Source organism: Aphelocoma coerulescens, chromosome 2 (assembly GCF_041296385.1).
Source record: "Aphelocoma coerulescens isolate FSJ_1873_10779 chromosome 2, UR_Acoe_1.0, whole genome shotgun sequence".
Taxonomy (NCBI): domain Eukaryota; kingdom Metazoa; phylum Chordata; class Aves; order Passeriformes; family Corvidae; genus Aphelocoma; species Aphelocoma coerulescens.
In genome coordinates, this window is record NC_091015.1 from 70,147,024 (window position 1) to 70,259,324 (window position 112,301).

Sequence of the window (112,301 nt, forward strand, 5' to 3'; positions counted from 1 at the left end):
GAACCTCACCAACAATACAGCTCATGCTGTCCATGAGGCACAAATATCAGTATTTCCACCCTCCAGAGTGGGAAGCAGAGAAAGAATCCTTTGACTAATCTCTGAAGAGCTGGGCCATATCTGGGTTTTGATGAGCTTGGCGAATCTGCCTCTCTTTAAATGGCCAGGGGGTGGGTACCAGCCCCAGGGAAGCCAGGTGTGATGGACCGAGCAGGCAGTGACACCTCATACTCATAGGAAGAGAAGCCCAAGGCAGAGCAAGGTCTTCTTTCAACAAAGACTTCAACGCATACTTGTGTCTCCTTCTCCCTGAGGAATTTTGGAATGGTTTTTAAGTGCTTATGTAAACTCAGACTTCTGTGGTAGGCATGCTTGTATACTTTTCAACTTTTCTCTTTAGCCCATCAGGTGTCAGATGTTGGTACATACAGAAGCACCACCTCATGAGCTGATAGAAGCCCAGAGCTGTGTTCAGCCCAGCTTTGACAGAGCTGACACTCTCCTGTCGCCCCTTCTCTTCCGGGGCAGAGCAGTGAGGGGGTTCAGGGAGCCGGACACATCATACAGATCAGATCCATCGATCACATGCAGCTGGTGGCCAGCCATCCCCTCCTCCCAGTCCATGGCCAGCCCTCCCCTCACAGGGCTACCAAAGCCTCCAGCCCAACAAAAATGTCTCTTGTATCTACTGCACTGAAGGCCACAGATCCCAAGGCTACCCTTAACAACCCACACGTTTCAGAAATAGTTCCAGGCAGAGCAAAAGAAACTGTTGTCCAAGCAATGTGCTCAGATGCCAAGTACTTTGTGGCATGATTACTAAGGTAGGTTGTTTCACCACTTAAAATTCATCCAGAGGGCTTTTTAATAGTCAGAATCATCCGTGCAAAGGTATTTTTGAATGCACCTATTTTTGCACATACCTAAGCTCCAAGTTCAGAGTGTTGTGGCTTTTTGGTTTTGCTTTTTCAAATAGGTTGATGAAAACCATTTTCCTAAACTGACAGCAACAACCATAACACATGTACAGAAACAAGATAGCAGTCTCATACAGGAAATATTTCTGCTTTCATTTTTATTTTATGAGTACATATACAACAGATGCATAATCTTCCATTTTCCAGGCTTAAAGGTAACAGGTTGGGATCTTTTTTTTTTTCCAAAATAGCTTAAAAAGGAAAATAAAAATCAGAATGAAGGAGCTGCAACATAGCCAAACCATACATTTGAAAACTCTGCTAAAATTACTGCTGAAATGTGTCTCTGTGTGTGTGTGGGTGTCTCTATTGTCCCGCATGGTTAAAGCCTCACCCAAGGTATTTAGTATATGAATAAAAAAATGCTTTGGCATAATCAGAGATTCCTCCATGCACAGTTTATTGACATTTCTGAAATAAGGAGAGAATAAAATCTGAGGATTATATCATACATGATTTCCTCTTCTTGGGAGCAATGTCTTTAAATGCAGTGGGGAAATGAAGAGGAGTCTGTTGACAAGAGACTTTGCTTCCATACTAAGATGGTTATATTAGCAGGATGCAGCAGGATGCAAGCAGCTTCATATAGAAGAGATGGAGAGATATATGTATATAATGTAAAAATGCTATTTTATATGAGAAAAGAAGATTTTTCAAGATAACATAGAATGAACCACTCTAAGACTAGCTTCCAGCAAAACATTTTGCTTTATTAGTTCTGTTTTCTAGCTACAAGTCAAGCTGACATCTGTCGAGCTTTTTAACTTTTCATATGGCAGTCTATAAGAAACGTTTCATGCAACGTCTACAACGCTAAATACAGGGTAAATAATTGGGATTAAACAGGTGAGGAATAACAGACTATTATAAGGACCAGTAACAGCGTATTATGTACATAGAGCCATATTATATTCTCATGTCTTCACAGTAATGTGCAAATGTGACAAATATGGCTTTCATTTTTTTTTTTCCTAAAGAAAGTAAGACATAATTATACAGAAAAATGTTTTAAAACACTTAGTTGGATTTCACCTTTTTGTGAAACCTGTTCAGTCTTCATTGCATCGGGGTTAAGGAGCCACCCCAGTTTGGGGGTGTAGTTTGGGTGTGTTTCCAGGAGGGGGCACAGATTCCTAAGGCACAATATTAATGTTAAACATTTTTAATTTAAAGTCATGCTATTTTAGTTTAGTTTAGTTTAGTTTTTATTTTTATGTTGGTTTTTTTTTTTTTTTTTTGGTTATGTGAAGTAATAGGTCGTTGCTAGTTATATAATAAGCAGTTGATTGTAAAAAATACAATGTTGAAGCCTACACTACATGCCTACCTGTAGCTCCAGGAACGTTAGCTAATCTGAAAACACACTATACAGCGCCACATGTGAAACCAAGGTGGGTTTTTGGTAACATCCTTTTCCATACACGTAGCAGAGAGTTATAAGGCTTCTGCGGAATAATAACATTATAACTGAACAAATATTTTACACTCTTCCATAATGGTATTTACAGTTACTATAACTCATATTCTGGCATTTGGTAAATAACATGTATCTTGTATGCATCCTTCTTGCCTATCTAAAGTGCTTGCTTAACTGTGTGAGGAAAGAAAATGCATACCTGCTTTAGGTGCAACAAACCCTCAAAAGAAGTAGCTGAAATATTTGCTGTGGATTTGAAATGCATTCTCAGAAATTGAAATTATTGCTAAATTCAGTGCCCTTACTAGGCAATCATCTATATTATTTGTCATATATAAATATATGCATATATACTAGTATGTATGTACATGCATACACATTCATCTATCATGTAAAAGATAGATTTCAATTTTTTGTCCATCAACCTTTTTTATTTTGTGCTATTCAACTCACTTGTGCTATGACAGAAGCCGGATCAAAATCAAAATCTTAACCATGCTACTACTACCGACCCTATGATTCATTAGCACATAATAAAGACAATATGCAAAAGAAAGCTGAGATGATGATGAATCAGGAGGCTTTTGAAATGCACTGAGAATAAGGCAATAGGCTGTACATTACAGCAGAAGAAAAGCTGAGGAAATTCTGGAATTCATAAACGTGTCTTACTGGAGTTGGGATTGCTCTCCCTACTCTGCTGCAGAGTCCTATGCTTTTTTCCAATATCACTCTCCAGAATTCAAGCTCTAGAGTTTCTGCACCTACCAACACTTTCAATGGTAGCGAATTCAAAGCTTATTAAAAATGCCCTGATGCCACAACCTGGTAAAATAAGGCACTTCCAGGGCTGTATTTCAGCGGTGCCGTGCCAAAAGGATCAGCATTGGGAAGAAGCGCTCAGATTTTGCTGAGTTTCCTAGTTTTGTCCCACGAAATGCGCCGTCTTGGAGTGTATCCCTCTTCTCTCTTTTGAGATGATTTTCTTTAAAAAAAGCTGTTTCATCAGTTGATGTTGAGGAGCTACTTCTTTGTAAGCAAGAGGTAAATCTTCAGTTCCTGACATTCATTAAGGTGGAAGATCAGAGTGGTACCAGGCAACGTCTTCAGTTCATTCGGCATCTCCCAACTTGAAGTGACGCGCCAGCCAAGTCAAAAGTGTGTATTTCATACCAGGCCCACACTGAAAGCTACGAGTGGACATTGGTACTGGAAAGGTCATTCCTTATAATTTCATTTACTGCAAAGAAAGAGGACAAGAAAAGGAATCGATTAGCATCCCACTGCTGCAGGCAGTTCTCCTCAGTCCATAACCCCCCCCGAGCTCGCACTCGTTCCTTGACAGCTTCAGTACAGCTCTGAACAGTAAGTGTGACATCACCAGGTAGCTTGTGCAGGCTGATCACAGTGCAAAACCAGCAGCATTAACCAAGGTTATTAACATGCTAAATACTATGTAAAACCGGGCCTCAGAAGAACAGCAGCATCCTGGATCCTTGACTGCATCAAACATACTTAATATTTCAAACTGGTTACAGGTAAAACATTCCATTTGCTCTAGAAAACTGCCTCAGAAATGTAAAGCCAGGAGGACCACAGGAGATCCTAGAATAATCTACTCCATAAAAAGAGCTGCTTGGAATGTATGTTAGCCATGGTAGGTACTGGTGGCAGAAAGCCACGAGTCACTGAACCTGGGTATGTGCAGCTGCAATGCCTAGATAGAATACAACTTCACATGCTGATTTTTTCCACTGTGGGTTGATATCAGGGAAAAAAAAAAAAAAGAAGAGAGGAAACTGCTGCATGCTTGCCCATTCCCTGGAGCTGGTAACATGTTTAAATAAATACCCTCCTTTTGTGGTGATCACACGTGGACATGCACTCTTTACTTCTATCCACACAAACAGATGAGAGGGACAAACAAGTTAAAAAACTCTCTTGGCAAGAGTCAGAGGAGAGAATAAACAAGGTCTGCTATCTCAGCATCAGCCAGTCAGACTGCATCTCCACTGATAGTGTTGTTTTCTTTATTCACAAGTCTTCTTTCTTTTCCCCCTCCCCTGAAGATCATCAAGCAACACAGTTTCCCACACTCCAATTATGTCCATGTGATTTTTGGCAGATGGACAGGAAATGACTGAACCTGGCAAAGGTCATCAACAGTGGACTACACAACATCCCTTTTATTTCCACTCTACCTCCCTACAGCAATGCCACCACCTGATTTACACGGAGATAGACAAAATGCCATCAGCAGGGCTATCACTGCTTCTGAGTTTCCCTAACATTGCCAGGAGTGGGAAACACGTGCCCACGTCATGGAAGCACCACGGAAAAGCCTGCATTTTCCTTTCCTTGTGGGCTGCTTTTCACAGTAATCCAGATAACTTCATGTGTTTACTGGAAAAGACCAAGCCTGTCTAAAACCAGCTTCCTGAAGCAATTAGTTGGGTACGTTTGGTGTTGGTTTTTATGGCCTGTTTTTTTTTTTTTCCCTGCAGACCTATTGCCCACTTAGTAATTGCAGCACATGAATCAGTCAGGATTTGTGTCACAGGTCCTGGCCACCAAAACCAATTCTACCAATGGATACACACACCATACTTCAGAAAGGAAATATCAGTTGCATTTGTAACAATCTATTTACAGCAGCAAACTAAGAAGTATGGAAACGAGCTGTGAAAAGGCAAAGCAGTTCTTCCTCTTGAGAGTGCTGTGGAGTTCATCTTTAGTATTACCAAACAGCAAAAACAAATTCAAGCAGCAAGCCCTGCACTGAGGCAAAGACTGCTCTGCATGCATCCAAACCCAGCCACAAGTGCCGCCCCATTTCCATGTGGCCAGACTCCAGACAGCTTTAGGACTGAGTCTCTGCCTTGAATGCAAACAGCACACTTCTGTGGAATGATTCTTCCATGATGCTTTTGTAAAGATAGCTTCTGTGATAAACTTCTCAAGGCACTCTTGGGTCTGCATCAAAACCACACAGCGATACCTTTGTGTTTTATGTGACAATGAAAACAAATCCTCCTACTGGCCAGGCAGTGTCATAGTTTTGCTAACTTTCCCTCAAAGCTTCTGTTACATCAAATAAAATTAAGATACTAGTCAGGGCTATCCTCACTCCTTGTACAGTTACTTAGTGCTTAGAAACATTAAATAATGAATCTTCACAGTGCTTCTGTAAAATGTGAATATAAACATCACTGGTACTTCATGGGGACAGAGAGGTGGAAATGCGAAGGGCCTCCCCATCTCAGTCAGGATTAGCACCAAGGCATCTCAAATCTGTGACTAATGCTGTAGCATGTGCTGAGTTATTCTTGCTTGATTCTTTCAGTAAAACTTTCAAAAACAACAGCCTCAGCCTGCCAGCCCACACTTTCCCCTATTAAAGCATGTAGCAAAGGTATTTTGGAAGCAACTTGATGACATGAGCCGAAGGTCCATCTCCAAAACCAGCTAAGGCCCTCAAGAGGCTGCCCCTTCCAGTCACTCCAGGTACCCTTAGCTGATCCTCTGTCACTTGAGTACTGTAGGATACGTCTTACTCCACATATGACATGAGTTTTCCTTTCAGCTGGGAACCCACCTGCCTTGCCTCAGCCTATGAGACCACGGTGCTCCTTCGGTCACACTCTCCCCATCTCTCAGCAGCCAAATCAGTCTGTCCCCAGCCGAAATCACTCGTACTTTGTTATTGACTCACAGCAGTTTATTGTTTGTTTTTATTTTATACTACTTTCTTAAGAGAGGTGGACTTCTGCTACCTTGATGAGCAAGCCTGGTGTCCTCATGTTACAACATGTGGCAGCTGTTCAACAACAGTCACTAGACAACATCACCATGGACTAGGGAGACAGCTGAACCTCAACCCAAGTGCACCCATTGCCACTGGATGAAACAATCAAACGGGGCCAAAACCACCAAGAGGACACTCAACATCTCTCTCCTCCACAGTGATCTGTGGAACAGTGTGGGTCAAACACAGCTCTCTATTTCACTTGTTTGTTTTCCCTTTACCCATTGCAGTGTCAAAAATGCAAAAAATTCCCAATAATGCAGTGGAAAAAACCTGCAGAGAGGTACAAGGGTGCACGCAAAAGGCCCAGGTGGGGGAATACGTGGCAGCACAGCGGATCTTGCAGCAGACCGCTAGCAGAGATGAAAGGGGAAGTGTGATGTGAGTGGGCTTTCCCTCACTGCCCGCTGAGGCACCTGAGGCTGGCAAGGAAAACCCTCTGGTGGGTGGGAATGGGGGGAAACCAGGAGGCAAGCGGATGTGAAGTGTGCTGGGTGATGCTTGCTCGGTTTGGCTAGAAGGATGCTTCCCACTACCCCCAACTGCATGGTCCAGCACTCCCATGAAGACTCTCCACATTTTTTATTTCTGATTTCTGGAAAATTTGCTTCCTTTTAATACTCCAAAACATGTTAACATTTTTGTTGCATGTTAGGAAATGTTTTATTTTGCATCGAATGGAATATCTTGGAATGTTTTGTTTGACCCCGAACTGATTTTTCTTTTGTTTGGCAAGAAAACATCAATATTCTTGTTGTAGGCTGATCCAAGATTGTCCTTCCCAACAGCAAATCAAACCCTCTGTTACTGAAGAATGGTTCTGCTGAAGCATCCTGTGTGCCCATCCACACCAGTGTCACAGCTACCACTACTGTCAGATCTTTGGGAAAGAGCGTAAGAACCAGCACACCTCCAGTGATGCTTTCTCTAGTACACTTTTGCTTGGCTGCAGGACTTAATGAGCCAGAGGTCTGCATCCTTGCTTCTAGTGAACTTTGATGAACTTTCTTCCATTAAGTTTTATAATAACCTTCTGAACCTGTTTTGGCCTTCACAGTTTCCTGTAGCAATGGGTTCCACAGTGTACAGATGTGAGGGTGGAAAAAGCATTCATTTTTTCTGTTTTAAATTTGTTTATTGTAAATTTAATTCACGTTTCAAGTAAATGAGCTGACGGTTCCCTGTTCACTATCTCCTTTGCCATCTACCCCTTGGGTATCCTCAGAGCTCCACTTGATCCTGTAGGACCACTGCAGAACTTCCCAGAGAGGCAAAATCTGCTCATGCAGATAAAGTAATTGGCATTTTTCTCTTAGCTCCCACCTTTGTAACAAAATATTTATTATATAGTTAAGGAGAATCAGCTGGTTGCAGACTTGAATGCTCAAGTTTTGACTTACAAACTCAGTACTGTTACAAGAAGATTGTGTGTGCTTCACAGAACAGCAGTATTCAGTGCAAGCAGTATTTTGGCCCAGGTTTGAGTTTCATTCCTAAAGCAAACGCTGGTCTTTGATTCCCCAGCTGCTTGGATACACATCCATTCATGTCTGCAGTACCATTCCAGCAGTAGCTGGGTTTTGAATAAGCACAACATTCTTCAAAGAAAGGTTGCAATGGCTTTACACTCATTTTTAAAACAACATAACGTGAGTACTAACAAAGACCTGTTCTATAACCACGACAGATGAGATCCAAATAATTACCCAGCTCGTTGCAGGCCCTACATACAGCTTAGCAGCAGCTCTGGAATAGCATGCAAGATGTTTAATCTTCAAGGCCTAGAGTAGCACACTTCCCTTAAAGCACCAGGTTGATCCCTATCAGACCAAACAGCTGAGTACTACGATTTACAGCACCTTTGTCATCAGATTTTTTTTTTCACTGTTTTTCTGCTGGCTTTGGGGTAGGAGGCCACTGTCGCTTTCACAGCTAACACCTACAGTTCCCCACAATGCCTTCTCTCAACTGGTATTTTCCATTGTCATGTTCAGCTTTTCCACTGACAGAAAAGGCAAAAAATAATAATGCTGAGAAATGCAGGTAACACGTGACCTCTCTACCTGTCAAGGCTTCTGAAAGAGGAACCTTTCCTTTACTAAACAGCAGATGCCACAGTAGCAGGATGTGGTGAGCTGTTACCCCACATTTTAGTTTAACAAGGAGTTTTTTCCTCTTGTATTTAATTTTGCTTTGAAATGCCCTTGCAATGGAAATTTCTGCTTTACTAATTAGCAAAATCAGTGTCTTACCGATGCACCAGTTTGGGTTCCTGCATGGAACAGGACAACCAGATATATCTGTACAAATGTGGGTTCCATATATAGATGTGAACTTCATAGGAAATGTAATATTTTTAACATTTAGTGGCTGTACATGGATTCCATCAACCGGAAAAACTTTAACTTTCTGCAGATTTCTTCTTTCCTTGCATCCGACTACTGATAGGGGTAACAATGTGGCCTTTTGTTTTAACAAAATACCTGTTTTTCCGAGACAAAGTTCTGCCTTCCAGCTCAAACACTGATCCCACTCAGAGCAAAGAAATTACAAGGTCAGTGGTGCAGGGAGTAGGGAGAGGGCACATGCATGGGGTGTCAGTCTGGAAGACTTCATACTCCTAAAGGTGAATGTCCCCCAAGTCTGAAAAAATGGGTAGTGAGCTGAGAGCCATGTTCAAACTCACAATTATGAAGAGCTGAGTCTACAGTTTTGTTGGTGAATGGTATCAGTTTGAAAACATGACACATTTCTTTTCACTTTGCAAGCAGTAACATTAAATTTCTGTTTTCTGGCTGGATTAAGTTGCTGTCTTGTCACACATGTGGATGTCAAAGACCATTGTTCCCATGACTTCAATCCATGTCAGCAGGAGCCCAGAAAGGCTTGCACAAAGGAGACTGAGTAGTGAAACTCCAGATTGTATTTACTGTTGCGCCCCTTTACGATGCACTCTTCTCTCCCACAAGTGAGCTTCATGGCTCTCCACTCCACTCCTTTTTAATAGACCAAGGTATGATAAGAGTTTAGGCGAAAGGGCACTCAGAGGTTCTGCACTGAGCTGACACCTTGTGATTCACATGTCCCTGTTCCCCTGTAAATAGCAATGGCATCAACTCAGCTCCTTCAGGATGGTTTTTGGTTTCCTTATCAATAGAAAGTGCCACATGGCATGTCCCAAGACATCCAGGCATTCAGGCTCACATGAAGCTTCTATCCACAGCTGACTAACCAACCTTTGCTCATTACTTCATGTCCACCTGTGTCCGCTGGGGACCACTGCCTCTAACATGGAGCAGAACCGAAGACAAGAGGCTGAGATGCCGTAACGTTCTCTTGATGAAAATGAACGAAAGCAGCCTGCTCTGACTGGTTCTCACGGTGTGGAAAATACAAGTAATACCAGCTGCACCTTTCAAGCTACGTGTGTGGAAAGCCTGCGGTAAAATCATGCTCCGATTCTGCCATGTCTGGACAATAATGCTTCATCTTTCAGATGGGCCTAACTGCCCAAGCAGGGCAGTGCCATGACTGGAGACCTCATTTGGACTATGTTTGACACTGGTCAGACTGCACAGCTGTGTCACAGCCTCCAGAAGGCCTGTGGAAGGTTTGAGCAACCTCCAGAAACCAGTAGCAATCCTGAAAGCAAAACTGCCTTGGTTTGGCTCATTGTTTTTGCCTTCTGGCAGAACTCACTAGCTCAGGTCAAGCCTTACATGGGTACAATTACACCGACATCCAGGTCAGGGATCTCTCCACACAGCTCATTACACAGCGTGGATGTACCCACAAGTGCTCTGAATTTCTGCAGTCACTACTCAGCACACAAAGAGAGCCTGGGACACATAGCTCTGGAGTGACTACATGAGTTTTAACGCTGACACCACGCTACCTGTAGTAATGCTTTGTAGTATGACGTTCACTTTGCTGCCTATAATTATTGCCCTCAGATTTTTTCCACCAGCGGAGAGGCCATACCTTGCTCCATAAGGCTACTGTGCTCTCGTATGCCCTTGTTTTAGATGAAACGCCACATATTAGCATCACTGAAGAGAAATTCAAAGTTGCAGATGAATGCAGAGGAAGCAGAAATACAGGAGGAAAGTTTCTTTTTCTTATCTCCATGTATGGATTTTGTTTTAAGAGAAAAATGGCTAAATATGGATGCATATACAGCGACTAAAAAAATTAAGCTCCTCATATAAACTCCATCCCATGACTAAAACTCTACAGTTTTTATCAGGGTACCTACTTCCTCACTATTAATAAGCATCACTACTTTCTGACATATGAAAGCTGCAACAAACAACATAGAATTGGTACTCACATCACTGAAAAAAATGTGTTTTTCTTACAGAAACTCTTTTTTCAAAACTAGTAAGTATTGTCCTGTGAGTAAGACAAAACACCAGAAAACAGTGATATAAATTCCGGAGGTGCCAGACTGTAATGCAAAACTGTAGATCACATTAAAGCTTACTGAATTAAAAACCAAACCAAACAAGTCTTGTGAAGCAGTGGAAAATATAACTTCACACGTTCCATGAAGAAGTCAGATCTTGTATTACCTCAGGTGTCCTGGATGTGTTTAAACTTTAAACTTATTTTTATCTATTTAATCATAATAAGCCAGTACCACAGGGCATGCTATTTTTGGAGACAGCAAATAGGACAGTGGAGCAAGTGAGTGACAACAAGTAGCAGGTTTTAATAAAACATGATCCTCCCATAAGAACGTCAGCTTGGCACGATGGATGGCATTGTTGTGCATGACAGCCATTAAGTTTTCCTACCTGCTCTACCCTCTGCCTTATTTAGTTTAACAACTCCAAGTCTCCCAGGGCAGCTGCACTGCGGAGGGCTAATGGGAAAGGTTCCTTGTAGTGTGATGACAGCACTGTGCGGCAGCAATTTAACTGGGGCTCTTGAATAGGTGCCCAGGCTAAATGAGTCCCATCCTATTGCACCAAAAATTCTGGGTTTCGATTTTTTTCATCCCTCCCATATGCAGCCCTGGAAATGCCCTGCGTCTCTTGCTCTGCAAACACTTAGGGATGAATTCCCCGGCTGCTGGAAATTAGCGCAGGAATCTGCAGAACTGCAGTGATTTCCAACACATTGGAGTCTAAACTTCAGCTTGTTTTTACTCTCAGTCTGAGGATGGCTGTATTCAATCTGATTTGTCCTTTTTACTGAAGATTCAGAGACTCAACAGGAATTTCAGGTAGCCCTCACTGAGGCCAGCCTTGCCTGGGGAGATGGGGATTTGGGCTGCACAGAGGCTTCAGGATCTGCCCCAGTATGATGCAAGCCTCATCTGACACACTCATACACACACGCGTGAGGGTAAGGCTGGGCAATGAACAAATAAACCACATTGTAACCAAAATGATCTGTTTACGTTCCTAAGAGCATCTGTAAGGGAATCAAAACAGACATATTTTACGTTTTACACAAAATTTCCACACGACAGACAAACTACACAAATGCTACCTAAGGCAGCCAAAATCCGAGATCAGCACTGCTGAAAGCTTTGTAGGTACCAGTCTGGAAGGAGTAAGGAAGACCAGGCACCCCTTTGCCATAGACAACAGGAATTTGCCCCTGTCATGAGCAAGACAGTAAAGCAAATTGATCCTGGTGAAGAGTTCTTCTTTTCAGTCTAGTGCCCAACAGTGAACAGAGCTGTCAGACCCTGGCATTCCGAACTCATGATTCATGCCCTGAAGCGTGACGAGATTGGATTCAAAATCAAAACAAATTTTAAGCAAATCTGCATTTGCCTATTTTTCTAGCCTCCAGATGTCTCTGACAGTGTTAAATCCTGAATGTAACCAAAATGAAACTTCCTTTTTCTTGTCTTTTTACTCTCATATTCCTGATCCCATCCCTCAAGGTTTGCTGTACCTCACAACTAGCTGTAACTCACAACTGTCAACTGAAGCACGGATAACACTTGAGACACAAGGCTCTCTAAGTATCCTAGGGTTAGAAGAACAAGGTTAAAGCCCACCTGATGGTCCCAAGGGCTGGCAGCTTCCAAGGTTTTACCAGCAGTGAATGGGGAAGGGGGAGTGGGACTGGACCATGTCACAAAACTCTGAGCCTGATGCTGAAGGCTGCTACTTGGAGACTTCATGCCCTGCCAAAGGAGCATCCCATGTGCAGGCATTCAGCTGAGCACCGGTGATTTCTCTGGGCAGCTGACACCAGCCTTTAGGATCTCACATGGCCATCTGTATCAGGCCAGACCTTTCTACGTAACACAAGAAAGGGCTTTTCTCCAAGTGCTGGAAAAGTGACAGATTAGCTTTAGAAAAAAAGTAATTCTAGGGGTACAGGAGAAAAAAAGGGAGCAGGAAAAGGTCTATAATCTCTATGTCTTACTGATTTCAGAGTTTTAAAAAAGCCAAATAAAACTGAATTTTCTCTATTGATTATACAATTATTAATCTTTTTAGAAGCTTTTCCAACATTGCACATAATGAGCAATTCATCAAAGCATATTAGGTGCCACAGAAGTTGCATTCAATATAAAGGGGTCATTAAGTTTCTTGTAATTGCACATTACTGAAGCTTTCGTTAGTTCTAAATCAAATCAATGGGATGTGCATGTATGCTCTTTAATTGACTTTATGTAGTAATAGTGTGGCCCCTAGTGATCCTCTGGAATCCTCCAAAATGAGCCACCTTGCACTGCTGTTCATAAAAAACCAGCTTGTGTGCAGCTGGGCATATCAAATAAAACAAAGAAACAATAAATGGAGGAAAGAAAGAAGCATCTTAGGTCAAACAGCAGTATTTGCTGAGTGCCCTTTCCTTGCCATAGCTAGAGAATGGCCAAGAGACTTGACTCTTCTTCCACTCAACCAGCCTCAAAGTCTGATGGACTTGAGCAGGAGTAACACGGTAGGAGTCTCTACAATGTAAGTGTCCTGGAGATAGATTAAACATGGTCTTTATGATCTTCTTCTGAGCAAGAAGGGTTTGGTTGTCTTTTTTTTTTTTTTTTTTTTTTAATGGACCCAACTTGCCCTATTATCATCACCATGATCAACACCTCTTTCCTTTATAGCCCTTTCCATCAGCAAAGTGCATGCCAAACAGAAAAGATCAGTGCCATTATTCACATCACCCAGCGAAGAGGGCACCTAGGCAGGGACAACAGGAGGATGCCACTGTGCAGACCGTACACAACGTGTCTATGGCACACTGCTGGGACACATCTGCACCTTGCCTGTGTGAAGGCTGAGCCTTGTTTGGTAACCTCTGATACACAGGGGTTTTGCTCAGTCAGATAAAACGATGGCCATGAAGTGACTCAGTGAGCGGCCACATGCTGCTGAATGGAGAGAAAGGCTGGGTGGGGCTAATAAAATTCTTATGTGCTTGATAAGGGAAAAGAAATCCACCTATGAGCCTGCTGGGGACTAGGCTGGGAAAGGTCATGCTAGCTGGGGGAAATCCTTAGGTGATGGAACACAGCTGCTAATCTTCAGCAGTGGGCACAGAAGCAGGGCTGGCTCTGGGAATCTGAACTGGTGGCTGCAAACAGCCTGCAAGAAAATGGATGTGATAAAAAGCCATCATACAAAAAATTTGCTTTTGGCATGATGACCTGGTCACCACCATAGTGTGAGCTGTAAGTAATGCCACAGGATTTTGTTTCAACCACAGCAGCCTCTGTTGCTGGACAACACTGCAGTTCAAAGAGAAGTGCATGTCCTCTTCATCATGGCTCCTTAGACAAGAGCACTGGCAGTGCTTAATGACACTCTTGCACTGGCTTTGTACCACCTTAACTAGGGAAAGACCTTTTCATAACAAAACTCCCATTCGGTTTGGCTGGTAAGGTTTGATCCAAAGGCTGATTTAAGTGGACTCACACTAGAGACATACCAATGCAGCTTGGGCACGGTGTGGAAATCCCCAGGTGGGTGTTAGTAGATGGTGTCCCCATTGTGGAGATGTGGCTGTGAAAATCACTGCACCCAGACTGTTCCTGGATTCCAGTACTCCTTGGATGCTAAAACCACCTACAGCAAGCATCTCAGATTATAGCAGCTGGAAGAATACTGTTATTTGTACATGGTCCCAGTGTTACAGAGCTGCGAACATGACAAAATGTCTTTTCCTCTTTTCTCCTCTCCCACATGCTGTGCCTAGCTGCAGAATGGCTCAAGCTCTGGCTGGACTGACAGAGCAATGTCAACAGTAAAAACACCACATAGGTTGCAAGAATTCGGTAAGAATCACAGCTGGGCTCCCAGGGAAGACAAAACCTTCCCCCTTGCATCTCAGTGCTTGACACAAGAACCCTGATGATGCTCAGTGCTCTTCACTAGAGAGGAAATTGATTCTGCCCCAAGAATGAAGCACTATAAACCTGCGGCCAGCACTAGAGAACTAGGAAAAAGGCACTTGAGAGCAGGTGTACAACACTCATCTCTCAAACACACTTAAGGACCCGAAATTTTATGCAAAATGTTTGCATTACACTTTCCAAACAATCACTTGCAATGTGCAACAGGCTTCTTTTCTGTCTCTTTTTGAGTACCTGGACTTCAAAACCCTTGCTTCTCAATAGCTCAAAAATGACAGGGTGCTTCCATGGCCCAGGCTGTGATCTTGCAGCACATCCAAACTCCAGCAGGAGTTGGCCTGCGCTTTTGAGAGGTGCTCCAGGCAACAAAATGAGTGGAAGAACTTTAACAGTAATTCAAGAGGAGCTTTAAAAAATTTATTAATGCTACAATGAAGAAAACTGGCTGCTTTCATGAGATTCAGTCAGGTCAAACCAGCTAATTCAGAGCAGGAGGCAAACGCATGGAGGCTAGCACAGCAGCTTTGGAAAATCCACATAACTACGCATTGCTTGAAGGGGCAGGCAGGTCCCTGCTCCCTGGGGAGCTCAGCCAGGACATGCACACCACAGGACCTCGCTGTGGGCATTGCATGTGTGCAACATCTGGCTCTCTTTTCAGAAGCATCCTTGTGACTAGAGCAACCCAGCAAGAGTCAGCTCTTGCTGAAGACCCTGTGAACCAAATGCTTTTCAGGCTGGAGCTTTGGGGATATCAAGGACATTCCACTGATGAGATAAAAGTGCAACAAAGGTTTTGATGAAAGGCTGTGCAAATTGATTGTTGTTTGCTCCAGCCCTTCTGGTGCACCACACCTTTTGTAAAACATAGTTCCATGAAACAAATTATTATCTCTAGTAGCTTCCTTCTACACACATTTCTGAAATACTTTCATTCTGAACTGTTTTGAGAGGAAACATTAAAAAGAATGGAAACCTGGCAATTAATCAGATGGAAACCTTTGTTTCCATTTTACAGAATAGGAAAAAGAGAAGAGAGAATTATAAAAAGAATACCCAACACTAACTGCTAAGTAGGGAAATGAAAGATAAGCAGAGGCCAGGGACTGGGAGCACTGGTGTGCTGCATGTGTTTACCTGCACTTGGACGTGGTTCTAAAGGGTGGATCAGATCTGTGTTTGCCGTTCTTGTTCAAACCCATATAAACACCTAGTTAGAAACTGGGTTTTGACAGATGAAAATTCTATTTTCTTAAAAACTCACAAAATAAAAACCTTGAAAATTGTCTTTCAAAGCATGGATGAAAGGTTCTCCTGGTCAAGACACAGAGCAAATATTTACAGGTGCTGGGGAGACACTATTTCCTCCCTTTAGGCTTCAACCTAGTGTCTGCCACATAATTTTATCCATTCAATGAATTTTTTTTCCAGACATCTGCCAAGAGGAAATAACTTCACTGTATTGGGAGTCTGGGAATCCTAGAAAACAATCTTAAATCCATAAAATAATTGAAGTGCAGTTTTACTGAGCTGTTCAGTTCGATTCTGATTTTTACTACAATGTCAACAAGAGTTTAATTTGTTTTAAAGTTTAGGTTCTTAAATCTGAGTGATATACGGTAGTTTACAGCTTGCTGGCAACAGCTACTGTGGAAAAAAAAATGGAAAGTGCATATAAAGGCGGTTCTAACTTTGACATTGTGAAAGCAGGGAGCAGTGCCAAAAGCAGCAAACAGCATGGCTTTCCCAATCCTGGCTGGCTTTAGGGACTGCTTGCTATTGACATCAGTCGCTATGGGATACATTTCCCTGCTCTAACAAATCTCATCTGGAGCCTGTAATTAAAAAAGAAATGTCTCAAAGTGTAATTTCTTTCCCTAAAACATTTACAGATGTTAACTAGATTGCTAATAGTGTGAGATGTCTGTGGGTGGACATCATCCTCCTTATCTGCTGTGTCAAAGAGAACAATTTCTTTATTAAAACCAGTTCTAAAGGTAGTAATTTTTCTGCATACATCTTTGGGGATGGTGGTGTCTTCTTTTCTAAACTGCTTGCTGAATGAAGGGTTTGGAGGTGTTTTTCTTTATAGTTTTTCTTCTTTTCTTTCAGAAGTCATCTCCAAAGTCAGCCTGATTTAAAAGGCACTTGGAGTGACTAAAAATATTTTCGCTGAGCAGATTAAGAAGTATCCCATCTAAGCTGCAAAATTATAATAAAAATAATAGTGGTAATAATACTAATACTAATACTACTAATAATAATAGTAGTGATGTAAGTTTCCTGCTCCAGTGACTTTCCACCAGTGTCTTTGGCTGGCGCCCCTTGGTAAGTGCTGCTAAAAGCATTTACAGGAGCTGCTGGATGGCCGGGGAAGCTGATCTGCTTCAGGCACGCACCGGACATGCGAGGGGGAGAATGTGAAAAAGGGATGAGAAACACGTGTCCCTGGGGAGGCAAGAAGGGGTTTTCTTGGCTGTTGGAGAGGGTGCCGGTCCCAGCTCTGCCGTGGAATGCTGCTCCCAGCCAAGCATTCCCCATCCCACACGGCCATGTAGAGCATCCCCCCGGTACCCTGCAGGAGGTGATGCCTGAAACTCTCCTTCCTAACACACGCAGCCCAGACACAGTTGTCTGCTTGGGCCTTTCCCTCCGCCAACATCCCCCCCTCTCTCTTTTCATTTTCTTTTTTCAACCAGCTTTGATTGGAGCCAGAGCCTGGGGTAAATCAGAGGAATTTCTAGATTTTTCTGAGTGCTGTGAGCTCTTGCTGTTTTCCGATACCTACTTCCTGCCATATCTAAAATAACAGCAGCTGCAGGGGCCTGATAGAGAAGAGCTCCAGGGGAGAAATTCTCACAAACGGGGTGGGAAAGAAAAAAAAAGGAAGAAAAAAAAGACACTTATTAGGGAGATGATAACACAGAGAGCCAGCATCAGATTAATTGTTGGAGTTGATAGCACCATAGGCTGTGGATGTTGTTGTCAGAAGAAAACAAATCCTGTAAATGGCCATGGGAATGATAAGTCTCCATGTTTGCTGGGATAACAGAGGTAGCTTTACAGCACTTGTCCTATTGTACGGAGTATCGTGCCTCGATTAGCTAATGTCTCTGAGGGTCAGGTAAGCGAGGATGAATGCTCTGCCCTAGAAGTTTTCATGCGTTCTCTTTGGTGTGGCTATCTATGGAGAGCTGCAACAGAAATCTTTGTACACATACAGAAGGCCCAGTCTTTAGAGAAAAACATGACAGAACATGGAAAATTGTTGAAATTACATTGTTTTCCATGGAGAACATATGGTGCAGGTTATCATTGTCTCATTACAGACCACATGAATGAGTACAGCCACTCAAGAGACTTCCAAAATGGTCCCATAAAGGGACCTTACATATTTGTATGAGAACTATGGCAGGAGAAGAATGTCTCTGTCCTACTGGCATAAAGGGGGACAGAAACAGACATGATGCACTCATACGAAATATACTTAGGCACCATTCAGTGTGCAAGAACACACTGAGATCTCCTTGAGATCCCTTGCCACCAACACAAACACTGCTTTAAATATCAGCACATCCAAACAACCAAAGGGAGTGTTCTTGAAACACTGCCAGTCAGTGAAATACAGGCAGTATTTCAGGTTATTGTATGTGCCATTAACCTTAACATATTAATGTAATTCTACAGTTACTCTGGGAACCGTAACTTGTGTCTGTATCAAGTTTTGGGTCCTGAAATTTTCACCCAGTATTAGAGATTTTCATGCACTACTTTTCAACACAGGGCTTTTTAAAAGAGCATTAAGTGATAGGTTATCATGATTGCGAATTGGAGCCTAATTCGAAGAGCACAGGAGACAATAGAAGAATTCCTACTCACTTCAATGAGCTTTGCATCAAGTTCTTATTAAACACAGACAGATATATGCAGAGGTGGTCTACAAATGTGCAATGTACTGGTCTGATGGCTTGGCAGGAAAAAATACCAGTCACTGTACTGTAAACATTCTATTTTGTTCATTATTCCAAAAAGATCATTTGAAATGTTTTAATGTTGATTAAAAAAAGAGGCAAGTAGATCTATTCTCTTATTTTGCCTGAATTTTGAAGCATGCAAGACTTCCCTGATGTCAGCAGACTTACTTCTGATTTCCACCACTCAAAAAGGACAAGCACATTTCTGTGTTAACTTCAGTGTGTTGGTTTTAGTGCATACGCATGTGGGTACAGTTTGATCCTAAAGCCCTACCCACTTTCTAGGGAACTGTGGAAAACAATGTACAGGGGTTTAGTAGCAGCATGCAGTTTTTCTTTTCTAGATTTTAAACCATTTCTCTCGGACTAAAAATCCTTGCTTCGTTGAATACATAGCACAGCTGCCAACTGTTAATTGTTAAAACAAGATCATGTTAAGGTACTTGGTTCTTCCCATCCACAAAAAAGGCTCCTTAAGATATGAACCATATTTGGTTCATTCAGGTAATTAAACAAAATGGCCAAGCTTAGGCAGACTAGACAATATTCTGGCATAAAATCATAAAACTGAAACTAGCTAAATCATTTTTTTTTAAAAGAAGTCACCCTTGACAATACAAAGAAAGTGAATTTGTATTCCTGCAAAAGTAGAAGTAGTTAGAAAATATGAGGCATTGCCTAATACTGTTTTAAGCACTGTTATGGCTGTGCTGTATTATGTATGCTTATAGAGCAGTACATTTATAGTAAACTGGGTAAAGAATTTGGGAGTAGGATTAACGAGCTTTCCTTTTACACTAGACTAGATCAGATCACAGTAGGAGATCGATCTGCAACAATTCCCAACTTTTGTTCAAGAAAAGTGAGCATAGGGAAGGTCAGAGACAGACTAAAGAGCAGCATGGCAATTATTTACTGACATGAGACTGGAAAGAATATCACATGGAGCACAACTTGGACTTTAGACACATAGGAAAGAATGGTTCATTTTATGCCACTAATCAGAGCCAAGGATTAAGATATTTTGGAAAAGCCCTATTATTTCTCATTCTGCAAACCCGGATTTCATTACTGGTAAATCATGAAGATTATGAAGTCCGTTCATACAAATTAATTTCCTTTCCTGATTTCCATTGGTACATGAGATACAGATACATAACAGAAATAAAAGCTTGCAAAGGAAAAGAAAAAGATACACAGAAATGTCTGTTAGTACTTAAAAGCAAGGTAATCTCAAGTAAGGATGTAGCTAGAAGAATTGGTTTTGGGTCTGAACAGGTAGAAATCAGTGCAGCTGCACTACAACTAGATTGTTCTATGCTGACTTACTCCAGTTGCCTCTATCAAGAATACCCAAAGGTAAGTTCTCCCATTCATAACATTTTCATTTTGCAGCAGCAATGTAAAATCTAGATGTCTTTTCCATATTATGAGAAATATTCCCACCTAGACATCTTACCAAAGAATTCTTACAATCATTTTAATGTCACAAGATGTGGGGTTTTCCCCCTTCAGTGGTGCTTCCCCCCAATGAAAGTTTTTCATATGAAATGTAAATCTGTCTTCAGACAACTTTCTGAACACAGACATTTTTCCAAAAATAGGCACAGGGGGATGGTGGCCACATCCCTCAGGGGACCATGCACGACACAAAGCATGATACAGCTTCACCTGACGTCACAAGCATCTGCCAGCTCCTCCCTGAAGCAGGGTCTTAACTGACAGCAGAGAAATTGTGTTGGCCGCTGCAGAAATCTAGATTTTATCATCAGAGAAACCATAAAAATAGCCTTGAAACATCAGGTATACGTCTGGCTGACCTCTGGCTGGCTGACCAAACGTCTTTAGGGTCACAACTCACACCACGAGACGTGGACAGCCTTGTATCTTATCCCCTTCCTCATTAAAATAAATGACAGTAGGTTTACTGCAAATTTCAAAAGCAGATTTTTTTTCTGAATATTCATCTAACATCCAAAGAAAAGGTCCATCCATTTGTAGATTTCTTGGCAGGAAATCTGGCATCTCTACCGAAGTCTGCTCACTTTTCATACTCTCCTCTGTGCTGAGTCCTTGAATCCAAAATATTCCTTATAATAATAAAGTCTACCCTACAGTTCGCTGATGGTACTGTTATGCAAGGACTGGCCCTGGTTCCAGCAAACTAGTTCATGGCAGCAGAAGGTGCTCTGTGGTGATGGTGATGTTCCTCATGACAAAATTCAGTGGAAGGGAATACAGAGGAGTTTTCTCTTTTACTTTAGCAGATGATTTTTTTTTTCCAGAAGTATCCAAGTGATTTTGGTCTGGAAACACTTATTTGGATGAGACACCATTCAGTCCAGGTGCTTTTCCTAAGATAATATTAAATATAGCTTTGGAAACTTCAGCAGATGTTCTGATTTTTTCTAGTTAAAAATTTCTTTTGCTACTACTCTGCCTTTATGTAAATAGCTGACTCTAATTGATTCTTTAATACAGTGATTCTTAATCTGTTGTGAATCTTCTGTTAATTTACTTTAGAGTCTGTTATTATTTCCCCTGATTTAACACATCCTGTTTTAGAACATCCATCGAAGCTGATGGAAAAAATTTTCATGGCACTTGGATCACATCCTAAATGTAACTTGAATGCCATCTTTTGAAAGTTGCAAAGTAAGGGGATTTCCTGTTTTATTCTTCAACTGTATAACCTTGAAAGTGAGCTTTTGCAAATCCTCAACTGCCTTGTCAAGGTCTGATCACTTCTACTCCTTGATCACTTCTACTCCTTGTAGCGCTATTTTTTTTGGGTAGTTTCCAACTGGGGAAAAGTCAATGGATAATATATTCTTATTTTTCTCATTTTTACTGACTGTCCTGTTGCCCTCTACGTCTTAAAACTGATATGAAAATTTCTCACTAAGTTCAGGTGATGGGACTATATTTACTCACAGACTACTTTCCACCCCCTTCATTTTCACCATATTTCTGAGGGTTTTTGGTCTCCCAATGGGAGCTTTCTCCACCCAGTGACAGCTCTGAAGCCCTTTCCCTGCCCCTTAGAAAACCTCTCCATAGAACATGGAAATAAGCCATAGGGTTATTTGAGGGTCCTGCCCCAGGGAAGCTGCCCACCAAACCTTTCCACCTGCAGGCAATGCAGCCATCTCACTGCAGATCAATACAGACAGACAGGCTCCTCTACCCTCTCTCCTTGGATCTATGTAAGTTTAAGGAGCACAGTGCTCATTTCTGCACCTCCTCTCATTTTTCTCTAAACTATTAGAAAATTATTATTTACTAAACTATTAGTAAATTATTTTGGGGCAAAGTCAGGTATTCTTTAGACACACTCTTCCATGGTAGTCAAATCCTGGACTCTTACTACTCATTTGTACCATTTCACTTTTAGACAAACTCTTCTCTCTCACACCCACACTCATCCTTTCCCCTCTTCTTCCAGAATTCATCTATGCTTTTTTTTTTTTTTTTATGGGGATGTTATATTTAACCCTCCTCTCATTTCTCTTTTTCTCAGGCCTTCTTTCACTCTAATTAAGCCATCAGGTAGTTTCACAGCCATACTCGAAGTCTGAAACTTTAAAATGCTTGCTAACCTTGCTACACCTTCATGAGAAAGGTTCTTTTTTTTTACTGTTTCCCAAATAGAGTAAATGTATATACACACATGCACTCGCCTGTACTTGCCACAAAGGGTGAGAAGTACAGGCAAGTGCATGTGTGTATGCACATAAGTTCGTAAGCTTCCTCCCATCCCTTCCAATGTGCCGAATCCTTTGCAGCCCATGCAGAGCCCTAGCTTTGACTAGGGGTCCTGGAGTCTTGCAACACAGATCTGCCTCTGCCAGCAAGCACACACCAACTCAGCTGAGGGCTGCAGCTATCTCTGGAATTGTGAGTTAGCTACTAAAATAGCACAAGAAGCTGCTTTCACATTAGCATGTCCTTCTGGCAAACCTTTCCTTGACTTCAGCACAGCTGGTTCCTCTTAAAGACTTTAGTTTACCATTGAAATGGCATGAAGTATCTGGGATATCAGCCTGCAAAAAAGGTAAGTCTGAAGCGTCTAACCCCAAAGGCCATGGTCACCTTTATCTCTCCAACTCTGACTATGTGCTGAACAGGGAAGAAATCAGCAGTTTATCTGGTAACAATGGAGGTTTGCAGGTTCCTACCAAGTGGTGACAGCTCATCCAACTGTGAGTCTGTTGTTTAAATAGATGGTAGTGTGTGCTTTTCTGGCCTGTAAAGGCCCAGAACAGGTTTCCAGAAATAGTGGGAGAATTCCTGGAAATTTCTCTGAAGCAGCCACTGCCCCTGGGTTTGTCTGCTGATGCAAAAAGCATAGTCTTCTCTCTGTGGCTGATGGCACTTTCTGCCCTAGAATCAGTTTTGCTTCTTTTTCTTTTGTAATGAGGTCTTTCCTTATCCTAATATACTCTCTGTGAGGAAGAAATAAACAAGAAAAAAATGTCTGAAAACTCTTTCAGAGTTATCTAGGAGCTCAGGTCTGGAACAGAACAGCCACCTCCATTTCTGATGGCCCTTCCAGAGAGACCTTCCGCAGTGTCTGGCTGAGGTACAACTTGCCAGAACTTGGACCCATTATAACACTCTGCCAAACCAGAATATGCGTGGCATCAATTCTTGCAACTTCAGGGAGCTCTAGTCTTTGGCTGCTGGGGCCCATGGTGTGTCCTGCAATGGTTAACAGCTAATGAGGCAGGGAAATTTCTCAGGACAAAGAAAACAAACAGTGTAATTGAAAAAAATCAGGACCAGTTTCTCTTTTTATTTGGCAGTTTCAGACAAAGTCATTTTAGATTGAGAAGCACATTTGAACCTTCCAGTACTACTGACCCAAAGACATTACTATAAGAAGATGCCTGGAGAAGCTGCTAATGCCTCATGCAGATGCTCTGAGGTGAAAAGCCTCAAGCCAATAGCTGAGTACAAGTGCAGCCTGGAGCTTAGTGGAACACAATCATCACAGAGGAAAAAAACATAAGTCAACTAATAGCAAAGAGATTACCAGTCACTTCAGTCTTCCAGAAGAATAACTGGATAGCAAAAGCTTGGATACCAGCACTAGTGACAATCACAGCTCAGAGGTGTGCAGCAGCATGGAGCTGCAATGGTTCAGGAACTGACTGTGCACAACAGAACCTCCACAGGATGGGCTTCTCCACCTGACCTCATGTTTCTAAAATGCTTTACTCAACAGGCACCTGCAGGATTTTCAGAAAAGTCAGTCACAAGTAGAAGAGACTTAGATCACTCTCGCCCACCACAACTACAAAGATGCAAAAGAATTAGAATAGAAAGTCTCATAGATCATTTCAGACACCCTTTATCTGTGTATGGATTTGCATATGCAGGACAGAAAAAAAGTTAAAATAAATATTCTTCAGTTTTGTATTTTTAGAGGCTTCTCCTCTGACCCCAAATAGCATTTTTTCTACTTAAGTAATCTGCAGAAGATTTTGCTTATGAGGTGGCACTGAAACACCTATTTTCCCTGAAGCACTAGAAAAGGAACTGACTTCTGCTCCCAGGGTATCAAAATGGATTCATAATATCTACAGCAATACCTATTCTGCAATCCCAGAGGTATCACAAGAGCTATGAAATGGAACAAATCTTCAGCCCTAGCTCCCACAGAAATCTAACATCAGGAGCAATTGGGATAGAGCAGACATGAAGAGTCAAATCTTGTCTTCTGCACTCTCTGCAGCACTATGGCTGCAGAAGGGTCAAAATTAAGTAGAGAAATCATGTTTTAGGTATGCAAAGGAAAGGCAAGTGAGGAACATTCTTGTGTTTACATGATGCTTGGATAACAAGATGTAACTACATAAGGATCAAAGAATTAATCCACTAATTATGGATTTGGATAGCCTGTAGCATTGCTTTTTCAAGACTGTTCCAGCACTCACACTGCAATTTACGTGTTCAGGAACAATACGGTTTGGGAGTTTTGACACGCTTGCAGCACCGTCTAACTCAGCTTTCTGCTATTTGTCTTGCAGTAGGTTTCATGGTGTGCAAAATGTAGACCTACTGACAAAGTGAAGCCTGTAAAGGGGGTAGAGGGCTGGTCCAGCTCCCTGGTTTGCTGACAAACCCAGCCAGGCTGGCCAATGAGGAACAGGACTGCAGTTTTCCTACTGTACTTCTTACTCACCAATTGTTCCCAGGTATTTTCAGTGCCCAGGCTTTGCAGACTTCCTCAGTGACAGAGGAGGAGGGGAACATTTTGAGGGTCTGCTTTTTTTCATAAGCTTCCTCCCAGACTGGTGATAAGCCTGTTGTGGAAGCCTGTGTCCCCTTTGGCTGCAATCAGCATCAGCTCCTCAGAGAGGAGGAAAGAGCCGGAGCCAGGTTATCAAGCAGCCTGCTCTCCACAGCGATGGTCAAGCCACTATCAGGCCCCTGACCCAGCCCCCCGTTGTCCGGCAGAAGCAGATGAAACAATGAATGGTGCCGTGCAGAAATCTGCTCGGAAAAACTCCCTCTCTGCCTGTCAGGGACCTGGCTTCCATGAATGCAGCTATTATGTGTGCTTTAACTACCAGCCCTTGGTCCTGTTCCCAATGAACCCAAAGGGAACGGTGTTATTGACTTAAGTGGGAGCAGAGGCAGGCCCTCCACAGCTTGGGGATTCAGCAGCTTGCCAGTGCCTCTCCAAGTGTGCCATACATGAAGTCAGGGAGGCTGCTCCCTCTGACACGGATGTGTTTGCTGGGCTGAGCCACCAGCCCAGCTCTGTGGAGGTGCTGTGGGGGCCCGTGCCATATTCTCCTCCCTCGAGAAGAGGGGGCTGCTACCACAAGTTCCCCACAAGTGTTTTGACAGAAGGGGTTCAGGACACAGGAGCACAGAGGCCAAGGCATGAGGCCACACCTGAGCAGCTAACATTGCTCAGCTCAGCAGAAATGATTCAAACAAACAACATATTCCTAAAATAATTTGCATCGGAACAAAGCTTTCTCACGAAGCTTGTCCTTCTGCAAGCCATGTATTTTTCTTGGCACTGCTTCAGGCTTAAAAGCAGATGTAAATATTACCAAGGCTCAGATACAGCAACTTCTCCTCTCCCAACTGCCATGGAAAGCTTACAGAAAATAACCAACAAAATCTTTACCATTTGAAATGGCAACACCAACAACCATTGATATAGAAATGGAAGAATCAATCAGGCATGGGAGTGAGAAGCGACTTCTTCCAAGATGTTCTCAGCTGGAAAGAGGGGGAGCAATGCAGCTTCAGATAAACACTTAATGATTTCAAGTGTTAACGTGAAGGTGTGTGTGCAGATGCACATCAAACAAAGGCTGTTTTTTCAACACTAAAAATACAGCTTTCTGCAGATTTCCTGTTGCTTGGTCAGCCTCCTGCTCCCTCCACCAGTGTCTGGGATCACTGACACTTTTTTGAAAGCCTTATACTCAAGGACCTCCCTGGAAATGTAAGTGCTGATGTTGAAAGAAAGCAAAGTTCCCTACTATATTTCAGTGTACCACAGCTAAGAGGTAGGCAGGTCTGCTCTGTGGGCAACTGCACACCTGGGGCTGCAGAAAACCAGGAAAGACACCTAGTCTGGTCATCTGTGCTTCTGGGGGCTTTCTTCTGGTGGGCCTCCTGGGAGACCCAATTCATCAAACCCGCAAGAAAGAGCAAACCCATTCCTGTGGGTGTGTGGTTTCATGTAACAGGATCCCCCTCCAACCCAGACGTGCGAGTCCACTGAAGGTCTGACTCGAACGCATTACTTCAGCCCTCCCTTACTCATCGCCTACAACCCAAGCCCCAAATGTTAACGACTCAGCATGTTTTATCACAGTAGCATGTACACTTTCAATCATCGTTAGAGACGAGGAGGGTCTAGGCTCAGGCACCACGCCAGGTTAAGTAAAACTTTCCATGAGGAAAGCTATTTGTTTTCTCCCAGAGCTGCGAGGCTTCGCCAAGAGGGAGGAAGGGAAAAGCTCACCCTAGCCAAAAGTGTAGACAGTGTTACTGGACTTTGCAGACTACCTGCATGTTGTTCTAATGACATTTGGACTACTGGAAATCACTGAGTGAACTCAGGAGTTTTCAAAGGCATAATTGTGGCAGAAGCAGACTAAACTTAACGCCTCAAGAGCCAATCGCTTTAATCATGAAGCTGAGATGTATGAAAAAGGATACATTTCAGCGAAAGAATAATTCTGTCTGCTATGGTTCCTGTTCAAATAAACTATATCACCAAACCACGTGCATTTCCAGAATATAGAGGAGTAAAAAAAGAACATATGGTTTAGACGCAAAAAACTTTCATATATACTGTATAGGAGATATATGGACTTGTCAGACATCTAACGGTTCAACACTGTAAGCAATTCATGGGAATGACATTAGCAATAGCTCATATTACATCCAGGAGTTACAGCTTTTACTGCAAAAGTTATTTTTAAAAGAGCCATGTTTAAAATGAAATGGCTGGCGAGACTGCAGCTTTCAGTAACACTTTACCTGTGGTTTTGCCACTTTTACATACTTATTGGGGGCTTAATACTCCCAATTTACCTTTTCAGAATAAAATACAAGTCGCAATGAGTGCATTCATTGGCATGGTGCTATAAAACTCACAGCTGTGCAAAGACAATCACAAGAACAAAAGCCTCCTTGTTTTAAAAAAGATGATTATGTGGTTCTGATACTTTCTGCTAGCCATATATCCAAACATCAGATACCTTTGTTTATGGCCTGTGTATTTTCATCTTACTATGCAAAGATTTATAGATCTGATCAAGTCAAGATCAGGATAGAGACCTTTATGAAAGCATTCATGTGCAGAGGAGGAGGCTGAATTAATATACAAAACTTCAGACAGGAGATCTCTCTTTCAGATACTGTTATTTCAGTTCTGGCTCCTACACAGGACTCAGGGCGTTCTGGAAAACATTTTTTTCAACAGCATGTGGAACCCTGGACTCAAGGCCAGCAATGGGAGTGCGCTCCTGGTTTCAACTAAGCTGGCACTGCATCTCAAAATCTGAGATTAGAAACCAGACCTTCAGTACTCAAGCACTGAGTAATCAAGTACCTTGATCAAAGAATCCTCCAGGATGCTGCTTTGCTTTCAATTAAAAACTGCTTTTGTAAAGTTTTGTGCCTTAATGTAACAAATGGGATTACAGAATGTACAATACACCTTGAAATCTGCTGAGAATATAAGTAATACATTTTTTCCTGTTGGTACCAATGTTTTGCTTTTTCAAAATAGCTTAATTTTGATCTGTAATGAAAACTACATTATTTGATGTTTCTAACAGCAAGAAATAATTTCACAAATGAGTGTCATTCTGCTGCAGATAAAATATCTAATAGCTCGTGGGAGTGCCAGTTACAACCTGAAAAATGTTTCTTGGCATTAGCATGCTTAACTCAACTCTTTCCATCCTGGTGAAATGGAAGATTTGGAGCCCAGTTCTGTGTTCTACACAGGCTACACTAGGTCCAGGAAAGGGAAATGGGGATGAGGAAGGTGATTTCAAGTCACCTTCAGCATCTCCTGTTGTGAGCCTGGCCAGTTCCCAGCTATCTGAACATCTGGAAAGCTGTGGGAACTTCCACTCTCCTGCCTCTGGCTTAGGGTTTCTTCTACCACTAAGAAAAGCCCTTACAATTCTGAAAAATTGTCTGAGCTGCCCTAGTCAACAGAAAAGAAGGAGGATTAGTTCAAGAGCAGACTAGCATAGCTTTTGACCCAAGTACTAGTTAGACAACTGCAGAGAGGAGCACACTCAAAATATAAATATAAAGATGTCAAAGATATAAATTAGGTAAATTTTCACATCTGGTTCAAGGGACCAGGAAGAATTCTCATCAGCTTGTAGCTTCCCCAAACTATCCATCTCTTTGGGCAATACTAATTCCACTTCACGTCTCAAAGGGCTGTATAGCAGACACATCAATACCTAAATAACATGTATTCTCTTAAAAGAAATTACAGCATGGACTTGTTCTAAAGAGGCCCCTCAAGCCTGTCTGCCTGCCTAATGATTTTCCATGAGCTCCACCACCCTAGCACCCCACACTACTCCCCGGTTAGATCTGAAAGGCAAACGTCACTTAACCTTCACTGTCTAGGGCACGGGTGGCACACGCACATGGAGACACTTTCAGTCCCGGCATCTCCCACCAGAGTGCCTCAATGTCCTGCTGGTTTCTGCCAGAGCTCCTGGTGCAGAGAACAGGAGATACTCCCTCTCCAGATGCAAAGGACTGTGGACTCTTGCAGAGGACCAGGCATAAATGTCACAATTTCAACCACTTTTAATCAAATTTTCCTGTGAAACCAGCAAAGGCAGTCAGCCATAATCTTTGCTAAGAGGCTGAACTCAAAATTATTTGAAACGGGTGCTGGTATCCAAGCCAGATACCTTTCAGTATCAAGAGCATAGCCATAATATATCAGGTATCACTTTACAGCCTGCGTTTTAAATATGTTCTATATGTGGAATCATATATTCACATACTGAAATGGACAGCACATTTAATGAGTAGCCCAGGTGGCTACTGTAGATTTTGATTTAAAATATGATTGCCAAGACTAGAACTTACTTGCCAAAATGGAATTCTCTTTGTGTGCTCCCTTTATATCACTTCAGCTACCCACCTTTACCAAAGCAGAAAAATGTCATATAAAGGATCTATATTTATATAAATTAATTGACTGTTTTTTTCCATCTATACTTTGCAGTGTAAATGGTCTATATTTGAACATACTACAGAACAAAATGAATGAATATTACTTTGAACCCGTAAGCTGAAAACAAAAGATTTCTGTTTATACCTGGTCCAAAACTTCTCTGTGTATATGAGATACATAAATCAAACCTCCCTAAAGTGGTAAACAAGCAACCAAAATTTTATCAGATATAATCTGGGAAAATCAATTGGATATTTTATTTGTCTGGTAGTCCCCTAAGTATGTCAGATGTCAATACCTCACACTTCTTAAATAATTTTAGGTAAAACTGGAGGTATTAGATAGCTACAAGATGTTGTGAAGATATACTTATTAAAATGAGAGATGCTTTGAGAATTTAATTTTTAATGTCATTAAAATATTTCATAATCAGGGAATAGAAAAAGAGTTGTTATACTTGGAGTAGCAGGAAAGGAATGCAGTTAAGTACACCTGACTAGTCTCTGGCTTTCACATTGTTCACAAGTGCTACAGATATTCCACCTACTCCCCCAGCAAGAAAAATGCTTAGAGGTGGATATACTAGTAATTAAAAATGGTGATAGCTTAAAAAAAGCTCCTATTCTAAAAAAAAGTCAGGCCCATGGACAAACGAGTTGCTCCTGTTTGGTATGAGCCACTCGCCAAAACCCACGATCCCTTGTTCCACCTTTATGGCCAGAGGTGTGAATGGAGCAGCACCAGGCACAAAGGTGCTGCACACATGCTTTGCCTTTTCCATGCTGATCTCGGTGAGCAGCACATCCTGGGACACCAGGAGCAAACACTGGTGGTTTCCAGGCAGTCACCAGAGTGCCCAAACTGCCCTTTGAGACTGTGTGACGCAGCCCAGACACCACCATTCTGTAACTGACAGGTGAGCACGAGAAGGGGACTTTTAACCGAAACAGGATGAGTGATTAGATAGTTGCTGGGGAGGATAAGATCACATCAGATGGGGCTTCAACTCACGCATACTCTGGCCTATTGGTGGGCTTCTGCCACCCAGAGCGACCCTGCAGCACCCCTCAACCCACAGCACAAGGCTTCCTGCCCCTCTTCTCGAGGGCTGGACCTAGCTACTGGACATGGTTCCATGAGCTGACCCAACAGAAAACGATGCGGATTTTGCTGTTTTGGGCACGCTAATTTTCCATTAGCCTGCTCTGCTGCTCCATAATCAATTGATACGCCTCGAAGGAAGCAGCAAGCACATGTGACAGAGCAAGATGGATTGAGGCCACCCTTTTCATAGAAGCCTGCAGTTCCATCAGATTAAATGTAATGTGAAACCAGTATCTGCAGTGGTGGTAAAAAGGCTGCCTTCATGAAATGCATATAGCATAGACCTAAAACAGGCTTCCAGCTTCATGCTCCTGTGCTGCATGTCTGAGGCGTGCCAGAGCTCTGCATGGTTTGAACAAAGCATCTTGGCCAGCACAAATCCAACAAGAAACACTTCCCGCCTTTAGCTCCTCTGCCGCATGCTTTCTTTCTCAATTATCCAAATACCAAGACAAATATGAAGAGGGTAGTAGTCCACTCCAGATATACAGAGAGTGGATGACCTTTTCTCTAGGCAGTGAGATAAGGTTTAGATAGGAAAAGGCAGCTCATGTGGGTTGAGCTCCATCAGTGTGACCCCTGAGACAAACCTAAATATCAGTTTAGCCATTTCTGATTGACCCCCTTAGAGGGAACTGGTGGTGTTTAATTCTTTGAACTACAAAGGCTTGGGTTTCTTCCTATTATATGCTGTTGCAGGGACTGTTACATCTATGAACTCTTTCTTGGTCTACAGTTCTTGTTGTCAGCCACAGAACAATTTTAAATGCCTGCTGGATGCCAAAGGGAACTATATCCAGATTTGGCTAGCTGAAGAGATCTTCAAAGTCAGCCTCAAGTATCGGTGCAGGTATACATGGTGGCTTCTACAATTAGTTCTGATCATCACAGGACTGGTGTGTATGTGTGCCCAGAGAAGAATGATGGAACAGAGATGACGTTTAAGGCTAAACCATTTACACTTTTTCAGAGAGAATGAGCATTGCTGAAAAACTAAAACCTCTCTCTGAGACCACATGGTAACAAAGTTCCTCTGTTCCTCCATGAGAAACCTAAAGAAGACATGGCTGAGGAACTTCATTCACCCTTCATCCCTGAGATACAGTCCCATCTCTCCACTAGGGACCAGCCAAAGGCAACTTTCATGGTTCTGTCAGAGAAGAGGTTGCTGGATTTTTGAGAGGTAAAGCAGGTAAAGTCCGCCCCTTTCTTGTGCTTTTCTACAAAAGGCAGCTATACACTAGGTTTAGATTTATCTAAATTCTTTTCCTTACATAAATTGTTTTCTCTCAAACCCAAAATTCTGGCATGGCTTTTTGTTTTGGTTTGTGTACGTTTCTCAATTTAGCTTGTTGAAATCGTGCTTCTTACAGCGTAGGTAAGTGATAAAAATGCACACTGTATGAAGAAAACCTTGTCACAAAAGATGTGTTGTGCAAAACTGATGACCTTAATTAACTCCTAATTAGGAAAAGTTCCCGAGACCTCTCTATCATGTAACCAGTAACAACTGCTGTTAAGAAAAGTAATTTTCCTAGAGTTTAAAAGCAAAGAGCTGCTACTCAGGCTCCAGAAGATTAATTTGCAATCCTAATTCAGTGAGTAACATGCTGTTTAAAATAGAATGACAAAATGTCCTTTTTTTAAAAAAAAACCAGTGCAATGAATTGTCCTTAAATCCTCCCTGAAGGACAATAAAATTCAGATGTTCCTTGGCACCAGTTAGTTTCAATGCAGCCATTTAAGTGACATTTCTTCTTCAACTAGCACGGTATGCTATATAGTTACGTGGCTATTGGAAGGGAATTCACATCCTGTATTAAGGTGAGGGTCCAGAATACTACTGGGACACTTAGCAGCAAATGCTAAATCGCAGTTCAATAAGGTCACATAACCGAATTCCATATTATCCCTTTTATTTGGGAACTAGCGTCTTACAAGTTTATCACGGCATTTCAACTATTCAGTGGTGCGTGTAGAATATATACACATACAGAATCTCACAAAACCAGAAAAAGAAAAAAAAAAAGAAAAAGCAGCAGCAAGGCTGCAATAAAACCGGGAAAAAACAGTAGTCTTAATGTCAGATGCAAACAGACTGAAAAGTGACACTGAAAGATACGCCTCCATTTTTAATTTGAACCTTCTCAACTGAAGTAGAGCAGTTTAACATTTAGTTTCAGTGAACAGATTTGCACATCAGATGTTTCACTGCATTATGAATGGGACAATGTTAAATATGTTTTCACTGCAGCTCCACAGGTCACTGGCATGGGCGTAAGCCAAGAACATACAGTTAAGGTTATTACAACATAACTACTGGTCATGCAGCTAGAGCTCTATGCTAACAAACAACATTTAATGCTTAGATTATGTGGTTTCATTATTGTAAATGAAATGAAATGGTCCTTCCCTATATAAAGACAATCCAAGCAAAGTCCGCACCTTTCCACCAGGCTATTAATTGAACTTTTTTTCCACCAGGACTCGAAAGAAGGGGGGGGATTAAGGGAACTCCCTGATAGAGCAACATGGTGAATGCAAACCTATGCTGTGGAAGACTTACCATCATCCAGGTACATCTGGTCCAATTCCTCAGGTTCTCGCTTGATCGTTACAGGAATAGGGGCCAAATTATGATTACTTTCCTCATGCAACTCTGGCAATGACAGTGGTTGGGTTGTTGGAGACTCATTTCTGTGAACCTTCGGCAGTTGCTGCTGCTGTTGACCCATTATGGATGAGTGAGTTGGACTGCAGGACTGCAAATAGGTTGGCTCTTGGGTAACAGATGGAACTGGAGAAGAGGGACTGTTGGGATAGAGTGTTTGTTGATAACCAAGGGGACAGCTACTGCTCAGATGTTGACTCACCTGCGGCTGCAGCATGACGTGAGATGATTGCTCGGGGGGGCTTGGGTGCACAACTATAGACCTTGGCACTTCCTGTATGGTGGGGACACCTCCAGTGGGCTGCTGAAGTCCGAGGTGACTGTGGCCCGGGTTGGGGATGCACTTGTAAGGAGAGGAGGAAAGGTCATGCAGCTTGGGGCTTGCGTTGGGAGAAGGTGACATCACAGCGTTTCTCTGCTGACAGGAGGCAAAGCCAGCCACGAGGCACGAACCAGGATCAGGGGGCATCATGATCTGCTGACTGTAGTACGGTTTAGAGAGAGGGCTTAAGCCTTGGTTCATTGGTCCACAGGTTTGAGCAGGCTCATAGTCATCTGTGGGTTCTGTTTTTATAATTGGAACTGTTAAAAGAAAAAAGGTTTTAAATAAACATGAGTTGCGTATTGGTATGATCAAGTTGGCTTGTGGCTAGGATACCCTTTGCAAAACAAACAACGTCGTGAATAAGACTCTGTGTGTCTTTTGCCTAGTTCTCCCACCCTATAAAAAAAAATGAATGAGTCATCAGCACAAGAAAGTCACAGCTGGTTCTAATATTGAAAAGGACTATTTTCTTTGGACTCTCCTCTAGCACTAATGTGCTATAAAAATCTATTTGCAAATAGCTGTGCTTCAGTGGAAGCTTTGGACCCAAGGGCTCCATGGATTTGTAGTAATCAAGGCAAGAATTTTAACTTGGATAGACTACTACATTTCTACAGCTACTGATGGCCCATTTGATAAATGCCTGTACACACAGTAAACTGGAGCATAAGGTAGAGATGGGACTTTCAAAGTTCCATGAAAATAAAGTTGCAAAGATGCATGACAAAGTGCTACGTACAAGAAGTTTTCAATTATGAGGATATTTTTGAAAGAGTATGATCTGATTTATTTAGTCTTTTACATAATTGCATTTAATTTCTGCTAATGCCAGCTCCTAAAAAATGTTAGTCAGCCTCTGGCTACCAGGAAAAACTGACTCCAGTTCTAGACCTCTGCTTGCTCTACCCACTGTCTCAAATGATGTCCTATATGAGCTGTCATGTCTCTAAAAACTACCAGAATGTGAACAAAAACGATTGTCAGTGAGCATCAACTCAGTCATGACAAATGCAGAGCTGCTTTCTCAAATCAGAGAAGAAAGATCCTTTCTCAGATCGAAGTGTCTTTTCAACATTTGCTTTCTCTCTCAAATCAAAGAGAGGTGTCTTTGAAGCTTCTCCTACAACAGATGGAGTGCACAGGTAAAATTCACACACTTTCTCTATCAGGAGAATTACAAATAGTAGGGCCAAGCTAGACTGTAAATGTATTATTTTCTAGACAGATGCAACTCTAATGCATACAACAATTGAGTATGGATGCATAGTGGCATTTATCTTCTTTCTAAAAAATTTCTGGTGACACCAGAGAATATTTTTCAGAATATTCCAATAACCAACCCATTGTGGCACGAAGTCAATAATGTAACATCTTTCCACAACTCAGCTCAGATACATGTGTGTTGCATGAGTGTCTCTGACTGTATTTTTATTTGCACGTGTTTTACAAAACCCTTGCATATTGTCCAGCCATTTATTATGTTTGTGTATGAGTCTTTTTGAGCCCCTTTAAATGCACGTGTCCATCTGCACATATAAAACCTCATTTAACACTCACAGACTTTGGTGGTGGTGAATGCACTTCACTACCCTTGTTTTACAGTCCCCAGGTCCCTTTTTAACTTTGTTCCTTTTATGTTCTTTAACATGTAGATGCTTGCAACACTTGTTTCAAGATTTCTAGCACCCTAATAAAACCAGGTCTATATATGTAACAGATGCACAGGTGCTGCTCAAGACAAATATGCTAGGTGTGATGGACTGTCATTGGATTTCTCATAATCTTATTTTCACCAGCTTGTGTGCTGCACACAGGCTAGCAGGGCTACTAATGCACTTGGTTGCAGAGAAGCAGATTCCAGGTTCAGTGACAGCTTTACAAAACCACTATCACACCCTTTAGGAAAATGCAAGACCAAAGAAACGCACCTAGATAAACACAGCAACTCAGATATTGTAAGAAAATACCTTTAACAAGTTCCTGAGCTAGCAAATATTCTCACATGTTTGATATTAGGTTCACTGTGCTAGCACTAACCACAGCACAGCTGGAAATACGATGGTTGTTGAACACTGAATTTTCCCAATATATCACTGTTATAGAAACACCTGTGCTAAATAATTCCAAGCTCAACCACTGGCAATACAACTCCAATAAACCCTGGAGTTGTCTGACTTGTTATAACCTAGGGAAGGGTTATAGCCCTGGTGGCAGGGAGGCTGGAGGCTTTACAGAAGGCAGGTTCCTGATCTCAGGCTGGCTTTTCATTGTAGCTCTTCTACAGCACATCTTTGCTACCTGGTTTGCCAAGCACATTTTGTCACTTCAGTCCTGGTTTTTTCTTTACAAAACCAATGCCATGGGGGTCCATTTGGAGCTCTGATTAGTGGCCATGAATATTGTGAATCTCTTTTTGCATGTTGCTACACTGAAATACACACACTGCAGCCAATGGAGGATCACCAGTAAGTCCTGCTCTGCACCAGGTGAAGGACTGATGGGTAGGAGGGACTCTATTCCACACCTGTTAGTCCAACAACTCACTTGAGATGGTGACAGCAACCAAAGACACTCCTGGTGCCTACAAATTCAGAGGGGAAAACAGAGACTGGTTAGGACTAGTCAGGGTAAGCCATAGTAGCTTGTTTGCTAATGGCAGGTTGGTAGACAGAGACGGAAACAAGAAGGAGTAAGAGAGTAAGTGGCACCTCCATTTTTTTTGACATCTGTTGACATTGTTTTGCTCTGACCTAATACTTCTGGGCATCAGTTATTTCATGTAATGGGAAACAAATTGTCTTTAAATGGACAGATATTACCTGCACCTATGCTTAGAGTCACCTGAACTTGTTCAACTGAACTGTCTTCCTTACCTTTTATAACGTGTTTTTTCAACACATTATAACGTGTTTTTTCAAGACAATAAAAAAAGTCACCACTTGCTCAGTGTCATATATTTTGTTTGTATGCTAATCTCATCACTAGAATAAGTATCCCACTGGAAGACAAAGTATTCCTGCTGAAATGGTGAAGGGATTTTTATCGGACTTTTCTGTGTTTTGCCAGTTGCGTAGCCATTAACCCTGTGCAGAGTGAGTGCATGAATCCTGCAAACTGGGATGGCAGCCCCTCAACCCCCTTTAAAAAACTGCGAACATCTTCATGAGGTACCAGTTTGGAGGAGGAAGCTCTGTAGGATTTTTTTTTCGATGAAGAAACCATTACTAATGATCCAGGTTATGTAGAATCAGACCTGTAAAGCTGAGCACGTCAGAAGAAATGTAAGACATTAACATTCCCCTTTCTGGCCAGATCGCAACTTTAGTATTTGACATGAATAACTGTGTGTGGAGGACACAACACCACAAATTGCTACATGACATCAGTTAATGGTTTATTTGTGCTGCTCTGTCCTGCTACCTGCTTTCCCCCAGCCTATGTAACTTCAACAAACGGAGTAAAAAAGGCCAAAAATCTTTGCCAATGTTTGTATTTGCAAACTCAAACTAGCTGTGGGTCTGATATGGTCGTTCTGAAAATACTCTGATTGTGTCAAAAGCTAGTGTAAATCACCTTATATTCTTTCTTTGAAAGGACAACTGTTTTCTTCCACTTTTCAAAGGACTTTAGAGAGCCCAAAGTAAGAGCTATGGGTGTTTCAAGGCACACCTCACCAAACCAATGCAGGAACAGCCTGTAACTGTACTCACTGGCTACCCACTTACCATCACCGTGTCTACGGCATTACTCAAACAATGTAATGAGGCTACAAGGAACTAACACACCCTCACCCACTGCCTCACTGACTTCTGGGGGACTGAGATGCTCAGCTGGGGTGAGCAACTACACTTGACTTAGAACAGGATACAAACCTTAGTGCCTACCTTCATCATTTTCTCCTAGATACGAAAATAGAATACCCTGACTTGGAAGGGACCCTCAAGGATCAAGTCCAAATCCTGGCCCTGCACAGGAGAACCCTAGGCAATCCACAGGAGAACCCTCTGCACAAAACAACAGAGCAGACAGGGCTGTTCACTGGCCAGCTGGGTACTTGTATTACCACTTACCTACTGACTCATGCTTGATGGACTGCAAGTCTTTAAAAACCCAAGACTGAAAAAGGGGTTTTAAGCCCTGTTATACATGGAGGCATGGTAAGCTAGCTGCCGTAACACACATCCATTTCCATTGTCACTGACTTCCACAAGTGAGTATTTCACACAGGGAGATGCAATGTGATATAGACAGTACCGTTAATTTTCCCAGGATTAATATTTAACAGAGAACAGTATTAGCCTAACTAACTTCTAGCTCAAATATTTCAAATCTTGAATGACTTGGTATAACCCTGCCAGCTAAAAGAGACACACCTAGTCAGTCACACAGCAGGCCTGGGCTGGCAATTAATTGCAAAGCCTACAGCTGTTCAGAACCTGCAAGCAGTTTCAGTGAAAACAGTCATTTCTTAAATCCAGCAGAGCCATATCAGATAGCAACAATCGTTCTGTCTCAAAACTGTTCTGTGGTGCTGAGGTAGCACCCAGTCTTGCAGACTCTCAGCTGGCTAGAATGAAAAACTGTAACTGAGTTTGCCATACACTGAGATTCACCTATAATAAACTGCAGCAATGAAGCCAGAATTTGTGAAATTGTAAACACAAAAGATGATACTCTTTCTATGTATGCTCAGACTCAGAAGCAACATAATTCATTTAAGAGTGCTGAAGGATCTGGCCCTTGCCCTAAAAAGGTAAAAAAGAATGCAAGTTTGGTTTGTACAGTGAATGTTTAAATGCCTGTTACTTCACAATGCATTAGGTCAGCTGACAGACTGTTTTAAATAGTCCTCGATTTTGAATATTATAATATGACAGAGGTCACTGTTCTAAATTAGTCTGATAAGCAAATTAATTTCTAATTGGTTTTCAATGGTTTGGTGATGCCTTCTTAGACTCTGAACTCATGTCATTATGTCATCTAATTTAATATGAAGTTCTGAGAACCACGCATTGGCAGCAGCCCTAGCTATAAATCAAAGCTTCCTACTCAGAGAGATCAGGGTTATGACATCATACCAAGGCACTGGTGGAAGACAATGGTCCTTCTGTGTGTGTCTGAATCTGGGAGAAATATTTCAGCCAGTTCTGCAAGCCCACATTTAAATGAAAGGCCTTTCTAGCAGGTAAAAAGTTAATATATCAAACCTAGAAGAAAAATAATAAATCATGCACATTCAGTAAAGGGAGTCAGAAAGTACTCAGAAATAAATTATATGTATTTTTTGACAATTCTAACAAGTGTGTTTGCTTTTGCACTTTAGCAATCCAGATGGGTTTTTTAACTTTTTTTTTTGGGGGGGGGTGGGGTGGGGATGTTTTTAAAATATGTGAACTGAAAAATAAAATCTTATAAATTAAACAGATATTTATCCTGATTAACATTTAACTATCAAATTCCCATTTCCATGTAGTATTATCAGTGTAGACATTTAGGGCACTACAATGTATTTATTTTACCCTTAAGTTTGATTGAACCTATCCAACAAAATAGCTTCCTTTCATGGTGCAGACTATGATGTAGTTCCTTGGCACCTGCACACAGATTTTAGTTAAGAGTATGAAAATCAAAACACTACTTTTTTCATCATGTGCACACACACATTTCTTCAACTTCTGGACTAAATGTCTGGCAATTGGTAAGAATTTGGGATGAGACTTTCAAAGAGAGCTGAGGAGTTAGGTATCTGAATCTCCATTACTGAGGTGAGCTCTGAAAGGCTGTTTGTGCCTTTGAAATCCTTCCTTGTCAGTCAGTTTTGATACTGGCAACACACCTTCAGAAGACACTGCATAGGTCACCCCAGTTCCTGTCACTGCTTTGCTGCTGGTTGACCAGAGACTAGTTAGGGATGTGGACACATGTCCATGTACAGTTCAGCCACTCTGGATTCGTGCAAAGACAAAATACTGGCTGCTGCTGCAGCACTGGCTGGATCCAGCATACTTGAGGCCTCACCCCTTGTTCTGACTGTGGTGCAGTCAGTGTTGGGGAGAGGCAAGGGGCTGGCTGCCCTCACAAAACATAATCCCTGCTTCAGTAACACCCGAGCAGCAGTGGCTGAGCAAAACTTTCTGAAATGCCCTGCCAACATATGCGCAGCAGTGGCAATCTCAGTGACAAGGGATGAGCACTCAGTCCCAGGAATCTTGTGAGACAGTCAGCTACAGGGACCCACGCAGATGCTGTCTCTGAACTCGGTGTTTTTCCCTAGGCACCTATTAAAGCAAAACATTTTTAAAGGTCAAGCTGCTATCAAGCCTTTGCTTCTAGTTACTAAATCCAGAGAATGGTGACTCAGACACAAAGGGAGCCTCTTGCTATCAAGACACTGTAGGCAGCACATATGTATGCAATTTTTATCTGCACAAGTATCTGAACTCACCCTCTCTTGCTAGTACACTGCTACTGGTGCTGCTCATCAGGAGGGATAACTCTAAAACATGCCTGCCTGCCCTTTTTGGGTTTTGTGTATAGATTTTTACAGGTTCAGATGAATATATACAGTTTTATACAAGAATAGCTCCAGGGAGAGTTGGAAGCCTTGCACATACACCTCACCATATAATCTCGGACAGTGCCATTATCTGATTTGGAAGTGCTTTCCAGCTAACTCATTTGCTAAATGCTTTTCAACAGCTGTTAAACTATTAGGTTATTCTACACATATTTATGAGACAGAAGATTATATATGGTAGCTTGTTGCATGCACTGCTAAATCAGGCAGGGAGAAGTAAAAGGTAGGTAGAGGGCATTTTGGGTTGTGCTAGTACAGAAGATTATGCATGAGCTTTCATTCAAAACAAAGAGATGAAAATTCTTAAAAGGCGCAACTTTCCATCATAACACTTTGTTAAATCCTACAATGTTGAATAGGAAATTCAAGTCCTGTGATATGCTCATTTGGGCTGCTCTAGTGCTGCTTCCAGTGAGGTGCAGCACCTGGCTCCACTACTGCCTTCAGCTGCAGGTTTAACTGTGCACAACACCCAGGCTGCACTGGCCAAGACTTTCTATGTCATCTCTGTGAGACATGTTAAAATCCACTGGGCTGAGGTATTTTTTGATGATGCTACACAACATTACACCACCAGTGCTGACTTTACCAGTGCTTGCATGTGAAATCACTGGGAAGCAAGGGAAGGAGTCCTTAAAATGTTCATGCAGAGGAGTTCAATGACCAAAACTACAGGCTGGGTTTTTTTTATCTGAAGGGGAATATTTGAAAAGGGAGGTACTGACAAAAGATTATTTTGTGCACTGGAAGTTAACTATTATGGGTGATCATTGCTGATGGTCAGACACAGCCAGGGGCTTCTACATAGTGTTTGTCCACCCCTGCCTGTCTCAGAGACATCACACAGGTGATGCTTTTTCCTGTCCTTCAAGGTGAAGATGGAGCACCACATTCTGCCTCTATATATAGATAAGACAGACTGTCTGCAGGTCAGATGTGGCTGCCTAGGCTCTGTCTGACTGCTGAAAATGGATGTCACCTGGATGAAGTGTGGGCAATGGATGAAGCATGGGCAGCTCCAGTGGGTACTCAGCACCTGGGAGTCTAATGCTGTTGAGTGCAACACGCCTCCTCTGCTCCGCCACATGGCTCCTGGATGGGAGTGGAGGGGCTGATGCACCCGACAATGATGAACTTTGTGACTGCCTTAAATGAGAACAGGACTCTGACAAAACCTCACCTGCTTTTAGTTACTCTGCTAAATGTCAAAAGTAACAATCAGCCACTGAGTAGCCAAAATTAAATGACCTGCATCAGTGTACAGTGTGAAATGAGTAACCGTGATTCCTATTTTCACCTAAAATAAAGTCCCCTGGGGCCAACCTTTCACCCCATCCCTTCTGTTGCCCTGTCCTGCCATGTGCTGGCTTTGCAGCAGTCCAGCTGCTCCTGAGGGATGGAAACACCTCTAGCAGGTCCGAGGCTCCAGGCCTGACTAAGCCACGCTCAGTCCCCTTGTCGAGGTGCTGCTGTGGTCATACCGCACCAGCCACCGGTTACGGTCCCTTCACAACACAGGCCCTGCATTTGGCCCTACTCCCCCAGCAGAGCCCAAATCACCATCGTTTTGCATAAAGGACTAGGCTAATAATTTTGCCAACCTCAAGCAGGAAAATTCAACAAATACTGAGAGGTGAGAGGTGTCAGGAGACCATCAGCACAAGCCACATGCTGTGTCACATTACAGTGGCAATGCTTTGCATCCTCATTTTGTAGTTTTCTGCTAAGGGGGCTGATGTCATCTTTTAACTTAGAGAGTGAAGTGTGGGTGGAAGAGCTGAGGTGAAACAGAGACATGGCTGCTCAATGCAGCCATGAGAAAAGTGTTGTTGCACCCATCTGTATGGTGAGCAGGGGATAATTTTAGAGCAGAGGCAGGAAGTCAGGAGGATGCTGACAACAATGTGCAATGGGCAGTGCTCACCCTTTTTAGATGTACACCAAGGGGTGGTCCTGCAAGGAGCGGGGAGTTGGACTTAATCATCCTTATGGGTCCCTTCCAACATGAGATATTTTATGATTCTATTCTACAATGTTAAGAGCTTAACTTTTGTGCCACTGGACTGTAAACCACAATATTAATGCACATCTAGTCACCACAGGCAGGCTCTCAGCACAACTCCGCAGATTCAAAGGACTTCCATCCCCACCAAGTCACTGTGGCCAGGTTTTCAGAGGAGCTCAACACCTCAGAGACTTGTGCAGATGACTGCAGGGAGGAAAAGGAATTGCAGAAAAGCTGGGTCTGTGAGTGAAGGCTGTGCAGTTGGAAATCTGGTCCTGTGGGTAGTGAAACGCATCTCAAAGTAAAAGTTACCCAGAATATCAACACCATTTTAATAAATACTAGAAGCAATGAAATGATCTTTTAATAATGCTTTGACAGTTAAGAAGCCTGACAGAAACAGAAACTGGAAATATTTTATCATCAACTCTTTGCAAAAGCGTATTTTTCATTCCAGTAAAAGAAGCACATCAACTTTCCTTTTTCCTTTTTATTAAATATTTTTTAGACAATCTAGACTGTCTTTGGTTAGTCAAATATCACTACTTGTCTAAATAAAATTCAAAGAAAGACTTTCCTGTGTTCAGCATTCTTGATATCAATACTTGTTGGATAACAGAAAACACAGAGAACACTCACTCCTATCTGTAAAAATAAGTTCTTGAACACATTTCCTCTATTTTTTGTACCTACTTAAAAGAAATCAAAACAGTCAGACATCTAATCCTTATCATTCATTGTTTAAAGTCTTCTGAGCAGGAAAACTTCTTCAGCTTTCTTAGCAGATGAAAACACAGGATTTGGAACCACAGCATACATGCCTGTGCGCTTCTTCAGACTCTCCAGGTTAGTTTAACCCTGAAATGCTACTGCTTACACCTGGTGATTTCAGAAGACTGTTCCGCCTGTTTCAAATGCATATATGAGCCAATGATATAATAAATTCATAGAAGCAAAATGATACACAGTCATGAACAGAAATTGAAACAAAGCATTCTTCTAGAGGGTAAGGTTCGTAAGTGCAGTGTTTGCCAAGGGTTTTCCAAAATGTTCTGCTGCACATAATGGAGCTGCAGAGCCCCCCTGCACAGAGCTGCAGCAGCAGAGGTGCTTTAAAAGCTGAACATCCAAGGCTCGGCTCATTGTGCTCTGCTCACACTCCTGACTGCAGTGTCTGGTCCAGAGCCTTCCTCCTCAAATTTTGATGGGATGTGGCAGTGCAAAATGTATCAGTACTTACCATATGAACTGCAGGAATTCACCTGTGCCAGAATGGTATGGAAACTACTTATATTTTTGCACCAGGCATGTCTGTGGAGGAGTCTCAAGAGCCTACAGCCTGCAGGCTCCAGGACAAAACTGATATGCAATTGCCCAGTGATGCGTTTGAAGTAATACTAAAAAAAATGACATTACAGTCATTTCTGTACAATATAGGCTAATACAGGATTCAGGAGCTGCTCAAATTTAGCAGAACAGTAAATCAAAGTTTCAATTAAAAGTGGATTATGAGTACTTAGGTTTACAGTCTATCCCAAGCCAAAGACTTAAGTAAGCCTGTTTTCAAGACCTTGGCTCCTTTTGTGAAGCATCGACTTTCTGTTTTGCTTTGTTATTTAAACTTTTCATTTACAGAGCAGTAAGATTTTCATTTTTACAGCAGTTTTTTTATTTCTGAAGCAGGAACTCATCTTCATCAAGTAAGTCCCTGCTCTGTGAAACACTTGAGCTAACTGAGGGAAGGTACAGTCCTGCCACATCTCCGCAGCATGGGAGAAGCCCTGTGGCGGCGAAATAACACTGCTGAAGATGGCAGCTTGTGCTGGCTGCATGTCACAGAGCTGTACTCCATGGAGACGCTATAGGACCATTCATGGGAGGTGGGATGAGTGAGGTCACGTGTCCCTGGATCCACTGGCTGTTTTCCCCTAGGGAATGAGGAGAAATAGGAGCTACAGGAAAGAACACCTACTGCCTTGTGGTGGGGGTGGGAGCTGCACAGTGAGCCCATGGCTCTCCCACTGCTCTGTGTGTGCCCACACCCACCCCAGGAGCACAGCCAGGGGCTCACACAATATTTAAGCTTTACTCCATATACAGTATTTTGCTCTGGCACAGTCCAGTTGAGCTGTAAAATATATGTCTGATGTGCATCATGAAGCTTTTAAAAGCTCCCTCCCACAGAAATACCTGCAAAACTACAGTAGGCACTGAAATGTAGCATTTGTAGTCCTAAAGCACAGAAGGAGAAGCAGCTTACAGGATACCATCTCATTTGTGTAAAACCACATCTTACACTTAATGATCACTCTGACATTTGCGTGTCAAAACCCTACACCTTCTCTGTTTGTGGGATTGGTTTAAACAACAGACAAAGTATTACCTGGGCCAAAATCATGCTTATCTCATCCACATTTTTTTACACTGATCACCCAGTGGTTCTTGACTCAGGTATTTTTTTCTTCATGAGCTAAACTTCGGTTTTCTACAATGACTTTAAACAGTAAAAGAATGTTGTGACTGAAATCAAATAAAGCCTAAAATGACTTCTAGAAATACAGCAACATAAATGACTGATTCAGTCACTGTACATGGTTCCTAAATACATAGCTGAGGTGATTGTATCTATCTTTGAAAGGCATGATGGAAAAAAGTACCAGCCACATAAGGGCAAAACCTTACAGCTGTAACACAGGCATTGCAACACAAGCATAATAAAAACATACTATACTATTAATTCTGATGATTGCAGAAGCACATTCACTTTTACCACTGTTATGCGAGAGGCTGCAGTATGCTTTTCAATTACCTATATGCACACATATACATATGTATTAAGAGAATGTGAGTGGAGAACCAAACAGGAATGGAAGGAATATTTACTAGGAATACCTGCTTTCCTTTACCCTACCCTGGTGTAACATTTTTTCTTTCAGGTTTCCTTACACTGAAATGAAAAGATTTCACTTGAGTTTAAATTGATACAACAGACTAAACAAGATTCCTAAAGTTTTCAACAATTACTGTAATTAAAGATGTCTTTGCAGAATAAAGCCTAGGCTGGTTCCCTGTTGTCACTAGGTATATACTCCCATCTCTTCACATCAAATGTTTTAAACACAGAATGGTGATAGCATAAACCAACTCTGCAGGAGTGCACACTGTTCCCAGGGTTTAGAATACAATGGTAAAAAAGGGCCTATGTAAAGGCTGGAGGGGAGATGCTGCTTAATAAACAGCAGTTAACAAGAGGCCTGAATCTGAAATATTTATGAGGGCAACTTGGGTGACAAGGCAATACCCACTTGCCTCTACAACTGATTTTTGTTGCTGAAAAGTGTTGTGAAAGAGAATAACAACTCTTTTTCTTTCCAATTTAAGAGATGAACAGTCTTTAAATATACACAGACATCCCCACTGGGGATGAAGTTTGCATAAGTAGGCTGATTCAGTGAAGCATAGCTACACGGAACATATGCAATAAGCACTCCGTTGCCATGTCAGGTTTCCTGTACTCCTAGTTTAAATTTAAGTCCCGATAAAAGTGCACGCATGCTAACTGGGTGAAATTCCAAATGTGTACTTTATGGGATTTCACCTACAAAAATTTAGCATGTCTCTTCATGTCATGTTACATGACTTGAATATTGATTTGTGGGTATTTCCTATAGAAGGATTATTTTTGCTTGGAAAGTCTACAATAAAGCATAACCTAATAATTTTTTCTAATTCCTCTTCCTTCCAAAACAACAACAAAGCAACCACCCTTCTTTTCCTACTTTCCCCCAAAGAGTGTTCTCAGTATAAGAGCCATTTCAAATAATAGTAAAAAACCCCTCTAAATTTACTAGCTAGAATTCAGCTATCATGAGTGACTTTATTGTCACTTCACAGGTACCAAGATAAGCTCAAAAAAAAAATACTGGCACACGTTTCTGAACATTTCTCATCCATAAAGCATTTTACATGGCGCACTCTGACCTCTACCCACATTGTCCATCTCAATTTTCACTCTGTGCAAGGCAGCAAGGTGTGAGATGACTGCAAGGAGAATCCACACACCACCGCCAGCTCAGAGCCCAGCATGCTTAAAATGTTGTGGTATGAATTCAGAAATGTTATTCAAATGAATTTACCCTCTGGGGTTAGAAAGTCAGACCAAGGGCTGACAGCAGCTTAGCACAGAGCTCAGTGCCTTCACAAACATGTGAATTCATGCTGTGGCTCTTCAGCTCCCAAAAGCAAAAGTCCTTGTTTCAACAGGTCTCTGCCACCAATGCAAATGGAAATAATCTGCAGAGGCAGTCTCTTGTGTGGGCAGCAGAGACAAAGGCAGCTCTCCTGGATTTATTCTCACTCTCATAGCACCAGGTATACATCCAAAATATTCAAATTACTAAAGAATTATCAGAACCATGTATCATCACTATCTCTCACTTTTACTAGCAGAGATAAGTAATTTGTTTTGTTACCATTAGCAGGAAGATAGGTGAAAAGCTGGTACTGGCTTCTCTTTCTTTTCCCGTTGCAGACATAGAAGTTGACCTGAACAGGGCTGGTAATTCTCTGATTGCGGAAAGGTGGTATCTCAACCACCAATGAATTCTGCAAAAGCAACAAATCAGGAAGTCAAGGCATGATTAAGGCAGTTGAGCTGTACAATAGTATTGAAAAGCTAATCCCAAGAAGGAGGTGCCCAGGCTTACAAGGAGAAACACTCTACAAATGGAAACTGGTGGGCTTTGTAGGGCAAGGATGGCTTCCCACCAGCCCCAGTGTCCATGCCAAGGATTCTAAATGTAGGGAAATTATTTTAGCATGGCTCAGATCTTTACAAAATCACTACCCTTCACTTCTTCCCTTTGGACAGCAAATATGATACTGCATATAGACAAGGCTCTATCCATCTTGCCTCTGTCAAGAATCTGGGACCACAATCAAATTGTGGTCTCTAACCCAGCAGGAGAAAGCACAATGGCTTGGTTGGCAGGTCATCCCTGATATATCTGAACCTAACAAAATTTCCTCTGAAAAGCATTAGGGACAGCATTACTCAAATATTTCCATTTTCCACAGTGCAATATTTTTTTCGTATAACAACTCAGGAAATTTTAAGCATGCTAGCTTCTGTGGATGGGAGATCCACTGTTGCAAGAACATCTAGTGCAACATGAAAAAGGGCTGGAGAATGTGTAGATGATCCTCCACTGTCAGAAACCAAATGCTCCAGCACAGGGCTAAGGAATGACAGCTTCTAGGGCATCAGCTTACACATATGCACAGTGAATCTGCTATGACCATCAAAACCTCCCTTGGCACTTTTTGAAAGAGTAACAGGGAATGCTCTTCTTAGCATTTGGCCTGAATTCAGCCGAGATCTTTAAATTGTTTGCCTGCAGGTTTGCAAGGATTGCATATTCCTGCAGATGTGGAATAGTGGACGTACTTCCCACTTAGAGTCATGGCTGAGGGAGGCACACTTCTCCAACGTGGGGCTGATCTCCTGTGAGGGGACTCATGTTTCTTCTGCTGAAGATAGACGAAAGCCAAGGAAAATGATCAGAAATTGCTTTGGGAGCAGTGGAAAGAACTGACCCAGCAAGACAAAAGATGAGCAGATGGAACTGGCCCATCCTGGACAATGAAAAAATATTTTCCAAATAGTCTCTCCTACTTTTGGGAGAGCTTCCAGCAAAGGCTTTTTACCCCATGCTCGCGTTAAAGAAAGATTTCCAGGAGGGGAGGCCTAAGTACTTGTTCTGTTTCAGTGCCAAAGCCTTGGAAATCCCTCTTTAGTAACAGTGATGGAGAAGGCAATATATGTTTTTCATCTTGATGTTAAAATATTTAAGACAGACTTACTGGCTTGCACATTTCTTTGTCGGTTTTGGCTTCCATTTCCCACACATGGTGACCATCTAAAAGACAAAAGAAAAAGATATCTAGTTCTGTCCTTTCTTCCTCTCCCAAGCCAAGAAAGGAACAACTTTTGCAAAAACAATCTCTTCGAAGGGGCACTGCATATATGAAAAGGAGTTCTCACAACGCACTGCCCAAAATGTTGCCCAACTAAGAGACCATCTGGGTAACCTGTGACAGGAGTCCCTTCAGATTGTCTGAAGGGAAGAACCACAATCCAGAATGCATGATACCATGATGGGGGAGAGCCACTGTGAGTTTGCTCTGCCATTAGCCTGGACAAAATATGAAACTGTTTTACATCTCAGCTCGCTGAACTTTCAGAAACAATACTATGATGCCTTTTGACCACTATCTATGCTGCAAGTCATATTCAATATTAATATTAAACAATACAAAACAAAAGGTAGTATTAAGGAAGCTACTCAGCCATGCAGGATTTGATTTTAATATACTCCTAGTCTGGCTTGTCATAATTCTGCTGCTTGGGTCAAAAGGCAAGGCCATAGGCTTTACAGACAGCTTTAGACTCCATTTTGAAGTTGGTTTAGTTCAGCTACAGTGGTCCCACTTCTGGAGCTGCTTTTAGTGGTATGTTGGGTCCTCCAAATTTACGGAATTTCTGTTTTCAAGCAAACATAAATTTAAGCCACATTTATAACTTTTTCTGGCAACGAATCTTTTGGAAGAAACTGGCTGTTTCTGGTCATTTTTCCTGCACATTACTGATACAGAAATCACTGGACAAGTTATTTCCGTGCATCTTCAAACCTCAATAGGAAAGAAACAAGAAAAATAATACAGAATGTAAGGTTTCCATTCTGAAGGCCTAAAAAAACACAAATGAAAGGCCATAAGCAGAGTGCTGGATAAGCTGGACAGCAGAGACACATGCAGCTTCACACGTCCCACCACTGTAAGATGCTACTGAAATAAGGGGAAACTGAGACTTCATGTCATCTCTTTTGTACATTTACTGCAGCACTGGGACATGCAAATATTGGCTATTTTGAACTTCATCGCGTGGATGTGGGCCTGTCTTAGAAAAACAGCTCTCTGAAAGGTAAAAGAGTGAATGCACTTTTTCTTTTCTCTTCCATGGCCAGGATGGAGGTGACGCATTTAGAACTGCCTGATTAATTACAAATGTCTGTAAATAGTATTTTTGTGTACAGCTGTCCTACTGTGAAAGGAACGCTGCTGTAGGACTATCCCTGGTGATTGTTTTAGTGTCCAAAACCCCTTTCTTTTTAATGTATGGAAAGAAGCACAACATGAAGGCTACAGCACAAATACCACAGTGGATTTGGCAGGTCGTTCCACAGGAAAACAATTAGCAGATCTACTCTCAGTGTCTTCCCACATTTTAACTTGTCACTCTGGAAAAGGAATCCCTTTAATTGGTACTGCCACGTTCAGCTGCAGGGAGAGAAGGAGCAGCCAGACTGTGCTTGAGCCTCCTTAATGATGCCTTTGGAGAGTGCCAGAATTGAAGTAGGCTTCTTGGGAGGACTGGCGATCACTTCACAATTTATCCAACAGATGCTTCCCCTGGGCTGTCAGTAGAAAAAACCTGACCAAAATTCGGCAAGCCAGGACACATCCCCTGTCTGGGAGCAGCCTCCTTCTCCAGCCCCTGTAGCCCTCCCTCCCTGCCCCTAATTAATTCAATCAGTTATAAAAGCAACACAACACTGACACAATCACACATTTTTTGAAGTGTAGGAACTTCTGCTTTGGAAGGGGTTTGCTGTTGTTTTTTTTTAAACCTCCAGACGTCCAGACTAGTAGTTAACATGTGTTAAATTTGCCTTTGTAAACGGATTACCAGAAGTTCAGGTTTTTTGCTATGTGTAATTTGTGCTTTGCAAGATGAATGATCTGATTCAGGTTTCCTGCTGATACCTCAGTAAAATTCAATATTACTCCATCTCCAGCTAATCTTTCAATTATTTCATGCAGCATTGCCTTTAAGCATTTTTGAAATTTTTATGATGGCAAAAGGAGTTTCTTCAGAAATATTTTAGATGCTGTAATCTAACTATTAGGAAAATAAAAATCCAGAGCCGTGGCTCATCTTCGGAAGCTAGTAAGAACAATACAGGTTTTGCTCCAAGAAATTCCCTTGGGAATGTCCAGACCATCAGCAACTGAGGGGAAAGGGAAGAGAGGGAAGAAGTAGGGAATAGACAACTCATTAATAGCTAGTGACATTTCATTTAACAAAAACACAGGGAGGAAAAGTTGTTATGAAGCAAGAGACCAAAAAAAAAAGAGAGAAAGAAAGACAATTCCTCATATTACGTCTGGTGAACCAAGAGGGAAATCTCAACGCCCACGGACTGGGACCGGCTCCAGGAGGGAAACCTTAGACCACTACGTCAACCTTTTACAGTAAACATGTTTTGCAGGTTTAAACAGTTCAGCTGAAATTAAAAAAAAAAAAAAAAAAAAAGGAATAATGGCTTTGGAATCATTTGTGGGAGCCCTAAGCCTCAAGATAGTCCACCTATGCTGGAGAAAATGGTTTTGCCCCAGTGCCCATCTGCCGGGGAGCCTGGTGAGCAGGCAGGATGCCGCCTCCTGTCAGCGTGTGCTGGAGGAGTGAGGGCTGCTCGCCCACAAAAGTTTCCATTGTACGCCTGCCACATCTGCAGCAACGCGCCTGGTCTGGGCCTGAGGCAACTCCCTCCTGGCCGCCAGCCAACCCAAGTACACCAGAGCAATTTATACCTTTCCAAAATGCAAATAATTCAAATTACAGACATAACACAAAGCTGAAGCAGACACATTTCAGGCATTCCCGTTAAAGTTTGCTCTCTGGAATTACCGTACCCAAATGGGCAGTTGTTATACAGGGAGGGGGAGAGATGGAGTCAGGAGAGGAAGGAGAGGAGGAGGCACGAAGGAAAACGGAGAAAACGGCTTTTCCAAAGGTCTTATTTCATTCCCTTTCATTTCACTATTTACTTTTACCAAGTAATAAGAAGTGTCTTCTCCAAACCAAATGCCTGGCTTTGTTTTGGCGTTTTTAAGATTTATAGTGCAATATTTTGAAGAGAAAGACAGTTCTTTATATAGCTAAAAAGTTGGGTCAAGGTATTATACTGGTTTCTTATGTTTTGTGAGGGTTTTTTTACCAAATGGAAATAAACCCAAAACATCCATGCACAGAAGGGTAGGGCAGAAGCCCTGCAGAGTCCCCGGTGGAGTGCTGAGCTCCCTCACTGCCAGTAGCAACAGCCACTAACCCAAGAGAGCCAAAGCTTCACGGTGGAACCGTGCACGGGCTGGATGAATGACCCACAAATCCCACCTCCTCCAAAGAGGCAGCGCAGGAGCATGGTAGTGCTGGGAGAAGGAGAAGCTGCTCCCACCCGTTCTGCACAGGCTGGACACTGTGCTGACAGGTGGCCATCAGCACTACTGCCAGCTGAAGACACCAGGTTTGTCAGGAAGCCTGACATTTACAGACCGATCCCTGTTATTTATAGCCATCCCTGCTCTGTGTGTGCTTCACCACCATCCACTCCTGCCTTGTTTTCTTCATCGCTGTGACACTTGGAGCACCTGGGATTGCTAATGACGAAAATGCTGTGAACCTACGCATTATGGGGGGTGGATTTTTCAGCTCTGCTAAGCATAAACACCCTGTTTTAACATGGGGTAGCTGAATGGTGAATGGGCCTTTGTAGCCTGCTCTTATCGGCCACTCACTCCAGCGTTGAAGGAAACTGTGCACAAGTCCAGAAGTAAAAATACTCTAATTCATCAGGGAATTCCCTGCAGTATGAGTCACCAAGCGGCTTCCCCACCACACCCAGCTACAAGATTTCCACATAAAAAGGCACTGTAAAGGTCTGTGTTAACACAGAAGCAGGGCTAAAAAGTAGTTGTGTAAATCTAGCAGCATCAGTTATACACACACAGAGCCTTGCAGACCATGACATACAGATTGTCCTCATGGGAGAGCAACACAAAGAGCTGTAAAGACTTTCCAAAGACATTTTTGTAGCATCTTCCCCTCATCACTGCCCATCCAGAGAGATCCCTTGGGGTTTCTGGGGCTGGATTTACCTTTGTATCCCAGGGAACTGCAAGCACAGTGTCCGGGGTTTGCAAGCTCAAAACAATCAAACCACCAGCATAACTTTCCAAACTGATGGATTGCAGAAAGGAGGAAGAATATACAAACACAAAAAAAACTAAGCTTGGAAACTCAGGAGGGTATAACATCTGGAAATCACTTAAATCTTGTCTCTATAAAATGGGCATGTTGGGAGCGTTTAGATATATTTTAAGTGATTCCACTTTACTACAAGAGGTTAAAACAGTCTATATTCTTTAGTAGACCTGTGTTCACTTGAGATATGATAAGAATAAACATTATCTAGGATTTCACTGCCTATACACAGGGTACATTTTATATTCTTCCAGTCTGCGCTTCAACAGAGTTTGACTGCACTGGCTGCACTGTAAATCTGTATTTACATTCATATACTCCAAGTAAAATGGTGAAACAAGCCCTACCCTCCCAAAGGAACCCACTACTTAATTAATGAATTGTGAGATTACCCTGAACAATAATTCCTGTGTTACAGCCCAGATTACTGTAACATGTCCACAACAGGCAGGGCACAGATGTAATGCAGTGTCACTTTGAGGTGCTCTGCAAAGGCTGTCTACCCTCCTGTTCGGCCTTAACAATGCATATTTAAATCCCCAAGGAATGAAGAATTTGGAAGCTTTCAACTTGCACTGCTACCCTTCTTCCCTGGCGAGTATTCTCATGACACTGAGATGACTGATCTGTGAAGATATTCAGAAGGAATGGACAGATTTCTGTGCAAAGAAGAGGATGAAGAACCTATGGCAAAGTCTCATCATTCGGACTTAAGAGTTACCCAGTTCTCTGCAGAGATGCCATCGGCTTCTAGGGGAAGTGCAAGCTGGACTGGCAATGAAAGAGGCGAGGAGGAAGCTCTGTTGCCTAGAGGACAGCAGCCCCCACGCCAGTCCTGGGCATGACCCACCGGCACCATCTCACCAGCTGGTGCTCATGGGTTGGCATGGATATACTAATGCCAGATTTTGCAGGAGCAGAAGCCTTTTGGATCTGGGGATGCCACAAGCAGTCAGGGCACTTTTCTCAGCTGGTCTTACAGGCGTCCTGCTGTGAACAACATTTCCCCAGCTGGACACCAGCAAGTGAAGAGGATTCCACTAAGTGGGTGGAATTCTATGCCTTGCTGACACACTGGTGTACATCTTAAAGACATTTACAACAGTCAGGCACTAAGGAGGAACCAATACCAGCCAAGCAGTCTGACATGGGATGTACAGGGAAGATGGGGCAAGAGAGCAATAAAACATTCAGAAATACAGTGTGTGCTAGCAGAGAGTATCTGAATTCTAAGTGGCCAGGACCTTTCTCTTGATCTCCTCAGTAGCACTTAGATCTCCTCAGTAGCACTTAGCTCTCCTGAGATCTCAGCCTCTTAGGGATCTGTGAGCAGTGAGATGCCTCCTAGTCCCAGAGCAACCTTCAGAGCAGCTCTACCTCCTGCTGCCACTCCTGCTGGCGCCATGGCCTGCCTACTGCCCAGCATGTTGTCCCTGATTGCCTCTCCAGCCACCCTCATCTCCACTCTTTGCTCTTACACTGCTTTTGTTATGAGACCACACAGCTGGTCTGGTTTTCACTTACTTTATTTTCCTCTTCCATGCCAGGAAGTCCCCCAGCTGCACTTCTGCCCTCCTCAGAGCCTACTGGCCTGCTACAGAGACTTCCCCACAGCTTTACTCCCCATCCCTGGCATGCCTTCTGGCATTCCTCTGTCCATGCGCAGCAGGGCTCAGGCATAACTGACCTATTTTTATTTCCACATCAAAGGTGCTGTATTTGTTGGTGTCTCCTCATAAGCATTTTTGCAGCATATGTATTTTGTCCACTCCTTCAGCTATACATTTTTGCAGTATTGAGCTGAGTACCATGTAGACTTAGGTGTGTCTGCCATCAATGTGATACTCTTGAGCTACTTTTTCTCTCTTCTTTACCTTGAATTAAAAATAAGAATGCCATGCAGTGACCAGGTGTAAAAATCCAGCACAAAAGGGATCTTACGGTACTTTGGAATCTGTGCCAGGCACGTACTTCCTCTCTGGCTGCTCAGCTGGGCAAGCCAAAAGCTGAGGGACTCACTTTGCCTGAACGGTCAGGATTTTTAGCTGCCTTTCACCACAGCATGTCTAACAGATGTAATTATTCTGAGTTCCAGTGTTTGCAAATGAACTGTAATTTTAGCCCAGGTAATTAAAAGGAGGCACAGTGCTGACAACTGACAGATCGGGGTTCATTTTGAGCCAAAACCATTGGAAAGACCTGCCAGATACTATTTTCAGCAGAATGGAAGCTGGTTGTGCAATTTGTGCTCTCTGGCACCTCCCCCCATTCAAATTATCGTTGGTCTGAGGGTTTTATTTATTAATTTAAAGTAATTCCAGGTCTAAGACACACAACTTCCAAGTAAAACTGCAGCTTGACAACCCTGAAAAATCTCTCTAGGGCAGGCAGGTCAAACAAAGCACACCCAGCACAGCCACCAGCAGTCATGACAGCACTTCACTGTGGTTTTGATTACATTCACGTCATCTCCTTGTCTTCACAATTTTACTTTCCTCTGGAAAACTCTAGTAGGCTGAACCTGTGACTCTGCAGCTGAAACTGAGTAAAATATTTCTGGTCCATCTTCTTCAGTCTAATCTGTCTCATATTTTCTCAGACTATTGGAGTAACGAACCTCACAGCCAGTTTAAATCAAGTTCCAAATTTTTCTTCCATGAACAATTCTTTTCCTCTACTTCTGTGCTGGATGCCAATACCACCACCTGTATTACAGCTACTTCTAGTTATTCCTCATCTTAAGATGTAAATTTGATCTAAATGCTTTCAAATCTTCTTTATTTTTTGAGACACAAACTCTTCAACTGTATGACCACAACTTCCCAACTCCCAGAAACATCTCATTATAGCAACTCTTTGTGACTTTTTGGCAGATACTTTTGAACAGCATTTTTATTTTTTTCCATCTCATTGTCCCCCTCATGTCCCTTTTCTTGTTTCTCTTGTCCAAGAAGGTCCAAGAATCTTAGAGGTCCCTCCTCCAATCTTTTGATTTTCTGCCTTGACATCACCATCCCAGCAACAAGGCATATGTTGGAAACAATTTATCTCTCTATTCCTCTCTTAAATGACATTGTATTTTCTTCCACTTTGAAGGTGTAATCTTACTTCCTCAACAGACCTAAAAGGAAGATACTCCTCTTCCCCCAGCTCTCCCCACTTTTCCTGTGATACCCATCTGAGACATGAACCAATTCTTAATGATGTCAGGAAAGCAACAGGAGACAAGTTGTCCTTTCCCAAAAGAGGTAGGCATTCCCTCCAAAAACGAAGTACTTCAAAGGTATCCCCTTTTATTGCTTTACATAGCAAGGTCTGGCTAGTGGTTGGGCTGCAGGGGTGGAGAAGATTCCAGAAGTTACCCCCATGTCTGACAGAACCAGTTCCTGATGGCTCCAAGATGGACCCTGAGTCAGCCAAACCTGAGCCCATCAGCAAAGCTGGTGGAACCTCTCTGCCAACATACTTAAGAAGGGGAAAAAAACTGCAGCAGCTGTGAGAGAGGAGTGAGAATAAGTGAGAGGAACACACCCCTGCAGACCCCCAAAACAGTGAAGAAGGGGGAGGAGGCCAGAACAGAGATTCCCCATCAGCCTGTCATGATGACCATGGTGAGGCAGCTGTGCCCCTGCAGCCCACAGAGACAACCACACCAGAACAGAGATCCACATGCAACCAGTCAGAGCCCACACTCCTGACAGGAGCTGCAGCCTCTGAAGGGGAGCCCAGGCAGAAACAGGTTTTCTAACAGGAATGACGGCTGCAGGGGACCCATGCTGAAGCAAGCTGTTCCTGAAAGATGGAACCTCATGGAGAAGACTCACTCTGAAGCAGTACATGAAGGACTGTCTGCCATGGGAGGACCCCACGCTGGAGCAAGGGAACAGCATGGGAAGGAAGGAATGGTAAAGAGGAGTTGTTATGGACTGACCAAAGCCTCCATTCCCTGACCCTCTGTGCCACTCAGGGGGAGGAAATAGAATTTGAGAATGAAGGAGTGAAGTTGAGCTTGGGAAGGGAGGCAGGGGTAAAGGTGGTTTTCAGTTTTACCTTTGTTTTTTACTATCCTACTCTATCTTTAATTAGCAATAAATTATTTTCCCCAAGTGGAGCCCATTTTGCCTGTGACAGTAACTGATACACAATCTCCCTGTCTTTATCTTGACCCATAAGCTTTTTCATCTTATTTTCTCCCCCTTGTCCTGTTGAGGAGGGGGAGTGAGAGAGCCACTTGGTGGGCACCTGGCAGCCAGCCAATGTCAACCCAACTGTACTTCTTTCCCCCACTGTCTTTAGGCACTGATCGCTTCATTAGACTCTCAGCTTTCTTGTAGGGGCTGTGAATTCCTGTGTGTTTGGACAGACAGTCCTACTGGAACAGTAACAGTAAAAACTATTTGAAATCTTGTGCTAGTTGTAAAAGTTCAGAGACAAAGCTTTGATTGCACAGATACAGCTGCTTGAAGACACTTAGTCTGGAAGACATGAAAGAATAAACTTGAAGCATTCAACTGCACTTTCTGTAATAATAAAAAATTTACAGGATTACTCAGACAAGTGACTTTTGAGACCATATGGTTATTCCTTATTTCTTTGTTGTCCACAGTAAGTATCTGTGATTGATTGATCTCATTCTTCACGGTGAGAGCAACACCCTGGATGAGACTGGCTGCTGCTGACACCATCTCATGTGTATGGCTGCTGTCCCGTTCTGTCTTCACCATTCCCTAGACTAAACAGCCAGGAAAAACTGAAACGTGCTGACATTTCCTACAAGCTGCATCACTACTCCTTGGTGTGCGTGAAAGGGTTCCACCATCAAATGACTCCAGCATCTGATGACACAATTTGCCCAAGGGTATCTATTTCTGGGCAGTGGCCAGAAACCCCTTTAGCTATCAATACATCTCTAGGATCTAGGTTCAAGTGACCTTTACATGAACTCCATGCTCCCAAGTTGTATGCCTTTGAAGTTTCCAGTTTATCTAGTTTCCCGAATTTTTAACCTCACTGTGCGTGAGTCAGAGTGCAATTGCTCACTGCCAACTGGAACGTGCGTCCTGAACTTGGATAAACAGACAGATAAAGACAAAATTAAGTAGTATCTGTCTATCTGATTAGAGGGGGAAGGGGAGTTTTGCCACTTGCTTATTTATTATGTGAGCTACAGTATGATTACCAGCGTGAAACATGACCCCTTTTTGGCCAGTTGCCCCCCAAACTGCTACTGGCAATGGAAAGAGCAATGGAAAGATCTCTGAGAATGCAAGATCTTTTACCAAGTGGACCTCTGCCAAGACTCAGGTCACCCATCTCACCATCACATCCCATCACGTCAAAACAGACTCCAAACCTTAAGCTCCACAGTGTATCTGAGTCAAACCAAAAAGCCCACATGCTTCCTCAATGCATCAGTTCCATTCACATGTCACTCAAATGCTTCATCAACATATCACTTTCTGGAACTTCTTGTAAGTTCTCCTGAAGCTAAAAGACTGTGTTTGAGTTACCTGCCATATGACAAGATAAATTCTGCTCACACAACACGTGGGAAACAGAACTGAATTTATAAGACTGACAATTGTAGCTTAAGGCATCAACTGATTAATTCTGATCTTTGCCAGAGACAGGGAAATTTGAGAGGAACAAAAAAGCTGTGAAATGCTGGAGTGGACACTTAAATTCATCCAGTTTCCTTCTTTTTCGTATCGCATTTACCTTGTGCAAAAATTCAGCTGACCGAGCTTGACCACACGTCTAAGAGGAGGCAAACTGTTAAGTTTTCCCATCTGAAATACTTACAGAAAGCTATGATTTCCTTTGGCATATATACAAAAAAAAATTAAATTGGTGATTTCACCCAGTTATCTTTCATCTGCTCTAGTTATAACTATTACACATCAACACCTTCATGTTCTAAGAGCAAAACCTGTTCAGCAGAGAGGAGGAACAATTTTGACAGAAAAATCCATTTACCAAAATAAAAACAAGAGCAGAATGAAGAATTTGAAGCAGTAACTAAATCTGAAAAGCTTCCTAATTGTTTGAAAATATTCAGAAAGAAAAATCCCAGGAGGAAATGTTGCTTACACACTGTTTATTTCTCTGTCTTTCAGGAACTTTGAGTGCCAAAGGCTTTGGGCACAATAGCTGAGGATATTATGCAATTAGGTTACTGAAGTGTGTAGGTGCCAGGATTACTGTTGAAGTCTGAGTAATTAACAACTCGCTCAAAACCATTGAAGTCTGTAAGTCTGGAGTTACTCAGAGATACAGCATTACAAATTGCGAATTCTACAGATGTCCATCAAAGAGAGTGATGCATCTTCAGGGAGGGGCATTTATTACAGGGAAGCTTAGACACAGCCTTTGACCAGGACAAAATGGACCTCAACATTAACAGTCCAGAGTCAAAGTACCAAAGTCATGTTATTTGAGAAACCAATCCCATAGTGAAGTTGGGTGTTACATTTCTGCCTTTTCGCTCTTGAAAATCCTTGCCTTAAGCTCTCGTAACTATGCACAAAAGCAAAGAAATGGGTTTGGAGCTCTGACTTAAGTAGTGGCAACGCAACCCAGTGATAATTAATAACAGTACACCAAATGACCATTTCTGCCAATAGATCACAAATTGATTAGAAAGATTTCATCAGTTTAACCTGATCTCTTAGGTATGTCCAGACTTGGCCAAATCCGTGAAGTCTGGAAATACTTGAGCTAGTTCCAGTGTTAAAAGCTACAGGAGCAAGGAGCAATTTTTGAGCAAGGAGGGATTTTCAGGGTAGATTAACTCTCTCAGATTTCTATACAAGACTTTTTCTAATACCCAAAATACTCTTTCTATCCCAAAACATCCTACAGCATGCCAGGAACTATAAGCCATAACTTACCTGTACCACAGCATACCCATAATTTTCCTGTGCTTTGTTCCTTGGGATCCTGGGTTTGTGTTTCATCACTGAGCTTTCACTCATTTACAGGATACATTTTGTGAACCAAGGGAAGAAAACCAGGATTTTTTCACAGCAGTGATCAGTTTTATAGATCACTAATCATAATCTGATATACTAAGAGCCAGCAGTCTGGTCATTTTGGCTAGTTAGGCTTTTGTGCTGCTTGTGTTCAGTAACTCACATTACCTTTAAAAAACTAGCTTTGAAAACAGAGTGTTTGTAGAAAACGTTACAAAAAAAAGGTAGCTGATAGATATGCAATCCCTAAAACACACTTTCCAAGCATCTCTGCATTTTCTGAACTTCCCTCAAGACTTTTGCTCCCCATACATTTATAATCTACAAATGACATAAAAAGTTTTAAAATTTTGAGTAACTAAAGCAGTCTTTTGTTATAATTCCAGATCATAATCCATGCAGATGCAGGTGCTAACAGGAAGCATTTTCTCATTCCTAGCCAAACACTTCCTGCCATAGCTAACAAACACCAACTTCACCTACTTTTGTAACTAAAATGCACACCTCGCTGCCACAGCAAACCCCAGCCAATGGGCATCAAGGGCCCTTGCCAGTAAAGAGTTGCAGACTTTTCAATATTTTACAAAGTACTAATTCTTCCAGTGAAAAACAGACAGGTGTTGGCTGTCCTCAACATGGCACCCAACACGCATGACACACACAAGACACTTTTGAACCTCAGGAAGAGAAATGCATGACTACAAAGAGAGATAGAAAGTGAAAGGAGATAAGAAAAAAAGTTATTAGTGTAATTTTTAAGAAACAAAATCATTGTGGGACTCCCTAGTCTAAGGAAATTCTGAATTCAAAAGAGTGAACTTCTCAAAGTACATTTAACATTCACATTTTCACTACAGCTAGGTTTCTTTGATGGTCATTTTACACCATTGATCATCACTGGAAAATATGGTGTGAGGTACAAGCAACAGAATATTGCCCAAAACCTGGTAAAATAAGGCATCACATCAACACGTAAGAATTTTTTTACAGTACTGTAGACTCTTGAGCAAATTTGATCCACTTCTGAACACTCATTATTTATCCAAAGGGGTGCCTTCTGCCTGACCTCACCATGAGGCGTTCTCCTTCCAGAGAAGGTCCTCACAGCGGTTCTCCCGTGGTCCTTTCAGTGTGCTGTGCCTTCACCCCCTGGATACCTCATTCTCCCTGTGTGAGACACAGAGTCACAGGGCTGCAAAGTTTGTTTTGCTCTGTTTCATATGCTTCTTGGCTGAACAGCAGCTAGTAAGGGGTTAAGCTGAAAGCAGGAAGCCACTGCTGCCCCAGCAGAAAGATTGATTTGATCATTCTTCAGGGATTCCCTCTTGTATGAGTCACTGCTCAGACTGACTCCCCCACCAAAGGAGGCCAGGATAATGCCATTCCTCCAGAGACTACAACAGCTGAGGGCTAGCCCTGAAGACTGAAAGCCTGGGACTCATGCTTGGAAAAACATTCAGCAGACCACAATGCACTCAGCAGATTTAGAGAAAGCTGGGGGAAAAAAAAGGCAAACAAAAAGTGTTCTCAAACTCCTTGCATTATCCAATTAAGTATGCAGACTAGGAGGAATTAGACAAGCTCCGGGAGACTGCCTCCCAGCTTGGGGACTCTGCCTGAGTAAGGACTGAAGACATGAGTTGACACAGTACAATATTTAAATTTTATACAAAAGATATATTCTCTTTATGAGCACAATGATCTATTACTTTGATCTATTACTCTGTAATAGCTGTGTTTGGCTGCTACCTACTAGGAACGTGATTAGCATTCCAAATTCAAAAACAAAAGTGGTAACAGCAGCAAAACTAATGAATGTCTCCAGCTAATCACAGAAGTTCATAACCAGCTCTCTAAGAGAAAGAGAAACTATGCTGGTGTCCCTTCTCTTGACCTACTTTCACTAACGTTCAAGAGCTGAAAGGGAAAGAAACACCCTGTGCTGATTTACAAAAGTGAAGGCTGCTAATGCTTGTTCATTTGACATTAAATACAGTGACTGTTCAAAAATCCAGCCAAAGCAGTCTGCCACTAAGGCAATGATACAGCGCTCTTGTTTGCCTCTGATGCGTCGAGCTGTGTGAGGCAGCACAGCACACAAACCATGGAAGCTTTAAAAATTTCTCAGCCAAGATCAGCCAGCAGCTTCGCTTTTTGTGTGTCATTTCTACTGACACAATTATTGCAGCTCCTGGAGGTGCTACACTCTGACTCTGAGGGCTCAGCCCCTGCAGGTTATACTGCCCTGCAACAAACCTATGGTGAGACTACTAAAAACAGGCAGGACCTTAAATTCTGTAATTGAAAGCTATACAGTGAATATCCTGCTTTTCATGTACCTAATGTAGTATAGGAATATAGGAGCTGTGGTACCTGCTGTGGGCAAACAGCATCACCATCACAATTCCACATCCTTTGGAATGCAATACTTAAAATTTTCCAACTCAAAAAAGGAAGACGAAAGGAAATAAGTATTAAGGAAGGCATCCTTTAATGTGGTTTCTTTCTTGTAATGAGACAGATCGAGGACTCCTGACATGTCACACTAACCCAGTTCTGTGCAGCAAAGGAAGTTTAAATATAAATAAAGTAGACATTAACTTTCTCCCCCCCCCCAGGGGGAACACAGAAAGCAGAATTCAGTTTTTTTAAATTGCAATACCACCTTTTTTCCTTTCTTTTTTAACTGTCTTAAGAAACAAAAAGGATGTTTCTGCTGATGTCACAGCCACGTCCCCACTGTGTGTGCTGCAGTGGTTGGGGTTCACAGGAATGTGCCAACTGGCTCTCCCCAAGAAGCCAGGGCACTGCCTATGCCCACGTGCTTCTGGCAATTTAAACCTTATCAATCCAGGACTCTGTTGGGGAATTTCAGGGGAGTCTTCTGCTATTGTCCTGAGCTTGCTGAGCCCAAAGACTTGGGTGTCTTTGCCTCCAGAGCCTCCCCTGCTCTCCCTGCCCCACGGCCCGAGTTCCTGTGGTGCCGGTAGGGGCTGTGGGCAGGAGAGCAGCGTGGGAACTCTGTGGACATATGCAGTTAAACAGGCACAGCGTCAAAGCGGGTGCAGGCGGCCTGAGGAGTGCCCAAGACTGTTTTAAGTTCGGGGTGGGGGTGGGGGGTTCAGTCGGCAGCTGAGGAATTCATAGCTTGTGCCAGCGCCAGGGAAACCCTTTCCAAAACAAGACTCAAAACTATCCTTAACAGTCTCGTTTCAGAGTCTGACTTTGACTCCCAGCTCCACTCCCACTGCCTATTCCCGCAGAGGGCATTCACACACATCACTGTCACCCTGTGATCCACCGCTCCTCCAGGCACATCCTGCCCCAGCTCCAGCTCCCACTCCATGCCATTTTCCCTGTTTCAGCCTAGCCTGTGACTGTTCTCCAGCAGAACCAGTTGCATCACCAAAGCACCACAGGAGCAGTGCTGGGTTAGGGGGAAGTTGTGTTCAGTCCTTCCCTCAGTTCTTGAGGTAAACCTGTCCTTCAAATGAATGTGTGTGCTCCAAGTCCTGCTCAGCCAGTGCCTTGTAAAAGCCACAGGAAACACAGGTGCACACACACCACAAATGACAGAAATGTTTAAGAAGATGCACTGTGTTGCAGGCTTTAGGGGGACACAGCACCGGAGATTTCGAACCACTCTCACAGGTCCTGCCTGCTACACGCATGACTAGCAAGTAAATAAACAATAAACAAATGCCAAAGGATGACTTTTAATGTCTCTATTGTCTACCTGTAACTACAGTTGCCACAGTGTGAAACCTCAGCATTAGGCACGGCTCAGATCCTTTCCACAGCTTTGCCCAGTGACATGGAAAACATATTACTTGCAGAAGAAAATGTCATTACCATATTTGTGCTTTCATCATTTGACACAGATGGGGTGGGGGGGAAGGCAGATTGGAGTCTAGATTGAAAAGACATACCTGGCGCTTTCTCTACAAAGATGACTTTGGAGTCTTGCAGAAAGTTATGACCAGTCAGTACCATTTTTTTCCCTCCAGTAACAGGAAAGCTGTCGGTACTTTGCTTCTCCACCAGAGGCAGTTCTTGGGCAGATCTCTGAGCTGAAGAGTTATAAAGAACATTAAAAATAAAAAAAAGGCAACTACAAACACACAAAAAAGTAAAAACTACATTAGTAAGTAACTTAATGCTTACCCTCATAAGATAAGCTGAGTTTGATACAGAAACAAAGAAAGGTCACAAGGTTTACAGGAAACATGGTTCATTTTCAAGTACTTTGATTGTAAACAATAGTGTTAAACAGCAGTACAGATTCAAAATACTCACAAAGGCCAAGTGTTTTAAAACTCAGCTTGATATGTACTATATCAGAAAGTGTATTTTTATGGAAACTCATTTATCTTAAATCATTTTCTCTCACTCTAGCATATATGCTGTGTGTTCACAAGGCACACATGACAAGGTGATCATGCATGTCCAAAATTTGTTTCAGTCAGTATACACCCTACTGTCAATTCTGCCAACTGTCTCGCAGCAGCAGCAGCCATGGCTCTTGTGATCCAGCAGCAGCTCACACTTCAGAGAGTGTATTTCCAAAAGAACCTGAGTGCCAAAGCACTCATGAACCCATGTAAACTGAACCTGGTATTCTTGGGGCACAAATTTTATCCCCCTTCAACTGGGACATGAAGAGAGTGCTGCTTCAAGGGACGATGTGGCATTTTATCCAGATTATATGGTTCCTTCTGGTGTCACATGCACTAAGAAATATATGAAGTTTTTGGCACCAGCTTATTCCACATTCTGCACTGGAAATAACACCAGCACTTATTTTAATTTCTCCTGTTTTCTGCTTCTTTCAGTGGGCATGTGCCATGCTTTTGCTCATTACACACTCAAATCCAATCAGCTTCACATTTAGTGGTTCCCTGAGCTTGGCACCTTTGCACAGACCAGTTCAGGATAGATTCAAATTGTGCCTTATCCTGCTATGTAGCAACTGAAAGCTCTCATAAACTTCAACTGCAGGATGAAACCATGACTCCTCACATTTTTTGCTTTGCCCTCTAGCATGAATGGAGCTAGGGATGGTCAGGTTTTCCTCCCCATCCCCTCTGCCAGAGCTCACCCCCCATATACCTGCCAGATGTTAAATTTCCTCCCTTCTCTGGCATCATCAGAAAGATCCACTTTGTGGATGGAATTCAACAAAACCTTAAAAAATTTTTTCCATCCATCCAGCAAATCAAATTAGCATTGGGAGTTAGACTGAAATTCAGCTTCCACCACTTATGCTGAAGTGCTAAAGCTACACAAAGCAGATAGGTTTTGTTTTGTATGGGGGAGGCTGATGAGGCTTACAGAGCAAACATGATATAAGTATCTTTGAAGAGTGCCCCAGTGTATCTGATAAAATACAGTCTGTTCATTTAAAGAGCCCCCAGTGCAGAAACCTGGTTTCTGGAGGTTTTCTGAAGCTGCAGGCAGCTTGTGCCAGCATGTCAGCTCTAGTATATTGCTAGCTCCTTATCAAAGGGGCTGGGGTTCTGTTTGCTGGTTTTTGCTTTATGATGGGGAGACAGAGTGAATAGGACACGAGAGGTGTTTTCCAAAACTTCTACAGCAGTTACCTTTATGATAAGGAGTCACCAAAACAAAAGGCTCTGTCACTCCCAGGTCTACTATTAGTTTAACTGCTCTTTACCTGTAAGTATGTATTTTTCTACAGCACTCAATACACAAAGCTACACATTTTTTCCTCAGACAGAGGTATTCTGTTCGCAATATAAACCACGTACTTTTGGAAAGCAGATTAAAGTTCACTAACTAGGGAGGTACAGCAAAACCAATGTAGAGCATGTTGGTGTGGACAAAGACTGCATATGAGGTGGAAGTGTTAAAAACTGTTCAAAAGCTGTGTGGACATGGCAGTGCTGAGTTAACCATGGACTCAATGATCTTAGATGTCTTTTTCAACATTACTGATCAAAAGATTTTCTGATAATACCCAGCAAGAGGAGGATGTTTGTTGCTACTTACAGCACTCAATGGGGTTGGAAGCTACTTGCAAGGAGAGGGTCCTGCCATTGGCTTGTGGGATATGTACCCTGAAGACCAGACGCACACGTGTGTTCTTCCGACCGATGTCTGTCTCTCCCTTGCGCAGCTCAATGTCAGAGTTTCGGAGCTTTAATATCCCAGCACAGTCAATGCTATCCAAAAGGAAACAAAGGGCAATTCAATTCACTTCAAGAAGACTTCAGGAAGACAAAATTGTGCAGTATCTTCCCTCTCTCCTGCATGCTCTTCTTAAAAACCTGCATCAGGCACAACCCAATGACCAGGCTGAACGCAGCAGATTTTGTTTACTCTAGTACTTGCACTCACAAACAGCTGAGTTGGGGCTATCTGTACCAGCAGGTAGTGGCTGCTGTTAAGCACACAAATTTAAGATGTTATCTCAGTTTCCAGAGGAAGAAAGTCTAAAAGATCCGTCCTCCCCAACACATTCTGTAAGGATTGTACTTAAAGATTAACCAAAGCCCAAAGAAACAGTGAGACTAGAGAAGTCAATGGGATGTGACAGCAGTGCAGAAACTGTTACTAACCTAGAACGCCAGGCTACTAACAATTTGACTTGTTACAGCTAATTTGGAGAAAAATCTGACATGATTTTCAATCTAGGGCAATGTCCTGAAAATGCTTATTAATGAGCACAGCTCTCCCCAAGGTCAGTTCTACTGTCAATTTGTTTGTATTTCAATGAGTTGGAAATACTCCCAAGCTGAGGGCTGAGCTGAAGCTCTGCATGAAAAAAACTAAACTCAGAGTCCTCCCTCCACATTAGGGAAAAATGTGCTTTTCATCAGATACAACTACTACCATTTCTGACCTCACTCTCATTTTTTAACTTTGGTTTTCTCCTGGATGATTTACAAGTCAGGATTTTTGTCAAAGAATATTTCAACAAAGAAGTTCCCAGAACAAAAGACATATAAACATACGCACTTGAAAACCCACTGCAAAAATACCTCTGCCTTGGCCATGACTACAAAGCCTGCATGGCAATTTCTTCTGGGTACTGGTCTCTGGTATTTTATTACATTGAATATGCATAGTTGATTTTATTTTGTATTCAAAGAGTTTAATTCCCCCTCCAGACCTTTGAAGCTCTGTTCTGAAGCAAACTGCAAACAAGCACTATGGCAGCATGGTTTTGATCTGCATTTATTCTAAAGTATGCATTTCAGAATTAAAAAATGCCCTTGCTGATATGATCAAAGAAACTAATGAAAGTAATAAAGCTTCTCAACAATGCATATTAGCAGGTGAAGCTGTAAGAATTACAGAGTATTTGTACCCATGTCAAAATTCTATGCAAAGATCAGTAAGATATGGAAGAAATGGTGCATTTCTCAATATTGTCTCTCCTATAGCAACACTTGTAAATTAAACAGAGTAATTAATGACATACAATTCACACCCAAAGTTCAGAGGAGAAAAAGTACTTAAATTAAGCTTGTAAAGTCATGGACATTAAATCTGAAGTCAATAGGAACAGCTAAATGTGCAAAAGTTTAAATGCGCAGATGAGCTCTGGTGTTTCACTGAATCAAGGCCTGAACACACAAAGTGTGAGGAAAGTCCTTGGCTCCAAATTTCAATTCATTGTTAGTGCTACATGAAGTTTTAGACTACTGACATGTAAGGTTTATATATGCCAAAGCATTATTTGGGATTCTTGAGTGAGCTGTGTTACAGTCTCACATTCACACCACAAAAATATTCAGCTTGGTTCCCAAACTGTGTAACTTACCTTTATTTTAGGAGAAAGATGAATGAAATGGTAATAATGTCCTTAGATGACCAAAAAATTGATTTAAACTGGATAAATAAAGGGCCAGATAAATATGTGTGGGTATAAATTGGTGAAATTTCCTTAATCCTAATGTAGCCCCATCAACTTATGATGGCAGTAAACAGGGCCAATATTTTTGCAGGCTTGTCATGACTTTTAACACAATGCACTGAGAGAGGTCCTCAGGTCTTGAGTGATCACTCTAAGCCCAGCTGGCAATGCAGCTAAGCATATTCTGACTCTTTTATTTACATGACCACTCCAGGGCATGTTGTACATGACACTGCAAACCAAGTTCTAATAACCACTATGTGCAGAAGGACTTCAGGTGTCTGATACCATTTTCCACTTCGTTAAGGCATGGAAAACTGTATGAATAAAAAGGGAGTGAAATCGTGATTTTCCCATGGCATGTGGTTTGGTGGAGGTCAGGATTTCTTGCTTGCTTTCTATCTTCCTATATAGACACACAAAGGTGCATGCATCTGTATATAAATATGAATACATTTATATTTACACACACACACACACACCAAGAGCTTGCACGCAAGCACACAAATTCCTCCCAAGGCAGACACCTCACATAAGAGTTAGGATGATTTGAATGAGGAGGGAGACAACTCAGATAAGGGCTAGGTTGATTTGAGGGAGGGGGACAGAGAGGACAGGATTAAATAATGTGGAAGGTCTCATGTACGTCACTTACACAGAAGGCTATTTTAGCCTTTATATATCATCCCGTAATGATGTTTACGGATATCTAATGGGCCTACAGGGCACTTTCTTATCACTCAGATAACTCAGAGATCCTAAGACATCCATGCTTGCTTTTCTGCATTAGCACTAAACAGCCCAGTTTTAACAACTCAATCTGTAAACTGCATCACCTTTGAATAAAGGTTCTCAGAGGTAACTCTTCTTGTTTAGAAGCAGATCTTCTAGAACTAAGTGCCATGAAAAATGCTGAGTTTTATTATGTGAGAAATGAGTGGTTTTATTTGTCACAGAAAAACCACGAGGGTACTTGGAAATGCTCTCTAAGAGTTTCCTTTGACATCAAAAGATAAATTTTAATCAGCTCTGTTCCTTGTGCTAGTGCGTATAGGAGCAACAGGTGTCATATTTAGAAACTAAATGCAGGAGCTGAGGTAGGAGATATTTACAGCTCAGTAACCGAGATACTTATTTTAAATGGCAAATAAGCACATTGGCTGAAACTCTAGAATGAAAGCAAATCAGTTGTCACAAATATTTGTGAAGTTCATTTTGCTGTTAAGCTGATTAGGGGCAATTTGTCTCAGCAAAGTCGTGAAAACCTACTATTACAGAGAGAAATTTAGGGGAAAAAAAAAGATAGGGTAAGAAAAATTGTATACAAAAAACCCCCAAACAAACACCAGAGAAATTAAGTGAGGTGACCCAGAGGAATTTGCTAGGAGTCAGGTCTGGTGCTTGGTCTTACATTGCTCTCATGTTGTTCTCTGGAAGAAGTGGAATTTCCAGGACTTTGGTGTTGGAAAGTATTGTTTCATGGCTGGTGGTGGACACGGTCTTGCCGGTGATCCGGTGAACCTGGTAGAAGGCATGGGGTCGCAGCAGGCGGTCGTCTGCAGTCCCAATGAACAGCTGCAGCGTGAGCGGCTCGCTTTCTAAGTAACCATGGAGCTGGCAAGAGAACAGAAAACGCCCACTGAGCACCAAGCACATAAACTGCTAGGAATCAATTAAATTTTTATAAGCGGGAGAGCCTAATTCAAGGAGAGAACTTGTGACAGGTGCTATGTGTTAAGTTCCCCCCCTCCATTTTTCCTGTAATGTAATATTGGTACAATAAAAAGGTGCACTCACAAAATGTCTCATTATCCTAAAGGACCTGAGGCACTTTAGATGGGCTGAGCTTTTGAGCACTCTTGCTACATCCACAGAAAACTTTGCATAAATTCTGCTGCAGTGTTCAGCAAAAAAACCACAATGAACTCTATGTTCTCTCAAAGTACTGAGGGAGGCAAACTGACAGAGTCTGCAAGTGGAAAGGACACAGCTCATCCATCCCGATGCTTCCTGGGATACCCCTCATGCAGCAGCACTCTGCTGCTTGTGACCCATCCCCTCATTAGCTGATTTTTATGCTAGTAAATACCTCCTGGGACAGTATGGAGACAGATCACATATACATGATTAGTAGCTCACCATGTGTGTCACATTCTTGTTATAATCGCACAAAAATCTCATTGAAGCTCTTGGGCCTGGCTTGAACCTCATCCATATTACAGTGACTGCTCTGATGACAACAATAGTTATTTCTGCCACAGGCTGGGGAGGAACCAGAGCCTGACCTCATCCGCACCATAACCTGTAGAAGCTACTCAGGGTTCTCACTGCTGTGGAGTCCCCAGACAAAGTCCCACTTGTGGCTGCCACCTGACATTAGGAAATGAGTCTCACAAAAACAGTTATCTTGCAGGGGTTAGTGGTGAAGCCTTGTCTCAAGGGAAGGGAGGATGGAGCAACTACAGGAGAGAGGAATGTTGGGAAGGTGCACTGTCCCAGGAGATGACCCACCCTAGAGCAAGCCTGCTCACTTTGTTGTAGGTTTAGGTTCCTCTGTGAATGGTTCAGGTCGTTTTGGGCATGAGTTATTCACCATCACTGAGTATGACAGATCAAAATTTATCATAATTTGGTGAGGAGCAACACTAGTTTTATGGTACATGCAAGTTCAAAGTTAAATAAAGCGGAAAGCAAGTGGTGAAACTCATATATCAAATGCTGCTTATATTTGTTTTTTTTCTGTTTTCACTCTCCTGAAATCTTACAAAGCAATTTCATGTTACCTCTTTAGGGTATTTTACCATCTGATAGCAGGAATGCTATTAAAAACAAAGATCTTCAATCATTTTTACTCCTTAAGCCCTGCTAAATTCTGGTGGGTGCTAACAGGCCCAGAGCCCTCCCTCTACTATCAAACATGCTGAATGGCAACAGCAATTCATAGTGGCAAAGTTTCAGGTACCACAGTGACCAGTGCATGAGTAAGGAAGGACGATGAGCCTAGATACATCTGCCATCACTAATCGGGCATACCGAAAATTTTTCACCCCACACTTTGGTCAGAAAAGCCAAGAGGAGAACAGAAGCATTTCAGTTTGCTTGATTTGGTGCAGCAATTTTTATATCCTTACCTAAGACATGTGGATGCTGGAAGGTTACAGGGATAGGAGGATGACAAGGCTCATTTCGTACTACACTATTTTATCAGCTCTGCATTCCTGAGACACCATACGAAGGCAGCTCAGAGCCAGGGGGTTGTGACATGATATGATATGATATGATATGATATGATATGATATGAGGGTTCCATACCAGCATTGTCAAACTTAAAACACATTAGTGGCAGTTTGAAAATCTGCACTATCAGCAAAACAACGGAGAGAGAAAAGCAGAGCCATGCCTGTATACTGCCTTTAGCAGGGTGCCATGGGCTACAAACCTCCCTCCAGCTCCATATGGAACACACACTCCTATGGCCCCTAACACACACATCAGCACTGTGCTGCAAAAAGAGGGATTTCTGGCTTTCTCCACCAGAGACAGACATGCAGCTTGAGCTGCAGGTCAGTGATTGCAGGTGTGCCCCTGCTACAACCAGTGGCTACGGGGAAGCCACTGTCCTCCTCATCAGCACCGTGTCCCCCCACATGACAGCCCTGGCTGCTCATTAATTCCAATGGTGTGTGTGAGCAGGGCTGGCAGAGTGACCTGGATTTGTCCCAGGCTGATCTTCCCCACCTCACTATTTCCAGAGCCTCAGCAGCAAAGCTTAGGTAACGGAGGAGACACAAGGTATCCCGGGGTATTTTTGGTCAAGACCAGCATGCGGGTTTGCAGGGGGAAAAGTAAGACAGTGTGACATGCCAGGCAAATAAATTTCTATGCATTGCCAGCGGTCACTTCTCCAAGTCGTCATGGAGGATGCTTTTTATGGAGAGTGTAAAATTAAAACAAACACATATTGAATTACAAGGCCGCTTAAAATGTAAAAATAGACTAGCGAGAAACTCAAACCTCAATTCAGCAAAAGCAAAATCGCACACCAAGGTACCCATATGTTTTACTGAATACGGGCAAAGAGGACCAAAAATGTTGGTCTTGCATTGGGTTCAGCTATTTCAGGCTTTATTTTAAAATCTGAACTTGGCTGCTGCCATACTTTGTAACCTACTGCTGCGTCTCAGCTTGTGCTTTTCCCACAGGTTTCCTACCAGGAGGCAATCAAACACCCATAGCTCTCAGCTTTGCACACCTGCCTTCCCCTGAAAAGTGTTCACATGCTGGAAAATAAATAATAAGATCTCAGATGCATGTTTTGCATTGTTTTTTAAGGTTTGTAATCTTCAAGGTAAGTTTATTTATTTTTTTTAAAGGCCCTGTCCTAGAGCCATGCCATACTTTGCTTTGGATCCATTACCCAAGTTACTTACTCCCTTAGTGACAGAAACATCCAGAAAGACTCATGTAATCACTATATGCTTGATTTTGCTGCTCTCAAAATAAGAAAACCTCACACTCACATCACTGTAAGTTTGATGTCATATTATGTCTTACAAGGCATCTGATCTTCAATTTGTATTTCCCTTTGAGCTTTACCCATTGCATCACATTATTTACTTTTATATTATGTCACATAATCACGTATGCCAACAGAAGCAATAAGAGAAAGCGATGCAAGGATTAACATTTAAAGGGGCACATACTGTGAATGACTTAATTTAGGTTATGCACCCAGTGCACGATTTCTATAACAGACAGTGTTGAGCCTTGGGAGTTTTCAGCATGCTGCAGATGTCTGGAGAATGGGCAAGATCCTGCTTACTGTCAGCTGGGTAAGAATATTCCATAGTTCTCTCAAAACATGGGAGAATGATACTACTGTCACATGTTCAACAGTGAGGAGCAGTGTCAGTAAAGGCAGAGTTGTGGTACTTTAGGCTGTTAGATTTGCCAGCAGTCAAAGGGAATATTTAACAAGATCAATGTACAATGGGATGGGAAAAAAGGGTGACTGAGCATTTTTCTTGGTGAGGAAAGATCTCACATGTTCATATCCATGCATATTTTCCATGTATGCTCTGGGGTACTGTACTAGGTGGAAGAGCGATTCAGTTTCCTGGCCTGCAACATGGGATGCATGCGTCAGACACACTATTTTTATCTTTTTCTCTGTGTAACAGAGACCAAAGCTCTTAATAACTCAGCGGCTGAGTACGGGTGACAAAGGTGCTACGGCATACATAATAAAGGATGTGTCTTTCCTACCAAGCATGCTTTGCTTGGCAATACATAGATCCAAGTGGAAAGAGGTGTACTTTCCCCTGCTGTGGGAACTGTAAAAGGAATTAGCTGCAAAAGAGGACCCGGAGCACAATGTTTCTGAATGAGTTTCCCTTCCCAAATAAAGACAGTGATACAGCAGTCACCTGGTTCAGTACAAAGGAAAGATGCAGGAAAAACTTAAGTATGCAGATAAGAACTGTGTGGCCAAGAATGATTGGTTTTGAAATGAAAATAGGTCATATTCTCTTGTTCTGACCAACACTGACTACTCTGCTCTTTTCCTCTTTGAGCAACACTGCTAAAGAATACTTGAACTCATCTCAAATGATATTTTCATTTTTATTGTCTGAAGCTGCTAAGATCAAAATCAGACTTAATTGCAGGCCTATTATACACTCCTCTAATTCTATCAAAAGTGATGCAGTCACTGGTAATTAACACCAGAACAGGACCGATCACAGCTAAGCTCTTTGTCACCTTACACTGTCTTATGCAAGAGCGAGTGAAAAGGCTGTACCGGCTGCGCCACCGCATCAAGCCTTCCCTGGGATTCCTACACCTCTCCATCATCACTTTCCCAGCACCATCTCCCACCAACATGTCTTGATTCTCACCAGTAGGCTGCTGCTCATCTCAGTGCAGTGTGCCAAAGCAAACCCCAGCCTTTCCCTGAGGAGATGCACTTGTGTGCTGCGGCTGGATGCGGCTTTCATGTGTCTGGGTGCCACGGCACTGAAAAGCAGGAATCTTTCTCCAGTGGCCAGCAAAGTGTGAGGGAAGCAGGGCTGTCACCCTCACAGCCATGAGCCGACTGCAAGGTACTATCTGATTCAGTCCTAGAGCTATGACGACCTCAGGTTTATCACAGACATGAGCATACTGAGGCTGCTTGGATTCCAAAGGTGTGCCTGGGACACATCTATTAAATCTGCCAACTGGAATTGAACAGACTTGGAAAATGATGAGCACAGGGATATGAAGTGTTTCAAACATAAGCACTAGAAAAAAAAAGCAAAACCGTCTCAAACCTTGCTACAGTTAATAAATTTTGAGGAAATTTTGCAAACGTCACATCCACTAACTCAAATGCTATTTCAGCTTCAGTGGTTATTCTACAGTCTGTGAGGAAAACTTCTATTATCTAAGCCATGGCATTTATTTTAAGAATTGCAGTTGAAATATTCTGCATGTTCCCTTTCCAAGTGCTTTATGCTTTTGGCATGCCCAAACATCTGTTGAAATGCTCAGAAAGCTACCTGTCACAACAAGGAGCCCTCTGTCTGGAGAGGCTCCTGGAGGCCACCGAAAGAATGGTCCTGTTCTCACGGGACACACCAGCCGGATACACCCTCTGCACCACCCATGACATCAGTCAGGAAGAAAGGGAGCTATACTATGTAATAGCTTTCAAGTGTATTTACTGGGAGTTTGAGGAAAGGACTGCAAGAACCCTACAGTGGTACATTCCTCCAGACCCGGACTCTTTTGCAAATATATTAAGTGAACACTGGGGTATAATTTAGGGTTTAGCCTGTCCCAATCCATTAAAGGCTGAGCTCCCACTAATAACAAAGCAGGGCATGACCAGGGACTTAGTATTCACTCTCAAAAGTAGTCAGCAGCTTCTGCTTGAGACTCTTGAGGCCCGTAAGGGCTGCCTCCTTAATGATAATGATGTGCCAAAAAAATGCCACAGGGAACATCCATATCAGTAATACTTCTTGTGTGCATGCCTGTTTTTGTATGTTTGGTATATAAAGACAACAAGTGAATACACCCATTTATGCCTCTAAAAATATTCAGAACAATAACTACGTTTTCTTATCTGACCATGTAACTGATGGCCATGCTGCATGCAGCAGGTACCACAGTGCTTATGCTCAGCAATGCCTTACACATCCATCTGTCCCATTTGTATTCCCAGAGCTGTTCAAGGAATACCCGAGTCAGTCTGGTGAGAATCACTGGGGAGACTAACAACCCAGTCTGGTGTAAGGGGTCTTCTTTCCCCTTTATTCCCATCAATGCTTTGGAAAGTAATTGAAATGCTTTCAAAAAAGGTCAAACAGAATAAAATCTGTAACATAGTGACATTTTTAAGTCAAGACAAGTGCTGCTTGTCTCTTTAAGCTAGAGCTTTGGAGCTACAGACCGAATAGCTTTAATTGCTCACTTTCTCAAGCAGCAGATCTTTTTTTTTTTTTTTTTTTTTTTTTTCAGGAACTGCACATGATGAATGATAAAATGAAACAAATTGTCATGTTTTAAAAGTGTACCTAATAGACAGCCTCAATAAAATATCATCAGTGAGTGCTCAGCGTCCTGATTTTTTAAAACCAAATCAAAGATCAAGCTGTTTAAACTACAAAGAAAGTGCACAAACATTTTGGGTATTGATTTCAGTTGTTAGCACCGAGCATGCATAAAAATAGTGTTATCAATCTGATTTTCAAGAAAAATAATTTACTTTCATCTCCCACGTAGAAGCACTGGAAGACGTAAGCCACTGCATCATGGGTTTGAACGGCAGGAGGGAAAAGCTGATCTTGTGGGCAGTGACTGTCATGTGAAGCGCAGGCACAGGGGGTGAGGTCAGGAGACCAGGGCATCTATTCTGGTGTGCGCTGCAGAGATCCTGCCCGACCTTCGCCTGGGCAGCCACCAAGCCGCCCTGCCCCATGGCCCCGGCTGAAAATGCCCACGGACCTGCTGCTGAAAGCTCAGGGAGCCAGCAACCTACGCCTCTGGGAAAAAGTCAGGAAAAGACTGCCCCCTTCATCACAAAATTCCCTATACCTATTCTGACCTGGTTTGGCCCTGAACTCTTTTGCTTGGGGAGGTCTGAGAAAAAAAACACACCTCAGATGCCCTGAGGCAGTGGAACTGTAGCAGCTCTCCTTCCAGTCTCCTCTCCCAAACCCCAGATGCCATGGGAACTGGTTTATGGAACTCCATTCAACTCCTCTGCTCCAGAAGGAAGCTGGGCAGTCCTCCTGCAGCTTAGGGGCGTACTGCATGCTGAAGGGCAGCAGCAGAGCACGAGCAGGCATCTGTACCCTGAGCTACAAAGCAGGAGCCAGGCAGGGGCTGGCAGCCCCCACTCTGGGGATTCAGGTCCCCACAGCACAAGGAGCAAGCAGCCTTGGCAGTGCCAATGAGGCAGACAGGCAGCATCAACAGAGCACCAACAAACCACTGAGGCATGTCCCTTGCTCTGGGTGTTGAAGAATCCCCGTCTCTTTCCAGCTGTTTCTCTCCACCTTCAAGCTCACACTCTGCAGGTGTACACGTTTCAGTCACTGCCATACCACCCGTGTGTCCCTTGCTCTTTCCAGATCTCTAGACGCAGGCTTCCGTGTACCTAGGATTGAGCAAGGCACGTCATCCTGACCAGGATGACCAGGAAAATCCTCCCTTTGCCAGCAACCAGGCAGCAACAGGGGGTGCCAGTTTTTGGATGAGGTGCACAGCTCAGCTCCAGACTCTTCATCAGTGAGTATTCAGGTGCTAAACTTGGTCTGCTTGGGACACTCCTGATGAGAGCACAAGCCAAAAGAAGAGGAGCATCTTACTCAAAACACCAGAGCAGACAGACTTCAGAATGTAAATGTAAACCACAGCAAAACAGAATTCTCAACCTCTCAAAAACAAAACACTTCCTTAGGAGCTGAGGTGACCCTCTGGCTGTGACAAATTTTGCTGTACTTCATCTGATGCAGTTAAGCAAAAAAAGTGAATAAATTATGCTCTGTGCAATGAAACATGTTACTACCCCATAGGCCTTCACTTACTTAAAATAAAATTGTAACAGGAATTCCTACAGATTTTTGTGCTACTTTCAGGATGTATTTTTTCTTTCTGAAAGCGATTTTCCTTGGATTCACTCAAACTGTTTTAAGATCCAAATGTAGTCAGAGCTGGTCCACAAATAAAAATAAAGATGGCTTGCTCCTGCAAAGGGCCAACCCTGGGCCAAGGACTAGAGCTGGATGGGAGAACAGTGAATGGAAACAGCAGGAGTGTGTTTTATGTGGCACTTTCTAGTGCTGCCACTTGGACCTTAACTCAACAGAGCAGCAAAAGAGCAGCTGTTCACATCATGATGAATAAAGATCTATATAAAACTTCCAGCTGCAAATACACCAAGGAATTATTAATCTTAATGTAATAGAGACGCTGTACACTCAGTCACTGGCTCACAAGTAATTTCAGTCTCTATCCAGGGAAAAACAGCCTTCGTGGCTGCTAGCTCTCAGCACAGCCATGAAATCTGCTTGTCTAACCAGCCGCAAGACACTGCTCCTGGCTTCTAGGAAGGATTTTCCTCCTCAAAAATACACATACCTAAAAACCAACCCATGTCACACTCCTCCTAAAACTATTAGACTCATAAGAGGGATGCCCATCAGAAAAGGAGTTACTAATGGAATGAATTTGTAAGTCCTGGGCACCTTATTCACTGGGACACAGAGAAATCATTACTGCTCTCAAAACATCTTCTACCACAAGACCAAAGAAATGTTCTTCCTGTAATCCTTGCTGCCTCATTGTGCTCCAAGGATTATAAATCCACATCTGGGGGTAAGTCCAGCACAACAGTGCCCTCCCTGAAACTATCCAACCCCTCACTCTACTGAGTTTCTACTCAAAACATTTGCCTTCAGCATCCATCATACCCATGGCCATGCACAAGTTAAAAATAAAGTATCACAAGAGCTCTGTAGAAGGAATTTATTACATGTTCTTAGGCAGATACCCTGGACAAGCTCATACTTGTGAGCCTGCCTTTCGCCATGCTGCTGACGCACTGCTCGCACCCAGCATGCTCCCGTTTGTGGTGAGCACAGGCTGGCCCAGGATCCTCGGGCGTGTGTCAGGTGCCGTCAGCATGATGCCCTTCACCAGTGCCCATCCCAGCCATGCTACACTGCCACTGCCAGCATCCCTCAGTGACGCCACCAATCTGAGACACACCCTCAATGCCACATTTCAACTCGGTGGCTCACGAATGCTTCAGCAACTGTGTGACTTCGAATTCTCACCCTTGCGAATTTGAGGACAATGGGGCACCCATCTACCCACAGGAGTTATCTGATTAGGGGCCAATGCTTTTGAGGTGCATATCAAGATGAACACTGGCTCATATGGGACAGGGACAACATAGTTTCAGGCACAAAATTTTTGGATACCAGTGAGACAGTATTAGACAAGAAATGGCTGCCCTTCTCCTCAATCTTAACTTCTATCCAAATGACATTTATTTAAACTGCTACTGAAGACAGAAAGCTGGGGCTATGTTTAAAGGCTTTATCTCTGTAAATATTTGGAGAGCTATAAATACTGAGCTACATTCATAATACGAATATTGCACTTACTGTTCTGTTGCCATGAAAATTACTACAGATATACTTCCAATTATTAATTTCTCTGATTTGCCAAGTACTCGTTTGAAAAGACCAAAAGAAATCTTATGTGAGACATTTTGTTATTTAATTAGCCACTGGAGTCAAAAGCCACAGCACAGAGCAGGAACTGAAAACCCACTGCTGGAGGCAGACAAAGCATGTAGTGCACTAGCATGGTATACAGCTGTATGCCCCAAGTGAGACTTATTATAATCAGACAGTCCATGAATCAAGCCCTGACTGCTTTCTGCGTTTGGGAAAAGGAGGGAGCGGGAAGGGAGGCTGGCTGAAGGTCTGAAATAAACCTTGCTTCTTCTGAAAGTCACATGAATACCGATGGCTTCCAAATTTCACAGAACTGCTGTCCATTTTTGGCTGGGTTTTTTTTTTAATGTAGGAATGAATTAAAAGAAGGAAAGCATTTCAAGGCATTTTCTAAAAGTGCAGAGCAAGGATGCATTAGCAGATGAAGGAGCAGTGAGCTGGGTATGGAGCGATCAAGTTCCCATCTCCAACCCTGCCAGAGAGTTTTGGCTTTATCACAGATCATGACTTGATTAAAGCAGAAAAAAAAATCATAACAACTTTTTACCTATTTCCAGACTTCTTTGTTTAATCAATCTGTGCTTCAGCCTCCTCACAAAACAAAAGCCAATAACCACAGTGCCAGAAGGCCAGGTAACCCTTTCTTCACTGTGAAAATACAGCACTAACAGCCCCCTGGTTCCAATCCTTGCACAATTTACAGCCATGTTTCTTGAGGAATAAAGCAGATTAATGCAACCCCACTGCTCTTTGGAGTCAGAGAAGTGTCATCTGCATGTGTATGTTCCTTTAGACAGGCTCTGCTTCTGTTGTTTCAACCCTAAAGAAGTGTCGTTGTCACATGCACAAGATTCATAAAAATGCTCCTCATGACTCCTGTCTCAGAGCAGAAAGGGGCAGTGGCTCTGCCAGGTCACTTTACACTTCTGGTCCTACGCTACTTCCCCAAACCACCTTTGATCCACCTGGTGCAAAAGCTCCGATTATGCTGCAGTTTTATCTGAGAGTGTGTCTTCCATGGAAAGCATTCAAATGCAGCAATAAAAATAGGTCAGGTCTACCTTACAGCTAGGATTCAAGGTTTTGACCTCCAGAACAGTCTGATTAAACTATGAGAAATCTAGAGAGATTGGATTCCACACTGTGAGCTGCTTGAGGGTGATGCCATTGGTTTATGTCACTTCTTTTTTTTAACAAAAAACCCTCCAAAAACCAAAAGGATGGAACAGACAAGACTCAGACCAATGAACATAACATGAGGTGCACTGCCACAAGGGCTACAATGAACTGAAAGGCCTGAGATCTCCAACTGCAAGTAAATAAAATAAGCATGAAAGACTCCTAAATAAACTTTCTCAACATACAGGGACTATTTTCAATCATTCTAAATATTGTCACACTGAATAACATTATTTAGCAACAGCTGTTGCACTAGATTTCTGACTTGAATACTGACAAGCTAACACCACAACCCTGCTTAAAGCCAGTAAGACAGCCAAGTAAAATGTTGCAAATATTAATAGTAGAACTTGCCAATAAACGCCTCATTGAGTAGCTTACCTGCTGCTGCAAATGGATGACACCCCCCTGCAGTCAGTGGAGTGGGATGTGAGTGCATGACTGGGAATTGAGGAGGATGCTGACTGAGGGTAGCAATTTCTCCTTTGGAGGGAGGTATGATAAGAAGGTGATGGTGATCAGAACCTGTGTTTTTACACCCAAGACTGTGTCTCTATCAACCTGCTGACTTCAAACACGAGGCTCTAGTATGGGTCAAATTCCAAGCCAGAGATAGAAATGACAAGGTCTTAAAAGGCACTGCTCCTCGCAGCCATACTTAAGCCTCACCTGGGTATCCAACCTAAGAAGTACATCTCAGTCTTGGCAAACTGGTAAGACCTTAAAGCCTGCTGAGCACAGTTAGAAACAATTGTACACAAAACACCCAGTCAAAAGAAAAAGGGAAAAGCCAGGTGATTCATGCCACCTAACTTCTAACACGTACAGGCTGGACAACAACAGGGTCTAGTCACCTTGGCTGCCATCACAGCCACCAAAATGAGACAGGCACTCTGAAGGTGTGACTTACCCAAGCAGCTTCAGATGTTCACATCAGAATAAAATTAATAGCTCACTAAAGTCTACACCGATGAGCCTTCCCCTGATTACAGAGAGAAACCAAGGCAATTAGCTCAGCAGCAGACATGTAATAAGCCCTAAAATGTGGACTTGCCCCTGCCACCTGTCCAGGCCACAGTTCAAAGCATGAGTGTCCCACAAGCCCAGGGCAGTGCTGTGAGGCACATGCTGCACTTTACCTGAAGAGACATGGAGCAGAGCTCTTGGGAGAAGGCTCCTGCAGAGGCAGAGCCCACTACAGACACAACGCTCTGCACTTCACCATCCGGTGTTTCATTTGGAGCAGCTGCCCATAGCTTTCCACAGCAGGGGTACAAGACCATTGCCTCGGACAACGGTACTTTGCAGCCCTTTTCCCTCCCAGAGGGAAAGATCAAAGTCGGCTCCACTACAACTTACATTCAGTGCTTTGGCTTCTCCACCCTGACCTTGGGGGCCTGCTTTACCCTGGTCCTGGAGTCAGCCTCACCACAGGTTGGGCACAAGGTGGTCACGGCCAGAACACACTTGACCAGCTTCCTCCGCAGTCCCCCTCCCTGTGCCCGTGATAGGACTACTCACCCCTCCCTCCCTTTCTCAGAAGGGGGTCACAAAGGAGCAGCTCATTTTCCTGCAAAGACTGCAGCAAGCCCCCTAGTCCCAGCAGTGCTCCTGACCTCTGCTCTGGAGCACACAGAAAATTCTGGAGCACCATCACATACAGTTTCAGTGGCCTTGCTGTTGACATTGTTTCAAAACTGGATGGCATGCTAAAATCATAATAAAAATAGAATCCTGAGCACTGTTCCTGCTAATGACCACTTTTTACATTCAATTCAAACATGTATTACACACCTTTTTCCACTACAAAACGAGGAAAGATAATTTGATAATAATTTGAGAACCCAAGGGCCAAATTTCATAATATTTTTCTTTATTTTTACTCAAACTGGAGGAAGAAGAATGCTTTTACTCATCAGACCATATTCCTACAAACATCTACTACTATAGATACGCTTCCAGGCTAATGCTGCCTTGTGATTAGAGCAACTACCCCTGTCAAATCTATTTGAGCTAAGAGCTTCAGGGATTTCATTTAGTACAGCACAACTGCAGAGCCATAGCCCAGCTCCAGTATTTTCAATGCACTGCCTTGCTCTTTGCAAAGCCTCTCCAACCTGCTTCCATCTCAACTGGGGCTCTTGGAGCCAGCAGTGGGGTCATGACAGTTCACATATTTTAAGGTTTTCCTCACAACCTTGAGGGATTGGAAAATGAGGCTTTGATGTATTCAGGACATGTGCTTGAGATTACTTGTATACCTAGATGCTAGCACATGTGCCTGCAAGTTGTGGTCTAAATTTGTTTGTCCCTGGAAGCTCAAGTTTGCAGCTGTGGGTGGAGTTTGTGTACAGTTCTACAACTGCATGCCAATCTGTGGTCAATAACACTCTATAGCCTGTATTCAGCAACAATATTTGAGTCTATATTAAAGATTACTATATTGTTGCAGAATATGAGCTACAGCACATAAGGCCCACATAATGAAAACAACATCACTTCAAAAGAGGTGGTTGAAAATTAATTTGAAACCCATTTAGAAAATTATTTCAGTATTATTAGGGATTGATTTAAAAATGCCATCTAGAATTCTTTCTTTTTGCATCTGTATATTCTGCGCAATTTTATGAGTTCCTGCACCTATGGGAGAGATTTACATATTTTATGTAGCTATTTTTTTTTCTGATATGACAGGCACTATCTAAATATTCTTGTACATATAAACAAGACTGATACGTGCTGCATTGTGTTACAACTAGACTAAATACTCTTCACTGAAGAGGAGGTGTTACAAGATCTTAATACAGAGTTCTGCAAGAGGAGGCAGGATTTTTTGGGGGTTTTGCCTTTTTATCAAAAAGTGGTATCTTCTGTGGACTTCTCCAAGATGAAAAACCAAACTGACCCATACCAGTTACACTTCTTCAGCACATCACAACTTTCAGACATGCTATTCCTGTTCAAGTCAGTAAGAGTTTTACAGCTAAATCTAACCCTGCATGCTTTGCCAGTTTTCTCTGGTGATTTTGTCCTAGAAATGCAGGCACTTGGTACATATATACCAGTGAGACTGTATTAAAAGCCACAGCAGGTAGAAAATAATACAGCCCAGGGAAGTTTTGTTTTTGACTCTCCTCAATCAAAGCTATGCACAAAGCACAATGAGGCACAGTAAATAAAGACATTTCACACAGACAAGCACGAAAATCTTCCAAAACAAAGAAAATTAAATTATCTTTCAACTAAAGAACACACTGCAATGAAAGACTAAATGAGCAGTTCTAATTAAAACCATGCTGTGAATCTCCTACTTTCCACCACAAAAAAAAAAATCAGCTAGTATTTGTGCATGTACAGCCACCCTCCTAAACCAGTCAAGCAGCTTTCCAGCCAAACAATGCAAGACACAGAATCTCAGAGCTGCGAAACATATTGAAATTATTTCCATAGCAATCATAACAACAATATGTCAGGCCAGGATATGCAGGGAATGGGGTGGCAGCAGGAGCTCAGCCCCTCACCAGCCCCAGTGCTGCCTGCTGTCCCCAGCACAGTGCTGGAAGCACCCACACAGTATCCACCCCTTGCCCCACATCCATCCCCTTGCCCCATGGCTCCATCCAGTGCCCTGTGTGTTGGTGCTCGCCTTGGCAATGATGAGTTTCATCCAAAACAGGCACTCGCATCCCTTCTCTGCCCATGCTCAGGAGCAAAGCATTACATGCCAGTGTGCACATGCAGGAGAGCCAAGGCGCTGCTAGTCCTGGCTGCTGGTGAGCACAAGCAGTCCCGTGCAAGCCCTGCTCAAGCTTCTTAATCCTGACATGTTGCAACCATCTCAGGCTCAGGCATCTCTGCTTGCAGTGCTAAACCAAGCAGCTGCCTCAAGTGAAAACACTAAGAGGGGGATGAAAGCTCGGGACTAACCCTCTATGTGTGAGCTGCACCTGGGCTTCATGCACAGCGCATCTCTGAACAGCTCTCCAGAAACGAAACATGATCTCTCTCCCACCCTGCTCCCTTCTAGATATTTATCTGTTTGTGCAGTCACGATGTACTGCGGGCTTCCCGAAGGTAACCCACTGTCCTTTCACAGGCAGAGAGCCGAGGGGACAGGAACGTGTGGCTTATTAAGCACAGCAAGCATGGGCATCCCTGTCCTGCATGGAACATGCATGACATGCTGATACTGCTGTTTTCATGCCAGCACAGTGACAGCAAGCAGCTAAATGTAACAGACTTCACTGAACAGTCTAAATTATAGACTTGGATGACATGAAGAAAGGAACAGTTTGCCCAAAGACAGAGAAAAGTAATGGGAAGATTTTGGACAGAGATAGAAAGCTTGGATCCAGTATCATCATGCCTGACTTGCTATCAAGACATTCAGTAAAAGCTTCAGAGGCTTCGTGGCCTTTAGATGTGGACAGGCACAATGGTGGCAGAACAAATACAAGATGCAGTCATCCTAAGGGATCACAAAATCAAAGGGACTGAAGACAGATTAAAATGAGGATCCAGTTAGTAGCATTCACCTGAAAGCCATCAGAAGGAAGTAGCAATATACAGCGAACCTGCAACTGATGCCCAAAAAGCATCAGATTTTTAAGAGAGAAAACCTAGTAGGTCTCCTGAAAAGCAGCAGAGGCCTGCAAGAACAGAATGAAACTTGCTCCCCTTTATCATGCTATTTTTGGGCAGCTGGCAGCCCCACACACTCACGCCTGACACCCAATCTCTTTTAACACCCGTGGCAAGGCAGCAAAATTGTCTTACACCAGATTTTGGAGCCAAGTAACCTGAGTGACAATACATTGCACAATTAATTGCCAGTTGTCAATGTATACTTGCTTGCTAGAAAACTTAAGCACATATTCAACATTTAATCCCACTTTATGAAAGTTTAAGGATGTATTTAAGTGCTCGGTTTCACTGTAACAGATCACTTTGCTCCATCTCTTCTACATTTCTTCCCCCTCTCATTACACAGAACTGGACCAGCAGTATTTCTACATGGGTAAGACTGCAAGTGGCGAGGGATCAGTTTTTTTTCTCGTGAGGACTATAGGTTTTTGCCAGGATTCACATGTAACACCATGTTATCAGTGTCCCAAAGAGCAAAACTCATTGAGGGACACTCCAGCGCCTGTAACTCCCCAAAATGTACCCACACTGTGCCTGCAAGTGCTGTTTACTGCACTTGAAACCTAGGCAGCAGACTTTTAAATCCCAGTGTGCATAATGTCTGCATGCAAACCAAAAGCAGGAGTTCCTCTGCTTTATTGGGTATTTAAACATTAAAAACAGGTGTTTAAAAACTGCATTACAAATCTGTCTGCAACCTATATTATTTTTACCATGTGTAAGTAAATTGATCATTAGCATGTTTCAACTGTTTCAGTGAAAATATGCAACTCCTGTTAAATTATTTCTTAAACATGTGGAGGGAAGAAAAAGTTTATTTGATTTCACTGCACCGACAGCATGCAACAAATTTTACTTCTGCGTATGTGTACAGCAGATGATCTCCCTTTCATGGCATGTATCAAAGAAGATCTTGAGCTATTCTTCACAAGGAAAGAAATTATAAACCCCTGCTCATAATGGAAGATGAAATGTACTTTGAGAGAGCAACTGAGTAATTTGACACCATATTTTCCACTGATTCAGCCTGTTAGTTGAAATAATGACTAATTAAAACGGAAAATCTATATTACAACCATATATACTGATATTCCATATCACAAGGTGTGTTCCATATCACTTGTGTGTTACACAAGGTGTGTTTACAAGATGTAAATCTTTACATATAAAAATTATAAAGTATAAAATCAGAAATTCCAATGGAGCTACGCTGGTGTGAAAGGGACCTGAAATATGAACTAGCCCCCAGTATATCTTCATGCAGAATGCAGACAATATGATTTTCATGATACATGTTTTATGTAATTTTTATGTAATTTGGAGTACCAAAAAAAAAAAAATCATTTGCCCTGAGATATTACTTTTAGGAATAGAGGACAGATGTCTAGTTCCCAAAGCAGACTTATAAAAAATTAATCGCCTGCCTCATGGAGGTTAGCAGTATTTGGCAGGTAGGTTAGCTCAGCTCATAATGAAGCATCTGGCTTCTGGTAAACCTGCACTTTAATTTTAACTGTGTTTCATTTCAGATTTCGGGTGCATGTTAACGTGCAATAATCTGGCAAGTCTGGAGCAGATTTGCTGATTGGTAACTTTGGCGTAGGTCTTCTCAACTGCAACCAAAACTAAGTCAAGTGACAACTGTGGTTCATGCCCAGACCACAGCCTCACATACCACCTGAACCTCCCTGAAAAGCTATTTTAAATCCAGTTGTCAACACCTCACCCATCCAGTCTTATTTTCTCAAAAATGGCTTAACTAACTAAGAGTCAGCAAACCCCTAAGCATGTGCTTGAATTAAGCAGGCTAAGCTGTCTAAATTCAGGAGTGTTCCAACAGTGCTTTGAATGTAATTTGGTTAGAGTCTGGGGATTTGTTGGTTTTTTTAATTGAGGTCTGGTAATTTCAGACAAGCAAAAGATCTACCCATGTAGTCTTTTTCCTTAGAAAAGTGGGTAGCCATTTCTACCACTACTGGTAGCCTCTTCTGGTTAACCAGAAGCATCTGCAACTTTGTCTCTGCCTTTTGATTCTGTGACAGAGAAAGCATCTGCATCTTTTAGCAGATGCAGTATCAAGCACAGGACAAAAAGATAGAAAGGGCAAAAAAACCTATCACACTAACAATCAAGGATGAGTCCTGATTCCTCCCTGAAAAGTAGTAGTACACATTTTAGAGGTACACTTCTAAAACTATGATGATGAACCACCCTTTTAGAAAACATGCAGAAAAAAACCTCTGTCCACAATGAAAGCAGTTCACCAAGTTAAAAGGATACAGCACAAGGCCTGAGGAAAAGTAAATGAAGAATCAGAGAGGACTACTACATTTACGTTCTGCCTTTCTTGACCTTGCTGAGACTTCTATCACACTGGTTGTAGACACTCAGGGTGCATGTGCTGCTTGTCACCAAAACCAGCCTGACAAGGGAAGCAGAAAGTGAGCAGTGCTGGAGACAGAGATGACTGCCCTGCTTCCTCCGTAATCTAGAAGGACTTTGCCTTATCAACTGCCACCAGAGAACAGCTAGAAGATACCCCACACAGTGACAGCAAGCCACTGACTCCCTTGTTGCAAAGAAGAAGGCAGAAAGGAAACCAGAAGAGGCCAATGAAAAGGAAAATCAGGAGCTGAGATCATCATCCCCTTTCCCAAGGGAATGGAGACAGCACCAGCAGAGGAGGGGGAATGCTTTCCATCCTCTCCTCCCTGAAGGCCACAACCAACTTCTGCTTTGCCTGCAGCCACTGAGTCCAAACTGAAGGCAAACCTAGGGCTAAAGCCTTCGGGCTGGAAAGCCAGATTGAATATCTCAGCATCCTAACAGCTGGAATATGTACTGCAGCGTCCATCATGCTGAGTGTGTATCATTTTTAACAGAGAGGAGAGTACATCCCCCAAGCACTGGCTGATGGAAACTTCGTTTTTCATCTGGAAAGGGCCGTTGCACCAAACAGCAGAGGCCTGTCCCCAGGATGGCTCATAAATCAGAGCTGAAGTTGCATTTTCAGGGTCATGAAATCTTCTCTGGCTGACAGCAGCACACTTTCCAGGATGGCTCCCTTCTGGACTTACCCCTCCTCAGGGAGGCCACAAGCTAATGATACAGCTGTGCTTGTGGAGCTACTCTGTGGGACCAGCTTCATGCAAAACCCAAAAATGAGAAACTCCCTCCTTTCCAAAATACACTTTCCTAACCAAAAACAAAAAAAAAAGTGATGAAAAGCTTTCAATGGGCGTTCTTCCATTTGCTGGATTTATAGAAGCAATAGCAGCTTTAAAACATCTGCCAAATCATTCTACATTTCAGTTTTGATTATCTGTCTGCTAGTATGAGGTTTAGCTTTAACTATACAGATGCAAGAAGTGAGAAGGCCATTCAGCTCAGATTTATCCTTAAGAAGTACCGGCTGTCTAAAACAAGGCTATAAAGTGTAGGCTCCCTGTCTGGTTAGTTGTGTGATTGCATGGCTTTGTGCTATTAATTGCAACCTGGCTAACAGGTGCTTGCCAATGTCTTTATATGCCTGCCATAAGGAAGGATTATATTTCCATCTGAACAAAAGGGTGATGCTGCCTTCTAAAAAGAAGCTAAGAGCAGCACAGAGAGGAAGTCCACTGTGGCATGATGAGTTGAATCACTGCTTACTAACAAGAATATGCCCTCTGCTCTGCTCTGCTTGACCCAGAGAGGGAAGGGGAAAGCAGCTAACACTGTTTTTCCCACATCCTCTCCTCTTGGTCAGGTGTCAGATGGCCATGAGCTGGACCCACCAGGGACTGTTTTTTCTTTCTAATCCCCTTGACTCACTCAGCAATGGTGGCAGCTCTGTTTTTAAAACAAACTTGCAGCAGTGGGGGACCCCTACCAAGAAAAGCACTTATGAACACACTGCAGGTCCCATACAATGGGACTTGCCATGAGTTCACTTTTGCTGTGCAGCACCAGAACATTGATGCAAAGGACTTGGCCTGCTCTGTCTGGAAGAGTCTTCCTCTTGGCTTCCTTGTACCTTCATCTTCTTCCTGTCATCAATGGTGAACGAAACCTCTTTTCAGTCTTTTCCTTTCGCACTTCAGCTCTCTCTTCTTCCCATCTAGTCTTCTGGTTATCACAGGACTGTCTGACCTCGTGCTGTTGGCTGTGTGTGAAGAGAGGTGCTGATCAGAGTGTGATGCCCCCTGAAGTTACAGTGCTTTGTCAGTGAGGCTTTCTATTCCCTAAGGGGTTTGCAAAAGGTATTCTTTGCTTATGGGTCTGAAGATGAAAGGGCTCTGGCAGGTACCTGTGGTGGCCAGTACCTTCACTGGGACTTTGTGCTTGTTATCCGAAAGCCACAAAACCAACTGATCCATGGGAAGCAAACAATAACACGCTCCATGTGTTACCAAGGCGCACAAATAACTCAGGGGCATGTTGGTGCCTAATTATGGTGATGTGGAGATGTACAAAAAATACCGAGGCAGTAGTTGCCATAGAGGAGAGTCTGACACTTGTTAGTCATAAGGGGATTTAAAAATCCCAACAAATGCCTCAAGGTCTTTGAAAATCAGACCCGAAATGCCTACTTGGGATCTTGTCAAGAAAGGACACAGACGACTCTTGTGAGCAAATCACCTGGCACAGACCACATTTTGCCTATGTAAATCAGCAGACAAATCATTGTGTTTTGCCTGTAAAATGAGGGAGTTCAGACTATTCAGCTGTTCACAGGCTCAGATCAAATTTCATATGGAAGCACAGGAGCCATACACAACCTCTACCACCTCACTGCAAAGAAATACAATGAAAGGCAAGGCAGCATTCACTGTGTATTGCATATTAACTTAATTTTGCAAGAGGAAAACAAATACTGGATAGTACTGTTTTCTTAGATAAAAATGGAAAACCCTTACAACTTCTTTTCTTTCCTTTTTCTAACCAATTTATCTACTTCATGTTAGGAGAGATCTTGAAGAGAATTCCTGGCATACTTTGTGTCAAAAAACTTAAATATAATCATGGCTTTTGAAAGTGCTTACTAGTGCTACTCCGTGCATTTGAATATTTTCTTTCACCATTGAGTACAATCTTCTATGGGAGTACATCATGTCCTTTAATTAAACATTCTTGAGTATTTGGATTTTATCTCACAGATACACCACACCCTGCTTGTAAAAATTCCATCTCAGGCAGTCAAAGTGCTTGACTTATTTCAAAGATGAGTTATTAATTAGAATATCTACAGACCATATATTTATAATCTGGTGCCATCCCTCCCTGGGGAGCCCAAACTTTTATCTGCTGGATTACTTACCTGCAGCTGAAACAGAGCCATTGCTGGTTGAAATGTAAACCTCATCTTGTGCAACTCCTCACCATTACTCTCAAAATGAAGAATGGGAGATAGGTCCAAACGGAGGACATTTTTAAGATGTTCTGGATGTAAACCCCTTGATTTAAATTCACCTCATTTAAAATGTGTCTGTAGCTATGTAATGCTGTGGGTTTCCTAAATACCCCATTCACTTCATCTTGCTTTGTTCGAAAAATCCTCACCCCAGCCATGAACTCTTGAGAAGGAATAGGTGCCATCAGGATGCTAGCAGACAGGGTTTTGCTTCTCAGAGTGGTCCCAGGTTTAACCCTCACCTGACACAACATGAAGCTTCACAATGCCTGATGCCAGCCAGGGCACCATCCCTGTTCTGACTCAGAGGTGGGAGTACTCCAGTCTGAAATCACCAAAGGCAACAGCAACTCGCAAAATACTTCCCTAAGCCAAGGGGTGAAAGCCAGTGCCAGCCGTGAGCTCACCAGCACCGCTCCCCAGCACCACTCGCTTGCCAATCCTCTGCGGCATTTTTAGCTCGCTAGGCGCGCCGGCTCATCCCACTCTCCAAACGTTTAGCAATTGGGAACAGTGATAGCTTGGAGCTGCCATGGCAGCCAAACACCCAAACAGGCAAAAGCAAAATGTGAGAGAATTATTGTGTTACCAGGCTCATGAGCCTTCACAGGCAACTTGAAGTGCTCCAAACCATATCGTTCCTAAATGCAGTTGGGAAGGTGCTGCCATTCCACAGAAGGAAATCCACAGGAAATCCTACTGGCATGAAACAGGCCTGGGAGATGGCCCACAGGAGCTTCCAGTGAGCAAGTCCCATACATGATGCAGAGATGATAAGGAGCAAGTGGTGGACACGATTGCTGCCACAGGCAGCCTCCAGCACCCACCAGGTTTGCCCTTTCCATGGGTCAGTATGAACTCCTCAGGCAGCCTGCCATGCTCAGGTTTGGGAGAGAAAAGCAATCTCATACAGCGCTGGCACTGCGCACAGTGCCAGGTCCTCAGCTTTACATGTGGCCCTCTCCAGCTCCACAGTAAAGTCACCAGCCTGGAGGAGCCAAGGAAAAAATTGGTCTCCAACTTCATGTTGGAGCTTCATGAGCTTCATGTCATACCCAAGAGAGACTCCAGGCCTCCTATGCCACCGCTCTCCTCATTCAGCATGCTTGCCTCAGAAACCTTTGATCCTCAGACATTTCACCTCCTAAAAGAAGAGATGGATCAGCAGCAAGGAAGCTAATGTTGCCTGGAAAAAATAGATAAACCTGCTCTGGCTGCAGAGAAAGCAACCTCCTGGCAATTTTGCTTGGGAACCATGCCATGAACAGCAGATGCTTTTTGGATTTACTTCTCTGCCTTAGCATGCCCAACAGATTTGTGGAGGTATTAATGTGAGAACATCTCCTAGCTTGGGAAGCAAGATGCAAACGAGAGGGGGTTTGAAACAAAGAGAGTGAAACAGAAAAACAGAGAGACAAGAGGGACCTCATCCATATTCTCTTCTCATTGAAGATAAAGGGGAAGAGCTTTCACAACAGCAGAGTTAAAGCAAGTTTCCCTAAAGTACTGACATAAGAAAGACCTGACTATCAACATGGGAAAAAATGTAACACAAAAAGGTAGTACAAGAGGTCAAAGCAATTTTATGAGAGTTTTCCCTGAGTCAACAGAATAGAAAATATCAGAAATGTGAAGAGCTAAAAGCTTGATACAAAATCTTTGACCTGAAGACACTCAGATTCTGTTTGAGTTCACATCTGAGTTTGAACTTCAAAACTTGGGCTCCTTTCTGTATAACCCAGTGGGATGAATCAAACCTGACCCGAACAGCTGCAACATCTGGAAATACATTGATTCAGAGACGCATTTTTCAGGTTTTGTCTGTCACCAATTTATCAGAAATTACTCCCTAGATTTCCTCCTCCTCTGTTTATGTATACATACTTTTGTTTTTCAGGTACTTATTTATTTGTAGATACTTATTATTTCTCTTACAAAAATTATTTATAAATACTTTCTTTCTTTTTGGAAGTACTTTTAATCCACCCATCTATTCACCTCTGGTCTAAGTCAGAACTTTTATGCATTTCTTCAAACACATAACTGGCCATGATGGCAATGTCAGCACAGAGACGCTTTTCTGCACCTCTTTATGTTTCTGTTCTTTTTGGAGAAAAGGATGTTTGGGTTGTAATAAAAGGACTGAAAAATACATTAATCCTTATTAAGCCGGTAAAGCCAATTGACAGGGCTGGGACTGTCTGCTTCCTCTCCTCTCCCTTCATGCCCTTCTGTAATTTCCTCTCCACTCTTCTGACACTTGTTTGTGTTTGGAAGCAGCATGCTCACTCCTGACAGACCGGGACAGGGGATGAGAGGGGAAATGTCTGGACACATTTAGTCCAATTAAATGTTGGCATCACATTCAGTCTTTCCAAAATGCACGTAAGAAACTTTAAGTGCCAAGCTGGCCATTGCAAATTGATGCCTCCCCATTTGCATTTTCTTGCATCAAGCCACAAACAGAGCAGCTTTAATTGTCAGCAAGCATGTCTGCCACAAGCCCCTCTTTAATATCATTCACAAATGCTCTGCTAAAACCTTTCAACTTGCAGCAGACAGCTTTCATAATCCCATGTCACTGACGAGTTCTGGCAGAGCTAAAGTGTGTTTGCTGCAGACAACTCCCCTCACTTTCCTTTTCCAGCTGCGGCAGCAGCACACATTTACACAGCAGCATTCTCTGCCTGGTGTCATCCCAACCTCCCACCATTCCTTCCAGAGATGTGTTTGCTAACAGGGGTTTACAGCAAATAAACAAACATGCACAGCCCTGCATGTGTGGTCCGTACATCATCTTGAGCCATCTGGGCTTTCAACGAGCTGCTGCTCCTGCAGCATGGCTTGTGGCACGAGCCCAAGCAGTGCAAGCATGGCAGCAGTGCCCTGGCATCCACGGGTCCTGTGGCATCTGGGCAGCGATAAAACCTGGGCTCTGATGCACAGAGGGTCACAACCGTGACGGGTGGCACTGGGAGTTTAACTGCCGGGTGAGAAAGCAGCAGCTGCAGAGGGACAGGCACTGTCTCCCACTCTCTCCCACTACTTTTTCTTTTTTTGTTTTAAACAACCAAATCTTGTTCTTCCTACTCCTGAGCAAAGTCCTTTAAAAATGAATGAGACTACTCATATAAACGAATTAATGGTCAGTTTAGAGTGTCTTTAAATTAAAAGCTTTATACAGAGTAACTAAAGAGCCTGGTAGAATTCATGAAACTAGATTCAGACCTCAGATGCTTTCCAGAGTAGCTGGAAGGGTTTTAGGAACTGAACAGAAGAAACTCTAAAAGCGTTTGCTCAGAACTCACTGCAACATCCAAACCAGCGACATACTTCTACGTTGCTGCTACAGCTCTGCACTCCAACATGCACTCACAGTTCTGATTAGATCCAACTGCAAGTTAAGGACTAAATGTACTGAGGCATGTCCCCAGCTGATTTAAGTATAAACCGCAAGTCTGGAGTCTGACTGCACAAATAGGTCCATGGTCACCACTTGCCAGCTGAACACTCGCTGAGTCCTGCACGGACAGAGCACTAATCCACTCGCCCTGTATTGCTCTTGCATTGTTTTCACCAAAGGCTTGGTCCACCCAGGTTAAAATATGCTCTAAGGTGTGCTCACATGCAGGAATCTCTGAGGACAGGAAAAATCTCCCATTACTTTTTGGTTCTAGAGAAGAAACAGCGCTCGCCACAGAGCACTGAAATAAACAACCTGTGCTGCTCATTACATGGTTTAGTACCTGCACAATGGGGTGGCCCCCCGCAGATGCCTTCACAGCCCCTCGACTGCCTTCTGTCTCATAATGAGCTCGGTGGTGGGATTTCGGCTGCACTTCGATACGTAGTTCGTAAGGTCCTGAGTGAGATGGCAGCTGCCAATCAAGAGCAGGCAGGGATGGGCTGCAATGGAAAGGAAAACAGATTAAAAATTAACATCAAGTACATGATCATAAACCACAAGCAGCCGTCACTATTACTTTAGACACCGTGTCTCAGAGTTGATCCTTCACCATCTTACAGTTAAAATTTCACCAATAAGGATAATGCCATGACATAAGTAATTTAGAAGCTAATGGCTATTTTAGGAAGATTTATGGGTCGAGCCTATCTGTTGGACCAGATGCTATGTGATTTGTATCCAAAATCGATAATTTTTAAGACACAGATTACAAATATCTTAATATATTAACTGTTGAAGCAAAAGAAAAAAGGTAGGCAGAAAGACACGGGGAGTTTTAGGAAGAAGATTTCTGCAGTGAAAATGAATGCCAAACTAGTTTAGCATTTAATGAATCTAAGGGGTTTCAACAAATCTGTTCTGTTTACAGGGGGTAGAAAGAAGAAAAAAAGCCATTTCCCTGCTTCACTCCCAACACAAAGCATGTCTAAGAGTCTTGTGAAGCAAAGCTGATCTCTTCTGGGTTAACACACTGCAAAGGAGCAAGCTCTGAAGTCAGAACTTGCTCATGAATCCTATTGATGGTGATGAGCAAGCCTGCAGAAAACGCAGCTCACTCTTCTGGCTCAGTACTGACTCTGCAATTAACTAAAATACTAAGGACTCATTACCATCATGCAGCCCGACAGCATGCAATGGTGGGGAAGAGGCATTCTTAGAAACCCTCTTCCAGTACAGAAGCACACTTGAAAATAGGTGGGAGACCTCTAAGAAATGCCAACTTGATGCTTTGAAAGAAAAGAAACAAGGACTGTAGAAACAGCAGCCCTGAGACAGACTTACTAATCTTAAAATTGAAGCAATAAGCTTCACAATAAAAACACTAATTTAATGTCCACTCTATAGTCTTTTCTTTGGTGAATTGTCTTCACTGAGTGTCCTTCAAAAGTCTTTACAAGTAGTTAAACAGCACAACCGCAACACACTCCCCTGCCCTTTTACGTAAAACTTTGTTACTTCTCCCATCAGCCTGGAGATGACCAGCAAGCAGAAAATCGTGTCCCTCAAACCTTTGTAGGTGCCATGGGCCAGGGCTCCCTGGTGCTGTGAGAAGACTTGGGCCACCACCACCTGCAGGTGAGGACGCTGAGGGCTCAACAGCTCTCCCCAGCCTGCAAGGAGTCCGGGCACTGAGGGTTTACTGGATCCTTGCCTCACTGCTACAGCCCCGGCAGGAAGGACAGTCTGAGCAGCAGGGATCACGGCTGAAATGAGCTGCCCGAGAGGGAAAGGATGTGCAAGAGCTTCCACACTGGATGCATATACTGCAAATATTCAGCTGGAGGCTGGATATTCCATCTTACCATCCCAGTGATCCACACTCGCTGCACTTGTCGCTTCTCAGGCATTACAGCTCTCATATTCCGCAAGGCAGCCCTGCTGGCTCCACTGCAGAACGGGGTTTCTACCACTAGCACAGGCAGGTTTTTTGCTTTGCCTTTTGGGTTTTTGTGAGTGCTTACCCAGCCCTGTATCATGAGCATATTGAACTCACATCTGCTACTGCCTGTGTGCATATGCACTGCTGAGACTTCAGGTGGTGCTAAGTTTTCCTACATTATCTTCATTGTTTACAAGTCTGAGCCATATATTTGCATGCCTATGGACACACACCATACACATTACAGGGGTCAGCTGGAGCCACTAAGTCCCATCCTGGGTGAGGACCAGGATCACTTTTGCTCCCTGGGCACCTCCTATTACCCCAGGACGGCTCACTGGCAATTTGCCAAACTTCCAGCTATTCTGTTCTCCAGACCTCAGGACATGGAGACTCGTAACAGAGAGGAAGTATCCATCCCAGCTCACTCTAAGTGGGAGCTCATCTAAAAGAAACTCGTTGTCTCTGTGCAGGTAACGAGCTTCCATGAACAACTGGAGTCAGGAGAAGCCAGGGGGGCACTCTCTCTCCACTGCCAGGGACAAACCCTGAATTTGCCTTCTGCCACTCCACACATGGAAGCCCCTGCCTCAGCTATAGGCAGGATGTTGCACCTTCTGAGCTCCTGTGCAAGCCTCTCCCCCAAAATGCCCAGGGCCCAGCCGGGAGGTGAGGGGAAGCTCTTCTACTACTACACACTCATACAAGGAACGAAGAGACAGCAGAAAATTACAGACAAATGGCCATTGTATGTAGCCACTGCTCTTTGCCTAGCACTTTAGGTACACATATTTTAGTCTGAAAAAAAAATTCTGGATGAAGCATATTTGACTAATGATAAATGACAAAGAGCAGAGCAAAACAGCTGTGCCTCTCCTGGTGATGATCAGCACACATTTTTAAACAGATGTTTCTGGTTTTAAGTAAATTCTCACTTGATGGATTTTTTTTTTTCTGAGGACACAACATCCATCAGGTTCGAAATTTTTAACACTTAATTAGAAAGGACAACTCTGACTGACAGCATGAAGCCCTCAAGTGAAGAGGGTTGAGGTTTTTTTAAGATACATTGAAGTGATAGCTTTGTAATTAATGATATCTCTTTAAAAAAATAGAACCAAAGAAAAAACACACAAACTCCTTTCAAATCAGCACCTGAAAATGTTAATACAATTAAGTTGTAAAATTCATGTTCTCAAATAAAGCCCGCAAATATAAATACAGTGTGCTGTTAGCCTGAAATCTACAATCAAAATTCCAAAGCACCACCTGCCCAATTATAAATTGACAATTAATGGGAGTTTTCCTGATAAAGGAAGCAAAGTGATGCATTTAGCAGTGTCATGGACTGGGGCTGTCAGAGCTATTTCCTATGTTAGGTTATCTTCATCATGCACTTAATTTCCTGTGGCTAAACGTGGTTAAAGGAAAAAGCCACTGAGCAAATGGTGTAGTGGTAAAATCAAATCTGGTTGCTGCAAATATCAATTTGAAAAGGCCCAAACTACCTCATCAAGCCAGTGTCACGTGGAGGGGAGAAGAGCCCCACCACAGCAGTCAAGAAGAGGAATAAAATGTCTTCATGAAGTCTTCCTATCAAATACACATCAGTGTTTTTCCCTCAGATCGCATTTTCCACCAGCTGAAAACCTGTCCCGTTCCTTTCCGCGCCATAATAAATCTCACTGCAGTCCTCCTAAATGCTGTAATGAGGTATGGTTGCTTCAAGGCAGGTTCACAAAACCTGGTGCTAGGCTGTAGAAAACTGGCTCAATATAACTCCATCCTACATAAATCAGATTAAAAACCAGATGAATAGTGATTTATTTTGCATACACCAGATACACAATATGATTAAATCAAAAACAGATTATCCAGTCTAGCTGACTTCTGTCTTTAGCAGAAAGATTTATCAAGTTACAAAAAAACAGAAAAGAAAAAAAAAAGAAAGATACTAAGCAGCCCACTGGAATATAGACAGGGAGGAAACAAAGCCAAAAACTTCTGCTAAACTTTGTAAAGGTCTTTAAACTCCATTTTCACATGACTGCTATCCATTTGGGAATTAAATTACCATTACGCTTTCTAAGCTACTAGATGCCCACGGCCACTTGAAAAAGAGATTCATAAACACTTTTTGTCCCAAACTGAAGAAGGTATAAGAACAACTGCCAGTCTCACCCTGGGACTAACCCTGCTCTTGGTCAAGTACCACAGCACAGAGTCATCTACCCCAGACAGCTGCCTAGGAGAAGATGCTCAGTGTCTTTCAGCACCTGAAGTAAAGTGAGTGACCTAGAAGGAGGACAGTGGAGACTGGGTGCCCTGTGCTAAACTTATGTTTTTATGACAAGGAGTTTTCCTACAGAAACAAAATCACAAACTAGAAAAACCATAGGGCTGCTGAAACTTCTACCAGGCTGCTAGCTTGAACCTGCTCCAACTCTGCACCAAATGCAAATATGGTTACAATTTACTATTTATTACTTGTCTCACATTGAAGTGGATGCCTGTGAAAGATCCCTGTGTGTGATTTTGAAAGAGTAAGAAAACAACGGTGATGGCTATGTGTCCACCAGGCTTGACTGTGGTCAGAAAAATACACCTGCTTTATATTTCACCTATGACTTAACGTGGGCAGATTTTACTCTCTCTTTTTTTGAATTTCCTGTCTGACAATTGAGCAATCTGGCTGCGAGCTGTTAAAATAGATGCTGTGTCCCACCTCAGACTTGGCTGTATTTTGCTGGCATGTGGAGCAAGTAGCTCCTCCGTGAAGTGCATGAGGCGCACTGGAATTCCTCATGCTGAAGTCTGAAAACATGAGTCGTCGTCATTCTCCCACATAATACTTTCACACTACTGTCCTAAAAATTCACACTCAGAGATTGCTTTGCATGGGAAGTTTCACATTCGATGGCTTAGAGAAAGGACAAGAAACTATTGCTGCAGGAATGGAGATAACAAGTGGCTGGCATTGCATTTCTGCTTGTTCTGAATTTAGAATCCTGGGGTGTTAAAATGAGCTGTTGGAGGAAGGCCATTAATAAGATGCTCACAGGGTTGTTTGAATGAACTGAAAAACAGTCAGGAGATAGATTGGGGAGGATTAAATCAAACAAACAAACAAAAATGTATCAGTTTACTGAGACAGCCTTCCAAGTGGTATTCAGCCTTATGGTACAGCAACCGAATGTAATCAAAAGTCACTGCTACGTGATGGCAAACGAAACATGTTGAAAGCATCCAAATATTCCTATCCAGCAGGAATATAGCAGAAAAGAGAAAAAGGTTAGCAGCATTTCGGGCTCTTCCCCATCCACTTCCCAGCGCTGGCCCCTCAATTAACACTAACGAGTCCCAGGAGATGGTCACTGCCACACAACCACAAGTCCCCACTTCACTGAGTCTTGCCCAGACAGCCCTGCCTTTGCTTTGTCTGAGGAACTTCCTCTCGCCTGCCATAAACACGCAAGCTTGCCATGGATGCACAGGTCAGCAAATCCGGTTCTACTGCACTGCTGACTATCTCTTCTCATCTTAAGATTGCTGGTGCCTTTTTCCTCCTTCAGAAAACCCCAATTTCTTGAGAAACTCAACTTTTCCCTAGTAGGGTTGCCCTCTATCTCATGATCTGGAACAAAACACCTCTTAAAAAAAAAAAAAGGCAAAATCAAAGGCATCTGAAAGGTCCACAAATCAAAAGAAAGAAGAAAAATGCCTGCAACATTTTGAAATCATAGCTTGTATGGAAATCATATGGTTTGGGGCCTCAATTTTTGCATGCTTGAGTTTAATACTACCAGAGTCCCAAAAGTAGAATCCAAAAATCCACAAAAAAACCCCAAAAAAGCTCATTGATGCAAACAAAAGTCAAATGTGCTTTTGCAATTTGCAGACAGGTATCCAACCATACATTCCCTAGGTAAAAACTTCAGTCTCCATATGTAAAACTACATGACCGCGTGTCTGTGAGGTCAAAAACATACATGCATATTGTTGAGGTTTAAAAAGAGACTGCAGCTAAAGAAAATGTGGCTTTTGATGGTTAAAAAAATAAACTGTGGAAGAGAACACCACAGGGAGCTTTTAAAATTTACCTGTCTACTCCTGGAAACTCCTTTTGGTGTGGTAGACCTCATATATGCCATACGCCCAATCAACAAACCCAACCATTTCTCTTCCTCCTGAAAAACACTGCTTTTAGCGCAAACTCAAGTGTTAAAGGCCAACACACTCCTTGGATCAAATAGATAACACTTGATATAACTACAATGCATTACTTTTCAAAGAGTAAGAAACTGCCTCCAGGAAATTTCAGGTTGTGTTTACTCAAATACAGCAGGTGAAGAGGAAGTCATATAAAATGTGCAAGATACTCAGCAGCATGGCACTTTGGTGAGTGCCTATACTTTTTGCTGTGATATAGGGTGATTTAGGACCTGCTTTTGAGCAGGTACAGAATACAAAAAATGGGATTTTAGTTTGGAAATAGTCCCTAACAGTGCCCCCATAGCTGAGAGAAGTCCAGTCCTGTACTTCCATTTTGACATTTTTGTCCACAATACATTCTGCATTACACAGCACTTAGGAGCGATGGAGAAATGGCACAGAAGGAACACCACTGACACAGCAAGGGCTTGAGAAGCACAGACCATCACCTGCTTGTACAGTAACTGCCCAGTGGAGTGGTTCTCTTAAAATTATTTGCTGGGTTGACTTTAAGAGAGAGACTACAGACAGAAACTTGTTGCATTTGAGTGAGACAGCACAATGCATAAATACCAAAATAAAAAAAGATATTTGAGATAAAAGCTGAAAGAGAGCTTCATAAAGACCACCTCTTGACTCTCTGCATCATGATTTACCTCCAGGACTTTTTGAGGCAGACTGGTTATTTAGATAATTCATTTCGATCTAGAAAAGGTATGATTCCCATTGTTACCTCAGGGTTTGTTCCAATGCTTCTCCTGAAACCTGTGCTTGCTCTCTAAGTATTTTCTATATCAAAGATTTGGTGCAAGGCCCTGGGCTACAACCAAAGGACTGCAGACAAATCCCCACCAGTCCTGGGTTAACCTGTGCAGCTCAAGCCTCAGCTGCGATGTCAGGCTCTACCCTCCCACCCCGTCCTGTGATCCTCTGCACCCGCGTGCCGAGTCCCATGCAAGAACAGTCACATGTTTGTAGTCTGGAGGAAGAAGTGTGAGCCCAGATCTGCAGCAAAGAGCCCACAGCCTGGGGACCGGGCTGAGCATCCGAGCTCACGAAACACATAAAGACTCTATTTCTGTTAAGGCAGGCATTATTAGACTCTCATTACATACTCTTATTACTCCCCTGCTCCAGGATTTGAAAAGCCTAAAGCAGACTGAACTTTAATTACGACAAATTTTAAAAACATCATCAATTTTAGAAACAATAGCAAAAAGCAGTTCCCCTTTTAGACTGATGCCCACTATAAAACCTTGGGAAAGGAGACAGCACTCAGCCGATGGTCTGCCTGAGCCTGCTCCCTTCTGCTCCCAGAGAGATGGGAATGCAAGAGAGGGAGGGAAAGGCATCAGTGATTTTCCAAGGCATGCTGGCTTTTGATGAGAACTGTACCGCATATTCAGGAAGAGAGAGAGGAGGTAATCAAATCTGGTTATCTCAAAATCATTATGACCGGGTGGATTTTGGAGCCGGAGTTGTTTGTTGGAATCCACCCCTCCAGCCCTCGCGTTTGAAATAGAACAGATGTGCAACATAACAGGAAAAAAATCCAGCTCTATTGTGACAAATTCTTAACCAATTTTTTTGGAAAGATTTAAAATAACAGTTTCTGTTGCGTAGGCTGTGATCCTGTTGACGTCTGTGCTCAGTAGCCCAGCACTTTCATATACATAAAACGAGAGGTATTTTTGGTGGAAGGAAGCACTGTCAGTGTATCTGATTGGTAAAATAACTTAAAAATCACATTTCAACAGTAACTTCCAACTGCCCTAGAGCACGAGTTAACGAGATCACATGGAAACATATTGCAAACCAGGAAACATATTTTATACAAGACCAAAACAGTGGAAAAAAATGTTAAATACACAACATAGTGGGGCTTAGTTCTGTGCACTTCACCTTTCTTGTTTGTGTTAGCGCACAGGCACGCCGGGTGCCTCCTGACGGACCGCGGCACAGCGCCTACAGCCGCTTGCTGCAACGGAAAGATAAAAGCCTGTTTGGTCAAACTGTCCTACTCCTGCCCTTGAAGTCGTCGGCAAAAAACTGCCCCAGACACAACAGCCAAGGGCCGGCCTCTCTGTTGAACGTGGGCTACTTGGCACTACAGTGGGTGAACATAAAAGGCTTTTTCTAAGTAAATGGGAAGGCTCTGAAGGATTTACCTGGTGTTAGAAGTCTCCACCCCAGCTCTGAAAGGCAGTGAGTGCCTAACTCTGGGTGGCCAGACCCAAAGGGGTTGTTGTGTTTCCCAGTGCCAAATTGAGCCAGGGTCTTGAAAGGAGCTTGGCAATGCAGAGGAGAAGGAGAACGATGAGGAAGGGGAGTGTGCTGTAACACAAAGAGCCATGCACCATTCCACCACAGTTTCGGGAGACAGCACATGGCAGAGAGGTGCTGGCTGAAGAAAGGTGAGACTGACAAGGTTGAGAACCAGGGAATGCATTGCTAATTGAAACATTTCAGCTACATTCTCACTGTTTCCATTTTGAGAAAGGCAGCTTCACTGTCAAGAGCAAGAAGCCAGGCGTGCCTGGGGAAGAGGAGAAAAAGGGGAGACCATCAAAACCAGGGACTGGGAACAGCCTACTAACCCTTGGAAAGCTGAACTATTTTCCTGAACCACAAGCTTCTACATATTACAGCTTCCAGAAGACTCCAAAATAAAGTGTATAACTGAGACAGAAAGAGAATGCAATGAATGTAACTCAGATTTTGGCTATTCTATGCTGCTTCCTACCCAGAGCCCTTTTGTGATAAATAAATTTGATGAACAGATTGAACCACTATCCACTGAAAAATTAGGTTTTTTTCTTTAAACAGAAGTAGTGGGAAAGATGGAAAAAAACAGAAAACCACTGTCCTGAAGAGACAGAAAAAGATCGATAGACAGCCTCCGGATGAGCTGAAATAATTTCAGACAAGCTGAAATAATTCACAAAAGAACCATATTCTTACTTAACTTGTATTCACTGTGCATAAAGCATAAATGTAAAAGGCCAGTCACCATAATGAGACCATATCCTTGTCCTACCATATAAAAGTACTGAGACTTAATAAACTTTAAGTAAAGCCACAGGTTTCATGGCACCCAATTGTCCTGCTGCCTGAGCTTCTGAACGCCCCATTTCCAGACTGCCCAGTCTGGGGCTCATCCCCTGGGAAGTGGATAACTGGTTACAACCTATGCATAGCCAGCTCCTAGAACAGCCTCTTTTACCCTTCAAGGCTTTACTTGTGGTCACACCACACCAACAACAGAGGCAGTGCCACAAGACACAGTTAAGTGGAGTGAGTGGATGGGCATATTTGGGAGGAAGGAGAGACAGAAAAGGGAAGGAGGAAACAAAAGCATGCAGTAAATATACTATTGGGATTGCCCTGAGTTGGGGTTCCTTACCTCATGTAGGATGTTGGAGACAGAGGCTTTGGTTTGGCCCACTGGTAGGGATGCTGTGGCACAGACAGGTACTGCTCGCAGAAGTTTCCCTTCCTGATGTGCTGAAAGCTGGAGAAGTCTTCTGGTGACAAATCGGCAGTTGGCGATATGGTCCCATGATCCTCGCCAGCCGGTTCAGTTTTGAGAGTCATGGATGGGGTGTGATCAATGGCGGTCTTCCTCGACTTGATGGGAATCCCATCGTTCATATCGATGGTGCTGTCAGTGGTGAGGGCATTGATGGCAGCGACGATGGCGGAGCTGGTGTACTGGTTTGTGTTTCCCAGCCAAGTGTCATCCGTGACACTCACCCGCGGTGAGTTTTGCGGAGAAGGAGTGGGGGAGTGGTGTGGGGAATAGGAGGTCTGCCGGCCATTAAGGCTGTACTTCCTCTTGTTGCAGGGAGACGGAGGCCTGGAGTTGCGAGCCCCCAGCCAGTTCTCCTCTGTGATGCTCGTTCTGGGAGATGTTGATGGAGAGTGCCTTGGGGAACTGAGCAAAGTACAGGCCACCATGCTGCGTTGGTAGCCCTCCTCTGTGTCGGTGGTCTTCGGAGAGACACACGGGGATTGCCATGGAGAGGTCTGAGGTGAAGTGTATGGATACGAGTAGTTAGACTCATAGGAAGACGCTTCGGAGTTGCAGCTTCTGGAAGACAAGCTACTCGCTGGACTGAGGCACGACGGGTCTCTGTATGCCTCGATGTTTGGCAAGTTCAAAGTGGCAGTGGAAGGTGACCGCTTGGTGTTAGGGATGGCCTCCTCCACCTCATCGTGGAAAAACTGGTTGTTGTTATGATGCAATCCCATGTAAGATGTGATCTCAATTCTGGGGCTCTCCAGTGCTGGAGCTCCATTAGGTCTCATGTTTGGTGGCAGGTAGTACTCGGAGGCCGTGCTGTCAATGTGTCCTCCATAGCCAGAGGGATGGTTTGTCGATGGGACAACTGAAATGACGGGATTTGATGTCTGCAGGCCATGACATGGAGTTGACAATGAGGAATGTGCCACATTTAGAGGCAAGCCAGCACTTACATTTGAAGATGCATAATTATAGTGTTCTGGAAGAAACAAACAAACAACAAAGAATGACATGAGGTGCTGCACAAATAATACTCACTTAGTAACATACCCAGCTGAAATGGAGGGACATGGCACAACACACAAAAGCACAGCTCTCCTTAACAACCCAGCCCACAGGTGTGCCATGCAGGGGGAGAGGCTGCAGACTAGCATCCTTGAAAATGCCACTAACTGAACAGCACAAAACATGATATCTTGGGATGGAGGATGTACACAGACTTGGTCTTGAGTACATGCTTCTTAGGTGAACCTTCAGAGCAAAAAATTGAGTCTTCAAACAACTGTTTCAGGATTCCAGGAGACTGCAGCACTCAGAGATGCAACTAAAGAGATGTGTTTTTACATAAGTGAGCCTAATTCCCTCCCTGAAAAGTTGGAATACACAAAAAACACTGGACAAAAAAAAAAAAAAAGTGGAGGCAGACTAACGCAAAGAACAAGATCAACTGCATTCTGTTAAAAAAATTATACACAACTGAAATTTCCATTACAGCAAGTTTCCAACTGGTTCCAGTTAACTAGGATTTTGGAAAAAGATGGATCTATTGACCTGCTCTGGTTTCTGGGACCACTTATCCTCCAGCCCAACTGGCAGAGGCCAGGTGAAGGATAAACATGGATGTCTCACTACTCAGCAACAGCTGAAATTCCACTGAAATTGCTGGTTATTGCGCATACCACATCAAGCGCTGCCAGCAGCGCGCTCTGGGCCAGCTCTCCAACCATTTAACAGTGCCGGGTATACACAAGCAAGAGCAGAGTTGCACAGCCACTGTGGAAAACCTGGAAGGTGACAGATCACTTCAGAGCCTTGTGCCAATGGGTTCCCTGACTGAGCGCAGGGAACAACGTGCCCTTCACATGCCTCCATCCCTGCTGCACTACAGGAGCCAACATCTCAAAGCTGGTCCACACGGGATCATCTCTGCCTCGCCTCACTGTCTGCCTGCTGAAGGGACTCCTTCAGCTCTGCTCCCCCGTTCCAGGGATGCATATGTGACTCTTTTTGCCAGCCAGAGATATCAGTGGGCTGCCCATCTCCCCCATGGGCAGCCCTCAACCAAGGACAACATGCCCCTGGTGCTCTGAGCTGTGGTGGGATGAGGAATCACCATCTCTATTCTTTCCAAAATAGGGAGGCTCTGTGTCACCAGGACACATGAGCCAGACACGCAAGCCCTTATGCCAGTATCTCTTACTTTACCAGGAAAAGAGAGCAAAACCTTTGTACCAGGGACAATGACCACTGAACTCTGAGTCTGGGTACAGGTTCTTCTCAGCAGTCTGGAAATGCACCCAGCTCCAGCCCCAAGATGTGCTTGCAGTGCATCAGCCTTCCCCAAGGTTTATTATGGCAACAGCATCACTTTTCTGCAGGACAGAGGGAAACACTACATCCCCTGTGGCCACAGCCAGTCCACATGAGAAACCTGTCCCTTTCCATCCCAGGAGGTAAGATCCCTTGGCAGTCACCTTGCACACCTTCCCTCGGAAGATATGGAAAAGCTGTATTAATTACTGCAGCTGCTACTCCCGAGGCAACCAGGGAGCTCTGCAAATGCAAACGAGCCTCTGAGCTGGTAACCAGCACAGCCAGCTATTCTCTTTCTCTTGTTTATCAGCTCAGCCCTCTCTGGTGTCATCCACCTGTGATCCCATGCTCACCTTTCTCATTGGCAACGACTCCAAGGCAAACGGTACTTAGGAAAAATTAATGTGCTGTGGCAGCTTCACAGCAGCTCTAGTTGATGTATGTCACAGCAGGTAATGGTCAGGAATGATGAGCAACAACACCTTTTGAACTCGCTCTCTAGTCTGCCCTCAGACACTGGCCATTTGCTGAGGAAGGGTCATTAAATTACACTGCCATGTGCCACAAATAACACTGGATTATTCAAAACATTGCTGCAGCTTCACGCTCTATTCAAACAACCAGGCAGACAGGAAATACAGCAAAAGAGGTGCTACTTGACAAAATCCAACTGCATTGGTCACATGGACCAATGTGTAGATCTGCCTGGGGGATCAGAATCCCCTCCTTCCAAAATCAGTTCCCTTTTGTTGCTGCCCTGCCACTTGGCCGTACCACCCGGTGTCACCACAACCACCACCACTCCCCTCCTGCCCTTCGTACAACAGTGGTAAGACCTTATCTGTTTCAGAAATTAGCTCAGAGAAAGGGTCTACAGTAGCGCCTTCAGGGCAGCTTCAGCCCCTTCACTGCTTCCTCCAGCTCCAGAAGAAGGTGATGTCCATGGCACCACTGCTACTGGGACACTGGCTATGCTCTTCTACCACATACCCTTCCAGAGCCTCCTGGTCTGGCATATAGCTGGAAGGCACTGGTGACATGGCACAGCTGGGAATCACTTTCCAGCCAGTCCCCACCATGCAGCCAGACAACCCAGGCAGGGGACCAGGGGCTCAGCCGGCTGCCGCAGCTCTGAACCCACCAAGCAGGCTTTGCCTCTGCTGACTGCAAAATCAGTGCTTTTAGATCTTGTATTAAAAATAAATAGGTAAACAAACAAAATAACAGGGGTAAGTACTGTGAGCCCAGCAGTTCACTTAAATTCTAATGCATGACTAGGGTGAAATTCAAACACTGCAGTCTGCTGGATATCTGCAGCCCAGGCTGAATAGGCAATATAAAGCTCAGACGAGCCTTTGGAATCCAGTTAAAAACAAATTATTAGAAGACGGGCTCAAGTGCTATGAGCAACAAGTTCCCTAATTCACATAGCAAGGAATAGCCACTTCTAGAACTATTATGCATTTTTTTAAAGCCAACTTTTAAAAGGCCAAGAAAAATCACATCATACAACTCATACAATAGTACTCAAAATAGAAAGATGCAAGATTCAAAGCCCTCCAAACATATTTAGGTATCCTAAAACTACAGGCAGCATGTAGAAAATATGTCCACCAAATATAAAAGCCTCAAAGCCAGAACTAGGAACAGGATAGAGCCCTTGGTTTGTGAGCTAAAAACCACCAGCTACAATTTTTCAAAAGCTCATTCTCCAAAACTTCCATATTTACAAAATTTATCAAACAGACATCCATAGCCAGCATTTATAACATGTTGATGTTTTCCTCACCAGGGTGAATGAGACAGGCAGAAATAAAACGCTGCATCACATAATGCAGCTGTGTAGGATATTTTGACAGTCCTGACAGGGATGAAAGGCAGGTAATGCTTTGCCATGGCATCACTGTTATGACTGTGATTCACAGAGGCATCCAGGACCAGTGTACTGACTACCAAGACACTTTTAACAGTGTATTCTAATATCCTGATCCAAACCCCAGTATCAGATAGATCAGCAGGTTTGTAACAGTTCTGTTCCAACAAATGCACACTTAAGTATAACTAGGACAAGAAATTGGACCCTTTTGAGTTGTGAGCACACCTCCAGATGTTACATTTCCCTTTGTAGCAGTTAAAAAACTCCTTTTTTCCTCTAGTTCATTTCACAGCAAGCAAGTTTTATTCCTTTCATTAATGGGCTGATCCTGCAAGGCACTGGGCACCGCCGTTTTATATTTAAATACTTTAAATAGGAATGCTGAACACCTGCAGTCTGTAGGGTCTTCAGAGAAGATGAGGGCTGTCTTGCATTGCTCAAGATGAAGCCACATCTATGTCTGTGTTTAAATTCATGCTCTCAAAATTGCATAATAGAGTTAGGTACTCTTCTCCGACTAGGACTTTGACACTTAATTTGCTTAGGCCCCTCCACTTTAGACACTTAGGTGTCTAATCACTAGAACACTCATCTGGAAAGCTTGGTGTGAAACTCTTGAAACTGCCTTTTTCTGAAAATTAGAAGCTCATAACAACTATTTGGACACTGACATTGTGCCAGAGAGGTGGGCAACTGGGGAGAGCTAGGAAGGTGCAAACACCTTCACTCATATCCTGGCAGGTTGCATTAGGCAGGCAAGGATTTGGAAACCTGCTAGAATTTACAGGCAAAAAGATAAGGCACATAGCAAACAGCCCTACTCTGAGGCAGCGTTAAGTCATCCACTTGTACACGACCTCTTTACGATGACCCGCTATCACCGACACCGCAGCGAGTTAACCACGCACCAGGAAGCGGCAACCTCCTCTCTCTGCCAGTTCCAGGCAGGCTTGTTCGCCTCATTTCCACCTTAAGTATTGCTAAAAGCCATAAAACAGACAGCCGGACCGAGTCACCAGAGTTGGGAACAGTTGTGACCCGTGACAAATTCACGCCCGTTATTTTTATTTGCGCATGACCTTCAAGCTAAACCCTGAGCCTATGTCTGGCTCACGGGGGGATTGAGAAAGGGGGCTGAAGTTTTCAGCGGGGCAGCCTCTGTCGCGGGCAAGACACAAAGACAGCGGGGAAAGCCGTGCGAGCGGCCAACGAGGGGGTCCGCACATCTCAAACAACTCCAGACTTCTAAAAACTCTGCACCGGCGGCCTCCCGGGTCGTCTCCCCTTGCGCCTGGTTCAGCTGCTGCCAGGACCGCGCCAGAGGAGCGCCGGCCGCCTGGGCAGGACTCTATCCCGGTCGCCGCGGCCCCGCTCGCAGCTTCCCGGCGCGGCTGAGGCGACAGGCGCCGCCCGAGGCCGGGCCGACCTGTCCGGACGGGACTGCCGGCTCTCCCGCCCCGCTCCCCGCGAGGGGAGGTAGCCTTTCCCCCTCCCGACCGAGGCAGCGCAAGGAGGGCCCCCCGCAGCATCCCGCCGCCAGCACCCCCGGAGGTGCCCCGGCCGCCCCGCCGCGACCCACCTCCACCCTCATCGCTGTGCTTGAACTCGAAGAGGAAATCGAAGTCAAACTCCTGCTCGGCCTCCACTCCCGTCATGGCTCCCGCCGCGACCCCCGCAACGCTCCGGCACCCTGGCAGCGGCGGTGGCGCAGCCCCGGCCCGCCCCGTCGGGCTCGCCTCGTCGCGCCCGGACACCTGCTGCCGGCGGGCCGGGCTGCGCGGAGCCCCGGCACGGCGTGGGACGTCGGCCACTGCTGCGCTCGGTAACGTGACCTCGGCCCCGACGGGCGGCCTGTCTCGCTGCCGCTGCCGCCGCCGCTGCCGCCGCCTCCGATCCGCCCTCCCGCCCGCTGTTGATGTTTCCGGGTCGATGCAAACAACCGCGGTGCCCGGCCTCCCCCGTACCTCCCCGCCGGGGCTCTGCCCCTGCAGCGCAGCTCGTGCACCGCGGGCAGCCCTCGCCCCAGCAGGGGAACCCGGCACCGGGGGAGACCCCAGACCGCCGAGGGCTCGCCGTGGGCGGGATGGGGAGCCCGGGGGTGGGCGGGGAGCAGGACTTCACCTGCTCCCGACCGGCGGTAACGGCGGGGGGCCGGAGCGGCTCTTTCCGCACTCCGGCGGGAGGGAAGTGGGGAGAGAGGGCTGCTCAGCCCACTCAGGGGCGACACCGGCGTGTCCCCTCTTCGCTGAGGGCTGGTAAGGTTTCTTCCGTGGGTGCCCACCACGCCGCGTCTGTGAGCCAGGAGGCTCCGCTTTCATTTATTTATTATTTATTTCACTTAGTCGCAGCACCCACTAGTGCCAGATGCTATAAAAAGCGCAGTAAAGCGGGGCTCGGAACGCAGCCGGCCGCCTCCGTGTGCCGGGGAGGGAAAGGTCCTCTCCGGCCCGCCGCCACACACCGGGAGGGCGCCTGCAAAGGGCTCCGGTGGCGGTGTGGGCACGGTTCTGCCCGGCCTGTCCCTCTTTCCGGTCGTCCAGGATAAAATTAGGTAAAAAGTAAATTAAGCCTTTCTTTATGTTTCGAGGTGCTTTCCAGTCATGTTACACCGGCCGGTCTAAAGGTCCCCGCCAGGCAAAGGAGCGCCCGCCCCAGCAGCTCGGCTCGGCTCCTGAGTTGCCGAAGCTTCAGGCCAGATTTCAAAAGGAACAGTTTTTTTAAGCAGTTATGGAAATAGTATTCTGTTATAAACTCAGGGAATACCATTTTCCAGGCTTGCGATTGAAATCTCCATCAGAAAGTGCCAGGAAAACACAATTTTTTTCCATCTGAGCCCATTATACTTTTCTCCCTCCTCGCCGGGACGAGCCTCGCTGCAGGCTGGGCTCTCGCAGGAGCCGAGCTGGGCTTTGCCCCGGAGGGCCCTTGAGTGCCGAAGTGCCGGGCTGGAGTCACCCGAGTGTGCTAAAGGCCTTGGCTACAGGGGAACCCCTCCCCCTGCGCCTGCCCCGACCGTGCTCGCCCCGGGGTGCCGGAGCAGGCCGCAGGCGGCCCGCCCCGGCTGGGGAGAGGCGCCGCGCCGCAGGGACGAGCGTCCCGCTTCACTCGTGCACGTCCCCCAGCCCTTGCCCCAGCGGCGGGTACGGATGTGCTCCCGCCCCCTTGCCCAGGGCCTACAGGCGGGACAGCCGCCTCGCCCCAGCCACCACCAGTGTCACCACCCTGCCGCCGCTCTGCCCATCTCTGCCCCGGCGGGGAGGCGAGAAGAAGCTCCCAAGTACCTGCTGCCCTCGATCCTTCGCCTCTCCCACATGTGGTACCTGCAAGGTGGGTAAATTGTCCCACACTATTTACGGACAGCTTGATTTGCCAGTGACATCAGTATTAGTGCTGTCAATGAAATATTTCGATTGGCACCCTTCCCTTGGAGAAATAGGAAAGATGTGTCATGGAAAGGTTAGAAACGAAGTGATGTCCCATGTGGGGCCAGAGTAACAGTGACCCTCCCGTTAATAGTCCAGTTTGAAACAGTGTCATTAAACGGAGGAAAAGGGAACGAGCGATGGGGAGGGCGGTATGCCCCGGCAAGGCCATTTCCGTGTCACCAGCCGCCCTTGCACGACCCACGGACCGATCCACCAGCTCAGCCGCTGCCCACTCAGCCTCTCCTTGGAGTTAACTCCAAGTTGTTCCAACTCCATAAAGCAGGTTCAACGAGGGATGCATCAGACAGTCTGCTCCAGCTGCAGCCCCCCAGGCTGAAGGGGAATTTAACTTGTCCATGGCATTAAACCTGGTAGAACCACTGGCATTTTCAAAGGTAAAGGACTCCACACCTCGCTACCACACAAAGAAAAAAGCAAGGTCCTCCCACTGGGACTCTTTGCGAATTTCTTCCCAGACTAAGCAAGAAATAAAGTATTTTCTTTGACTGTCATAGTTTGGCAATCAAGTGGCACCTTAATTTGCAGGCAGCAATCCTGACACGCAGGGCTCCCCTACGTGTTTCCTGGATTGGGTCACGCTTTCTGGCTGGACTTATTTTCTTAATCCCTTACAAAATACACTACCATGGAAGAGAACTATCGACGAGGGTTGGTGCATTTTAACATAGGCATCAGAAATGCCACAGAAATAAAGAGGGGGGATTTTTTTTCCCTTTACAAGAAGCTGCAGAACACTTTCTGTGTCAGCTGCCTCTGGATGTAATTTTTACAAGTGGGTGTATTCAGTGCCCTTGGAGCCCAGGGCATTGGAAGCGCCGTGCGTGCAGCCCACGGATGTCCGAGTGTGCGACTGGCACGCCAGCTACTTCTATTAAATACAGTGTGATTAGCTTCCATCCTTTCCATCCTAAAAGGCTCTCCATGCTTCACAAGCGGAGCCACAGTCAGAGCTACGCTTGTAGCTTTTGCCCTGGCAGAATCTCGTCAACTGCAATGAACCCCTGGGGTGAAAATAGCTATGTAAAAATAAAAAAAAATATTAAAAAAAATTTTAAAGACATGGGTCTTGAGCTCCCTTCCAGGTTTCCAGGGAAAAGCCCGGGGAATGGAGTCCCGTTGTCCCACGCTGCGGAATGAACGCGGTGGACATAGACGAGCCCCCCGCTTCGCTTCCTCACAACTTTCTCTGGCCGGGACGTGCGGGCTCGTTGCGCCCTGCCCGAGCCTCAGCAGCAGCCTCTGCAACGCGGCGGCACCACCGGACAGGGAGGAAACTTGGGAGCTGGGGACCAGCCGGGAGGGGAGGAGGGAGCACGGCACAGGGCAGCCGCCGAGCCCGCAGCGGGGAGCCGGGAGCTGCCCCGCACCTGCCGCGGCGCGGAGGTGATGCCCGGCGGGGATGCCCGCGGGGTCCCGCTGCCGGGGCCGAAAGGCGCCGTAAGGAGCGACGCGGTGCGAAAGTTTCGGCGATAGGCAGAGCGGTGCTGGATGGATAGCGATGCTCCGGGGAGAGAACAGTGTCCCGATTGGCAAGAGGGGAGGGTGAAGTCGGTGCCCTCACCAGCCAGACGCTACCCCTGGCAGGGCCAAGTTCAGCCTGGAGGAGCTGCGCGCGTCCCGAGCCCCGCGCCCACCATCTGTCTCTCTAGAAACTTTGCCTCTGTGTTTTCAGGGCACTTTTCGCAGCAGGGGTGGAGAATGAAGCCGCGATTCAGAGCTGGGATAGGGGGGCAAGCGCTTCCCCGTAGCTAGGCCGGCGGCGGCAGGGCGCCCGCCCAGGGAGGCGCGGGGTACGCGGGGCGGCAGAGCCCCGCAGCCCGACCGCGGCGTGCCCGCCTGTCTCCGTGTGCCGGGAGCGCCGGTACAGCGCCTGGCACTGCCCAGGACTCCTTCCTTTTCCCAGGAGCGTGGGTTGGCTGCAGTGGTGGGCTGTTTACTGACCTCCCCTAGATCAAACCCCGGGATGGGGAGGGAATCCCCAAGCGTGTCCCACTGACCGGATCCCAGACGCCCTCGCCGGGAGCGGGCCCGGGCCCAGGACCGGCGGGAAGCGGCCGGGAGCAGCGGCGCGGCCGCGGCGGCGCCGTGCGAGAGGCGAAAGAGACACCTATTGGCAAGCGGCCGCCGGCGAACCTCCGGGCCGCCGCGGGGAAACACCGGGGGACACCGCTGCCCGCCCGCCCGCCCTCCGCCCCCCGCAGCGCCGCCAGTTACCTTCCTCCGCCGCCTTCATGGTGCTGCCGAGCGGGCGGGCGCCGTCCTGCGGGGCCGCCGCCGGCCTCTCTCTCCCGCTGGATGGGTCCCGCGACGGCGGCGCGGCGGCGGCCGGCGGGGCAGCGCTTGGCATCCACCCGGCGGGGCGGCGGAGCCCGGAGCCGCGCCCTGGGCCACTGCCGGCCCCTCGTCGCCTGTCCCGCCTGTCCCGCGCCCCCCCGCCCGCCTTCACGACCCGGTGACCGGGACCGCGCCGCCCCCGGCGTGGTAGCCGCGCCCGCGGAGGCACAGGAGCTCGCCGCCGCCGCCCCCCCGGGGACGGGGCATGGAGAGGAGGGCGGGTGTGCGTGGGGACTTCGGAAGCACTGCCCGCGCTGAGGCGGCGGGACGGGGCGGCAGGCGCTGCCGCCCGCGGAGACCCGCAGGAGGGGGACGGGGGCAGTAAGTGTGCGGAGCGGGGAAGTCTCGCTCTGACGCAGGGCTGCGCGCCCGGCGCCGCCTTTTTAAAGCTGGAAAACACCCCCCCCCACCTCCCTTCCCCTCCCGGCCCCTCTCCCCGCCCCGGCCCCGTGATGTCAGCTGGGCCCCGGCC

The 112,301-nt window shown here is 44.0% G+C and overlaps 1 protein-coding gene across 6 annotated transcripts; it reads right to left on the minus strand.

Moving 5' to 3' along the window:
• Window positions 1–1,049: 1,049 nt before the first annotated feature.
• NFATC1 (nuclear factor of activated T cells 1) lies at window positions 1,050–111,942 on the minus strand. Of its 6 annotated transcripts, XM_069007961.1 has the most exons (11): window positions 111,710–111,917; window positions 101,741–102,839; window positions 92,527–92,686; window positions 68,244–68,446; window positions 64,963–65,135; window positions 62,883–63,023; window positions 47,743–47,798; window positions 46,353–46,485; window positions 33,176–33,555; window positions 32,869–33,064; window positions 1,050–3,634 (listed from the first exon to the last, which is right to left on the minus strand). In XM_069007961.1, exons 1-11 carry the CDS (start codon window positions 111,840–111,842, stop codon window positions 3,585–3,587), a joined length of 2,724 nt encoding a protein of 907 aa, XP_068864062.1. In that variant the 5' UTR covers window positions 111,843–111,917; the 3' UTR covers window positions 1,050–3,584. The 6 variants fall into 6 exon arrangements, with proteins under 6 accessions (XP_068864062.1, XP_068864064.1, XP_068864063.1 ...); XM_069007963.1 differs by having other exon boundaries at window positions 32,869–33,555; window positions 111,710–111,942; XM_069007962.1 differs by lacking the exon at window positions 32,869–33,064.
• Between the last annotated feature and the right edge of the window lie 359 nt (window positions 111,943–112,301).

Coding starts and splice junctions, on each gene's coding strand:
- NFATC1 (XM_069007963.1), bottom strand. CDS start 111,842: ATGCCAAGCGCTGCCCCGCCGGCCGCCGCCGCGCCGCCGTCGCGGGAC. Junction 92,687..101,740: donor TCTCCAACATCCTACATGAG/GTAAGGAACCCC, acceptor TTTCCATTGCAG/CCCATCCCTGCCTGCTCTTG. Junction 47,799..62,882: donor CTTTGTAGAGAAAGCGCCAG/GTATGTCTTTTC, acceptor TTTGTCTTTTAG/ATGGTCACCATGTGTGGGAA.